Source organism: Lepisma saccharinum, chromosome 16 (assembly GCF_977018435.1).
Source record: "Lepisma saccharinum chromosome 16, izLepSacc3.1, whole genome shotgun sequence".
NCBI lineage: Eukaryota > Metazoa > Arthropoda > Insecta > Zygentoma > Lepismatidae > Lepisma > Lepisma saccharinum.
Genome location: NC_139244.1, coordinates 43,977,410 through 44,121,588, shown reverse-complemented (window position 1 = coordinate 44,121,588; position 144,179 = coordinate 43,977,410). Strand labels below are relative to the sequence as shown.

General features: G+C 38.5%; 2 protein-coding genes across 2 annotated transcripts; one reads left to right on the top strand and one right to left on the bottom strand.

Moving 5' to 3' along the window:
* The first annotated feature begins 64,423 nt into the window (after nucleotides 1-64,423).
* Nucleotides 64,424-136,039, top strand: LOC146000571 (uncharacterized). Its single transcript, XM_083138322.1, has 21 exons — nucleotides 64,424-64,582; nucleotides 67,283-67,419; nucleotides 75,803-76,414; nucleotides 80,045-80,206; nucleotides 81,276-81,446; nucleotides 84,799-84,927; nucleotides 88,900-89,227; nucleotides 90,316-90,452; nucleotides 94,873-95,172; nucleotides 99,600-99,929; nucleotides 101,682-101,862; nucleotides 106,773-107,251; nucleotides 128,987-129,092; nucleotides 130,107-130,243; nucleotides 131,438-132,049; nucleotides 132,221-132,469; nucleotides 132,737-132,931; nucleotides 133,624-133,752; nucleotides 134,039-134,360; nucleotides 134,641-134,777; nucleotides 135,577-136,039. Exons 1-21 carry the CDS (start codon nucleotides 64,501-64,503, stop codon nucleotides 135,880-135,882), a joined length of 5,241 nt encoding a protein of 1,746 aa, XP_082994448.1. The 5' UTR covers nucleotides 64,424-64,500; the 3' UTR covers nucleotides 135,883-136,039.
* On the bottom strand, nucleotides 99,493-110,692 carry LOC146000449 (hexamerin-like). Its single transcript, XM_083138096.1, has 9 exons — nucleotides 110,559-110,692; nucleotides 109,104-109,240; nucleotides 106,754-107,365; nucleotides 104,967-105,245; nucleotides 103,550-103,711; nucleotides 102,860-102,988; nucleotides 101,630-101,945; nucleotides 100,965-101,101; nucleotides 99,493-99,935 (listed from the first exon to the last, which is right to left on the bottom strand). Exons 1-9 carry the CDS (start codon nucleotides 110,632-110,634, stop codon nucleotides 99,627-99,629), a joined length of 2,157 nt encoding a protein of 718 aa, XP_082994222.1. The 5' UTR covers nucleotides 110,635-110,692; the 3' UTR covers nucleotides 99,493-99,626.
* Nucleotides 136,040-144,179: the final 8,140 nt, after the last annotated feature.

Genomic DNA, 144,179 nt, shown 5'->3' with positions numbered 1-144,179 from the left:
CCTCAAATCCACCTATTTTTTAGTAAGAAGCCTCGGTTTTGGATAATTTTAGTGTGGCCAAAGCTGTGGAGGTAATGCCGGGATAATCCACTCTGTTTATAACAACACCATGTTTTCTGATCTCAATTTCAGAGAATAGATGCGGCACAAAATTGTCCACCAATCTTATATTTGAATTTGCCGGATAATCGGTACCATCGAGCTTTACAACATCAAATTTGATGTATAGATCTGCTCTGTGGGGGTGTATAAAGCCATCCCCTACATCAAGATCAACCTCAATCTCTGTGTTGGGTTGATTTAAATTTGCAAATGTCCTCCTGTTTGGAGGGAATGATTGTAGCTCATAACTCTCAATATTTTCCATTTTTTTCTTGTATGTATTTTTATTTAAATATTAATCTCTATGATAGCAGTTGTTGTGGCTCCAGCAAAATCAACTAATTCTTCTTTTTCATTAGTGACCATCAACTCAATGTAATCTATTCTGTTATGACACACAGGAAAATATAATGTTGGTGATGGATTGTAGATGATTGGCTCCATAAATTCAGAATTAGGTTTAAATGTTGCAATGATGCCAGTTTGTTTGTGAGTGCCTATGCCATTTGATTTGGTGATCATACCCTCGGCCACATTACAGTGAATATTCAGAGTCTCTATGGCTAAGAATTTAGGTATATTCATAGCAGTGTGTTTGATGGCTGGTTCAAGTTTTGTGTTGTTCTCAAATCCTAACAGCTCTCCTATAGTACCCAGATCCACTGTTTCTGTAGCAGATACAATCTCTACTCTGTGAGTGACAGAATTTTGAGTTAAAACTATACCTCTGGGTAATTGAGCATTTAGAGTGGACAGATTATACTGCCCTGGAGTGACGACAATTTTTTGATCCCCTACTGCAATTGTGTTGTTGTGGTGTGTAATATTAGGGATCAAGTACATGCCATAAAATGCTCTGAGAGCTATTGTTTTGGGATACACTATGTCATCATGTAATTTGAGTTTCAATATTGAATTTTGACTGGTGAGATGGAATACCCCCATGATGTTTTAAATACCACAAGGCTTTTTGAAAATCTTCAATTGATGGTTTATTTATTTGAGACATATATCTAAGAACAGATAAACACAGATGTCCACAATTAACATCTTTGAAATTTTGAACACGGGTATTATTGTAATAAAGATTAGCTGAATTTAGATATTTTATTAAATTTTCAGGTGGAATACCTCCAAATGAATCAAACACAAATACCTCATTTTTTAAATATTTAAGATAACAGATCCAGTGAGTGCCCTGATTTTTGTACTTATCCAAATTAACAATGCCACACTCTTTGTTGAGTGGTTGTTCTGGTAAAGAATCAGACATGTACACACCTCTAAAATGTTTGATGCCCAGTGGCTTGATTAGAGCTTCAATATCTTGGTTTGTAAGCGGCTCTTGTTTTTTTAAACTTATTCATGGCTCTCTTAACACCTTTGCCTTCTTTCTCCATGGCCAGGTTATGGCGCCTCTGCTCATCTAATTCTGCCTTATTTTTCTTCGCATCTATTACTGTTTTTGCTATGGCAGCTGATCCCCCAGCCAAGCTCCCAACAGCCCCAAGTGCTGCTAAGATGGCCGGGATAGTAAATATAAATCCACCCACATGTGATTTTTTCCTGGATTGCTGTAATTTTTTTAATTGGGGGGTACTAAGTAACAATTTCATACCATGGCCCTTGGCAATACAAGAATTTTTTTTCTTGCGCTCCTTTTTGGTTAAAAGACTATCAATAGTTTTAAGAGATTTAAGACCTACATAAGGTATTTGATACATAACACCCTTGGCCTTCATTGTAGGTTTATTATATACATATTCACAACCCCCACCCCAGTTTTTGTTTGGTGTTCATAGCTATGGTGGTCCCCAATGCTGCTATTTTTTCACTTAAAGAAGCATCTTTGCTTACAAATCTACCAAATGCAGCCTCTTCTAATTTCTTGTCTGCAACATGTCTCTTGTCAAGATCAGAATGTGTGTTGTATGCGATATCATGGTCTCTACAAGCAGCATCTAGGGGATTAACACCAGGATCACCTCTGTTTAACCTATGGTCCAATTTTGTACCTGGACCACAATACTGATAGCCTGGAATGTGTAGTTCAAATGGCAGCTTGTTTATAATGTCATTAACCAAGCCCCGACCCTCAGAAATATTCCAAAATTTAGGTGGTAGAGTATTAATAATTTTTATAAGATATCCAATCCCCTTAGTGTCATTCACTATAAAATTAGACAATTTGGTGCTTATCATGTCCATAATTCCAACCTTTTCATTGTAAAAATTGTGGTTCCCAGCATTTTCCTCCCCAGCTATCACCAATAACCTATCTACAAGTTTCCTGACATCATCAACCCACACAAATTCTTTGGGCAGGGTGTTGTATTGTTTGATTCCACTGCCAGTCTTGATCTGTGACCATGTGGGCTTGATTAAATTGTTATATTTTGCTTCACTGCTAGACTTGACTCTTTTTTGTGTGGGATCATTGTTCTGGTATAGAGCATCTGATTTTATTAATATTTCTTTGTAATGCTCATAATCTTGATCTGTATAGCTGCCAGGTCTCTTCCTAGTCATCAGTTCCCACAATCCAGGTGTTCCGGGATACTTAACAAAAGCACCTTTTTCTCCAAGACGAGATTCTGAATATACAATAAGATCATCTCCCATAAATGTTACTCTGAAATTGCCAATTCTATGTATGATGCTACCATCACGCTCTGTGTCAGCATATAAGCCAAAAACCTCATCTTTGTTGTCTTTAGGTGTGCTTAAATATTTTTGAGCAAGAAGACCCAATTCAATAGGATCCAGACTAGCTTCAATTCTTCTAGGACCAACAGGACTAGGTGTATGAATACTAGAAAGTGGGGTGAATGGATAATCTAATATGTTTCTTGCAGCTACAGGTACAAGCTCTGTGATCAAATTTTGATTTTGCTCTGTAACAGTTTTGATATTTTTACCTAATTCACTAATAGCATCAATAACAGGCTGTTCTGTTTGTTTGTGTTTTTCATAAATTCCTCGGTTCTCTGATTTCCATCCCTTAAATCTTTTTACAAGATAATCTCTTAATTTAAGATCATCAATGATTGGCCTTTTCATGGTTATTTATTTATGTTTCAATGTCTAGAAAATTGTTGATTTTATTTCTATATTTACCACTATTGGGTGTTCTTGTCATATCAATTGTGACAAACCCATAACTGTCCTGGTTCCAGCACTTACTGCAAATCTTGGAAAAATTATTGTAGCTCAAGTCCCCACCTACATATTCATCATGTATGTGTTTGAGGTTGGTATGGTCTTGATGAAACACACATATAAAATTGCTGTTGTCTCGGATCAGCTGCTTGGGTATTTTTGAAAAAGTCTGTGCCAGGTAGAAGCAATCAATGTTTTTGTGTCGGCCCTGTGTGAAGAAATTTCTAACTTTGTTTTGATTATCCAGTATAATGTCATCAAACACAACAACAGAATTATCGAGACATTCATGAAGTGGCTTAACATCTGGTTCAAAAATGGCTATATCCAATCCATCATATAGCTTCATCAGCTGCTGATATTTTAATTGTTCCAAGCTCTTAGAGAAGACATACAAGTGCCTGTTTTTCCAATCTAACCAGTTGGGTGCCAATAAAAAATTATCAACCATTAGTGTAGTTTTACCACAAGCAGATGGCCCAACAATAAGACACCTAATATTATCAGGCAGCAATTTTCCATTTCTCTTATTCTGCTGTTCAGGTTCTGGCAGCCTTTTTATAACATCCCAGGTGTTCGTATTATCACTTTGTTTGCATCGATCCAGCTGTGTTCTGGGAGTCCTAGCCATTTGACAAGTAACTTGTTGCCTTTTCTGCAGATGATTTTTTCTATGAGATATGTGTCAGGCTGTTTAGTTTTGGTGAGTTCTTCTTCATAGAACCTGCCTTTGAGAATTTCTCCTCGGTGATCCTTTATTATATATGTGTTAAGGGTCCCAGGTTTAACTTGAACCACTGTAAATAATTCAGTGCTCCAGTTTCTTGTAAAGCCTCTTCTGAATAAGTGCTTATATTTGCTGATTCTTACTTGATCACCCACCCTGTATTTGGCTTTTCTTGTTGTTGGCTGGTATCTAGGATAATAAACAGTACTGATAAATTTTTGCTCATCAGATGAAGTTACTTCAGAGGGTTTCATGTTGATTGTGGAATGGACAGAGTTGTTATATTTATGTAGAAGTTCTGGAAGAATATTAATCCATTTATAATTACCTTGAAGTGTAAATTGTTTATACATAAGATTTTTTAGAGTTTTGTTGAATCTCTCTACAATTGAGGCCTTGAGATCACTGTAACTCGAGTAATGTTGTATTGCCTGGCTTTTAATAAATTGTTGAAACACAGAATTATAAAATTCTTTGCCATTATCTGTTTGCAAATAGCGCGGTGATCTTCCACTCTGATTGATGATTGTCCTGAAGGCTTCTGTAACACATTTTCCAGTCTTGGATTTGAGTGGCACAGCCCAGGCAAATTTTGAAAATGTATCTATTACAGTGAGTAGATATTTGTAGCCCTTGTTGATTTTGTCTAAGTTTTTCAGCTGTCCACTTGCCATTTCAATCAAGTCGCTCTGCCATAAATCATCTATGCCCTTTGTGACTACTGGCAATCTCTTAAAATTATGTCTGGCTTGTCTGTGTACTTCATCAACAATAATTTGTCTAGACATAATATGTAAACAAGAATATTGCAACTATAGGGTGTTCAGCAGCTGATAGTACAGGATTTTCTAAATATAATTTGTCCCCTATTTGTATTTTAAATTCCAGAGAGCCATCATCTTCAGCATAGGCTTTTTCTAATGTATTGGGGTCTGTAAAATCCTCCAATTCTACACTGATGATTTTTGCTTTGTTATCAGCATTTGTTATTGATAAGGTAGGGTAGTGGTGTGCCTGTGGTTGAAGCCAATATTTGATTTTGATTGGTCTAAGTGTGCCCCCAACAAAAAACTGGTAATAAAATTGTGCAGGGGACAGCATATATATTTTGCCACCTGGTGTAAATGGTGAATCATATTCTTTGTTGGGGATGCTGTACAATTCAAGAATTACTGTATGTTTTGGATTCTCGATTATGCCGGTTATTTCTTTTTCTGCTGTAAGCAATCTGCTTGTTACAGATTCAAGGTGCTCATTGATAGTCCTAACAACATCATCATGGCCTGGCTTGATTTTTATGTCCACAACAAGTTTTTTGTATTGTTGCACAATCTCTTGTAGCTGGGTGGCAAAAACAGACAAAGCATTTGCTTGATTGGATTCCATGGTCCCTAACTGTTGCTTGATATTAGCTACAATTTGCTGTAAATTTTCAACAACTGCCAATTTTGAATTTTGAGCAGTAAGATCATGGACCTGTCTTCTGATATCCTCAAACAGGGCATGCAGTTCATTAATATGTTGATTGGTTGGTAGAGTGGCCACTGTCTGAGTGAGTTGTTTGATCTCTGTTTGGATATTCTTGATATCTTCTGATTTCAATATGCGATTCACAGCTCTCTTAATATTTTTAAGTTCCTGTGATGTAGGCAGATTTGCTACAGTATTTTGCAAAGATTCAAGTGCCAATTTTACATTGTTTAATTCAGAAGCATCAGCCACACTTTGCATAGCACCTTGGAGCAGGGCTATATCTGCCTGAGTGGGTGTTGATTGTTGTAAAATTTCAAGCTTTGTTTGGATATCATCAATCAAGTGATGAAAATGAGATAGCTCAGATTCAGTGTTGAGGTTTTCAAGCTTTGTGATCTGTTGCTGGACACTGACAAGGGCATCTACAATCCCAGGCAGGCGGGATTCTTGTACATTTGCCAAATCACTTTGCACTGCTGCTATTGTACCTTCAAGATGGGTTATGGTACTTGAATTTTTCCAAAATCTTCATATGTTTCAAGTTGCAGCTTAATATTGGCAACACTCCGAGTTATTGCACTCAAAGCATCAGAAGATGGCAAGTTGTTCATAAAATTTTCAAGTGTCTCAATTTTTTCTTTAACCTCAGCTATGGCATTGTTCAGAGGATCCAGATTTGGTATCTCCAGTGACTGAATCTGTACCTTTAGAGTGGAAATCACTAGATCAAAATCTTCTTGTGATTTTATGCTTTTGACAATTGTTTGGAGCTGTGCCTGGACATTATTTATTTGCTCTTCCAATTGTTGTTTCAATTGCTCAGAGTTGGTGGCCTGGGTCTTAAATTTGGCTTGAAGAGCTGCTACAGCCTCTTCTAAACTTTGAAAATTATCCAATGTGGCCAAATCAGTATATTTCTGAAGCAATAATTTGAGTTCAGAATCAATTTTAAGAAGAGGGTCCATGCATTGTGATTGCAAATTTGTAATTTCTAGTTGAAGACTGGCATTCAGTGTGGTTTGTAAAGCTTGTAAATCACTTCTTAATTTCTTGACTCTGACATCAAGCATCAAAATCTCATCACTGTGATCTTCATGTCTTGTATGGCCAAATATATCATTAGGCATTTTTGTTTTAGTGGTTATTTATTATTGAATATCTGATTCTTAATTCTATAAAAAAAGGTATAAGCTTGTCATAGGATCCAGGGACCTCAATATATAAGCAGTCACCAGCAGAAACAGTATAAACAGTGCCAGAAATCATGTTTGAGTGCTTAATTGTAAAAATATTTTTCCCTATTGAAATCTTGACATTGCCCTCAGGGGTTGTAATAAATTGCAATTGCCCACCTACAGGTAATTGGTAATGATTTAAATTATTTGTTAAATATGTACAATGTTTTACCTGTTTCATCATCAACATCTGTAAGTATGCTGTTCAGATGAATAATTAACAAAGCACTTAGTTTAGATATTATATCAGGAGAGGGTTGTGGTGTTGGCAGCTCCATAATAGCCTGTTTTTTGAACCCAAATAAGTTCATAGGCATGTTTATTTATTTCAAATCATGCTCTGTAATTGGGCATTGATTGCCATTTTTCAAATAACAATGACCCCATGGTAGAGTATGTATGCCACATGACAAAATGCATCTCTTATCATCATGTGGGTCCAGAGCCACTTTTCTTACAATATTGCTAGTCAATAAGTGACCCACACTCTGAATTCTATTTTCTGATGTTCTGATTGTGCTACATGATTTGAGGCAATTTTTGTAATCTTCAAATTCAAGCTCTTTGTCTACAGTTACTTTGCCAATGCCCTTGGCTTTTTTGGCAACAGCACCACTACATGTTTCAAAACTGTACATCTTGGCCCTTAACCCAGCAAATGCCACAATAACATCACCAAGTGTCTCATCTTTTAACTTGCCAGGCACCTTTTTGTTGTGGGGTTGAATCCTTGTATGTTCACTGGTATCAAAATATTTAAACAATTCAGGCTGTGCTATATCTTGATAAACATCTTCTGTTTGAATATCAAGAACAGAACTATCTGTGTCCATGTACATCAATTTTACACAATCACCATAAAAAGGTTTCAACACATTATAATACAATTTTAACATGTGTAATTTGGCCAATTCCAATATCACAGCCCCTACATAAATAGGTTTATCAAACTTAATCTTTGTTTTTTTCATGTTGAAAAGTGCCATATTTTCATCATAAATTCTTCTGTAGTTGAAATTAGGCTTTGCAATCAATTTTTTGCTCAGGCTGGGGTCAGTAATTATTTTAACATCGGTATGTTTTCTGACATTTTCAATAGTTTTGCCATACACAGAATTGACCATCAATTTAAACAAGGCCTTATCAAATTGGCTCATTGCAGATGTTCGAAGCTCTGTGTTTGTATCAATATATGGCTTCAACCATTTTAAGTGCCTGAACCTCAAAACTTTGCCAATTTTGGTCACTTGAACACCATGATGCATCAGGAACTGGAGGTTTTTGTAATATATGACATAACCCTGTTTTGGCTCTAGAGTCATCAATTTCTTTTGTTTAGAGCCAGGTGAGCACTTAACCTCAGGAATTGGGCGCAGATCAGAAAATATGTTGTGTAAATCATCAGGAATTGTCAGATCAACCTCTAAGAATAGGCCATAGTCACTGTCATCAAAATCCTTAAGATCTTCAATATTGAAATCTTCAACCCACTCAAGCCCTGCATATGGCAGTTTTTTCATCATAGCATAACCATACAAGCTATTTGCATCTACATACAGTATATAATTTGATGGCAGTGCTGGATCATAATCAGGAATATATTTGTTATTTGCTCTGGCATATCTCTGAGAACATTGCACCATGCCCCCTCTTATACATTGCTCAATAAACAGATACATATCTTGATCTTGGATCAGATCCAATTGCATTTTAGTGTTCAAAAACATTGCAGACCATGCTAGGCCCGGAGCACTGTAAAAATACATTGGGTCCAGTTTATAATTTTGCATGGAAGATTTTCTGAATGCCTGCAGTATATCAGCTAAGAGAGTGACATCAAGTTTCAAATATGCCATGTGATAATCACCAAATGTCTGGCATTTTAAATTGTTCCACATCAACTGGGCATGGTGATAATCTTCATCAGTGACTCCAGATCCTCTGATTTTGCTGTAAAACTCTTGTTGGGGTGGCAGAGAACACTCATCAAATTTAGAAAAATCTGTAACATAGTCATATGGATATACACCCTTCCGCCTAATTAATTTCAGGTCCTGATTTGGAAACAAAGCACATGTGATTTTGAATTGATCATCAGATAATTGAGTGGCCAGTGTAGCCAGGCTAGCCGATAAAATTCTGTATGAATCAAGAAATCTTAAGTGAATAGGAACACCATTAACTTTAATTATTTTGCTAATAGCAATATATTTCTCATCATTTTCAGCTAAAATATTTAAATTCTGTTTGTCAAACCCCTCGTACCTGATCAAATGATGAAAATCATAATTGGAAAAATATGGCAAAATATTGGGACAAATTTTGGTCTCTGGATCTTAATATTACAGCTATTACACAGGGCCATTTTGAATTTACCATCTGTATGAGAATGGTGTTTCACCTTGATTTTTGTATCTGAAAATTCAGAATCACATACCGGGCATTTTTCTGCATTGTTGAAATCTTCAATCTGTTTCTCTGTTAAAGGCAACATAGGTTTTGATTTTAATAAGATATTAGATGCTATGTCATAGCATCTAATATCTTATTAAAATCAAAACCTATGTTGCCTTTAACAGAGAAACAGATTGAAGATTGTACAGGATGGTGTAGTTAGACATAGCACTCATTTTCTATTCTATGTGCAAATTTTTTGATGGCATCTGCTCCCATGTATGAATCTTTTTTACTAACAACACCATCCTGTACAATCACATAATAAAAGCTGGAAGGTTCATGTAATTGATATGCTGTAATTGAAGATTCCTCAGGGTCTGGGCTACAGAATGCAAGAGGTTTGAGATTTGATTCAAAATCACAGACTATATATGCTGGGTGTTCCAACAAGGCTTCAAACTTTTTGAATTTTGCATTTTCTCTTGGATTGGGCATCACCATATGAACAGGTTTATGATTTTTACAGTATTTTAAATGTTCAATTAACTTGTTTTTAGCAATTTCTGCATTCACTTCCCGAACCCTATTCACCATTTTTTGACCATCAAATACAGTTAAACATCTTCTGCACAACTTGAATATTGTATTGGATTTGTCTAGTTGTGTTCTCACTAAAGCTTCAAGATTATGTATCAGAGTGTAATGATATGTGCCATCCCCTTCAATTAAGAGCAGATCAATCGGAACAGCAGAATCATCATCAAATGTACTGATTCTGAGAGGTGCTATCAAGCAATTGCCACGGCCAGTAGAACAAGTAAATACATTAATAGATAATTGTTTATCATTGATATTCCTGGCCTTTTTTTCAAATTTATCAATATTCTGAACAGACATTGGATATTCTAAACCCTCCATTGCCTCATCAAAATCGTGCTCATGTTGTTTGTAATAAGTTATTCTCTCAGGATGCCTTGAAACTGGATACAAAGCAGCTAAAATACACCACAAAAAGCATTTCTCATCATTATTTTTTATATTAACCACGGCTGTTTTGTTTTTAATATTGGCAGGTAATGGCAAATATGTAGAACCTTGTAATGGGCTGAATTCAGAAATATTAACATAGAGCTTGTGTGGAGAACCGCATAGGCTCCATCCAGACTCTTTTGCTGCAAATTCAGAGTGTTTAATATTCAATTGATCTATCAAACTGCTTATTATTTTGTCTGAATTTGCATTTGAATATACCGGTACAGTTTCTGTTATGTGGGGCTGTGTAAATTTTGTGCCATTTGGTTTCTTATATTGTGTAAACAATTTGAGGGACAGCTTATAGAGCCATTTTGTGCATTCAGAATTGCCTGCACATCAGGATTTACACTGTTCAAAAAATTCTTAATACCACATTTTTGCTCTGATACAAACCGGTAATCCCTAAGTTGGCCATTAAAACTGCTATGGATAGGTGGTTCATAGCGTGGCTGTTTTGCCGGTCCAGCATTAACAGGTGCTTCATGCTTTCTTTTCAGACCAGATGTAGATGGTTGTGGGGGCAATGTTGATGACTGTGCAGAGCAAGTACCTTTATGTTTATATGTGAAATATTCCATGCTATATTTTCTATGGCATTTAGGGCATATTTTAGTGGGAGTTCTGCATTTGTCTAGAAGACAATTTCTTTGGTGCCTGGCCCAATTGGGGCTGGATATATTTTTTTTGCATTGATTACAATGTTTTTGATTTGGCATTTTTATTATTGGTTTATTATATAAAATTTCTTGGGGTTCAATTCAAAATTTTGCACTTAATATATATATATATATATATTGTTCAGCTGTGTGCTTTGTATATTTCTTGTGTATATTTAATATGTTAATATTATTAATTTTTATCCTCGGTTTATTATATAAAATTTCTTGGGTTTTAAATCAAAACTCTATGCTTATCTTATGACAGGTTGTAAAGCTAATAGCCTACAAGTGGAAAAAGAGAATAAATATTGATCTACACTGACCTAGCACAAATACCTGCACGGACATGCATGTCTAGAATGGCAATGACCTAGCACTGAGTGTTATGTATTGATTTTTTGTATAACAGGCTGGGACAGATATAAGCCTGACTCTAAATATAAGTGGATTACAACAAACAAGCTGGATGTAACAAATATCAGATTTTTTTATACAAAATATAAGCCTTTTTGTTCATTATATCAGAAATTGAATAATAAGAAATGTTTTATATTAAAACAAACAGGCCTGTAGTATGAGAAGCACTGTAACAACACATCTGTACTCCTCAGCCACTCTCACAATACTGGCTGATATGTGATGCAAAATCTCTTTATATACCCTAAGCCAGTCCAAGAAGAAAAAAACAGGAATTTCCCGTGAATTTTGTTTTTACGGGAAATTCCCGAGGGCTTTTTTTACAGGAAATTCCCGAGGTGTCATATTTTTCACAAGAATTTCCTGAGAGCTTTTATTAAAATTATCTGGCTGATGCAACTTTTGTTTGCACGCAAAGCTTCAATACTCAGAAATTGTACACATTAATCACTTTGATCTAAACACTGACGCAGAGGAGAATCACTTGAAACATGCAAAGCAAAAGTTCAATGCTACCGTGTCGGGAATTGTGCACATTAATCACTTTGATCTCAATAGCATAAATACTGAGAATCAATCAATATGAAACATGCAAACATATGATGTAAGAAATGAGAGAGTCACAGAGCAATTCTAGAGGGTCTCTGCATATTACATTGTTTTAATATTAGATAAACAAATTGAACCTGGTATCCAATTGAACTTAAACCGGAAGTAAATATGTATGGGTGGGTATGGCTTTTTAGCTTAATTTTAAGTGTATCCAAAAAAAAAATATCAAGAGGGGCATATTTTTAACAAGCTTATGGACAAAAATCTGGCTGATGCAACTTTTGTAAGTGTGAGCAAATCAATCTGAGGGGGCTCATCATTTCACAGAAAATTCCCGAGGGCATTTTTACAAAAATCTTGGATTAGACAGAGTTCCACACTTGAGCAAAAAGCTCATATGGGCATGTTGAGCTTGTTTTAAGTGTAGGCAAATCTGCCTGAGGGGGGTTCATCATTTCTCGTCCTGGTTATATTGTAAATACAACTACTGGAGTAGTCGGAAACTTGGCACTAAATGCTTCTCTTACGCCAGAATATGACGATGTTCGGATATGTTCTTCCACAATAAACACTCTTTCCTTTGTAGTATATGGCATTTTGAAAACACACACACACGACGTCAGCATAAGTAGACACAATCTGGAATGCAGTTCGCGGCAAGCAGCAACCACCTAAGGCACAGAAAACATAACAGTTGATACACGTTCTTCTGTACCCACATATCAGGGTTGCAAGGTGTATGTAATTTATTGCATATGTTCGAGAATAACCAACTTTCTCCTTTGTAGTTAAAAGTGCCTTAGTGTGATATTGTGAAAACATCGATTTTTGGAACAGCCCATTTATTCTCTTGTGCAATGCTTTTGAAAATTCGTCAAAGTTATTTTTCTGTCAAATTCAATACATGGCAATCCAAATTGTTTCTTGGTATTGTGAGATGTTGCAATGATTTACCTCAGTGAGTTCTGTGCATCAATACACATGATTTGAAAAAAGAAAAAAACGCCTTTGGAAACACTTTGCTTATTTGTTATTAAAACATGCATGTTCTTACATATGTTTGTATCTCTAACTTTTCCCAATATACAGGGCATTTTCTTGGCAGAAAGCTTTTCTTCTCATTCCGTTTGGAATGACAGATCAGCATTTATCAATCGTTGTAACAATGCATGTACAATGTAACATATTTATCAAAATGCAACAATGTCTTTAAAATCGAATCGCTATGGTGTAAAATATAAATAATGGAGAGAAGAAAGTTGCGTGCAAGAAAACAGGTAGATAAATTTCTATTACGTGAAATGAAATATGCTCCCTTAATATTAAGCTACAATAAGGTAATATTATATGCTCGTTTTCCTGATGTGTGCACATGTCGATAGCAACAAATATTACCTTATGTTGACTATGTCAAAATGAAAAAGGTGAAAAATACTTCATTTGTTTTTGACGGGGGTGTTATCCATTGTTAATTCTCAACCAACTTCTTTAACGATTAGACAATTGAGAGGCTATTACTCAGAAAATTGAATATACGGAAAAAGCAATATAATTCTAAAAAACACGAACCTAACGTTACAGCAATGATCAGTATAACTAAAACTAACTCAACAAAATCTCTAGCCTCTTAAACTCGAAGGTTTATGGCTATAGCAACACAAGCCTTTCGTCTTTTGGGCAACATCAATCCATCATTTCCCCCCCCCCCTCACCGATTTCCCTTTGTAGAGAATAACAGCCATAGTTGCAAACTAGTATACGTTCATAGAAGCTGTAACAGTTATATATTTGCATCTTTTTTAAAAATAAATAGGCATTCCTATTTACAAGAATTACATGAAAAATAGAATAAAAACCATATGCATCTTTTCCCAGAAATATTTACATGTCCTCTTTCTTCCTACACCACTGGCTAAACTAAACTTTCATTTCGCGTGATTATTACATCACTTTGAAAAGGTAGGCTATGTAATTCATTTTTCTGGCTGGAAAAAGATTAATGCTTATTTGTAGAAATATTATTTGAAATAAATTGACATTTGAAGGATTCATGTAAACGAACTACCGGAAACAGACCATCTTTTTGTGTAAGGATTTAGTGCGGGAATAACCACAGGGTACTCAATCATGTAGGTTTTCAGTCTAATGCTCTTTTTGCATTTAATTCAATATATATGAACTATATAGGAGGGGGACTAGTTGTGCTGTAAGCATATGACAGCAACACATCGTAACACTGGAAGGACGTAATACGAAGGACAGTCAAGTGAAAACCTTAATATGTTTTTCATTTTATCTAGTAGATATCTGAATGTTGTAGAGTTGCACAAGTTCACTGCATTTTAGGATATATCCATTGCTGATCCACATGTGCAAGTCTTGAGTTAGTGCCTGTATGTCTCTGGAAGAAGAATCTTTGGGATGCACGCACTGTCAACTGTGACCCATTCCGAAGGTCTTTCCACCCATCTATTTGCGAACTGAAGCCATTGCCGTATTTCTCCGTATTTTCATTTGACAGAGAATGTATAAGTTTTAGGCTTCTAGAGGGCAAGAAAGTGCAGATCTTCACTGATGCAAATGTGTGAAGGAGGCGCCATCTTTAAAAATGAGGTCGTTTTGTAAATAACGGTTGATACCTGAGGAAAAATTTGGCCTGCATACAGTCTGTCATATAATTTTTTTCGGAAATTTAATATTTTCACTTGGCTCTCCCTCGTATAACGTCCAGGTTGTTATCCATGTTATCATAGCCCTACTATTGTGGGTGTGTCTGAGTGTGTGCCCGCGCGCGCGCACGTCATGTAATATTCACATTAGGACAATTGCAAGGGCTTGTTTTAAGGACAATTTGTAGTCAGATAGTCTAATCGGAACTGGACCTTCAAAGTGGGATCTGAACTTCCACCAGGGAATGAACCCAGGACCTTTTGATTAAGGAAAATCTGCCATAAACAGGGGAAATATTGAACGCTTTCTTTGTGTTCATCGTTAAACGTTATTATCTTCTAACCAACATATCCAGGATTTGATTTCCAGTGTCGACTTACTTAAGTAACTAGTAAATCTAGTCCCGATGAATGTATACGGGATTATTTTAGTGTCTGAGAAACGATTGCTCGAACATTGTTCGTTGTAACATAATGCTATAAATATCTTTTAAAGTACTTGGTCTTCCAATTTGGGATGGGCAAATTCCCCCGTGCCCCTCCCCCTAAATTCGACAATAACTGGAAATGATCGTGAATGTAACCTTGAAGATTGGATAAAGTAGTTTTCGTAATTTGGAGATTCGCAAAGAACTACATTTAGGAAAAAAATCACAAAAAAGGATGCGAGAAGCAGGATCCTCTCAATCGAACGACTACAATGTGATTCACGACTTCCCATGATGCAACAGAACAAAAGAAGGAAGTTCTACAGTCTCCACAGGGTACAACATCCCACATATACTTCACTAATAATATAATCACACTTAATAATATTAACCATACATTTTGGACAAATGGATAATTCCGTTAAGGTAATACCAGCAACCGTGGTGCACATAGCATTTTAAAAACTGATCTAACAATTATTATAAAATCTCCCTTCGAGAATTCAAACTCATATCCTTAAATCAACTTAGATACCAAACTTTGACTGTTATGTTCCACTATTTAGAAACACGCGAGAAACTATGTTATAATCTGATCTAAAATTGTCTAGAATTGATAACTTCTCTGAGATCATTATTTCAAAATCTTATAATTTTTTTTCACTTCCATCTAGCGTTTGTTCTGCAACTAACTAATTTTATCAAAAGAATTAAGGATAAAGGTTATAAATGTTAGTTTTGTGGGAGAATTTGGAAGTCACAATATACTGGCACATAGGCGGATCTAGAATTCTCTGGGAGGGACGTCGATTGTACTGAAAGTATATGATAACAGGGCCTTTGCATGTGAAATCATCCAATGAAGAGGTACTTTTCAACCTCACATATTTTGATTCGTTTGAAATTTGGCACACTGAAAGGGACACCTGAGATAGGAACATATGAAAAGTTGCAAATTCTTATCTTTTGTACTTTGGAAATTACAAGGGTACAAAATGTGCGAATTTGACCATTTTTTCCAACATCTTGTTAACTTTAAACTGCAACATTTTTACAATGATACAACCTGTATAAATGATTCAGACGGCGCCATTAGCTCATACATAAATGACCTGCTCTCTAACTACCTTATATGCAGATAATACAAGCATTGTTCTCACTGGCAAAAATGAACAAATACTAAATTCAAATATAAAAAACACTTCAAACAAATTCTGCGAATTGTCGTGGGAAAGGTCTTGAAGGGCCCTTTCACATGAGATATTACATGCCTATGTCAAGGTAAAAAAAACAACAATTGAAGGTGGTGTAAAGAAAATTTTGGTAGCCATTTTCTCAAAACCGGATCTTTTAATTCTTTTCAAAAAATATATGTCGTACATACTCTATTACTCTATAACTGTACAAAATTTTAAAATGGAATCCAATCGGATCCGGAGTTACGTTAGATTTATGTTAGGTTATAATGGGGTTGGGTAGGTTAGGTAATGTATAACAATATATTTTCATAGACAAATTCCTACAATTCAAAAGTAAAAGTCTAACAGAAATGAAATACAATATTGTTTGAATTAACGAACATGAATACATTCCCAGTTATTAGAAATACAGGGAGATTTAAAAGTCCCGTCCCATAGAAAACTCTGTTATTAGTGCAAATAGCGAAAATTGGAAAGAGGAAAAATAGGTTGGAAACAGGTAAGTTTCAATCTAAAACGCTTGAATTTTCAACGCAGGAAGCACCGTTCAGGCTGTACACTGGTACAAGCCTCATAGGTAGCTTGCGCTACAATATCAGCAATATCCGTTGAAGCGTGGAATCTGCGGATTGTCGCTGTGAATCAATGCATGCTGTATTGCCACGTTCCACTTGATTCTATACTGAATAAAAATCTGTATAAAATCGGTTTCGCAATGTGAATTGACAATGATAATGGATTTTAGAAACAGATGCAAATAGCTTCAAAACAAGACCAAGATCATATTTGTATGACTACTCAATACTGAGAAAAAAGTTGTTTCACAAAATTGATAAGTACAGTTTTTTTACCAATTTTTGAAGTCTGAAAATTAAGCCTTGTGTTTAAAATCTTTCTACCTGCACCGTATTAAAATTTCATTACGATCGGACAACATGTTTCTTATTTATAAAATTTCAGAGAGAGTAGTCGTTTGCAACACTCAAAAATGCACTTTCTCTTCTTCACAGGACGATAATAAAATCGAAGGCATACTCGAAAAAAAAATGGTTGGCATCGCATAATTGAATAAGCAAATTTTGATGTAACTGGTTATTGATGTAGGTTTACTGGTTAATTTCTAATTCGAGTCCAAACTAGAGTAACTATAATTTTCAATCTGACAGTAGGTACGGTGTTATCTCGGAGACTGATGGGGCACAAGTAGGATAGTTCTTTTGCAGTACTTTTGTGTCCCGTGCAAGTAAGTGGGTTAAGTCAAATATAATGTATCCGCCAGGAATTCTTGTAAGGCTGATTGTAGACTTGCTCATACAGATCCGCTAAACGATAAATGTTCAGGCACTTCAACGGGTCAAAGGTAATCATTCAAGAATCGGATTGAGATGACGGTATCCCTGAGCGTGTGTTTTATGAATATGTATGTATGTATGAGTGACAAACGTGTAAACAGAATACAGAAATGCATTTATTATGTTTGACTGTTAATGTACAGAATGTATCCCAAGTCATTTTTGCCTCTCCTTTAGATAATCTAATTTTGAGAAAGGATTCGAATTCTTACGTGTGTATAAGTATTTTATCAATGGCTGTATTATCTTCAATTTTATAGACTTTTATAGTAGTTGGGTACCCCGTGAAAGTATAGGGTCACGTGGTGCGTGCTAACTAATCGAATGAACATTTAAAGCAGCAGACAGGCATTTGTTGAATCTTGCAAACTTGAACACCACTACTTGGTTTACCGTCATTTTCTTGCACCAGCCTGACACCGGGATCCACATGCACTGCACCTTGTGTCCAAAGTGAGCGAACTAGGCTAGCTATAGTGTTTCATGAGCAAGATAACCAGTTTTGAACGGCATGGTACTTGGTGCAGGGCTGTCTAATTTCGATAAGGTTGTAATCGTGGAATGCTATCTCATTGGGTTGTCAAACAGGGCAAGCGTCGCTAAGACAAACTTGGCATAAGTAGGAACATTGTAGGAATGGCGAATATTTCTGGCGACCAAAAGTTCTGATCAACGGAGATCGCCGAACTGCGAAACGTGAAATTGTAAAAAATAAAAAAAAAATCAGATAGGAGTTTCGGGCAGCAACAGGGGTATCTGTTGCGAATGAAAGGCGTGACACCTCGGATATTCAGACAGAGCAGCTGCACATAAGTCTCGTATCACGAATACCAATAAAGCTCGAAGGCTCAAGTGATGTTTTGACCGTCGGAATTGGACACTGGAGTAGTGGAAATCGGTTCTGTGGAACGACGAGTCAACGTATACACTCTCTCTGTCGGACGGGTAGGTGTGTGTGTGACGGGTACCCGGGAAACGCCTTGTAGGAAATTTGTTGATGGTGACAATATTGCTTGGGTGTGTTGCACGTACTACGGTGTGCGACCACTGGCGTATGTAGGTGCCATCGTAGGCTCACAATCGTACTGTACAATTCTAGACAAAGACGTTCTCCCAACCTTGTGGCGTTTTTACGAAATTTAACCCTGTTACTAACAGGATGCCAATGCCAGGTGCGATGTTGCTGCTACTACCATGCAGTGGTATCAAGACAATAGTGAACAATGCTTCGATTGGCCTGCCCAGAGCCCCGACCTCAATCCCATCGAACACCTTTCGGACGAGTTGGACCGGCGGGTGAAGTCTCGGGAGATGCAGCCAACGTTCTTTCCTTGCCCACCTGTCTCGGATTTTGCAAGAGGAATGGCTGAACATTCCAGACAATGTTCTTCAAAATCTACTCGAGAGCATGCCACAGAATGTGCCTGCTGTTATAGCAGCAAGAGGTGGCACCACTAGATTTTGACAGGGCACGAATCCTGTACAAACATTTCAGGCAGGTACAATTACTTTTTGGTAGATAGTGTATAAAGGGAAGAGGTTGTAAATACAATACGTATATGTCATTTATGGTCGTGAGGAACGTTTTTGGATACTACTTGAATCATAATCAGAATTTGTACTTGTAATCTCACTACTTGCAATGCCCGGTGGAGGCATATAGTTCTTTGGATCCCAATTTAAACTGTAGGTCCAGTCCCGATTAGCCGTCTCTGTATAAAGTGGCCTTAAGACTCAAATCACACCAAACCAAACGAATCTACTTTCAATGCACCGACACTATATGCCACAATTATTGATATTTCATCTAAAGTATGTAATAAAAAGAAGCCTTGTTTACTATTTGCAATAAAAGGGTATGTTAATTGTTAACTCAATTGTGTCGCCTAAATTATTAGAAAGCTAAAATACAGTATATCCTTACGACGAGGAAGAGTGGGTGTTTCAAAGCTACCCCATTCGAGAGTGCTGGAGGTATCACGGTGAGTGGCGGGAACAAGGGATTCCCAACCTTTTTACGTTCGGGACACTTTTGGGAATGAGATTCAAAACCTGGATCTTCTTTGTTATATTTCATCAATTTTTAATCTTAAATCGAAGTGGAATATGTTTTCAGGAGCAAGTTAAACGTATTGTCAAATAAATATATCTACTCCAGTATTAACGTTATTAATTTCTTGAAAGATAATATAAGGAAGACATCAGAGTAGAATACACTTTATTACAATGGAAATCACTCAAAGGAGTTGTGTTTTATTAATGCGAGACTTGCGATTGGTGTTTAGAGCACAAGTATTTGATAGCAGGCCTTTCAGTTGACAACGAAACACGCATATCATTATCAAGGTTATGCTGTCTATTTCTTGCTTTGGATTTTATTGTCGCTGTAGCAGAGAAGACCTGCTCGCACATATATGAAGTTAAAAAGGACAAAAGTACGTCTATTGTTTTCTTTGCTAGGTAAGGATACTCCTCTGCCAGTGAAAGACAAAAAACAGCCAACCATATCTTACCCTTGGGAACTAAATCTGATTAGAAGTAGAGCACATCAATGAATCCATCTTGTTCCCAAGCTGTGAAATCTAAAGATGACACAATCCAGTCGAGATTCACGGTGGAAAGAGTTATGAAGTACATATCTATTGAATCTTGCAATATTGATAAGTGAGCAACAATGTAAGAGTAAGTTCTCCCGGATGTAAGACTAACTAATTCATCCTCAGGAACGAGTGCGTCGATCAGTGTCACCATCTGGTGGACATGAGAGTAATTAATTCGACTAAATATTTATTTTGCCTATTTCCTAATACATGGTGATTTTTATAGAACCGCCCCGACAAAATAAGCTGTAATATAAAATATACCACATAGATATTAACGTAAGTTATACATGACGTACAGTCAACGGCAAAGATAATAGTAGCAAACTGTCCATAGCTATTTTCATTACTTTTTTATTCTACACCATGTGCTGCTCTAAGGAATGAAATTATGTTGGTTCGAAGCAGGTATTGTCCTCTGCTTATTGACGTCTTCATTTCAATTCATTATCATGACATTGTGTAATACAGACTGATTGAAAATGGTGATGGACGATTCGCCTACTATTTGGGTACCTTGGATAGTCGGCCGTTTTCTAGAAGGCACACCTCCAACCGCGAATGTCGCCACGACTCGCCGCAGTGTATCTTCTGTGATGTTCCTGATTTCAGCCTAAATGTTGAACTTCAAAGCTTGTAACGTACGCGGTTTGTTTGCACACCCCCTGTCCTTCAGTAAACCCCACAGGAAAAAGTCCGGGCTGGTAAGGTAGGGGGATCTTGCAGACATGTCGCCAGGACAACGCAAAACACGTTCGTACGTGCACCACTATGTGTTCTTTAACATTACCCCTAAAATATTTCCCTGCATAACCACTTTGGGAATCACTTGGTTAGATGATCACTCCTGCTCCTCGAGTACATATAATCGAACACGCACGGTGTCACAAGAAAAACAGATCAGAAAACGTTATTCTGGAACCAAGTATAATTCTGGGTATAACAAAGATAACATAGCGCAGTGGCGGAGATGGGTTCCAAAACTGGGAGGAGGACAAGGCGCCAAGACCGGGGTGTCAAGAACAGTTTACTTTCCCTTGATACATAAGGTTTAGCATATTGGGGAAACAGAAGTGGCGAAAAGTGGTGGGGCAACCGCCCCCTATCGCCCGCCCCTAATCGCCGCCGCTGCATAGCGGTTAAGTCTCTCCATGTGTTGCGTAAAAAAAAGATGAATGTTTTGCTGACATTTTTGATAAAAAGGGTGTTCCAAAAAGAACGCCAGATTTAATAATGTGAAAAAGTTTTATAAGCCTCAAATTATCCACTGATAGGTGGACAGTGCTGCCAACCCGACAACAAGACAATGGTGCGATTCAAATCCGGCGTTCTTGTTGGGACACCCTATATTATCCTATTTATGTATACCCGAGAACACTTGGTCTTTGCTATAAAAAAGAGGAGATGAAAAGACATTCCCTCTTTTGTTGCAGTTTCCGAAATACCCTCATTTTTATTCCTTTTGAATCTTTAGTATATTTATAGAATTGTAGTTTGAATTGCTTAAACTAAACTCGAAATTGAGAGTAGCCCGTGCAATTTGGCTACCACCATATGAAAAACATACAAATCGCTACCATATTAAGTAGTAGCAGTATTGCTACACATTATATAACTTGGAGAGATATTAATAAACATAAAAAAACAAAAACTAACCTACATAGCCTACCTAATTTTGTGTAAATATTAACTATTTTATTTCGTCTTGGCATTGAGTGAATAACATACCCACATATCGGGCGCAATTGGTACTGTCCTCTGAACAGGCCCAAAGTACACAGTACACCTTGTAATAATAATAAAAAAACACTTTACATATGAATGTGTCATACTTAACCGCATAAATCGTCTGTAATGCATCAAATACGTACAAACTTATCGTTATTTTTTCAGTTCGATAAATACCCATAGAGACCATTGTACACATCGAAAATTACTGAAAAAGACTCCACAGATGTATTTTATCCGCATTTGTTTTTACTTGATACAATAACTTTTTCTTTACTCCTTAGTAACTTCTCCCACATACTGAAGGTTTTTTTTAGAGCAAGTCAATCTTTTTCCATGTTTAAAAATACCCACATAGACAGATTTAATACCCAATGTAAGAATGATGTCTCTATCACTTTTTGTACAAACGTTACGTACGTTCAAACTCTACGTGACTTTATCGACACCCTATATTTTACAGCTACACAATTAAAACCTCTTTTCTATAAGTATTCTGAAATCTCAGCCATCCATAATATACATATACCAGTCATTATGTTCAATTATACTCACTGATATGCTAAGAAATTGATTTGGATACCCGAACAAAATGTTGAAAGTGTGACTTCAGACAACATATAGCAACTTAAAAAATTAAAACTAATTATCAAGAACTACTGATATAACCAAATATAATCAAAAAATTATACAATGAATGAAAATGACAAAAATGTAATTGCAATGTAATAAATTAGGATTGCCAATTCTGAAAAAAAAAAAGGTTTACTGAAAGCCACCAGAACGTAAACTGCATATCCCTGTATGTACGCGTGTGGAGGTAGCATTCCTCGGAGAGTTTTCCTGATTTTTTTTAAAGTTTTCCATATTTTCGTATGTACACTAATAAAAAGAAATTCAAAACTGAACAGTTTCTTTATTAGTTTCGAAAACTAAGCTGGTAAATAAAATCTCGTGTTACAGAGACAACTGCTTTCTTACTTGTAATCTAGGGAATAACAGGCATTGCAATAGCATATGTCCCAGACGCCAGCTGGAGGCTAAACACATCTTGTAATCTGTTCTGTCTTCTGCTTTGTTCGAAGAGGAAACCGCAATAAACCCCCCGAAGAGACTCGTGAGTTCGATCGAAGAGGAAACCGCAATAAACACCCCGAAGAGACTCGTGAGTTAGATCGAAGAGGAAACCGCAATAAACCCCCCGAAGAGACTCGAGAGTTTGATCGAAGAACAAACCGAAATAAACTCCCCGAAGAGACTCGTGAGTTTGATCGAAGAGGAAACCGCAATAAACCCCCCGAAGAAACTTGTGAGTTCGATCGAAGAGGAAACCGCAATAAACCCCCCGAAGAGACTCGTGAGTTCGATCGAAGAGGAAACCGCATAAAACCCCCCGAAGAGACTCGTGAGTTTGATCGAAGAGGAAACCGCAATAAACCCCCCGAAGAGACTCGTGAGTTTGATCGAAGAGGAAACCGCAATAAACCCCCGAAGAGACTCGTGAGTTTGATCGAAGAGGAAACCGCAATAAACCCCCCGAAGAGACTCGTGAGTTCGATCGTAAAGGAAACCGCAATAAACCCCCCGAAGAGACTCGTGAGTTCGATCCAAGAGGAAACCGCAATAAACCTCCCGAAGAGACTCATGAGTTCGATCGAAGAGGAAACCGGAATAAACCCCCCGAAAAGAGTCGTGAGTTTGATCGAAGAGGAAACCGCAATAAACCCCCCGAAGAGACTCGTGAGTTTGATCGAAGAGCAAACCGCAATAATCCCCCCGAAGAGACTCGTGAGTTTGATCGAAGAGGATGCCGCAATAAACACCCCGAAGAGACTCGTGAGTTTGATCGAAGAGGAAACCGCAATAAACCCCCCGAAGAGACTCGTGAGTTCGATCGAAGAGGAAACCGCAATAAACCCTCCGAAGAGACTCGTGAGTTCGATCGAAGAGGAAACCGCAATAAACCCCCCGAAGAGACTCGTGAGTTCGATCGAAGAGCAAACCGCAATAAACCCCCCGAAGAGACTCGTGAGTTTGATCGAAGAGGAAACCGCAATAAACCCCCCGAAGAGACTCGTGAGTTTGATCGAAGAGGAAACCGCAATAAACCCCCCGAAGAGACTCGTGAGTTCGATCCAAGAGGAAACCGCAATAAACCCCCCGAAGAGACTCGTGAGTTCGATCGAAGAGGAAACCGCAATAAACCCTCCGAAGAGACTCGTGAGTTCGATCGAAGAGGAAACCGCAATAAACCCCCCGAAGAGACTCGTGAGTTCGATCGAAGAGCAAACCGCAATAAACCCCCCGAAGAGACTCGTGAGTTTGATCGAAGAGGAAACCGCAATAAACCCCCCGAAGAGACTCGTGAGTTTGATCGAAGAGGAAACCGCAATAAACCCCCCGAAGAGACTCGTGAGTTCGATCCAAGAGGAAACCGCAATAAACCCCCCGAAGAGACTCGTGAGTTCGATCGAAGAGGAAACCGCAATAAACCCCCCGAAGAGTCTCGTGAGTTCGATCGAAGAGGAAACCGCAATAAACCCCCCGAAGAGACTCGTGAATTTGATCGAAGAGGAAACTGCAATAAACCCTCCGAAGAGACGCGTGAGTTTGATCGAAGAGGAAACCGCAATAAACCCCCCGAAGAGACTCGTGAGTTTGATCGAAGAGGAAACCGCAATAAACCCCCCGAAGAGACTCGTGAGTTTGATCGAAGAGCAAACCGCAATAAACCCCCCGAAGAGACTTGTGTGTTCGATCGAAGAGGGAACCGCAATATACCCACCGAAGAGACTCGTGAGTTTGATCGAAGAGGAAACCGCAATAAACCCCCCGAGAAGACTCGTGAGTTTGATCGAAGAGGAAACCGCAATAAACCCCCCGAAGAGACTCGACAGTTTGATCGAAGAGCAAACCGCAATAAACCCCCGGAAGAGACTCGTGAGTTTGATCGAAGAGGAAACCGCAATAAACCCCCCGAAGAGACTCGAGAGTTTGATCGAAGAGCAAACCGCAATAAACCCCCCGAAGACACTCGTGAGTTTGATCGAAGAGGAAACCGCAATAAACCCCCCGAAGAGACTTGTGAGTTTGATCGAAGAGGAAACCGCAATAAACCCCCCGAAGAGACTCGTGAGTTCGATCGAAGAGGAAACCGCAATAAACCCCCCGAAATGACTCGTGAGTTTGATCGAAGAGGAAACCGCAATAAACACCCCGAAGAGACTCGTGAGTTCGATCGAAGAGGAAACCGCAATAAACCCCCAGAAGAGACTCGTGAGTTTGATCGAAGAGGAAACCGCAATAAACCCCCCGAAGAGACTCGTGAGTTCGATCTAAGAGGAAACCGCAATAAACCCCCCGAAGAGACTCGTGAGTTCGATCGAAGAGGAAACCGCAATAAACCCCCGAAGAGACTCGTGAGTTTGATCGAAGAGGAAACCGCAATAAACCCCCCGAAGAGACTCGTGAGTTCGATCGAAGAGGAAATATCAATAAACCCCCCGAAGAGACTCGTGAGTTCGATCGAAGAGGAAACCGCAATAAACCCTCCGAAGAGACTCGTGAGTTCGATCGAAGAGGAAACCGCAATAAACCCCCCGAAGAGACTCGTGAGTTCGATCGAAGAGCAAACCGCAATAAACCCCCCGAAGAGACTCGTGAGTTTGATCGAAGAGGAAACCGCAATAAACCCCCCGAAGAGACTCGTGAGTTTGATCGAAGAGGAAACCGCAATAAACCCCCCGAAGAGACTCGTGAGTTCGATCCAAGAGGAAACCGCAATAAACCCCCCGAAGAGACTCGTGAGTTCGATCGAAGAGGAAACCGCAATAAACCCCCCGAAGAGTCTCGTGAGTTCGATCGAAGAGGAAACCGCAATAAACCCCCCGAAGAGACTCGTGAATTTGATCGAAGAGGAAACTGCAATAAACCCGCCGAAGAGACGCGTGAGTTTGATCGAAGAGGAAACCGCAATAAACCCCCCGAAGAGACTCGTGAGTTTGATCGAAGAGGAAACCGCAATAAACCCCCCGAAGAGACTCGTGAGTTTGATCGAAGAGCAAACCGCAATAAACCCCCCGAAGAGACTTGTGTGTTCGATCGAAGAGGGAACCGCAATATACCCACCGAAGAGACTCGTGAGTTTGATCGAAGAGGAAACCGCAATAAACCCCCCGAGAAGACTCGTGAGTTTGATCGAAGAGGAAACCGCAATAAACCCCCCGAAGAGACTCGACAGTTTGATCGAAGAGCAAACCGCAATAAACCCCCGGAAGAGACTCGTGAGTTTGATCGAAGAGGAAACCGCAATAAACCCCCCGAAGAGACTCGAGAGTTTGATCGAAGAGCAAACCGCAATAAACCCCCCGAAGACACTCGTGAGTTTGATCGAAGAGGAAACCGCAATAAACCCCCCGAAGAGACTTGTGAGTTTGATCGAAGAGGAAACCGCAATAAACCCCCCGAAGAGACTCGTGAGTTCGATCGAAGAGGAAACCGCAATAAACCCCCCGAAATGACTCGTGAGTTTGATCGAAGAGGAAACCGCAATAAACACCCCGAAGAGACTCGTGAGTTCGATCGAAGAGGAAACCGCAATAAACCCCCAGAAGAGACTCGTGAGTTTGATCGAAGAGGAAACCGCAATAAACCCCCCGAAGAGACTCGTGAGTTCGATCTAAGAGGAAACCGCAATAAACCCCCCGAAGAGACTCGTGAGTTCGATCGAAGAGGAAACCGCAATAAACCCCCGAAGAGACTCGTGAGTTTGATCGAAGAGGAAACCGCAATAAACCCCCCGAAGAGACTCGTGAGTTCGATCGAAGAGGAAATATCAATAAACCCCCCGAAGAGACTCGTGAGTTCGATCGAAGAGGAAACATCAGTTCGATCGAGGAGGAAACTGCAAAATCAATGTGCTGATTGATGTGCTTGTAAGTTTGTGGTTAATGTACCCTACGAGAATCTACGGGACTGTCCCTGAAGCGAAGTTAGTCCAAATTTATCCCTAAGTGAATGTCATTATTAAATTGTTTTAACTCGTTATATGTGTGAACTTTTGAAGATCTTACATAAAAAATAAATGAGATTTTAAAGTTAATCTTGCTTGTGACTATTTTGTTTACATAAAACTTGTATTAATGTATTTAACTATTTTCTTTACATACAGGGTGATTATAAAGTCTCGATCCATTTTTGAGAAAAAGAGGCTAGAGATTAAAACAAATGTATTGAATGAACTCCCTAGTATTTGGTAACACATACTCAAGATTAAAAGAAAAAAATATCAAGTGGTGAACCGAAGAAAATCCATGAGAGTGTCACGTCAACGTACTTCCACATGAGCACTCTGCATGTCTACACATGAATCCCAATGTATCATCGTTACACCAAACACCTTTAAGAACCATTGCCTGTGTCGTGTTGAACACAACGTGCTGGATACATTGACGTAGGTGTTGAAAAGGGGTGATGAAAGAAGCTTCCTGCTTCACTGCCTGTAACAGCTCTGCACACCTTGTTTCATGACTAGCACAGTTATCCCTGTCTTACTTGTGCACCACCTGAAGGTGGTTTGACCGTTTTTCTATACTGCAATGGAGTATCTTCCGCACAGTCGCTTGTGGAAACAACAGCTCCCTGCTAAAACTTCTTGTTGATGCTTCTTGTGATGGCATCTTCTACACGTTGCACGGTTTTGGCTGCTACGCTGGGCCTTCAAAAATGTTTAGTATCTTGCACAGTACCTATTCGCTTGACTTTTTGGAACCAATAGCCTGATATTAGCCCTGGTTGGAGCAGGTTTTTGGAATGTCCTTTCGAACATTGTGTGGACCTTTTTGAAGCTTAAACCCTGCACACGTCCACACATCTAAACTATTCTCTCTTTTTAGTCAGCATCTTTCATATCATGTACAATGGAAAGAAGAAATCAGTCGTTTTCACAAAAATGGATCGAAACTTTATAATCACCCTGTATAATGTGCGAGACTTTCGATGAAGATGTTAAATCTTATGAGTAAGATGTTTTGTCATTTGGACTTTTATTGAAAATCGTGAGTGTGAACGAAGAGGATTTCAATTAATTTACCTAGAATATGTATTCTCTTAATTCAATAACCTTTTCTTCACTCCTTATTACAAGAACGTCAAAATATAATATGTTCTTGAAAACATTATATTATGCTCACAAAATTTTATGTTGACCTCTTGAACTTTATGTTTTTAGGCATTTATGTTTTTCATTGGCGTAATTAAGTATATTTATCTTCCATGAAGAGTAACATAGCGAGTTAGAATTCTTTGCCTGACATCTATTGGTAATATTTTGGTGTTCACGTTTTTGTAAGTTTAGACTATTAATGATGTATTCGGATTTCAAACTTGGGTTCGACGATTGCGTTAAAAGTACTGAAAGTAATGGAGTGACTATGTTAACAGTGATTTCGTACAGAGGACACTTCTGGCTACAATATGTGTAAGTTTTGTTTAGATCTCTTCATGATTTTTTCAAAGCTTTCCATAATCAACTAATCTACTAATATTAGTCGACTAATGCTCATCACTAGTTTACTCCTCAGTAACCTTATAGGTCACAGTCGTTGTTCTTCGTCAAGAACGGAAGATCGCAGGTTCAAATCCCACCCTTTCGTGGTTTCTGCCAATATTGCAGTCAAAATGCTAAAACAAGCTGAAATTTGGGATGTAGCGTCTTTATAGCATTTAAAACAACATACCAAAAGTCCCCGGCGATCAGCCGTACGCTAAGTACGCCATATTGAAAAATGGCGGACAATGAAAGTTTTCACGAAATAAGGGAACTATAATTCATAACACGCTGAAATTTGATGCATGACTCCTTATAACATTTAAAAATAACATACCAAAAGTCTACGGTGGTCACCCGGCCGCTAAGTACGCCATATTGAAAAATGACGGATAAATTCAAGTTTTCACTAAATAAGTAAAAGACCCACAAGTCAGGTCTGTTTTGACAATGTATTTTTTTGTTTCCTCGTTTGAATATAGAAGAAACAGTATCGTATCTACTGGCTGAATGAAGGAATGAAATGTGGTTATTAAGCTGAGAGAGACGGATTTTCAAATCTGCTGAATGTAAATACTTAATGGTATCGTACCTTACCCAAATTTCATAAAAAAAATAACAACAACAAAGAAAAACACATTATGTTCTGAGCAAGTTAAGGCAGTGAGAATAAGAAACGAATCGGTGCCTATGAATCTCTAATACTGTGTCAAGTGACGACAGGTGGAACGATTAGGGTGTCAGTGTCGCCAGGGGAAAGTTTTACATGGACGCTTGAGTCTACTAACTTTGAAGAAAGGTGAGTAATAAATCTGGATTTGTTTATATTATTTCTTAGAAATGGCATTTCACTGGCGAGAAAATCTCCTGCCACCTGAAACTAGAAGATCAAGGTATTGTAGCCACTGTCACTACTTTGATACCACCTGCTCCAAACGAAATATTGAATTAAATTTGATGAGGATGTACCAAAAACTGACAGAGAATGGAGTTGCATGGAAGCAGGCTTAAGATGTTCCTTGCCTAGGTGTTTCTATTCCGAATTCCATTCTTGTTTTCAGTGTTTCCAGAGAAGACAATGGTGAAGACGTCGATGACCAATATAACAACAATGAAAACGACAAACTCTTTGATTCGGATATGTCTCTTGTGGTGTGTTACCTACAGGGCGTGCATTATCATAGTGACAATCTGATTTCGTTTGTGAACAGAACAAGACGAGAAACAATAGCCCACCTGATGAGACGGCAAACCTTACATACCAAACACATTTGATAAATTCCATTCCATTCTCATGTGAAATATTGAAATTATCCGTCGTGTATCCAATATGGCGCCGTTATCTAACGCGTTAATGATCTGCAGAAAACTTAACATGTTGTTTGTTTGTTTGTTTGAGTTGATGTTTTAAGTCCACTTTATGCACAGTAAGGCTAATCGGGACTGGACCTACAGTTTAAAGTGGGATCCGAACCACTTGTGCCTCCACCGGGTATCGAACCCGGGACCCCTCGATTACAAGGCAATGACGCTACCACTGCGCCATGAGGGAGGCCCCTTAACATGTTGTGATTCAAGTTACTGGTATTACTATAAAGATATATATCAAACATCAAGCTATTGTCAATTTGTTCTTTATTTAGTGAAAACTTGAATTTATCCGCCATTTTTCAATATGGCGTACTTAGCGGCAGGGTGATCGCCGGGGACTTTTCATGTGTTTATTTTTAAATATTATAAGGAGTTATGCACCAAATTTCAGCTTGTTATGAATTATAGTTCCCTTATTTCGTGAAAACTTTCGTTGTCCGCCACTTTTCAATATGGCGGACTTAGCGTACGGCTGATTGCCGGTGACATTTGGTACGTTGTAACTTTTTCTATAAATACGCTACATACCAAATTTAAGCTTGTTATGAATTAGTTTCTTTATTCCGAAAAAAATCGTCTAAAGTGATTGCACTACAACTGAATACAGAAGTATGGGAAGGGGGTGGTGTGATATATCAAATCAGGCTAGAATATCACGAGAAATGCAATGGTGAAGGTTTATTTAACCTGTCTTCAATCATGAATAAGTTATAACTGCATGATTGTAACAACTAAGTCTCATTTTTCAGCTGAGACATTTTAAAGGGATGGGAATCACCCTGTATACACCAAGGACGTATTTGCGAGAATACTAAAATTAATTAATAATAAAAAATAAATGTGCTTGTTTAGCAATTGTTGTAAATCGATGGTTATAATTTCCTTTGAACTTATTGGAAGGCAAGGATTATATTGGGATCATACGGCTTTGAAGGACAATATCAAAGATTTATGTTTGCAAGTACTATTTAATATGCACAAAATATTAGTCAGGAACTTTTCTTTTCACGAACTTGATCTAACATCCTCTATTTATCCAATACATAGTCAATTCTTCATCTATTTGACATAATTTTTCTTGCCAGGGAACTTGTTTTTATACAAATTTTGGCGATCTCAACTACAAGTAAGCTAAGTAATGAATACGTGCTGTTATAGCTTCATTCTTATTCGTTCTTGAAACCTCATCATGTACTAATAATATAATATTAATTAATTTACATATTTTAGAAAGTATTAACTTAATTTAATATAACTGTAATACGAGGGCTATTTTTTTCAACCTCCGCTAGAAAGCGGGGCGTCACGCAGCGTGATTGGCGTGCCTCCTGCAACTACCACCACCACTGCCAGGGCCAACGCTCCAGTTGAAGCTGAGCGACGGGCCCGTAGAGATGTCTGCTACAATCGACTCTCCCGCCAAGTGCGAGGTGCGTAGTGTGATACGATTTCTACAGGCAAAGGGGCACAATCAATGCGGCTGCATACTGTGAGACATTGCGCAGAATACGCAGAGCCATCCAGAACAAACGGAGAGGCATGCTGTCTTCAGGCAATGTCTTGCATCATGATAATGCCCGACCGCATGTTGCTGCGTCAATCCAAGACCTTCTTCAACGATTCCACTGGGAAGTGTTTGATCACCCTCCATACAGCCCAGATCTGACGCCGAGTGACTTCCACTTTCTCCCGGCGATGAGGAAGTGGTTGGGAGGACTGCGCTTCCATACCAATGAGGAGCTTCGGGACACCGTGCAGACCTAGCTCAACAGACAGGCGGCAACTTATTTTTGCAGAGGGTATTGGAAAGCTGGTGCATCGGTACGATAAATGTCTGAATCTTCTTTGTGATTACGTTGAAAAGTAGATTATGCGTGTACGTAACTTTCGCCAATAAACGCATTTTGCTATTCACTAAGACTTCATGCCCTATCGGAGGTTGAAAAAAAAATTGCCCTTGTAAAATTATTGTAATTTAAACATTATTATTTTGTTTAGGATATTGTTCAGTTTTAGCTTTCTTTAAATGAATTAATTTAATTTGTCTTGCATTGCTATTTTACTGTTATTGTGCATATATTGTTGTACGGTCTCTTGAAGAGAGATAGTATCCAACACTAACAAACACACATCGAGACAGACATTTTCCTAAGTTCTTTGTGTGTGCGCTTAACATTATTACTATTATTATAAGTAAAGCGCATTTAAAGTCAAAAGCAATTATTTATATTTGTTGAAGTTGCCTTGTAATCAAGGGTTCGATACCCGGTGGAGGCAAATAGTGGTTCGGGTTCCACTTTAAACTGTAGGTCCAGTCCCGATTAACCTTTCAGTGCATAAAGTGGACTCAAAACAATTCAATTATTTAAATTAAGTTTGTTTCAGAAAGAACCTGCCCCCTCGGATCTTTTTGTTGGGGGAAGTTTTCGGGACAATATTGTTGGTGGGGGTGCAAATCCTCCTTGTCCCCATAGGATTTCGCACCCTATATGCTTTGCGATGTGAAGGTGGACGCACGCCACCACTGACGTGCAGCTCTACAGTCAAAGCCATCAACACTTTGGCCTTGAGCCCCCTCTTTTTTGTGATAGAGGACAAGGACACACATCCCCCATAAAGGAACACGGCTAATACCAAAAGAACGCCCGTGACACGTACATCCAATTAAAGCCTGCATGCATAATCAACAAGCATTTCGCAAGATCCCCGCCGAACACCTTTTGCTGCGGAACTAGCAAGATGGTTATTAGTCGCGCGCGCCATCTGCCTTGCGGCTGGAAACAACAGAGGTAGCGGAATATCCAGCAGTTTCCCATCCGAGAGAACATCGTCTGTGTAATTGCACGGCCCATAAAAGTCATGCGGTCAGGGGAAGTGGTGCATTTCGTGCAGAGGCAGTACAATGAAGAAGGAAAAGCTTCGGGAGAGGATATAAGAAAAGAAAATTTTGCTGAATACAATCCGAGATAGAGAGAATATGGGAATTTTTACAAAAAACGCCCAATTTCATTGTCACGGGTTTGACAATAAGACAAATTTACATTCATTTCTTAATTACTTACTTACCACCTTCAAATATGTAACTCTATCAATTCATGTAATTTCATTTTGATTGATAAACGTATTTAATTGCAGAATATTCCTCCATAATCTCAATTTTCAGCCACAGAAAATACTTTTTTTCTAATTGTGACGGGTCTGACACTTCTGAGACATGACTTTAGGATCTTCCTCAGTGTTTCAGAAAGCTCTTTAAAATATATGGGTTTACTGAAACAATTTCAGATGCTTTTAGTTTCTATAAACATTACTATATACTTTTCTTGTAAACATTTCTTGCTTGTGACGGGTGTGACACCATGCACATTATTTACTTTGTGGGATTATCATGTACATATTCCTCAAATTAATATTTGTTTCAGAAATGAGAATTGATACTTCAGAGCTTAAGATATAGAAACAATCAATGAGACAATTAGGATGAAATTTGAATTAATTTAGTTTTCTTGTGGTGATGAAACTAAATTAAGTGGAAACACCACACATAAAAATCCCACTTTCACTATAAAAAGTAATAGTTTGAAACAATATCTTATTTAAAAGCCATGAAACTAATGTTTTTACTAAAAATTCCAAATTCTGCATAGTTTTCCCTCTAATTTCATACATAATAATTGATACTTTCAATAAAAATAAAATAACCTTGTTTGTCCACCTTCACATGGAATGGCTCATATACACATATATACGTTTAAACAGTGTTTGTGGGCGGAGACAAAGATTTAAAAACCCACAATGTATAATTAACACTAATTGCTACTTAACTGAAGATAGCAAATTCAAACTGAGCACACTAAACATTCGTGCTGCAGTTGTTGTAAACCTAAACTTGCTTGTTACTTTCATTTAATTATTGTTGAATGAAACAATGTAAAGTTGTAAATTAAGGATCATCCTTATCAGACAATTATACAGAACGCCAGCTAGAAATTCCTAAGGCTGGAGCGAGAATACAATAATGTGCCTCCTTCAAAGAACTCGCCCCTTCTGTTTTGGGCAAATACAGGGATTTTAGAAGCTTGATAGACACCCCCTCACTCCATTTACATATTAGCAGACATCGAGAGGATGAACTGGTTGAGTTACGAACTATCCGATGACGTTCAGCAATTTAACTGAAAAAACATTTAAACAGAGTGTCTTCCGAGGAAAGGATTTCATTTATTGACTAATTGAGAAAGTTTTACTTCGCTTTCTTGTCGCTTTGGCTAATCGCGAGGATGAGAATGTTTGATGTTTTGATGAAGAGACAGCTACAAAAAACTCATGCCCAGGCCGAGATTCGTATCTGGGATCCCTGGCGTCGTAGCGCGGTGCTAACCACTACGTCACGAAGGCCGGCGGCAGGCGATTGCGTCATGATTTCGGATTTAATATCTTCGAGTATGATAATGCTCATGGGCGCATCGAAAATGGGGAGGGGTTATGGTGGCCAGAACCCCCTTCCTTTTGTCCATCGTGTTATACAGAAATTTACTTTTTACCATAATTAACTAATGGAGAATTTCTCATCCTTGTGCCATTTTCAGATAACAAGAATCACTGTGTGGAATGACAGATCAGCATGTATCAATCGTTGTAACAATGCATGTATATTTATCAAAATCCAACAATGCCTTTAAATTCGAATCGCTATGGTGTAAAATATAAATAATGGAGAGAAGAAAGATGCGTGGAAGAAAACAGGTAGGTAAGTTTCTATTTCGTGAAATGAAATATGCTCCCATAGAATTAAGCTACGATAAGGTCATGTTATAAGCTTGTTTTCTTGATGTGTGCACATGTCGATAGCAACAAATATTACCATATGTTGACTATGTCAAAATGTAAGGGTGGGGCGAAAAATTACTGACAGTGGTGAAAAATACTTCATTTGTTTCTAACGGGGGTGTTGTTATCCATTGTTAATTCTCAACCTGCTTCTTTAACGATTACAAAATTGAGAGGCTATTACTCTGAAAATTGAACTAAATTCTTAAAAAAACATGAACCTAACGTTACAGCAATGATCAGTATAACTATACGACGCACGCTTTTAGAAGCGATATCGGGCGTGGCCACGCAGAGGGTGTTCGTGGCAATCAGCCAATGGCAGGAGTGCATCGTTGTACAGTTAGGAGACTGAGCCGCGGAAGTTAAAAGCCTTGTTCTGTATTTTCTTGCGCGCAAGAAGTTTTCATAAAATTCGCCACATTTAAGGTTCATCATAAGATGGGGAAAGACATTTTGAACCTGACTGTCCAAGTCCCATGAATTTCCGTCGCCTACAGCCGGAGTTATCGTTCCTTGAAGAAACAAGGGAAACATCACCTTTCATTTCCTTTCTTTCGTTGTATATAGAACTCGCTTAGGCTTGTATACGGCACAAATACCGAGACGTTCCTTTTTTATTTCAACCGTAGCTGCAAGGTACTCAACGTCACTCTCTCCTTCGATTTCGAAAGATAACGAATGCAGTTGTCGATCAGAACGTATTAAGTCATAACCTGGAATTTTCAATGCATTATCCGTTATATTGCAAGTTAACCACGTTTCTGTTATCACAAGAATGTCAATCTGTTTCTCTGTAATTTCGATGCATATTTCCTGAAGTTTGGGGAATAATGACCTGACGTTTACATTTGCTTTTTCGAGACCCAGGAAGCAGACGGTTCTTTTCTCATCTGCGAGAGGGTGACGGACATGCCCTAGAGCAGTGGAGTTCATTTCAAGTGGGGTGGTAGGTTCTGTTAGAGGCAGCTCGACCTCAAGGGGGAAAAAAAATATGTATTCTAATAATACATAGGGGCCTCCCCCATGGCGCAGTGGAAGCGTCATTGCCTTGTAATCAAGGGGTCCCGGGTTCGATACCCGGTGGAGGCTCAAGTGGTTCGGATCCCACTTTAAACTGTAGGTCCAGTCCCGATTAGCCTTACTGTGCATAAAGTGGACTTAAAACACCAAACCCCCCCCCCCCAAAAAAAAACTCCATATACACAGTTGTCAATTTTAGAAGATATATTGGCCGAAATGTATCCCTTAGTTAATTAATGGCCTTGTTATAGCGGGAGATTTCAACATTAATTTCTTACATCCAGACTGTGCTGACGTGGTTTACATTCAAAATTTCTTTAATCAATTTCAATCAACGCAAATAATCAATAAACCGACCAGAATAACCTCCAAGACTAATTCATTAATTGATGTGACGTTTGTCAGCAACATGCAAAATGTAATCCGAAATGGTGTCGGTGAGTCAGTCAGCAACAGCGATCATAGAATGACGCACGTTGTACTTGCGTATACCAAACCAGAAAGCGTGAACAGAATTATATACCACAGAAATTACGCTGATATTGATTATGATAAATTCGTGAAAGATGCAGAAAAAAATAACTGGGGAAAAATATATAATACCGATAACTTGGATATGAAAGTAGAGTATTTCAATGCCAACTTACTTGAACTCTTTGACAAGCACGCGCCAGTTCGTAAAACACGAGTTCGTAACAAACGTATGCCGTGGATTACATCGAATGTGAAGCTGTTGATGAAACTAAGGAACAATGCGTTTCTTAAATTCAAGCGAACCGGAAGTGAACCTGCAATGGAAGGAATACGAAGAATTAAGAAATTTCACGACATCCGTTATTCGGCAAGAATTGAGCATAACATCAAATAAAACACCAAGACAACCAAAGCATTTATGGAAGCAGCTGAAATCTGTAGGCATTGGCTCAAATAAAAATGATCTCCCCTCCACGTTTGACAATGCGAACGAGATAAATGAACACTTAATTAGTTCAATTGATAGTCTAAATATCGACCAACGTCTGGTATCTCAAGAATGTTTAAGATTTAGTAACCAAAAGTTTAATAATATGCTTCCCGAATTTGCTTTTAAAAAAGTGGATGACTATACTGTAGAAGTACAGTTCTTTAACCAATTTTTGAAATCTGAAAATTAAGCCTTGTGTTTAAAACATTTCAACCTGCACCGTATTAAAATTTCATTAATATCGGACATGTTTCTTATTTATAAAATTTCAGAGAGAGTAGTCGTTTGCACTTTTTTTTGTTCACAGGACGATAAAAAAATCGAAGGCATACTCGAAAAAAAAAATGGTTGGCGTAGATTATCGCATAACTGAATAAGTCAAATTTTGATGTAACTGGTTTTTGATGTAGGTCTACTGGTTAATTTATAACTCGAGTAACTATAATTTTCAATCTGACAGTAGGTACGGTGTTATCTCGGAGACTGATAGGGCAAAAGTATAATATTTCTCTTGCAGTATTTTTGTGTCCCATGCAAGTAATGGGGTTAAGTCAAATACAGTATAATTTATCCGCCACGAATTCTTGTAAGGCTGATTGTAGACTTGCATATATCCGCTAAGCGATAAATGTTCAGGCACTTCAACGGGTAAAAGGTAATCATTCAAGAATCGGATTGAGATGACGGTATCCCTGAGCGTGTGCTTCATGAAGATGTATCTATCAGTGACAAACGTGTAACCAGAATACAAAAATTATTATTATATTATGTTTGACTGTTAATGTACAGAGTGAGTGCGTGAATGTATCCCAAGTCATTTTTTCCCCTTCCTTAGATAATCTAATTTGGAGAAAGGATTCGAATCTTTACGTGTGTATAAATATTTTATCAATTGCTGTATTATCTTCAATTTTATAGACCTTTATAGTAGTTGGGTACTCCATGAAAGTATAGGGTCACGTGGTGCGTGCTAACTAATCCAATGAACGTTTAAAGCAGCAATGTTATTCGTCTACTTGGTTGACCGTAATTTCCGTGAACCAGCCTGACACCGGGATACACATGCACTGCACCTAGTGTCAAAAGTGAGCGAACTAGACGGGGCTATAGTGTTTCATGAGCAAGATAACCAGTTTTGAACGGCATGGTACTTGGTGCAGGGCTGTCTAATTTCGATAAGGTTGTAATCGTGGAATGCTATCTCATTGGGTTGTCAAACCGGGCATGCGTCGCTAAGACAAACTTGGCATAAGTAGGAACATTGTAGGAATGGCGAATATTTCTGGCGACCAAAAGTTCTGATCAACGGAGATCGCCGAACTGCGAAACGTGAAATTGTAAAAAATAAAAAAAAAATCAGATAGGAGTTTCGGGCAGCAACAGGGGTATCTGTTGCGAATGGAAGACGTGACACCTCGGATATTCAGGCAGAGGAGCTGCACATAGGCCCCAATAAAGCTCGAAGGCTCAAGTGATGTTTTGACCGTCGGAATTGGACACTGGAGTAGTGGAAATCTGCTCTGTGGAACGACGAGTCAACGTGTACACTCTCTCTGTCGGACGGGTAGGTGTGTGTGTGACGGGTACCCGGGAAACGCCTTGTAGGAAATTTGTTGATGGTGACAATATTGCTTGGGTGTGTTGCACGTACTACGGTGTGCGACCACTGGCGTATGTAGGTGCCATCATAGGCTCACAATCGTACTGTACAATTCTAGACAAAGAGGTTCTCCCAACCTTGTGGCGTTTTTACGAAATTTAACCCTGTTACTAACAGGATACCAATGCCAGGTGCGATGTTGCTGCTACTGCCATGCAGTGGTATCAAGACAATAGTGAACAATGCTTGGATTGGCCTGCCCAGAGCCCCAACCTCAATCCCATCGAACACCTTTCGGAGGAGTTGAACCGGCGGGTGAAGCCTCGTGAGATGCGGCCAACGTTAGTTCCTTGCCCACCTGTATCGGATTTTGCAAGAGGAATGGCGCAACATTCCAAAGAATGTTCTTCACAATCTACTCGAGAGCATGCCACAGAATGTGCCTGCTGTTGTAGCAGCAAGACGTGGCATCACTAGATTTTGACAGGGCACGAATCCTGTACAAACATTTCAGGCAGGTACAATTACTTTTTGGTAGATAGTGTATAAAGGGAAGAGGTTGTTAATGCAATACGTATATGTCGTTTATGGTCGTGAGGAACGTTTTTGGGTACTACTTGAATCGTAATCATAATTTGTACATGTAATCTCACTACTTCCAATGCCCGGTGGAGGCATATAGTGGTTCGGATCCCATTTTAAACTGTAGGTTCAGTCAGCTTTCTCTGTATAAAGTCGCCTTAAAACTCAAATAACACCACACCAAACGATTCTACTTTCAATGCACCGACACTATATGCCACAATTATTGATATTTCATCTAAAGTATGTAATAAAAAGAAGCCTTGTTTACTATTTGCAATAAAAGGGTATATTAATGGTTAAATCAATTGTGTCGCCTAAATTATTAGAAAGCTAAAATACTACTTGATCATCAGTATACCCTTACGACGAGGAAGAGTGGGTGTTTCAAAGCTACCCTATTCGAGAGTGCTGGAGGTATCACGGTGAGTGGCGGGAGCAAGGGATTCCCAACCGTTTTACGTTCGGGACACTTTTGGGAATGAGATTAAAAACCTGGGACTTCCTTATTAGATTTTTTTCAATTTTTAATCTTAAATCGAAGTGGAATATGTTGTCACGAGCAACTTCAACTTATAGTCAAATAAATATCTACTCCAGTACTAAGGTTATTCATTTCTTGAAAGATAACATAAGAAACAGACAGAATAAAATACAGTTTAGTACAATGGAATTCACTCAAAGGAGCTTCGTCTTATTATTATGAGACTTAAGATTGATGCTTAGAGCACAAACATTTGATATCAGGCCTTACAGTTGACATATCATCCTCAAGGGTATGCAGTCTATTTCTTGCTTTGGATTTTATTGCCGCTGTAGCAGAGAACGCTTGCTCGCACAAATATGAAATTAAAAAGGGCAAAAGTACGTCCATTGTTTTCTTAGCTAGGTAAGGATAGTCCTTTGCCAGTGAAAGCCAAAAAACAGCCACCCATACCTCATCCTTGGAAACTAACTTTGATTGGAATTAGAGAAGATCAATGAATTCATCTCGTTCGCAAGCTGTGAAATCTATTTCCTCCGCACTGTCTGCGAAATCTAAAGATGACACAATCAAGTCGAAATTCTCGTTGGAAACAGTTAGAAAGTACATATCTGTTGAATCTTGCAATATTGATATGTGAGCAACAATGTAAGAGTAAGATCTAGTGGATGTAAGACTAACTAATTCATCCTCAGGAACGAGTGCGTCGATCAGTGTCACCATCTGGTGGACATGAGAGTAATTAATTCGACTAATTATTTATTTTGACTAATTCCTAATACATGGTGATTTTTATAGAACCGCCCCGACAAAATAAGCTGTAATATAAAATATACCACATAGATATTAACGTAAGTTATACATGACGTACAGTCAACGGCAAAGATAATAGTAGCAAACTGTCCATAGCTATTTTCATTACTTTTTTATTCTACATCATGTGCTGTTCTAAGGAGTGAAATTATGTTGGTTCGAAGCAGGTATTGTCCTGTGCTTATTGACCTCTTTATTTCAATTCATTATCATCACATTGTGTAATACAGACTGATTGAAAATGGTGATGGACGATTCGCCTACTATTTGGGTACCTTGGATAGTCGGCCGTTTTCTAGAAGGCACACCTCCAACCGCGAATGTCGCCACGACTCGCCGCAGTGTATCTTCTGTGATGTTCCTGATTTCAGCCTAAATGTTGACCTTCAAAGCTTGTAACGTACGCGGTTTGTTTGCATACACCATGTCCTTCAGTAAACCCCACAGGAAAAAGTCCGGGCTGGTAAGGTAGGGGGATCTTGCAGACATGTCGCCAGGACAACGCAAAACACGTTCGTACGTGCACCACTATGTGTCCTTTAACATTACCCCTAAAATATCTCCCTGCATAACCACTTTGGGAATCACTTGTTTAGATGATCACTCCTGCTCCTCGAGTACATATAATCGAACACGCACGGTGTCACAAGAAAGACAGATCAGAAAACGTTATTCTGGAACCACGTATAATTCTGGGTATAACAAATATAACATAGCGCAGTGGCGGCGATGGGTTCCAAAACTGGGGGGAGGACAAGGCGCCAAGACCGGTGGGTCAAGAACAGTTTACTTTCCCTTGATACATAAGGTTTAGCATATTTGGGAAACAGAAGTGGCGAAAAGTGGTGGGGCAACCGCCCCCTATCGCCCGCCCCTAATCGCCGCCACTGCATAGCGGTTAAGTCTCTCCATGTGTTGCGTAAAAAGAGATGAATGTTTTGCTGACATTGTTGATAAAAAGGGTGTTCCAAAAAGAACGCCAGATTTCATAATGTGAAAAAGTTCTAAAAACCTCAAATTATCCACTGATAGGTGGACAACAAGACAATGGTGCAATTCAAATCCGGCATTCTTGTTTGGACACCCTATATTATCCTTTTTATATATACCCGAGAACACTTGGTCTGTGCTATAAAAAAGAGGGGAGGAAAAGACTTTCCCTCTTTTGTTGCAGTTTCCGAACTACCCTCATTTTTATTCCTTTTGAATCTTTAGTATATTTATCAAATTATAGTTTGAAATGTTTAAACTAAATTCGAAATTAAGAGTAGCCCGTGCAATTTTGCTAGCACCATATGAAAAACATACAAATCGCTACCATATTAAGTAGTAGCAGTATTGCTACACATTATATAACTTGGGGAGATATTAATAAACATAAAAAAAACTAACCTACGTAGCCTACATAATTTTGTGTAAATGTTAACTATTTTATTTCGTCTTGGCATTGAGTGAATAACATACCCACATATCGGGCGCACTTTGTACTGTCATTTGAACAGGCCCAAAATACCCAGTACACGTGTACGCGTGTGGAGGTAGCATTCCTCAGAGAGTTTTCCTGATTTTTTTTTAAGTTTTCCATATTTTAATATGTACACTAATAAAAAGAAATTCAAAACTGAACAGTTTCTATATTAGTTTCGTAAAACTAAGCTGGTAAATAAAATATCGTGTTACAGAGACAACTGCTTTCTTACATGTAATCTAGGGAAAGACAGGCATTGCAATAGCATATGTCCCAGACACCCTGTGAGGCTAAACACATCCTGTAATCTGTACTGTCTTCTGTTTTGTTCGAAGAGGGAACCGCAATAAACCCCCCGAAGAGACTCGTGAGTTTGATTGAAGAGGAAACCGCAATAAACCACCGAAGACACTTGTGAGTTTGATCGAAGAGGAAACCGCAATAAGCCCCCCGAAGAGACTTGTGAGTTTGATCGAAGAGGAAACCGCAATAAACCCCCCGAAGAGACTCGTGAGTTCGATCGAAGAGGAAACCGCAATAAACCCCCCGAAAAGTCTCGTGAGTTCGATCTAAGAGGAAACCGCAATAAACCCCCCGAAGAGACTCGTGAGTTCGATCGAAGAGGAAACCGGAATAAACCCCCGAAGAGACTCGTGAGTTCGATCGAAGAGGAAACCGCAATAAACCCCCCGAAGAGACTCGTGAGTTCGATGGAAGAGGAAACCGCAATAAACCCCCCGAAGAGACTCGTGAGTTCGATCGAAGAGGAAACCGCAATAAACCCCCCGAAGAGACGCGTGAGTTCGATGGAAGAGGAAACCGCAATAAACCCCCCGAAGAGACTCGTGAGTTCGATCGAAGAGGAAACATCAATAAACCTCCCAAAAAACTCGTGAGTTCGATCGAAGAGGAAACCGCAATAAACCCCCGAAGAGACTCGTGAGTTCGATGGAAGAGGAAACCGCAATAAACCCCCCGAAGAGACTCATGAGTTCGATCTAAGAGGAAACCGCAATAAACCCCCCGAAGAGACTCGTGAGTTCGATCGAAGAGGAAACCGCAATAAACCCCCGAAGAGACTCGTGAGTTTGATCGAAGAGGAAACCGCAATAAACCCCCCGAAGAGACTCGTGAGTTTGATCGAAGAGGAAACCGCAATAAACCCCCCGAAGAGACTCGTGAGTTCGATCGAAGAGGAAACATCAATAAACCTCCCAAAAAACTCGTGAGTTCGATCGAAGAGGAAACCGCAATAAACCCCCGAAGAGACTCGTGAGTTTCATCGAAGAGGAAACCGCAATAAACCCCCCGAAGAGGCTCGTGAGTTTCATCGAAGAGGAAACCGCAATAAACCCCCCGAAGAGACTCGTGAGTTTGATCGAAGGGGAAACCGCAATAAACCCCCCGAAGAGACTCGTGAGTTTCATCGAAGAGGAAACCGCAATAAACCCCCGAAGAGACTCGTGAGTTTGATCGAAGAGGAAACCGCAATAAACCCTCCGAAGAGACTCGTGAGTTCGATCGAAGAGGAAACCGCAATAAACCCCCGAAGAGACTCGTGAGTTTGATCGAAGAGGAAACCGCAATAAACCCCCCCGAAGAGACTCGTGAGTTTGATCGAAGAGGAAACATCAATAAACCCCCCGAAGAAACTCGTGAGTTCGATCGAAGAGGAAACCGCAATTAACCCCCCGAAGAGACTCGTGAGTTTGATCGAAGAGGAAACCGCAATAAACCCCCCGAAGAGACTCGTGAGTTCGATCGAAGAGGAAACCGCAATAAACCCCCGAAGAGACTCGTGAGTTTGATCGAAGAGGAAACCGCAATAAACCCTCCGAAGAGACTCGTGAGTTCGATCGAAGAGGAAACCGCAATAAACCCCCCGAAGAGACTCGTGAGTTCGATCGAAGAGGAAACCGCAATAAACCCCCGAAGAGACTCGTGAGTTTGATCGAAGAGGAAACCGCAATAAACCCCCGAAGAAACTCGTGAGTTTGATCGAAGAGGAAACCGCAATAAACCCTCCGAAGAGACTCGTGAGTTCGATTGAAGAGGAAACCGCAATAAACCCCCGAAGAGACTCGTGAGTTTGATCGAAGAGGAAACCGCAATAAACCCTCCGAAGAAACTCGTGAGTTCGATCGAAGAGGAAACCGCAATAAACCCCCCGAAGAGACTCGTGAGTTCGATCGAAGAGGAAACCGCAATAAACCCCCCGAAGAGACTCGTGAGTTTGATCGAGGAGGAAACCGCAATAAACCCCCCGAAGAGACTCGTGAGTTTGATCGAAGAGGAAACCGCAATAAACCCCCGAAGAAACTCGTGAGTTTGATCGAAGAGGAAACCGCAATAAACCCTCCGAAGAGACTCGTGAGTTCGATTGAAGAGGAAACCGCAATAAACCCCCGAAGAGACTCGTGAGTTCGATCGAAGAGGAAACCGCAATAAACCCCCCGAAGAGACTCGTGAGTTCGATCGAAGAGGAAACCGCAATAAACCCCCGAAGAGACTCGTGAGTTTGATCGAAGAGGAAACCGCAATAAACCCCCCGAGGAGACTCGTGAGTTCGATCGAAGAGGAAACCGCAAAAAGTCCCCCGAAGAGACTCGTGAGTTCGATCGAAGAGGAAACCGCAATAAACCCCCCCGAAGAGACTCGTGAGTTTGATCGAAGAGGAACCGCAATAAACCCCCGAAGGGACTTGTCAGTTCGATCGAGGAGGAAACTGCAAAATCTCTAAGGAGAAAACGCTCTGTTCGATTGATGTGCTTGTAAGATTTTGGTTAATGTACACTACGAGATTCTACGGGAATGTCCCTGAAGCTAAGTTAGTCCAAATTTATCCCTAAGTGAATGTCATTATTAAATTGTTATATCTCGTTATAAATTGACGTTCGATGTATTAAATATGTGTGAACTCTTGAAGAACTTACAAAAAAATAAATGAGATTTTAAAGTTAATCTTGCTTGTGACTATTTTGTTTACATAAAACTTTTATTAATGTATTTAACTATTTTCTTTACATATAATGTGCGAGACTTTCGATGAAGATGTTAAATTTTATGAGTAAGATGTTTTGTCATTTGGACTTTTTATTGAAAATCGTGAGTCTGATCGAAGAGGATTTCAATTAATTTACCTAGAATATATATTCTCTTAATTTAATAACCTTTTCTTCAATCCTTATTACAAGAACGTCATAACATAATATGTTCGTGAAAACATTATATTATGCTCACAAAATTTTATGTTGACCTCTTGAAATTTATGTTTTTGGTCATTTATATTTTTCATTGGCGTAATTAAGTATATTTATCTTCCATGAAGAGTAACATAGCGAGTTAGAATTTTTACCTGACATCTATTGGTACATATTTTGGTGTTCACGTTTTTGTAAGTTTAGACTATTAATGATGTATTCGGATTTCAAACTTGGGTTCGACGATTGCGTTAAAAGTACTGAAAGTAATGGAGTGACTATGTTAACAGTGATTTCGTACAGAGGACACTTCTGGCTACAATATGTGTAAGTTTTGTTTTGATCTCTTCATGATTTTTTCAAAGCTTTCCATAATCAACTAATCTACTAATATTAGTCGACTAATGCTCATCACTAGTTTACTCCTCAGTAACCTTATAGGTCACAGTCGTTGTTCTTCGTCAAGAACGGAAGATCGCAGGTTCAAATCCCACCCTTTCCTGGTTTCTGCCAATAGTGCAGTCAAAATACGAAAACAAGCTGAAATTTGGGATGTAGCGTCTTTATAGCATTGAAAAATGACGGATAAATTAAAGTTTTCACTAAATAAGTCAAAGACCCACAAGTCAGGTCTGTTTTGACAATGTATTTTTTTGTTTCCTCGTTTGAATATAGAGGAAACAGTATCGTATCCACTGGCTGAATGAAGGAATAAAATGTGGTTATTAAGCTGAGAGAGACGGATTCTCAAATCTGCTGAACTGTAAATACTGAATGGTTACGTACCTTACCCAAATTTCATGAAACAATAACAACAAAGAAAAACACATTACGTTCTGAGCAAGTTAAGGCAGAGAATAAGAAACGAATCGGTACCTATGAATCTCTAATACTGTGTCAAGTGACGACAGGTGGAACGATTAGGGTATCAGTGTCGCCAGGGGAAAGTTTTACAGGGACGCTTGCGTCTACTAACTTTGAAGAAAGGTGAGTAATAAATCTGGATTTGTTTATATTATTTCTTAGAAATGGCATTTTACTGGCGAGAAAATCTCCTGCCACCTGAAACTAGAAGATCAAGGTATTGTAGCCACTGTCACTACTTTGATACCACCTGCTCCAAACGAAATATTGAATTAAATTTGATGAGGATGTACCAAAAACTGACAGAGAATGGAGTTGCATGCAAGCAGGCTTAAAATGTTTCTTGCCTAGGTGTTTCTTGTCCGAATTCCATTCTTGCTTTCAGTGTTTCCAGAGAAGAAAGACAATGGTGAAGACGTCGATGACCAACATGACAACAACAATGAAAGCGACGAACTCTTTGATTCAGATATGTCTTTTGTGGTGTGTTACCTACAGGTGTGCCATAGTCGTGCCCTAATCATGGACGTCCGCAGATTTTTTCCACGGAGGGACAAGCAAGGTATTTTTCCATGGGACATATTACCCCGATAATAGTGTTGCCCCCTCAAAAACACCAGCTGAATATGAAATTATTGAATTATTGTAAATTACTGTGACTGAAATCAAATTATACATATGAAATATATATTTTTAGTTGACATTCGATTTCCAAGGGGGAGGTGAGGTGCGGCCACCCTTGCCCCCCTTCCAGACATCCATGCAGGGGGTACCCATCCCCCCCCAAGGCCAATGGCGGAATCCTCCCCCAAAAGCCAATGAAGCAAGTTCATGTCATAATCCCCATAAAATATTTAGTTAGGACAGTGTTTTCGGATATATTTTTGTTATTTAGTTTTAATGAACACTTCACTTGATTCTCCTCGTCCTGAGTTATTCGTTTTCTTCATCTAACATGTCACTATTACATCAAATACTGTGTACTGCAAAGTGGAGACTCAATGATCTGTTTTGTGTCTACCGTGAGCAAGGTTTATCATTAATCCGGGGATAGATAATTGCCACATCAAACTACATGGTATGGATATAAAGATAACTCTTAACATATTTAACGTCATAAAATGCATTTTGATTTTTAATCTGCTTAAATTTATATGAAATAACAATGTGCGAGTTCTGTTAAGAGAAAATATGCGGCATATTTGGAAATACAATAGGTAATTATAATTATATGAATTTTAGTAAAGACATGTATTGACTTTTTACTATTTACTTCTTGTGTTCATTCATTAAAAGCAGTGGCGTCTCCTGACTCTGAACTTAAGGCGTTGGCAAAGAAGGAATGTTAACCCCTCCCACCTCTCATTTCTGTGACCCAATATTACTAATTTTCTCCGAACATTTTTGTTGTAAATTTAGAAATATTTAGAAAAACATTACATTACATAAATTATTTTAAATGAAGTAAATACTTCATTTAAAATATTAATATTTTTGAAGGGTAAGGACAAGCAAGGTCTGTTTAAACGAAAATTAATGTTCAATACTTCGCCAAACAATTAATTTTTAAAGCACGAGTTTGCAACCAGAGGGGTTGGTGGAACTCCCATCACCCCTAAAATAACACCGTGGACATAAGAATGACCCGTTCATTGAAAAATCGCTAAAATGCATTCCCGGTTTTTTCCCCTTCCCCCTCATTTATCCTTCCAAAAAGTAAATTTTGAAAAATCAACTGCTCATTACTTACAGTTACTTGAATTCCAGCTCTATTATTCTTTCTTTAGAGAGAAATGCGCTGATCGCCGCCTCATAAAATTTGGATTTTTCCCCTTCTCGCAGCTTAGAAAGTAATTCTTTCTGGATGGAGATAAGACTTAAATTCGTCATCCGGTTCTGAGTTTGAGTAGATCGGCAGAATGTGTGGATCCTCTTCAGTGATGAGAACGATCTCTCGACAGATGACGTCGTGGAAGGAATTGTTGCGATCAACACTGCTAATTTATATATTTCCGTAAACCCACCCACTCAGATTCGTGTCCAGTAGATAATTTACAATCTCAACTGGTGTTTTCTCAGATCCTTCAGTGGAAGCATACCAAACATAAAGTTCATTCTGCAGTTTGGATAAATTAAACAGACTGCCCCGCAATTTATGTACGAGATGGTGAGGAAAGTTCTCTCTTTTATTCAAGTAGCCCCGTTTTGTGGGATTTAGTAAATCAAAATATTGCAATTTTTCAAATGATGCGAATCTAATTGTTATCTGGTTGCTGATATTATCATTGATTTCAAAGTAAAGCCTCCGGCAGTGGTCTTTCTGTGATTCGTTGTTCCGTCGCCTCCTTTTCATTTCAACGAACTCTTCCTCTTCTACTGCACCAGTTATAGAATTCCATAGTGTTTCGAAATTCTCAATTTCCTTTTGCAGCTGTTGTTGAAATTCAGTTATTGCATTACTGCAATACAAAATGCAATACAAAATATCAACATTTTTAGACTGCAATATACTGAATAATACGTCTTAAAAGGCAAGCAAGTTGGATAAAGCCTTTATAAAAAATATATTTTCAAAATCCGTCAGGAAGCTAGAAAATCCTCTTGAAGTCATTGCAGTCAAATGATCTAAGTCTCCACTTACGTTTTTTGAACATGTTAGTGAAAGTGACATGAGCATAACAATGCGTAAAGAAAGCTTTCGGATACTTTTCCAAAACTTTACTTTGAAGGCCATTCAACTGACCACTCATTACAGAAGATCCATTGTATGTCTGGGCAATTAATTTATCCCCACACTTATATTTGTCCATTATTTCAGTCACGTGACTAAAAAGAGCTCCTGCAGTTTTATCGGCGCTCGTGTCATGAAACCCAAGAAATCTTTCAATTACCTTTTTCTGTGAGGCCGAAAAGAAACGTAACACGGTTGACACCTGAGATTTATTGCTAATGTCTGATGTTTCATCGACAATGATAGCCACAAAGTCTGTGTTTTGAATTTCATTATAGATTTCATCTCTCAGAACATCGAAACTGAATTTATTAAATCATTTTGAATGCCTGCCGAAGTGCCGCGAAAAACTGTAGAATATAATAAATGTTCTTTTAATGAGGAATCAAACTCGGCACTTGCAGTAAGGAATTCCATGTAATTGCCCTTATTTAGAGATGCTGCATTTTCCTCATGGCCTTGGAATGGCAGTTCTTGCTTTGTTAAATACCACACGGCGTTAATCGACCTCTTTAATATTTCCCTGTTCTTTTTTACTTTTTCATTGTGTAGCTCTGTTTCAGATTTTCGTTGAGTATCCAAAAGAACGTCAATTCTAGTAGGGGTGGCAACAAAACTACTAAATTTAAAGAAACTAGAAAGATGAAATTCAGACTCACTGTGTTTTTTCACTGCAGTGTTGAGATGATTCAAATCGCGCATACCCTTGATAATTCCAAACACCTTTTTTAGTCGAGAGTCGGGACATGTTATTTTTTAAATCCCGACATTCGGGACGGGAAAAATTCTCAATTTCCCGACAAAGTCGGGAAATTTTCGGGACGGAAAATGTTCGAAATTTTCCGAAGCTCTTGAAAAATCGAATTATGCACGTCATTTTCACCGTAAGCATTTCTGATACAAAAACTAAGAATTTCCGATAAGTTCCCGACATTTGCACTGCCGAAAACATCGAGAATTAACAACTTTTTAAAATGACCATTCCGTATTTCTCGATTGCTCGGGATCCCGCTCCCGGTCTCGACTTTTCGGGATCCCGCACTCCCCTAAGAATAATAAACATGTTCAACAGTAAAATTTATTCACCACATCACACTCGCAAAGCCAGTCTGATATTTCATAGAGTTCTTTTCGAAAATGTCTCTCAAAACCTTTTCCAGCACCACTTTTTCCTTTAACATATGTTGACATCGTGAGATTCGGACATGGTCGACCATTGTCAATCACTTGTTTCTTCTCTGAATACGAAAGCGAAGAAAAGGAATCATTTAAATATTTTTGGACAACACTTTCACTATTCTCCATCTTAAAATAATCACATCACTTCACACCACACGTTTAAAAAATAATGCACAACAATCACGAGCAAAACAACACGGAACGCGGGGTGAATGAAAGTCAAACTGTTGGGAACAAATACAACGCCTTGAGAAGCTAACCATGGTGGTGGGTGGCAGGGTGCGCATGCGCGGTCATCCTATGTTTCGGCCGTGGTAAGACGTTGTATTTCCTCTCCAACGTCCTGGCAGTCCGGGACCGATATGCCTGCCTGACAACCACTGCGCGCTGCGCCGCGTTCGAAAACTACCGGGGGCTCGAGACTGACAATTAAAGAAAAACGCTCAAAATCGTAATTTATAAAAGTACAGATACTTTCTTCTTTATTTCATTTTCCTTTGGCCGTTGACACACGACTTACACACCCAGAGAAATCGCCACTGATTAAAAGATGTATATGAACAAAATGTACAATTGTTTTCCTAGTAAGAACTAAAAATTTAATACTTTGTAGAAAGAAACCAATTAATCGTATATATTGAACCACAGCTTAGACAGTACATTTTTATGAAGACAAGAAATCTTAAGTTAGAGTATCACGTAAATCGTAAGCCATATTACTCTTTCTGCTTTGTTTTGTTAATACTACTTGAAAAAGAATATCAGAAGTAGAACATATGTGCTGGTTTCAAATCAATGTTTATTTACAAGACAGCATTGATACTAAAACAAACTTTAGTATGGAGATCTTAAAAGAAGCTTTTGTCTCTGAATACTAGACCTTGCAAATTTATCTATTATTTCATCATTTGGAATTTGTACAAGAATGTCACTCTCACTACACAAAACAAACAAACTTCACAATCATGAATCTCCCAAACTGGAACGAAACCTACTTTTAATAACCTTTAATCGAATCCCTCGCAAATCGTTTGGATGAATGAGTAATAATTGATGTTTATTTGAATACAATAACGTGCTAAACTGTCCATATATTTTAATAGTTCAGTTTTCGAAATAACGGAAAGCTAGCACATTGATTCATTAAATGTAATAAGTTAAATTATATAAATATTCATTTAGACAGTGTTTTTGAGTGGAAAATAAGATTTATGAGATTTATAAAAAACACAATTCGAGTATTTAACAGAAATTGTTACACAACTTAAGATAGAAAATTCAACCTGGGCAAACCAAATAACATGCTGCAGCCGTGTTACACATTCAACTATTGTTTCACGAGACATTACAGAACCCTAACTAGAAATTCCTAAGATCATGGCGATAATTTAATACTGTTCCTCCTTCAAAGAACTCGCCCCCTCTGCTTGGGGTAAATATAATTATTTTAGTAATCCATAGAAATAATTACGTGGATTCTATCTTCAGTGCAAATGTCACTTGTTAAAGTAAAATTGTCCTGCGACAAGATGTTAGAAATACGAAGGAATTTGATATTATTTATTTTTATTTTTCTGTTTTATCGGGGTAACGTGCAAGATGTTACTGTATGAAACACACTTAGTACAGCATACAATGAACCAATACTACAATAATACGGCTAATAGAAGTACATCATCCAAATGAAGGATCTGCTTTAAATTAAGCAGAATACTAACACTATAAGCATTATATGTTAAGAAGTGATGTTATGTAATGCAGCTATAGTATAAAACTTTAGTAAAATGCGCAACAAGCATTTCCGTAACATAAGAATGCGAGCGAAGCGATCAAGAAAATTTTTACATCCATTTCTTTGCAGTCTTTCAACAATATTAATTTAATGGGATGTCAATACTTTCTTATGACCCCGCGATATTTACTTTTTCCAGCTTCTCTTTCCGCACGTTCGGCGCCAACAGTCTAAACAATAGTAATATACAAGAATTGGGTAACCCCTCAGTTTAAAGCTCAATCCCCCCTAACTAAAATGTCCTCTATAATCTAAGACATAACACTGATATTCAACAGTCGCATATTGCCCCCCCCCCAACGTTAAATTCATAATACCCCAGAATCCACGTGTCAATATGTAAGAGTTGGATATTTCCTTCCACCCCCCCCCCCCCCCGGATAATACATATTACCCATTACATTTTTCTTGGAAGTCTACAAATTGCTATTTATATAGCAGCAATGGTAACTTGTGTGCAATGCTATATTGTTCACGTTAAATTTCAATCATAAAAATTCCCCCTCCCAAATTGGGTGGATGCAATGGGCGTCCACAAACCCACCTGTGAGTACACCTGGCCCTAAGTACTTTCTGTTCTTCATCTAATGGATTAAATGTGGAATATGGTGCATTTAAAGCGTACAATTTTTAGATATATTTTATAAAAATATATAAATGTTGAATTTTATGTTATTTGAATGGGAAAAAATCCCCCCAAAAAATATCGATTGCGCAGTCTGCGCCATAGTCTGTCCCTGTGGGCATCCATGCCCCTACATTATTATACTTTCACCTAGAAATTTAGTGTAGAGGAATCTTATCGCCGGTATTAAACGACATTATACTCTTAAAGAAAATGAAGTAGTTTGAAGCCGATTAAAGTTCAAAGCAACTACGGGGGAAGGGAGTGTAGTGGCGCAACCACAGGGGGCAATGGTGATTGCCCCACCCCAACTTTGGACGGAAATAAATTCTCGCGGGCAAACATTGAGGTAATAAAAAGCAAGACTAGTAAATCTAAGCGTAGCAGCACAAAAGGATACTTAAGATGGAATTAGTTTTCGCGTCTTTCTTGCATTATTTCTTCCACATGGCCAAGAGCACATGCAGGGGGGCACAAAGGGGCAATTGCCCGCCGCGATATCATTTTTTTTTCAAAATAAAAATTAATTTCGTAAAATTTTCTTGCTCGCTTTGTTCGCAATATCTGCTTTTCTTAGTCGTGTCAAGTTCAGAGGCATAGCTAGGAGCTCTCAGGAGTTGGCGCTGGGCGTCGAACGATCTAAATTTTAAATGTAAAAGAGAATGCCATGGCGCCCTACGAATTTTTTTGTGGCATGTTAAATCAATATTGTTTTCTGTTTGCAAAATTTGGATCTAAAATTTTTTCGTTAGCAATTTTATTGTTTTCTGTAATGCATTGTAAATTACCAGAGAGAGAAGTTATAACTACTAAGTACTTCAGACTCTTGCTGCTAAACAGTTTAATCTTAAATGTTTGGAGGAAAAGGAGCGCGGTACATATCAGAGAAAATTTATTTATTCGTTATGTTGCCTCTATGTTGCTGCATTATATATATATATATAATTATATATGTGTGTGTGTACGTATGTATGTATATGCATATACCCATCAATGCAATGAAACTAAAACAGTGAGATAAAATGAGGTTTTTCTTTCCCGACTAAACTTTCATCAAGGCTCCCCCCCTTAATCAGAGGGTCTGCTCACGCCTATGAGGTGTGCATTATCATAGTGACAATCTGATTTAGTTTGTGAACAGAACGAGACACGTGAAACAATAGCCCGCCTGATGGGACGGCAAATATTACAGAAATGTTGTCATACCTTACAATACGAAACACATTTGTCAAATTCCATTATGTTACAAGTCAATTCCATTCTCATGCGAAATATTGAAATTATCCGTCGTTTTTCAAATATGGTGCAGTTATCTAACGTGTTAATGATCTGCAGAAAACTTAACATGTTGTAATTGAAGTTACTGGTGTTATAAGAAAGATATATATCAAACCCAAGCTATTGTCAATTTGTCCTTTGTTTAGTGAAAACTTGAATTTATCCGCCATTTTTCAATATGGCGTACTTAGCGTACGAGTGATCGCCGGGAACTTTTGGTATGTTGTTATTAATGATATAAAGACGCTGCATCCCAAATTTCAGCTTGTTATGATTTAGTTCCTTTATTTCGAAGAAAGTAGTCTAAAGTGACTGCACTACAACTGAATACAGAAGTATGGGAAGGGGGTGATGTGATATATCAAATCAGGCTAGAATTTCACGAGAAATGCAATGGTGAAGGATTTTTCAACCTGTCTTCAATGAAGAAAAGTTATAACTGCATGATTGTAACAACTAAGTCTCATTTTTCAGATGAGACATTTTAAAGGGATGTGAATCACCCTGTATACACCAAGGACGTATTTGCGAGAGTACTAAAATTAAATAATAAAATAAGTATAATTTCCTCTGAACTTATTGGAAGGCAAGGATTATATTGGGATCATACGGCTTTGAAGGACAATATCAAAGATTTATGTTTGCAAGTACTATTTAATATGCACTAAATATTAGTCAGGAACTTTTCTTTTCGCGAACTTGGTCTAACATCCTCTTCTTATCCAATACATAGTCAATTCTTCATCTATTTGAAATAATTTTCCTAGCCAGGGCACTTCTTTTAATACAAATTTTGGCGACATCAGCTACAAGTAAGTTAAGTAATGAATACATGCTGTTATATCTCCATTCTTATTCGTTCTTGAGACCTTATCATGTAATAATAATATAATATTAATTAATTTACATATTTTAGTAAGTATTAACTTAATTTAATATAAATGAAATTCAGTTATTGTAATTTAAACAATATCATTTTGTTTAAGATTTTGTTCAGTTCTCGCTTTCATAAATGTAAATGAATTAATTTCATATTTATATTTGTCTTGCATTGTTATTTTACTGTTATGGTGAATATATCGTTGTTGATGTAGATCAGTTAACTGTCTCTTGAAGAGAGACACTCACAAACACACACCGAGACAAACATTTTCCTTCGTTCTTTGTGTGTGTTTTTGATATTATTACTATTATTATTAGTAAAGTGCATATAATGCTAAAACGAACTATTTTTATTTGATGCAAAAAACCTCCCCATCTCCGGAAAATTTTGATGGTGGGGAGTTTTCAGGACAATGTTGTTGGTGGTGGGGGAGCAAATCCTCCATGTCCCCACAGGATTTCGCACCCTGTATGCTATGCGATGTGAAGTTTGACGCACGCCATCACTGCCGCTCTGCAGACACTTTGGCCTTGAGCCTCCTCCCCCCCCCCTTTTCTGTGACAGAGGACAAGGACACACATCCCCCATAAAGGAACACGGCTAATACCAAAAGAACGCCCGTGACACTTACATCCAATTAAAGGCTGCATGCATAATCAACAAGCATTTCGCAAGATCCCCGCGGAACACCTTTTGCTGCGGAAGTAGCAAGATGGTTATTAGTCGCGCCCGCCATCTACCTTGCGGCTCGAAACAATAGGTAAAATAAAAGGTAAAGTGCTCCCCTGTGTTTAGCACCACGCCATAGAGGCGTATAGGGGGTGTGGGGGTAACACCCCACACTTTCTTGATCCGGTCGTGAGTGGGGGTGATGTGATCAGCATCACGCCCCTGGCCGCCTTTACCCCCCCAGGGTTTCCCCCCAGGTACCCATGTTATTCGACGCTGGGTGGAAACCGGGGCCGCTTCCGTTAGAAAAGTTCCCGGATTTGAACCGTCTGGGGATCGAACCCGGGACCTTTAGCATGGTAGTCAGACACGTTACCGACTGAGCCAACGCGGCAATAGAGGTAGCTGAATATCCAGCACTTTCCCATCCGAGAGAACATCGTCTGTGAAATGGGCCTGGTCGAAGCAAACTATTGTAGGTGGCAGCACCCCTGTTGCGTCCCCACGCTTTTGATCGGCAATTGTTCTCCCATTTAAATGCATGGGAAATTTGATGCCGAACGTGCTGCTATTACATTAAATTGCAAGTTTAATATCATCTTAACCTCAGAAGTGATGTCTGAACATGATAGTTGAATAATCAAAGCTGCAAGAGTAAGACTTTTGAAAAGACGATCGTCAACAACAGAAAAGATATCGGAACTCAAAGAAGCCTTAAAATTTGCACAGCACCTTTTTACGTCACTTGCACTTTTCAAATTTTAAGTGATCTATTGTTGAGAATCTGGTCAAGAATAATGCATAATAATTCCGCGCGACTGTACTTTTATTTTTATAGTTGTTTTTAATAACTGACTTTTTTTTCACCTCATATAATACTTTTCACGTAGCTAGTAAATATGGTCCTTTGGTTTATATACACACATTTATCGTCAAGAATAGTTGTTACATCAAATATTTTTTTTCTTCTGTTTCATGTCTCGCAGCCTCTAGGGCTATCTTATTTACAGGAATTATAATTTTAAAATTGTTGTTACCAAGAAAAATAAGGGCGAAAATACGAGGGGAGAATATCTGCTTAATACAATGAAAACATACGTTAATATTAAATTATCGGATAGGGCATAATGTCAGTCATAGTGTATAATAATATATATCATGCATTTACGCACTTAATACATTTTTTCTTTATAATATTTGGAGTTTTTTCGATTCCTACCCGTCGTTGAATTACACATGCTCGCAACCACGAAAAGAGCAAAGCATAGTGTAAAAATCTAAATTTTGTACTATCGACCCATGACAGCTAGAGACGACCCAAATGACGTCAGGTTTAGTGTTCTTTGTGCATAAACGTACTATATTTAGCTCGTTTTCGCAACCATTCCGTTGCGCTTTAATATATTAATTCTTAGGTTCAGGAGAATGTAATATTCGGAAACTTATGACTGGCTACATTATCTTAATGTTTTGCTTAACCAATTTTTATTATCGATTTACACGAGAAATTCTTACCTTCATTGAAAAAAACGTTTGAATAGCCATCCCATCGAGCTCCAATGTAAAGCTTAGGGCAATCAAATGACGAACGAAATTATTTGGGGACGCAACGGGGTTGGCGCCTCCACCGGAAAAGTTTGGCAATGAACAGCCTCATTGTAATGGCCCATAAAAGTCACGCAGCCAGGTGGAGTGGTGCATTTTGTGTCGAGGCTGAACAATGAAGAAAGAAACGCTTCGGGAGAGGATCTAAGAAAAGAAAATTTTGATGAATACATTTCGAGATAGAGAGAACATGGGAATTTTCACATAAGCACCTTAGTTAACCATCTACAGAAACAATAGACGGGCAATTCCATTGTGACTGGTGTGACATTCAGACAAATTTACATCCATTTCTTAAATATTTTCTTAACACCTTCAAATATGTAACTCTAACAATTTATGTAATTTCATTTTTCTTGATGAAAGTTATTTAGTTTCAGAATACTCGTCCCTCATATCAATTTTCAGCTACAGAAAATACATTTTTCTAATTGTGACGGGTATGACACTTCTGAGACATGACTTTAGAACCTTCCTCAGTCTTTCAGAAAGCTCTTTAAAATATATGGGTTTACTGAAACAATTTCATTATATTTTCACAAAGCAAAACTTTATGTGTCATTTAGATGCTTTTAGTTTATAAAAATATTACTACATACTTTTTTTAAAACATGTTTTGCCTGTGACAAATTTTGTGACGGGTGCGACATCATGTACATATAGGATTATGGAACAATGCAATGTCTATGAAAATTATCATAAATAGATTCTTCAAACTAAGGTTTATTTCAGAAATGAAGTTCAGGGTTTAAGATACAGAAACAATAAATGAGACAATTACATAGGCGCCGACTCCATGGGGCTTGGGGGGGCTCGAGCCCCCCAATGTTAACAATGTGGGGGTAGAGCCCTCCAAATAATAATTTTGCTTAAGAGGATCTAATGTATAATTATGCTTCTCTTGTAAAGTTTGCTCTGAATTGTGCCACATGAACTTAACTTTCAATACACATTTGAAATGTTCTAGACCAGTGGTTTCCAACTTCAAAAGGTCCGAGGGCCAAAATTATATCCAGCAGGTTATTGGCGGGCCGCATTTTTTTTTTTGGCCGGGGGGGGGGGGGGGGTTGGTGAGTTAAAAATTACAAAAATTGTAAGTACTGGACTGAAAATGTAGTACTTTCGCATGACCTAAATTTCTAAAATGAGGCAATAAAAACAATGAAATTGCAAATCAAAGTTGTATAATTACAATTTAGTTCACAAAAACCCAATACTTATGGATGAATTGAAAGAATTGAAAAACACACCATACAAGTAAGAATCCTTCATATTAAGTGTTCAATGTGAAAATTGAGGCCGATCTGCTTTTATTCTTAAAGTTGGAATGTCCACTTGAATTTCTGTAGAAAGTGAAGCAGTGAAGAATCTGCCAGTCGGCTTCTGTAGCGGTTCTTGATTAACTTCATTGAAGAAAAAACACTTTCACACGAGCATGTGCTGTCGAACATCGATGTCATTATTTGATCGAATCAATTCTACCTGTGATATTGTCTTTCTTCACAGAGCTTCCTTTCCTTCAGTAAAAATAGAACGTGTTCATTGATTTCTGTCCTCCTTTCCAAAATATTACCATCCGCCTTACACTCTACTGTAACCAGACGAAATCTACCTCTCTCTTGTGGCGCCGGTGCCGTAAGGTATATTTAAATTTTCCTCTATTTGTACCGAAATGTTTGTGGATGTTAAAAATACCAAGGTTTAAAGTTGCGTTTACAAAAGAAGCCTATGAGGGCTGTACGATCTGCATCTGTCAATGCAATGCGAGATATTAACATTTCTGCACAAGTTTTGTCCAACAAACATCTTCAATAATTCCTCAAGTCGATGTTGTGTCATGGTGGTTCTTATTTTTGATTTCACCAAAGTCAACTTGGAGAAACTTCTCTCTTCGCTGGCTGTCGAAATTGGTATGCACAAAAATGATCTAATGATTGACTTTACTGTTGGGTAAAGAACAGCTGTCGCTGCAGATCTGAAACACTCCACCAATAAGGGAATGGTCCTAGCTTCAGAAAACTGGGCATCGTTTCTCAACAAGGCAATTTCACCTTCCAGAAGAGAATAGTCTAAAGTTCAAATCACAAACCCTGAGACCTTCTGTAAACAAAACCACCTGCATGCAGAAAGCATTGCAAACTCATAGAAGTAAAATAATCCACACGAAAATCCAGCGTTGTTACAGGATTCATTACGTAAAAGTAAAACAATGGCCTATTTGTAGTATGGGATACGCTGCCGCAAATGACGTCTCACATTAAACCCAATGCTCTTTCTTTTTTTTTACTTATTGCTTCACCTTTATGGTTAACTCTTTGCACCAGTAATCATTTCCCATAAATTTGGATTCTTTCTTGCATGTGAATTGAATATATTTTACTTGCATTTTTTTAGACAAAATGATATAACATGGTAATGTATATTTCTAAGGATGATATAGATAGGAGTGTATTTGAAATTTGTTTGTAGATCTTATGTAAATTGTATCTTATGTAAATAAAATATATAATGGGCATAAACAGCCATATGCAATGCTGTAAGTCCAATAAATATATTGATGATGATGATCAAAACAAGACAAAGAAAGTTGGTAAATTTATTGCGGTTGGAAACAAGCATCCTAATAACGATTTTTGTTCCGCCAAAGAAATACAGTGCACTTCGTAAAATAACTTCATGACATGGCAAGGCAAGATAAGTATGAACATTTTGTAGTAATGTGCATTGTAACTTTCAATGAGCTTAGAGATTTGTGTACATAATGATATTTTATAGCATTGGTTATTTTCTAAAAATAATCATGTGAACAGCAAGGAAGTAGTGCAACTTAGTAATATATGCCTGACTTATCCTTAGAAAAATAACATGCCGAGTTCTATGTGTGCGGGAAGGTCTCCGTGTTCTCCGAGCTTGTTTTCAAAACACCAGCAAGGACAGCCTTTGAAAAGTGGTGAGAAACAGATTATACTCAATATTTATGTAACGTTCTGTCAGTGGTATCCTGAGAAACCAGTAAATGAAGTGGATAAGTTGGTATCCCAGTGCAAGGTGTGTAAGTGTCTTCAGTTTTAAGGATTATGAAAGAGAGAATTATCGGGAGAGTAACAATGTGTGCGGCTGCATATTCGTCTGATGTTTTGAGAGCGGGTTCTCACATTCAGAGGCGAACTATGAGTGTAACAGCAGATGATTGCGGTCATGAATCAGCTGACGCGGAGTGATACATCGAATCGGTGAGACCGTTTGTTTACAGAAGATCTCAGGGTTGGTGATTTACACTTTACGTCGCAAACATCTTCCCCATTAGCTACCATGTTTACACTGGAAATTAAGATTTTTGGTCCTAAGTATACATACCAACATAAAAAAAACACACAAAACAAGAAACCACAAAGAAGAAATCTGGAACTTCAGAATTCCGAACAGTATAATTACATGTCCAATCCTAATATTTGATTTTCTTTGGGGGACGATAAAAGGGAATTGTTTCTTGCTTTTAGAATCATTAAGACGACCGGAAGTATGAGGAATGGGTGAAACTATAGAATTAAGTACGACTACTTCACTCAAATACTCACCCAAAACGTATGATTTGGCGAACTTTTTTTTTTCAGGGGCGAAATGTTACGTGTTCTCATTGTCTCTCGATAACTTAACTTCACGGGCGAAAGGTTGGTTGGCTAAATAACTCACGTTTCGTTTTGTTATTGTTAGCCGTACCTAATACAATACGTAGTTTTACCAAGAAATGTCCAATTCTTGCAGCAATGTTTTATTGTGATTTCAAGAGAAAAAGCCAGGAGAGAAGCAAATACAAAAACAACACTAAACCTGACATAACTAATGTTATTCAAAATTCAAATGTCAATATCTCTAGTTTCGAAACTCGAATCGCAAAAACAATTTCACTATGATAATGTTCGGGAAAAGTGTACAAAAATGATTCGCTAGAAGTAGGCCGTTTTTCAATTATTTCAATAACTCACCTGATTTCGAGCGATTCAGAAAATTATTCATGAAAGTAGCCTTTTCCCGTTCTCTCTGCCATTTCCTATTTTCTGCCCCTGACAGTTTTTTCTTTGCTGTGCTCATTTTCATTGGATGTGAAAAAGGAAAACCTGCCTCACTACCAGACCACAACTGAGTATCCGAAGGGAAGCAATACTACGAACTATTTTTTAAAAAAAATGTTTATCGTGCCGCTTATTGTTGCGGATTATTAAAATGTTCAAAAACGTCCTGTAGTCCTTCCGAACAGCCGCCTGCTGTTTTCTGAAGCAGTGAACGGAAAAGAAACAGTCAATTTAATTCGTAAAAGTGAGAATGCATCTTATAAGGCATTGTTGACGTTAGAGGACAGGTTTCGCGCGATTGTTGACAGTTGATTGAAGCAGCAAACAAAAGGAAGGATGTTTTGGCATTTTTCCTCTTACATATCTGCAAATTGTTTCAGTTGGAACTTGGAAGTTGCATAGCAACAAATATGCGCAAGAACAAAAACAAGTTTACCCCATACCAAAGGATCATTCAGTAAATAAAATTCGGCTACGTTCTGAATTCATGTCGCCCCAGCGTCCGTGAAACAATAGGAGGTACCCCCCCCCCTGGAGCCGCCGGTGATTACGTCGTATTTTATCATTTGTTGAAAACTTAAATTGTCATTGAGATATGTAATTTTGTCTCTTGGCAGCAAACACTGTCATTAACCAATGCATTTAGCCCGCTCTCAACTGGAAAATAAACTGACAATAAAGTATGTTTGTAGGTGCCCCTATTTTAGAAACTCATATCAAGTTTATCATCAGTATTGCGTTGTATATTTGAGTGTCATTTCCCTTTGGCTAGCTATGATCTAGCCAGTACCAATTCTGTTCGAAAATTGCCATGAACTGTGATCTCTTGGAAAGGAAATGCAATAGTTTCAGAGCATATACAAACGCAATTATTGAACACACGCTTTTAATATTGGAGTGAACAACCTCAATGTTTCAAAACATTTAAATATTTTGTTACCTCTTGTTTGAAATATAAGATACGACATATCACTTACATTCAGAGTTGTCATTTGCCTATCATTATTTCGAAATACTTGAAAATTGATATCTCTCTGCTGATGTAAATACCAAAGGGTTATGCTCAAGAACTTTAACCATTAATTTAATTCTCATAGGTCAGAGAGTCATTCTCAATGATCCGCAAAGTCTTGGCACAATTTCCAGATACTGACCTTCATTCTGTAAACAAAGTGAAGAAGCTGATACGAAGAAATGACAGCGACCAGTAGAACAGAATGTAGTCTTGGTTTCAGTGTTGGAAACTCCTGGTACGCTAACCCACTAAACCTCTTTGTAATAATCACTAAGACAAATGAGGATGTCAAATCGAAAAAAAGAAAACCGCTAACAACACGATACTCATTTAAAAATATAATTTTGATTTGAAACATTTTATTTTCGTTTATTTCTTTAGGCACGCTAATGATCCTTCGAACGGTACATTTAATTTTAAGGACTCTAGTCCTAATGAGTTAAAATACTAGATAGAGGAACACAATGTTTGAAATCTCTTGACAGAAGCTATAGCGCCTTCATTTATCATGAACATGGAAGTTCGTAAGGAGGGGGAAAGGTGGGGGCCACGGCCCCCCTGGAAAGTAAAGGTCCACCTAAATATTAATATATTTTACACATAACTTCATTTCAGTCCCAGTAATTTATGTTAATTATTATAATGGTGTTGAAAGAACAAGATAATTTCAGACTGAAACACTGTTTTTTGAGGGGGCATCACTATTATGGTGAAAGATATACCTTCTTTGCCCCCCTGGAAAAAATTACCTTGCTTGCCTCTCCCTGGAAAAAATCCTGCGGACGTCCTTGATCATGAAGATAGAAAGGAACCAACAACCTCTGCTCACGTTTAGAAAGAATTAATCATGGATTCAAATTGAACTTTCCTGTCTACTACCATGAAATAATTAAGTAAACTTCATACTCAATTACTAACCCAAAACACAGCTCGCGTGCTCTGCTCCGCCCCTCATTCATAGTTTAATCTTCTTGTTGCTAGATGTCACTAAAGGATCTATTATTAACATTGAGCAACATTGCTATTAATCTAAAGTAGTATTTAAAGAATCTTGTTAATTGTTTTTACATAATATTCTTATAACACGGAATTTCTGCAAGCCAACGGCGAAATGAAAAGACTTGAAAATGCATCTGCAAAGAGATAAACAATGATTCCAAATTCATTTTTATTTTAGTCAAAGACCTGAATGTAACTGTAGTGAAAAGAATACTACATCCGCTGAGTTACTGGTAGATGACAATACTACAGAACATGCTATTTTTATCTTTTTTGACGAGAAAATATAATTATTATCCAGAAAAGTGTTCTAGTTGGCCTTCAACATCCGTGGCGCAGTAGTCATCGCAGCGCACTACAACGCTAGGGGTCCGGGTTCGAATCAGGATAGGGTATGTAGGTTTGTGTTTGTACTGAATGTTAAAGTAGATAATTAAATTAAAAGGATATAAGAAAAGAATGACCAAGAAAACTGACGTTTGGGGATTTTCCTTTAAATTTAAAAAAAAGATTGTCGGTAGGGCGTCCGACTGCCACGCGGGAGAACCGGGTTCGATATCCAGGGTGGTCTGTCTCAGGTGAGAATTTTACTGGCGACATCCCTGCATAGAGTGGCTCCGGGGGACACTCAACCTTTCGGGGTGAGAGGAGGATAAACGGGCGCGATGCTGATCATAATATCAACAGGATCACCGAGATCAAGAATGTGTACGGCCATATGTCCACACCCCCTATGTGTTTCAATTTTTCAACTGTTAAAAGTTTAAAGTTTTATAAAAAATTGAAAATAAATTACATTGTTCCCTAGAGTATTATGAATATTTTGTATTATTTTTGTTCATAAGAGACATAAATGTAATGTAAATAGGAGGCAAAATGCACTTGGAGAGCGTATGAGACGCCATCTTTAAAAGCGTGATATTCGAGACACTCATGCTAGTGAGTGTGTACAATTGGTTGGTAAGAATGGTATTTTTGTAATTATTATAATTAATGAACAACTGCCTCTCTATAAACAAAGAAGCATTAATAAAAAAATATTATGGTTTTTGTGAGTTTTAGCTAATGGTAAAATGTGGGTGTGACACTCATGCAAAACTTTGTTATTACTTTTTATTAATGATCGTAATTTTTGTAATCATTATATTTAATAAATAACTATACTGCTATAAACAAGATAGCAAGAAGCAATTCAATAACAAAAAGGTTTCTTGAATTATAGTGATTAAAAAAGTGTGGGCCTGTGAGGACCCCTTCATCCCCTTCAGGTAAGTAAGTTTTTCGTACGGCATGCTAAGCTAGGGTTAATGAGTTAATGACATGGTGTGAAATATAAATATTATAATTATATCCCTGTACTACAGAGTGCCCCACAAAAACCAGTAAATTTAAAGTTATTTTTATTTTATACGTGTTATTTTGTTGTTTTAATGTTTCACTGTGAAGATTATTTGTAATGTGATGTGTAATTATTTGTAATGTAATGTGTACCAGGTTGTGTATAGAGATGAAATGTGCAACCAAATGTTCCACGACGTAAACAGAGTAATGGACTGGGATGAATGGACTTGGCTACAGGACGGAGGCAACTATCCAGAATGGCACTGCATGTTTGTTACACCGTCTACGGTGTTGTGTAACAGCCCATTGGAAGCAATTTGAACATTTGAATTGAATATGACAAAGTGTGACAAAGGTTCAGTCATATTAAATGAGCTGAAACAAATTTCCTGGTCTTTTGTGGGGTACCCTGTAGTTGAGAGTATTCCCAATTCTTCTGCATTTCTTTACTTTGCACCATATCTCTGTCGAGTAATGATGGACTTTCGACAATATCACATCATTATTTAATGTTAGCAACACGAGTCGATAAAATGAAATAAGAAGTTTCAAGCATTGTGCAAAATAAATAAAGAGAATCTAACCGTTGACCTCATTTCAGATGAGCGACATCTATCGTTTTTTTCCTCTAAGTCTGATTCTGTTGCCAAGCATATCTACTATATGGAACTAGTCTGGCCATTTCAGACTCTTTTCTCCTTTTATCGCTTTGTTTTTAAAGAAAGGTGCGGAAAGTAGGGGAAGACCAAAAGAATGGGTCGTTACCATATTATAAAAGGGCCTGTCGTCAGTCAGTCCGTGGTTGTTGGAGGTTGGTGAGCACAACAGCAAAATGACAAAGACTTTGATACTACTCGGGGCAGTCGCTGTGACGCTCGTAGCGACACTCACGGTACCGCAAGACAACAGAGTCGGTAAGTAGCAAAATGTCCATCTTTACAGTGTAGTCAAGGACATAGTGTTGAGTTTCGAACCGAGGACATAAACAGAGATAAACTTCCACAGCTTGTGGAGGATGTCAAAGGTCGTTAACTTATTTTTATAATGTTATTTGTATTGTTATTACAGTGCAGATTCAGGGTAGCCTTGATTATTTATTATTTTCGTGTGGAAGCTTCATAGATGCAGTGGCGTAGCAACGGGTGGGCGAAGTGAGCGATCGCCCTGGGCCTCGCGCTTGAAGGGCCCTCGTGACCTATGGGCTTGACACGACGGAAGAGAGAAAAATAGATGGAAAATGCTATTTTTGTGGACAATTAAAACATTCTGTTTCTATCTGGCTTAAAATACTAGTTTAACGTTGTAATTTGAATGAATACGTCAAATCAGAGGCGTAACATACAGGAGGGTGGACCAGAAAAATAGTAAAAATTATTTTCGTATTTCTCATGTGAAACATTTACACAAAAATTCACGATAACTTGCTTGGACGTTTTTATCCATTTCAAATTCAAATTTTGATTTGCAATTCAAATTAACTGGTACAATTAATGTGCAAAAGTCCAAATGGCTATATTAAAAGAAAAAGTGAAATTAGCTGTAGAAATGATTGTACCAAATATTCCACACTTATGAAGCAAATAACTATCGTTTTAAGATTTGTTGATATTGAAACCGATATTTTGGCGTGCTAGACAGGCTTGTGATTTAGCGCCCTTCCCCTTTTCCCCCCACTACGAAGAATAATACTTTTGAAATAATAAATATAATTATTCCTCATCGTGGTCCTCTCTACCAAGCACCGACATTTTATTTGCGTCATTCGATATTTTCTTCCTATGCCATGGTTTGTGATATTCACATCCGTCAAATTTTGAAATGAGAAAACAAGGAAAAATTCATCGAAAACAATATAGATTATATTTAAAGATTCGTAGATTGCATTTCTGATTTTAGAAAAAAAGTGTAGTTAAGGATATTTCAGTGCCTGAAGAACATCTTTAAAAAAGTACTTTTACTACCACTTTGGTTAATGAAATTTCCAGCAGTGTGCTATAAGAATATACCTCTACCAAGTGTAAATTTCTTTCTCGCATATTATTAAATATCATTCTCGTCAGTAATGTACCGGGTGTCCCAGAAGTCTTTTCCTGATTACAAACTTTATTCATATCCGCTATATGCAAGGTAGAGATGTAAAAGTGGTGCCAAAATGTTGGAAAACTAACCAAGTTCATTTGTTGCAGGTTTGACTAACGTGGCTGTAGTGTAGCAGTGTCAGTGCTCAGAAAACCGGAAATGTTCACAAATCAGGAAAAAGCTCAGCATGTCCTCTGGTATCACGAGACCCGGTCACCAATAACAGTGCAGAGGAACTTTCAAATGTACAGAATTCTTTCGTCTAGAATATCTGCCATCAATAAGTTGGTATTTAAAAAATGGAATTTATCTTCATTCCCAAATCCTGTCAAGTCCAAGAAACATTGTATGGAAAGATGCCACCCGATGTCAAGAGCATTAATTCCGGATTCCTTGGCACCGACACTACTACACTACAGCCACGTTACTGAAACCTGGAACAAAAAAACTTGGTTAGTTTTCCAACATTTTGGCACCACTTTCACATCTCTACATTGCATATAGCGGATATGAATAAAGTTTGTAATCAGGGAAAGACTTCTGGGACACCCGGTATTATTATTATTTAAATATGATAAATTGCTGACGTATCCCTGAAGATTTTGATCGATTCACATTGAGATTTCAAATTTAAAGAACGAATTGGGGAGCCTCGCATTCTAATCTCGCCCAGGACCTCGCGATATGTTGCTACGCCACTACATAGATGTCCTTAGGTACTAGCAGATATTAATAGGATAAACTGACGGAGACGAAACGTGTTTTGCAAACTGTGAAAAGGTATTCAGTAAATATACTAAAGGATCATTTAAAAAGTATATCTCTAGAGATGAATTGGAACTAAAAGCATGTTCATAATTAAGTGTAAGGTGAAATAGCTCAAGCACAATAAATTGAGAAGTAATTATTTTTCTAGCTGTTTTTTTTACATGACACATCCGACAAATAGTAAACTTTAAACTTTACCCGAATTCAGGAATACTTTATCCCTCCGGGGTCCGTAATGTATTCCCAGGGCGAAAATATTTTTAATGTTTCACAGCTACGTTACAAACGTTGTTCGTCAGCGCAAATTTAATAAATATTACTTACAGCAAATAAGCTTTATTCAATCCATGCTTGTTATATATGATTCCAACTGAAATCCAGATATTAAATGATTTTTTGAAAAAATGAAAATCAATGACGTTCAAAATGTATGCTATCAGTATTGCAAATGTGTTTTCTCGCTTTTATTGCCCTGAAGCTTTCGTACACTTCAAATCTTATCTACTGTATCAAGATTAAATTGGGTAGGTGGGGGCTCTCCGGTGGCGTAGTGGCAACATCGTCGCCTTGTAATCAAGGGGTCCCTGGTTCGACAGCCTGTAGAGCCCCATACTGATTCGGATCCCAGTTTAAACCGTAGGTCCAGTCTCGATTAGACTATCTGTGCATAAAGTGGACTTACAATGGGTTAGTAATTTACATGCGACACCTTCCTACCACAGTGTTGCCTGTGTTGTGGATATTAACTTTCCCTAATTTCCTTCCAGTCGCCGATAAGGATCATTTACAGAAACAAAAGACGATCATCAAACTGCTGCATCGTGTTCATCAGCCAAATCATTATGATGATCTTGCCCAGATTGGCAACAGTTACGACATCGAGCAGAACATAGACAAGTACAAGGTAAGACATTTTACCTTCCTTTTTGTTAAGTAGCAGCTGTATTGTCATTGAGATCAGTCCCAACACGCATGTGCACAAAACGTCTCTTGGATTTTCCACATTGCGGCAAAATCCTTTTTGCTGCTAAATTCATGCATTGTTGAAGGTATTTTACACATAGTGATTTTTTTCTTAGTTTCTTCTCCTCCCCTTTTTAAAATCTTCTGAGATCCTGATTCAAATTTACGAAATTTATCCGGGCCCCTAGATATTTCATTGTTTACATAGCCACACGTTCGACTGTTTCAAGAACAGTGGTTTGAAACTTGTTGGCACATTTGCCTAGAGGTAAAATCTGGCAAAATGTGGAAAGGGTTTTGAGGAAGTAAAGTGAAATTATCTGCCTATCTTTATTTCGATTTTACAATATGTTTTGTTTCACCAAGTTTCCCTAAACGGCGGTGGCTGGTAGTTCTGAATTAGGTAAAGGGCTAAGGTATCTCTGAATCAAGGCCGCGCATAGCGGCAGAGAAGGGGAGGAAATCGAGTGGGCACAGCGAAGCAGTACACGCTGCTCGAAGGCTGGTAACTGCAGTCGCTTCACCCCTCCACGCAATCCAGTTCCCTCTCACGTGTTCATTTGTGGAGCCGTCTCGCGTCACTATAGCCTAAGTGGAACCACAAGCAAAAAAAAAAAAACGTGCGCAGGCCCGCGACTCCTGTGCACCGTACTCCCGCATGGAGTGGAGGAGCAGTGGCGCATGCTTTCTTATGGCCCAAGCTGAACGGAAGAAGAAAAAGGCAAGAAGACTTAAGTGGGCAGGCCATGTGGCACAAATGGGAGAAGAAAGAAGAGTTTACAGGATTCTTGTTGGGAAACCTGATGGTAAGAGACCTGTAGGAAGGCCAAGTCGAAGATGGAGGGATAACGTTGAGATGGACCTAAAGGAAATCGGTAGGGATGTAAAAGAGTATATAGATCTTGCTCAAGATAGGGACAGATGGAAGGCCTGTATTGCTGCAGCCATGAACCTTCGGGTTTAAGAAGGCTAGAGAGTTAGTTAGTTATATACTTTAATGTCGAAAATAGGGCTGTTATGAAATCTGTTACGATAAGAGAATTAGAACAACATTCTAGTGTGTCTTGTGTGTGTCAAATCATAATGTTCATTTTAGGTGATTCCAAAATGTGGAATAGTTATATTTCAAGAATCCCGTATTCTTACATTATATATGAAAAATATTGCATAAAACATCGAACATTCCACAAGGATTTAAATATTGGTTGATGCTTTCGGTATTTATTGGAGCGTGAACTTTTCGTTTTATTTCCCATCTTAAAGCAATGGTTCCCTAGGCCCACAAGTCATGTGAAGTTTTGAAGCTTCTTGGTTTTCATTGATTGATTGATTTGGTTTATTTTACTTCAGTTTTCTACCACTTCTGATTAAGTAAAATACCAGAATAGCTGACGACGGAACATAAAGAAGCAGTAGTGAGTATGATATCAACTGATTAGCCTGAGTAAAGAAATTGAGAAGAAAAGACCACTTATCTGCAGTGGAACTAGGCAGGTGATACTGTTGCAAGATAACGCCAGGCTTTACACGGCAAAAGGAACTAATGTAACGATCTGTTTATTGGGTTGGGAAGTTCTGCATCATGCGGCTTATTCCCCTGACGTGGCGCCTTCAGACTACAACTTGTTCCGTGCAGCACCACCTAGTGAATCCCCAAGTCAGAAACCTTCAAGACGTGGAAAATAGCATTGTCGAGTTTATAGACTAACCCCCCCCCCCCCCTTCTCCGTCGTAATATCGCCAGGATATTCGCCAGCTGCCTGATGGCAAAAATGTATAAATTCCAATGAAGATTACTGCGTCGATGAAAATGTAACACTATTTCTTCATGAATAAATATTTTCCTTATTTAAAAAAAGGCAGAGAATTATAATTTGTACATCTAAATATATGAAGTGCAAAAATGGAAAGGGGGAATTTTGTATCTGATAAAGGAAGATTGTACTCTCATGCTGTGGCAACACTGCGTTAACTACAAAGACTGCTGTACCCTCTCCCAACCCTTGATTTGAAGTTACCAGCTGTTTCTGTTGCTTGGGACAGTCTCCGTGTAACCACTAAAGGGAGTATCGTGAATAACAAGTCGTCGCTGGTCGGATGCGATGAATTATTCATGTTCAACAGACCGTGGCGCCCTGTAGTCCATTAGTAATGGCGCTGTGAGGTTTCCATTAATTCATCAAAAGCTGATGACGCCCGTTGAGACCAGCGGTAAAGCTGAGATGTACATTTGTAGCCACTTCGGTCATAACTGGAGGTGTACTTAGATATATATTTACAAGAAAGAATCGATTATTAATAAACATTATTGTTATTAACGACCCTCGGTGGTCTAACCAGGTAGGGTAGGTGTCTGGCTACTCACACTCAAGACCCAGGTTCGATTCCCGCATAGCGGGTGAACCCGAACAGGCGATCCTCCTGCATATGTGCTCTGAGGTTCACTCAGCCTCTCATTGGAATGAAGGCGGCCGGACCGTGGTGCTGATCACGTCACATTCACTATGACCGTTTCAAAAATATACACGTCTATGTCTCAAAGTCATTCAAATCTTGTTTTAAGTCTACTTTATGCACAGATAGACTAATCGGGACTGGGACGACCCACTATGTGCCTTCACCGGATATCAAATCTGGGACCCCTTGATTATAAGCCGACGTCGTAGTTCCATAGTAATTCTACAGTACCAAGGTTTCCCCCTCTAATTCTGGCTAATTTAACAGTGATAAGAAGATATGTCTCTCTTGTCTTGGATATAAAAGAATATAGAAACATAATGTAAGTGTTACGCGCTTCGGAATCTACAGGCCCGGATTCGAATCTTGGGTAAAATACAGATGATCCTAAGTGACTTTCTACCATTTCCTTCTTCTTTCTTGAGCAATCACCTTTGAAGGGCAGAAAAAGCGCGAAATAAAATTACAAAAGTACACACAATTTGTTACTTAAGTTCGGGGAACCCCCAAAATTTTCGTTTCACGGCGCCCCTTAGATTTTTTCCGCGGCCCCCAAGTCAGAATGTAGGCTTATCTAACACTTGCAACGCTCAGTTAATGTGGTTAGGTTGCTTGTATTAAGTTAAGAAATAAATGTATATTTCAAATTCAGAAATATAATATTTTATATATGTAACAATCAAATTATTTCAGTGAAAATATTAGAACATTTCGCGGCGCACACTTTGGAAACCAGTGCTTAGATTCTGGGGTGCGTTTCCTATTTTCTATCCATCAAAAGAATGAAGCCACTGTAAAAAAAACCGTGACCTATTTAAAGTTCTTGCATGTCAATTGGTTAATTCTTAATTCATCTAGTTCCCATATATATATACTGACCGTTTGATTGATTGATTTTGTGTTTTAAGTCCACTTTATGCACATGAAGGCTAATCGGGACTGAACCTACAGTTTAAAGTGGGATCCGAACCACTATGTGCCTCCACCGGGTATTGAACCCGGGACCATATAATGACTGTGTGTTTAAAATTCATCAAATTAGATCACACAACGTTATTGTAATGGCTTAACAATGATTGGTATGGTATCATACGCACTGTATTCCTACGCGCAACAGCTGTTATTGTATTAACGAATAGGATTTATTGCAAGTCACGTTCACTTTGTTCTTACAGTGAACAGAGAATAGGTAAAATTTGGGATAGTTTGTTTAAAGCTCACTTTATGCTCAGAGAGGTTAATCGGAACTGAGTCTGCAGATTGTTTAAGTGGGATTTGAACCATCGTGCAATGTGCTGACATCTGAATTCCTTGAGTACAGGGCGACAGCAACGCTATCTAGGAGGCTTTCATGTTGCCTAGGAATTAGGATGCGAGTCCAAAGAAAGTCTAGTTATGGTACATTTAACTCTATAAAAAATGTAATAAACATAAGGTTGAAATAATGAACAAATCAAGCCTGTGACCTTGGAGAAGGTCATACTCGGCTAACATTGATATCAAGGTCAAATGACAATACTTTGAGATCAAAGGATGAAGTATGCAGATATCATGCGATTTGTTTTCGGTCTTGAGGCTAAATTCCAAATTTACATTAGGGCAACTAGAAGAGGTTATCTATCGTAGATATTTATAAACTCAATAGTTCATTATCCAAGAATATGTGCAACAAAGAATCTAATGACCAGACAGTTCAATATGTAGTGTGATTTTTAGTTTTGTTGTTGCTAGAAGATTAATGCTTATTTGACATGATAGATAGCGCCACATAATTCCTATAATAAATTGATGTGTGGTAGATAAATAAATAGTTGGGTTTTGAGTGACACCTAGTTTACAAGGTTTGTTGGAATTATGACGCTCAAATAAAGTGAATAAGAAAATTTAAGAATCATTTAGAGGAGCACATACAGAGGATTGAAGATATGGAAAGATAGATAAATTTAACAAATAAAGAAAGAGAAAATGATAGAAAAATAAAGAAACGATAACATAGAGAAAAAGATGAAAAGATAAAGAAGAGAATGAGAGAGAGAGAGACATAGAGAGTGAAACAAAGAAATAGATTGAAAAAGAGAGATAAAAAGGATATTATAGAAACAGAGGAAGAAAGAGATTAAAAAGAGAGAAATGTAGAAAGACATGAAGGTGATGTCCAAATTCAGGGACCGATGTTTTCAAGTAGAATGTTTGAAGTGGAATGTTCCCAAATCAGGAACCGCTGCCTCGAGAAGGAGGAGGGAGAGATAAGGACCGGTTTTCGAGAGGTTCTTATCATTCCTGCACTTTACTCTGAATGCAGATCTTTTGCTTGTAGGTTAGGTTAGGTTAGCAGTTTCACAGGTGTGGGCAATGCTAACTATTTCAAACGCCAATTCACCTTCCCCGAGACAATTAAGTAGTAGGACGTTCCGAGTTGGGAAGACATTTCACTGAAATATCCAACTGGTATAGACCAGTTCCTGAAATGGCAATGTTTTCATTGGAATTTTCTATAGTTCGTGAGTTGGGAAGTTCTGAATCGGGAATACATCGAGATGAAAGGATGGCAGTCATGACCACCGAAGAAGAACTCACCGAAAATATTTCCTCCACCGTCGTCCCTCACTGGCGACACTAGTCAAAGCATTTAAGTTTCCACAGAACACCCATTACTAATGCATTCTTAGGGACCAATAGGTTCTGACAACTAGATGCGCGATTGTATTTGTATTTCTTGAATAATCCAATTTTAGCTAATCGCGAAGATGAGGATGGATAATTAGATGAACTTATGAATGGACACTGATAAAAACACCCATATCTCAAACCGGGACTCGAACCAAGGTTGCGAGATCGAAAGTTGACCAAGCAACGCACTGTTCTGAAACCTTCGGCGTAGTTCCAGTGCAAGCATCTGAGAGCGGTGTGCAGAAAGCTTCTTGTTGACAATATAATAACTAGTGCTATAAGTGTGAAATTATGAGAATAAAAAACAGGTTGATAGATTGTAGTGAGAAGAAGAATTCACAATTAATATGAAAGGTAAAGTTGAACATGTGAGAACATATGGAGAGAGGTATGGGGGGGGGGGGGAAGAGGAAGAAAAAACTTCATTAATGTGTGTACAGCCGCAAAGATTCATACTGAAAAAAACTATATTTTATTCTATCTACCTACATTTCGTGTTTGGATTCGTCCACGAACTATGCTAGTCTTCCGTATCTGTTGTCCAACTGTTGCCAGGTAAATTTCCCAACATTATCTTGACGTTTATCCTTAACTGTGTTTTAAGAAGTGGAATTCTACTAATGTTATCAACTGTTACATTCTATTTCTGTAACCTCGCACTGATTAGGACAAATTGAAGGGAAATGATGGACAATTTTCCTGGTATTGTGTTTGCACTTCACGAGAAAATGTAGAGACTCGTGGTTAAAAAAAATATGAACTTGAATGGGCCTATTAGTGGTATAGAATTCTGGAATGGACACGTAGACTAGTGCAGGTTTCGTACTGAATGGAAAGGTCGCTATTCGATTCTATCTTAAGGTCGAGAAGAAATCTATGCTCTCTCAAAATTGAAGTTCACATGGAAAGGTAACGGAAAGTTATTTTTTCCTGTAACAGATGGCTCGGCCAAGCTTAAATATAGAATCATGTTGCCGCTTAAATTCAAAACTGGACAACGTTATCTTTCTGTTCAACAAAAATTGGATTTTATGTGTGATTTGATATTATGAAGATAGCAACACAATATCAGTGATACAGGATGTATAAAAATATATAACACTGAATCTTTACTCATGTAGTAGTGTATTATTTGACTTGATTCGTAGCTTGTGAAATGGACAAAGTGGAGTTGAAGTTATAGAATAGGTTAGTTAAAAAACTCTTGAGCCTAGTTATACTTAATTAGGGGGGGAGGGCAGGAAAGGATTAAGTTATGTCCCTTTCATTCTCACCCAACGATTGCTAGTTGCCTGGGCTTGCACAGTGTCGATTGATCGATCACTTGGAGAGAGGAGAGCAAACTAGAAGTGACAATGAAAAAAATAGACTATGGTATTTGAGTTAGAAGGAACTGAATGCTACAAGGTAGAAAATTATTAAATGAATGATTCGTAACCCACAAAACAATGCATAATGCATATCCCTCAAAATTAACACGTTTTGTTTCACCCCCCATTCCGCCATTCTTCAGCACGACCCTTGGAATATGGAATATCCGAACGATTCCAGTTTCAATGTCTCCAACAGGGATTGAATTTCCTTCAGATCCTCTATGAATACAGGGTGAGTTACTAACTCGTAGCATGCTAATAGTTTGAAAATTAATAATAAATCGTTCAACTAAAGATGCAGCTTAAAATATTCGCTTTCCAGTTCGCAGTTGAGATTTGAAGGTCGGGAAGCTAAGAGCAAATCTAGATATAGGCCAATTAGTGATAGTTTGTTCACAGGAAACTGTATAAAATGGAACTAATTTCCTTATGTAAATATCTTACTTTCCATGGTGCAATGAGATGAAACTTGCCGTTGAAAAACACGCTGAAACTCGCACCTTTCCTCAAAAACAACCTTGTATTGTGTTTTAGATCTTGACATTTACTATTGCCTGACTTGTCTGCGAAAAAAAGAATATAAATTATAGGAATTTTAAAGTGTGTCTTAATCATCCATAGCAACTGTATTTTTTTTTCATTGTACACAAGGCTGCCCGTAGAAGGGGACCATAGAGGCACTTGACCCCTCTGAGATATGTTACATGATAAAGCTTCATATAATACGAATGGCGAAATTTGTATATCGTGAAAACATGAGTGAGGTGTGCCGTGAAAGCCAGCAGATTAAGTCGAGACAAAGACCTGTTCATCAACAAAGTGATAGATATTTATGGAAAGGAAGCCAGGCGAATGTAGTTTCTATTTAAATAGTGGACTCAAATCTTTACTTGACAACAACGCTAAGGTATTTTCAATTCAATTTCAATTTTATGATTTGTAAAAATAATGATAATAATACATATAAAGTATGACTTTTTTATGACTGACTGAAGGGCAAGATTGAAATCTTGCACTCTTCCCAGTGCTCTAAGTGAATTTTTCTGCTGGAGTGCTTTGCCCAGTTTGGGGAAAGGTGGAGGACACTTGTATGGATCAACATGGAGAAAATGCAATGAATAGGGGGATGCCTATGCAAATTATCCTAGTGTGGGGGGGGGGGTGTTTTGTGAGAATTTTCTTAACTGGGGGATAGGATCACCCCACGCTCCCCCCACTTTGAGCATCGCTGAGCCTCTGAGAACAAATAATGCGGGCGGTTTTGATTGTACATATAAATTATGACATTTCTCAAAGTCTTATTTTTGCATTCGTTCCTTCGGGGCTATAATCCTATCAGCTCCCTTTCGATATGCCCTTACCACACCCCTGCCTATATATAGATCATATGGAATTAATCATCACTAGAAGACGTAAACATTTGTAATAATCATTAATTAGGCAAAACAGTAACTTAGAGTTGATTTATTGTAACTTATAACTCCATGTTAGAAAAACTCAATAAAAGACATAAACAGTAACAAAACACAAACTATCACCACGTAGCCTTATCCACAGTTTATCTTTACATTTTCTTTATCTTCTTCTCAACATTTGTCAACTAGTTGACAGCCAGCAATTACATTTTCTATATTGCTCTGTGGAGATAGTTTGTGTCTTATTACTCTTTATGTATTTTATTGAGTTTTTGTAACATGGAGATACAATAAATAATGTTTAAGTTATTGTTTTGCCTAATTAATAATTATTACAACATTATTCGTCCCCTATGTTAGAAGACAATCCTTTTTGTCTATTGTAATCCTGCTTCATTTCCCTTTTCAGGATGCGGATGTCGTGAAAGACTTTCTGAGGCACTACAAAATAGGATTCCTCCAAAGAGGCAAAATCTTCTCAATTCTTTACGAGAAGCATCGCCATGAGATGATCCACCTCTTCGAGATCCTCCTCTTTGCCAACGACTACGACACCTTCATCAAGACCGCCTGCTGGGCCAGGGACAGGATCAACGAGGGACAGTTCGTCTACGCCCTCACCACCGCAGTCTACCACCACCCGGACACCAAGGACGTCGTGGTGCCACCACTGTACGAGGTCCTCCCTCACCACTTCTTCAACACCCACATCATCAAGCAGGCTTACGAGGCCAAGATGAGGGAGGAGAACGCCCTCATCCACTCCAACCACACTCGGTGCTCCACGAACGTCAACCAGAAGGTGTCCTACTTCACGGAGGATATTGACCTCAATCACTTCTACTCGATGTGGCACAAGGAGCACCCCTTCTGGTACAAGTCAGTGTATGGTAAGGACCACGACAGGGATGGGGAGCTGTTCTACTATGTTCACCAGCAGCTCCTCGCCAGGTACGACCTCGAGAGATTGGCCAACGACCTCCCGAGGATAGAGCCCTTCAAGTTCAAGAAACCCATCAAGGTAACGTTAAAATGTAAAGTTTTATGTTGTTTGCGAGTTTTTTTTAATAAATGCATTTATTACAGTTGAATATTACCGTGCAAATTGTCCATGACTATTTTAATTAATTTTTCTCTTACATCCTATGTGTTTTTAAGCGATGGATTTTTAAGTATGCTGGTGCAGAAGTTGTCAACAGCTTGTTGTGAGTTTTCTATTAATGCTTGAAGCTCTTACTGGGTCAAATAAAATGTACGAACATGGTGATGGACAATTTGCACGGTAATACTCATGGATCCCACTGTACAACAGGCTGTTTAGTAATCATAAGAGTGTCGGTTTGACAAAATTTGGCATAACACGGTAAGGATAAACAATCTAAGTCTTATAAAATAGTGTGGCGTAAACATATCTATCAAGATTTCTTTTAATCTGAAAGCAAGTCTTTGTCATGAAACATACAAGGGCTTTGTTACATGCATGAATACATTTTGATCCGATACAGATCAAGCATAATTAAAAGTGGAAAACCCACTTTCTGTACATAATTAGGCTGCAAGGTTTGTTCTCTAGTCATAAATATGTTTACAAACATGACATTTGCTGCTTTCGATGAAGATTCGGAAGATATTGAAGAGCATTTGTTACGTTTCGAACAAACGATGAAGGAAAAAGAGCGTGAGATAAAGAGTCCAACCACATTCTAGATGGAAGAAATTATGTTTAGCCTTTTAGGTGAAAGTACAGTTGACAAGGGAAAGCCACCTGCTAGAATGTTCCAGAACAACTTTCTAATAGTCTGGAGGGGAGTAATGTTTGTGTGTGTATATATATCGTCCTGTTTTTGTACCTTGTTACATTTGTACTTGGTGCAGAGTCTGAAGAAGACCTTGCTAGAAGGTTGAGACGTTACGTTTAGTTTATGTTTTATAATAAAATAAATTCCTGCCTTGGTCAGCATATTGAGTTTTTCATATCATGGAAACAAGGCTTAATGGTGTTATAAGTGAAACGATGTAGGAAGGGAGAGAAGTTTAAACGGAAACCCAGTAGTAATAATAACGTAGGACAAACTACTGAACACAAAAATTTGCAGATGTCAACATCTCAAAGTTCACTTGACGATGCAAACAAGATGGAATGTAGAATGTAGTTTCGTTAAAATGTCAAGTTTTCGTACGTTGTTTGTTAGTTTCCCGAATAAATTGTTTATCTTGATAATGTGTTTGCATCGCACAACAGTAAGTTCCAGAATATGGTTTCCGAGAATGATTTTCTGGGAGCTTAAAACTAGAAACACGCCATAATTTGCTTGAAGTCCATTTTATGTTCAGATAGGCTAATCGGGACCGGATGTATGTGCCTCCACCGGGTATAGAACCCGTTACCAATACGCCACTTGAGAGATTTAGCGTATGGCTTTAGAGTAAGGATTTCTTTGCAAATGCATTTTGTTTTATACCGAGTGGTTCAAAAGTCCCGGAACGGTCACATATCGTGAGAAATACACATCGAATCGGAAAACGAAAAAATACGTGTTTAATAAGTGAAAGAAAGCTCAATTAGGAACGGAGATATGGCGATTTTAAAATGGAAGGGGTCTACCATATCCTCTATTGAAAGGTCTTGACGTGCAGATTCCGAATCTGCAATCGCTTTCACTCTAGCTCAATTAAGGGCAGAGCGTCCCTTTCAATTTTTTGGGGGTTTTATGAAATTTGCACTTTTTTCCCTTTTTTTTTAAATCGCCATATCTCCGTCCCTAATTGAGCTAGGAGGATGGTTGATAGCTCGTTGGACTCGAATGAAGTCCTCTTTCCGATTCTACAATACAAAATTGGGGTTTCCATTTAAAATTCCACAGTTACCCCCGCCCCGCCCCCAGAGGGCGGGGATGGGGAATCAAGTGTGATATGATTGAATAGCTTTCTTTCACTTATTAAACACGTATTTTTTTCGTTTTCCCATTCGATGTGTATTTCTCACGATATGTGACCGTTCCGGAACTTTTGAACCACCCGGTATATATTGCCAATGCTTATTTAGAAAAATAATTGTTTATTATGAGTTTTCGTAAAAATGGAAGTTAATGAAAGCACAATTAGCTACGTTGTATGTTTTAGTCCTTAGGGTATATTTTGTTGTACTTCGAATATAAACTTCATATTTTGCCGGATTTACACTTTTTTTGGCTAAATATGAGTTTTTTTTCCTCGAGATTGGAAACTAGTGTGTTTCACAATTGAATATACATAATAAATAAAAAAGCGGTGGCGCAACAGCCCATGAGGGTCTGGGCATACCTACCGGCCTCACTCCCACACGCCTCAGCAGAGATAGGTGATCATCCAACCAGTTACGGAGTGACGTGTGGTCAGCACGACGAACCCCCAGTCGTTGCTGTAGGTTTCCATGACCAAGTTACGCTACTCATTCGTGGCTTCATAACGGCGGGTGGCCACCTGTCCCATACACAGGCCGAAATCTCAGAAGAGAAGTTGTTATGCTTTCCCCAGGAGACTCAAACCTGCGCGCATAATTATTTTTTATCAAGCACTATCCTCATGTTGGCACTGAATTACTCTCACTTCTCAGTAGGTGTGGAGGGGGATTTGTCATTCTGGATGACACGGTTGGCGCCTTGCCATGTTAGGATAATCCTTTTCAAAGACAGTACATTTCCCTTTATAGATAAGGTTTAGCATAGTGCGGGGGCAAAAGTGGCGGGGAAAGTGCCCCCCTCGTCCCTTAATCGCCGCCACTGGTGCTGATGTGTAGTTGTGTGAATGTTACTTGAGGCTAAAGATGACCCAAAAAATGTTCCCCGAGTTCATATATAAAAGTGAATGGAGAGAAAGTTACTCCGAAAAAAATTAACATACAGATGTGTGAGAATATTTTCTGTAGGGATGTGAATTTGACATGTGACAGTTTTGCGGGAAAACTTTGTTTACAAAATAATCTTGTTTTTTTCTTTCTATTCTCCCTTCAATTACAGTTTTAGTTATTCCACCATGTCTCTGGATACACTATAAAAAATTAAGTGAAGACATTACGGTCTGATTTTCGCTGCATCCAACTACCGTACAAAATATTACCATGCTCCTCTCACATTAATGAGATAGATTGAAGCTTCTATTCACATAATTTGTATGACTCAGTTTTGAAAAATATATTTACAGTGCTTACAACTGGAATTTATAATCTTTATCTATATTTATGTAAGATGAAATATGTAAATTTAGACTTGAACTTTTATTTCTTTTGTATCTCAATGCTGTAACATTCTGCATCTTCTTTCAATTATCGATTTCCTGTGTGTATGCTTTAGAGCACCTTTGTGTCACTTTATTCATCTTGTCTCACAAATATTTGTGTACAATAGTTCCTTAGATATATTAGTGTTCCTGCTACTAAGTAATGGAATGTCTATGTAACGTTATAAGACTTTTGAGCACGAAACACAAAAAATATAAACTATATCCTGGGTACAGTGCATGGTTTACTTACTATTAACATTTATGACATTCGTACCTCCCTTGCACGGGGCAGACAGTACGCGATGTGGAGTTAAATGGTATCAAAGCAAGCACACTTGGTGTGACTGCTCAGCTCAGAAAACTTAGTATTTTTGTATTTTTCAATTCTCAGTACGGCTATTCTCCCCGACTGACCTACTGGCAAGGGATGGACTTCCCGGTGAGGCCAGAGGACATGTATGTGAAGGACCTGGATTCCCTCAAGGTGCTGGATGTCAAGGAGTTCGAGAGAAGAGTTAAACAGATCATCGACTTCGGGTACTTCTACTCGCAGGTAAGCAGGTGTGTCTGGAAGTGCTAAACATTTCAGGGCGAGAGTACCAAGGAGGGTGGGTGGTTTATAGGAATTGGGGGAGGCAAGTGGGGTCGATTACAAGCCATGCGTCGAAGTCACGCCCATCGTTGTTTGAAGCAAACGAGATATTCAGTGCACGTGATGTTGATTTAAAACATTTGGTGCCCTCTCTTCTTACACTTCAAATCAACATTTAAACATTTTCAAAGTATAATTTATTTATCTTTAACACAAACAATGTCGTCAGACTATGCAAAGTTTAGCAGTAGTCATCCTCACAATAACTTTATATCACAAACCACATACATCTTGTGCAGACGAAACAAGACAAGTTTATCTCGACCAGTCCTGGCAGAAAAGATGACTGCAAGCCGTCTGAATCCCCGGACGCTCTGATTATTCAAGACGTGACGTCAACTAAACGTGCAAGATCTGCAATATGAAGGCATATAGGGGGTGTGGAGTTAGGGCCCCACACTTTCATGATCACGGCCGAAGGTGGGGGTGATGTGATTAGCACCAACCACCCTGGCCACCTTTACCCCCCGGAATTTCCTCCAGAAACCCACTTTATACGACGCTGGGAATCGAACCCGGGTCTCTTGCATGGTAGTCAGGCGCCATGACGACTGAGCTACCGCGGCTTTTCTGGAAGGCTAATTTTAATTTGATAATATAATCAATATAGGATTTCTGTACAGAGGCATACACAGTGGCGAACATTGCGTTTCGAGGTGGGAAAATTATAGGGAAGTACTATATACGACATATTTTCCAAATATATAATAATTTTAATTAATATTTGTTACTATTTGCAGGGACAGACGCCTCGGTGGAGAGTGCGTTGGGTGCAACCTAACCTAAAGTACTAGTGCTTATTTTTCACACTCACAGTTAGGACCATTATTTATGTCTCAATACAGAAGCATGTGTATGAGAGTGAGTGAGTTCTATTTAGAATTTTCAGGTTCAAAATTTATACTGAATGCCCCCTACCCATAAGATTGAAGAATAAAAGACTAAATAACTAATCGATATTTTCTTTCAGGTGGACAAGCAGCAAGTTTCGATCGACAATGACAAAGGAATCGATGCCCTAGGAAGGATTATCGAGGGGAAGGAGGGATCGGAAACATACTCAACAAGAACTTATGGCTCAATCAAGAACATGGGACACTCTCTTCTAGGACACGTCGTCGACCCTCTTCATAAGTATGGGGTAAGTTTCTGCAACACTGCTCTCTCTTCGGTGTGTGAGAACAACCTTGTTGTTACGTGAGCAACTTGATCTGTGTGATTGGTTTAGAACGCACCAATGAGCTGCCATAGCGTTCATTGCGGTCCGCGTCCAATTATCCTTGTTAGACTGGAGCAGAACGAGAGGAGGAAGTGTCTTATAATATGATTGCACAGTGGTGTATTTAATGGCGGGTTTCGGGTTTTAGTCCATAGGCATGCGCATCCCTGGGCACCCCCTAATGTGTCCTCAAAAAAATATAAACTGTAGAAATTACCATTAAGACTATGAAAATATTATCCGTGTTAAAAAGAACGTTTCATGCCCTTCTCTCTCCTCCAAACAATATGATATTGTATACTATGATGATAATGATTAGTAATCACATAGCGAGGAAGATGTTTTTCGCTTTATAAAAGCACAGAGTATTGACTATCATATTTACCGTATTTTATGAAGTAATGCACGTTAGAAAACGTGAAAACACTAAACCTATATATTTATTTAATGAGAGGGACTCAGCTATTACCTGTAGAGATATTTTGTTATTTTGTACCAATATTAATTTTTAATTGTTTACTTTCTTTATTTAATAATATAAATATCGTCACATCAATAGCAAAACCTGTGCTAAATTGATAAGGAATACTCATAGACCATAATGTTAAAATGTCATCTTCATATTAGACTATACCTAATAGATTGTGAAAAATGAAGATGAAGTTCCGACTATTAGTAATGTGGACAGGTGAGATTAAAGGAAAGGTAAAGTAGTTAAGGTCGCTTGCATGGATCAGAATGGTTGGAAAACAATCGTCAGGTTTATAATTTACGCTATTTATTAATGGAATGAAATCTCTAATTCAATTTGTGAAGATGTAGACTTAAACTAAGGTTACATAACCTATCTAGAATTGCAATTAGGCTTCGCTAGTATTAGTTATGATTAGGGAACGGACTTATACGTAAATACATATCTTCATATGACGCTAAAATAATGTTATTTTATATTATCATTATCTTTACAAATTCTAACATGTAATCACGAGAAAGGCTATTTTTACTTTCAATTTTTACGTATTTTAGTTTATAGAAATATAGTTATATAGAAATTATATACTCGTATTTAAAATGGCAATTTTTAATAACGTATCTAACACATCTTTTTGTACATATAAATCCATTCAATAGTTACGAGCTTGACTCAAATAATGTAGCGGTGGTTTACTTCTTTTCAGAGGAACCTGCAAAAGAACTAATAATATTGATAATGGTTTTATTACTATTATATATTGTTTTTGAATTCAGAATCTCTTAAGCAGTTCGTTAATGACTTAAGTGCAATTCATCGGCGTTGGTACCCATCTCTGTTGGCATAAATAGTAAACAGCGAGAGATAATAAACAACCGAACGCATTGAAAGTGAAATGAACGACCAAGGTTATTATATTTATCTACACTCTATCCCGGAAATCTCTGGAGCAAGCGAACGCAAGTAGGACTGGACCAATGAACGGGTGAGAGGGGAAAATCCGGCTACAGCTAACAGCCGTTTACAGCAGCGCGCGCTCCTGTGCTGCGCTCACTCGTTTTCGCCTCTGTCATGTGCGGCCTTGCTCCACACATTCCCGAGACAGAGTGTAATTTTCCTGTTTGATGGGAGGGAGGGCGGTTTGGTCGGCCTGGACAGCCACCCCCAACCATTTTTCTGGGAACGTCATTGGAGAAGACCTTTCACCTGTTCTATGTAGTGTGCATGAGGAACTTACCTTCTGGCCGTTGACGAAGGTCTCCTGGTCTACAGCTACTGTACGTTCTGGACTCAAGTTCTTCAGGTGGAAGTAGGAGTGGTCAGGCAACTATGAAGGTGAGTTCCTTGGATCACGTTCTGGCCAGATGTCACTGTGAACAGAGAGAATTTCCCATTAGCACTACTTAGAAGTAAATTGTCATCTACTGTTGATGTAGCAAATCCCTTTATGCACGTCAAACAAGTCTGAACATGACACGTGATAAGATGAGTGTAGGGAGTCCAAATTCCTTAACAGCAGGCAGAAAGAACGGCAAGTTTGCAACTTTTCAGCGCATGAACTTAAAAGGAAGGTCCGTGTGAGAGTCACGTCCATACATGCCGAACAAAAGAAGATCACCTTTAGCCCTTTTGGGAGAGACACAGCTGAGCTGTTTATAGTCTACAAGGAAGCAACCCAGTCTTGCATTCTGAATTCCCCCCTCCCATTTTAGGGATTTTTAAAATAGTGTCAAGTACATCATTTATTTTTAGCACCCACTTAGTTTTGTGTAATGTGAGGTTCTAGAATTCAAGCCAAACCATTGTGGATTTGTATGGTGGTATTTACACATAGGATGTAAATTTACACGTAAGATATTTACACATAGAGCGTGCAACTAAAGAGAAATACCGTTAGAAAATGTATGTTCTTATTTGTGTCTCATAACTTTGTGTACGTACTACTGGTTCAGTTTTGAAACATTTATGAGTAAAAATGTGTAGTATAGGCATTGATTGCCCTGTCTCTCCTCACAACAGAGAATCCCTCCAACATACCGCAAGGCTCAAGCAAATATCGCTCACCTAACAATTTTCATTTTGAGCACTTCTAACACTAAGCTTATTTTCATTAATAGCTCTTAATTTAAGGATTAGATTCAGTAGCATACCCATTCCTTATTTTTAGCAAGTAGTTCTGTACAGGGCCGGACGGGAACTACCAAGAGGGCAGTGGCAATTCTCCTCAACAGGGCGCCCCTGAAAATTGTTGATTGTAATGGCCTACAGTGTAGGCTGAATTGATCGTTTGTTTAAGTTGATATGGTTTATTTTACTTCGCTTTTCTGGTATTCTTGGATAATAGCAAAGATGAGGATGAGTGATGATATGATGAAATTGGTGAAGGGATACTCACAAAGGACCCATGTCAAGGTCAGGATTCGAACCCGCAACCGCTGGTGTCGTACCCTTCTAACCACTTCGTTACGGAGGTCGGCTTTTCTGCTTTTCATTAAAGCAAGGAGCTATAATTGTTGGACAAATATTAAAACTTTGATTTCTCCAAAAAATCTGGTAATTTTTATTTGACTGTGGCAAGCCTGTCACCATACGTTCGCTTCATGTAATTTAAGCCGCGAAATTCATGTTCAAGATGATTTTGCTCTCCGCTGCTGTTGATTGCATTCTTCTGCATTTGGAGTTATTTTTATTTAGGAAATTTCAGCAAACGAGGGATTATGCCCCCCAACTTCCCTTGAGCACGCCACTGAAGATAATCAATGACGGGAGAACAAACATAATTGATGTGTATGCTCATTGCAGGTTCCGCCTAGCGTATTGGAACATTACGAAACTGCAGTTCGTGATCCAGTCTTCTACAGCTTACACAAACATATTGACAACATATTCCAGAGACATAAGGATCTACTTCATCACTACAGTCAAGAGGAGGTACGTAAACAGCACCACCATAAACTATCAAATATCCTACTACACTACATTAGTTTTAAAATAATAAGCATTTATTTATTAAGATACCCTTCATATGTTCTTTGACATATATCAAATTTCCAAGCACTTGAAATACCATAGAAATGTTTTAGGAGTTCAAACTTACTAAATTTAATGAGTTGCATAATGATTTCCTTTCGTAAGTGTATAATTAAAGCGAAACGTAAAATATGTTTATCGCAAAATATGCTGCATTTATATGATTTTTATGCTTACATCCGTTGGCAACAGGAAGCAGTTGTTTTTCTACAAAATTTTAGCGTTCCTAATTACACATAAGCTAGATAATGAATATATATCTTTATTCTTGTAGTCTTTTTACTATCCATGTAATAATAACAATAACAATATTAATTTACATATTTATGAATGTGTATATAAATTATATTAAAGTGTTAATTATTATTATTATTTATTATTATTTCCATAGGGTTACAATTAAGCCATACAACATTTCATTTTGAACAAAATTAATACAAATAATGACTTGATGCCCTATATAGTAAAAAAAAATATTCTAAAGCTACATCTAAGGAAAATGTGATGAATTTACATTAGTATATATAGTGTTCTATAGTAACAATGAAGTAAAGAAAGTTTGAGAGTTATACACATTTAGAAGAAAAGAAAGTGTAAAGGTGTGTGGGTTTGGATATGAGTGTGTACGGAATTGCTGTTCGAAGTACAAGGATGAAAATTTTAAAATATATGTGTGTGGGTGGGTGATGTTGAGGGGGGGGGGGGTAAGCACTGAAAATAATATTACTGAAGTTAGAATTTATAGACATGTGAACGTAGAAGACGACAGAACTGCGCTTTGCTGGTACTGAGTTTGATCTTCGTCGGGAGTGAATTCCAGGTTACCGCTGCTAAGTACGAGAAAGACTTCTCACCAAATCTGCTTTTGTTGGGTTTGGGAATTACTAGGTCTCTATGTAAGGACGATCTGGTGTTTCGGGTGCTGAACTCAGAACGGAGCTTAATCCTATGATGCAATGGAGATGATTTGTTATGTATGCTATGGAATACCTTATTCAAGTAGATGTAATGTATTCTCGAAGTGACTGTAGGTATATTGTAAATCTTGCGCAATTGTTGGGAATTATATTCTTGGGGGTGCATGTGTATGATTCTTAAGCAATTGTTTTGGATAGTTTCAAGTTTCTTCAGATGAGTTATGTTACCGCCAAAAATAGGACTAACACCATACTCGAATACGGTACGAATAAAGGAAAGGTAGAAATGTCTACTCAGATTTCTATTGAGATATTTACGAATTTTGCGGAATATGTAAATATGGTGATAGATTCTACGAATATAGTTATTTATTTGATAATTAAAATTTAGCTGAGGGTCGATAATGATTCCGAGATATTTTAAATGATTGCTCAAAGGTACTCTGGCGTCATTAAGGGTAATATCTATCGTGTTAGCCGGGATTCCCTTACCGGTGTGAAGCACCATGGCCTTCGTCTTTGCAACGTTAAGTTTCAGGTTGTTCATGTTGTACCACGTTAATACTTTGGGGAATGAGTTTTCCATTTTCTCCTTTACATCCTGGTACGTATCTCCAACATGGACGAGAAGGCAGTCATCTGCGTACAGAGTAATCGATAAATCTGAATTTATTAGTGTGATATCGTCAATAAATAAGTTGAATAATTTTGGGCCAAGTATAAAGCCTTGTGGAATGCCTGCAGACACTGACTGCTCGGTGGAAAGTGAACATCCTACTTTCGTTGAGATTTTTCTATTTGCGAGAAAACTTTCCATCCTGAGAATTGTTTTGCTATTGAAACCAAATCTGTTCTTTAATTTTTCTATTAGCAAATTGTGATCAACGGTATCGAAGGCTTTGCAAACGTCCAGGGAAATTAATCCGACTAGGGAATTGCTTTTTTTGTCCAGTGTCTCGCGCCATTCATTAATTAAACTAAGTAATAATAATTCCGAGGATACATCCTTCCTGAATCCATACTGTCGATCAGACATCAGATCGTTGGCTTCCAGGAAAGTTGTCAGTTGCTTCTCTATTACTTTTTCCATAACTCGGCTTAATGTTGGGGTTAAGGAAATCGGCCTGTAGTTACACGCTAGGGTAGGAGATCCAGATTTGTGAATTGGGGTTATTATGGAGTGCTTCCAGCTCGTTGGAAATTGGCCACGTTTGAAGGGCGTGTTTATTATGTCGGCGAGTGGCTCCGCTATAAGTGGGGCCAACCCCACCAGAACGCTGTTGGGAATGCCGTCCGAACATCCTGCCTTTTTTACGTTTAATTTATTAAGAATTTCCAAAACTTTATCGACCGTAACAGATCTTAATGTGAACTCTTCAATTTGTTGGACAACAGCTGAATTGGGGTCTTTTCGTAGAATATTTATGTTCGAATTGCGAGGATTAACGTGCGCCGATGCTTGGCAGATATTAGAAAAATGAATATTTAAATAATGAGCTATGTCGGACGGGCTCGTTAGGAGGACATTGTCGACTAGTAAATGATTAATTGCAGTTTTTGATTCTCTACCCGTGATCTCATTGATAACCTTCCATTTGCAGTTGTTATTGCTAGTGGTCTGGTTCACCATATCTCTGTAGTAATTTACTTTTGCTTGCCTAGTAATTGTTGTGCAATGATTTCTAAAAGATTTGTATTGCTCCCACGTATAGTCACAGGAAGGATCCACCGCTTTCTTGAACAAGCGGTTCTTCTGTGAAATTAATTTAATAATTTGAGGAGTAATCCAGGGCTTCCTGCTTTCTCTCACCCTGAGAGTTTTCAAGGGAGCAAATTCGCCGAGTGCAGTCGAAATGAGAGACTGCAGATGACTGACCTTGTCGTCCACGGTTAAGTCGGGAGATGTACTTGCGTAGAACGGAAGAGAGGACGCGAAGGTGAAAAAATTAGGTTCGTACATTTTATGAATTTTACGGGTAGTAATTAGCTTCCTTGGCGTGCGCGTTATATTAATTTTGAGCGTGGTGTAAACGAGAAAATGGTCACTCATGTCCTCATAGACAGTTCGTGTGACTGTGTGCAAGTGAGGGTTCGAGGAATAAATGTGGTCGATTAACGATTCGGATGTCCACGTAATTCTTGTAGGCAGAGTAACGACTTGTTTGTGTCCTAGGACTGATAACGTTTTCATTAATGTATCTGAGTCTTTGTTATCTTTCAGCAAATTTACGTTCACATCTCCAAGGAATATTGATAGATGGCTCGGTGGTAAGCTACTGATCATCCTTTGCAAGATTGCGCACGCTTTTCCAACCGATCCGCTGGGAGGTCTATATCCGCAACCTACGATAACACTTTTATTTGTTTTTGGGCACGAGACTCGCACCCATAGTCCTTCAAGGTCACTTTCATTGACCGAAATTACGTTAGAGGCAAGAAGGTTGTTCTTAACGAAAATAGCGGTACCACCTCCCCGGGTGTCTCGGTCGTTTCTAAAGAGATGGAAATTAGGAATGCTGTATAGAGGGTCAGGTTTCGCTCAATGCGATTACATCGATTTTTTTTTATTTCGGATTATAAACATTTATGTTATTTAGTAAGTAAAATAAAAAAGTAAAGTTCCCCGTGCATATAGCACCGTGTCATAAAGGCACATTTATGGGTATGTGGGGGGCCATTCTCGATCTCGGCCATTTTGGAGGTGATGTGATCAGCACCATGCTCTGGTTACCTTAGCCCCCTATGGTTGCCCCCATGTACGCATTGATTGGAGGCTGGTTGAGCCCCATGTTTAGTAACATTAATATTATTATTATTTCCGAGACCCCGAAATGTATTTATAGATACATGCCTGACCTCTATTACAATATACATTTCTAGTGCGACACAATTTTGAATAACCCTTACTCGATACACATTCTTAGTTTTGGAACTAACGATTCCATTTCGCCCACAGCTCCTGATTCCTGGTGTAAAGATCGTGAACGTCGAGACAGACAGACTGATCACCTATTTCGAGGATTTCGACGTCGACTTGACGAACGTCGTCGAAGACAAGGTCACTGTCACCAACGACGAGCACCCCCATGACGTCAGCATCAAGGCTCGCGTGAAGAGGATCAACCACCGACCGTTCACCTTGAAGGTTGAAGTAGACAGCGAGAAGACAGTGTCTGCACTTCTGAGGGTGTTCATAGGGCCAAAGTACGACTACTATGGCCAGGAGATACCCTTAGATGAGAGGAGGCACATGATGATTGAGCTGGACAAGTTCCCAGTACAAGGTAGGATTTGAAAAAATAAAATAAAAGATCCATATACGAGGGTACGTCAGAAACTGCTGCATACATCTGAAAAACACTACTAACTTCTGGAATGGATTTAAGGTCCGAAATGTGCAGAACTGCTCTAACGAGTTGCAATGAGATCGAACCTGAGCATCTGTGTTGACAACCAGTTTGGAAAAGTATCCCTACAATTTCCTTTCCCACGCCAATTTTCATGCATACGATGGCATAAAATAGATTGCCTAGACACAAAATGCTACAGAAAAAGCACGCAATTATATTTACGATCGCTTATATGTCTACAGTGCTTCCATATCGCCTACTCTAGTTCTAAAATTGGTTTGCCTCCTACAACTTTAGCAAGAGTATTTTTTTTTAATTTCAGATTCTTGGTGAGGACATTATTATGTAACGTGATCAAAATTATTTTTAAAAAATTCCCTTCGTCATCAAAGTACACCACGAAATTTTGTAACTTTTCTTCTAATAATGTAGTTGGGAATCAGAAAATTACTTCAATCTCCTAATTTAAAGGAAGATCTAAAAGATTTGAGCCATAACAAACTATTTTTTTCAAATATTAACAGAAATTGTACGTTTTTGCTTCTTTAAAAAAAACCTTTCCTAATAAAATAAATAGTTGAGGATGAAGAATCTAAAACGGAACGGACACATATCGAAAATGAAGCAAGATATTGATATTATGATTTGACAGGAATATAACAACCCGAGGGACCGCACTATCAACATTGATGTGGCCCAAGCACAAAATGATATGTAGAACCTACAAAATTATCTTTGATTTACACATTCAAACATGTCACAGATGTAAATTTAGTACCTGAAACTTGAAACAGTGTTCCAAACTTCTGAAGTTACGGAAGTCTAAACCCTAACAATTAAACGTGTTTGATTCGATTTAGTTTTATAAAGACGAGAAATTTGTTTCAAGTCATGTCTACCCATCTTATTGTTTAACATTGAAAACATTGAACATTGAAATATAAGATTATAACAAATATGCATTCAGCACTGAAGAATCAATGTAAATATTAAACTGTGCCTCTTTGTTTTGCTTTTTGCAGTGAATTCTGGAAAGAATGTGATTGAGAGACACTCCAGGGACTTCAACCTCATCATTCCTGATCACTATCCTGGCAAAACAGTCCTGCAGATGGTAGACAGTGCGATAGAAGAGAAGGACACATACTACGTTCAGAAGGTAAGTGCAAATTTGGAACAGACAAGGCGAAGAATTGGATACTTGAAGTGGCATATCCGTTCCAAAAGCTTTCCAATATATTTCACATAGAACATACATAAATAGCTATGTACTTATCTGCACGACTGAAGTTCTACAACTACTATTTCCAATAAGAATTTCCAACAATGTTGCAACTGTTCCGAATACCTTTTAATCAGCAATTATTATTAATTAACTTCACAAAAGTTAATTTGCTTGTACCATCTACTCTTCCCACTCCTGAGCTGTTTGTTATCCACCTAATGGTATCAAGAGTGCCGTACACAGAAATGTTGGTCGTGGACTATCTTGTATCTTGTCATGGAGCTGTTATTTCTTCTCATAAACGGTGGCGGCGCTACTGTATAGACCCTTTGATTTTATTCCAAACTTTGTATTTTATATTATAGGTGTACTTTTCTTTTACCAAGCTCCTTACGAACTGATGGCTTAAGGGGGGAAGGGGGTTGGTCTACTTCGACCTTCTTGAGCGCTCTACTGGCTGAAAATAAGCGAAGTTAATTAAACGAGCAAACTTGTCGACTGTCACGTTGTCAAGTGTCAATATCAAAATGACGCGTGCTTTTCAATTATATCCTTCGGACTCATGTCTCTCCCATAAAATGAATGTTACATTATGCAAGAACTTGTTTTTCTTGACAAATGTCCAAGCAGACATTTGCTGAATATGCAGAAAAATCGAGAAGTCGTGAATTCCATCACATGTTAGTCACTTAACAGGTCATTGCCACTTGTTTCTTGAATTGGAGTCTAGAGTACACTAATCTCCGTCTGCTGTAAGATCGAAGGTATCATATTTGTCGTTCGAATCGTAGCTGTGCAGGAATTTTACGCGTATTAGTACACGTGATGAAGCCATGCCAATCAACGTAGAAGTTGTGGGACTAACCAGGATAAAGTGCGGAACCAACCTTATCCAAGGCAAACGGGTTGACACACACCAATTCAATGTTCCGAAACATAATGTGGGTGAAGGGATAAACCGTCCAGGCCATGTTACTAAGATGGCCGCCATCTTGGAGGCAACTTAATTTTCTTAAATGTAAAAGTGGTCATGCGACATATCAGAATAGGCTTCACTTTCACGATAATCACGATGGGGTACTCAGTTTTATCATAAAGTTAATCATTTACGTAATTGGTCACCGAGTGTGGTTGCCGGTGCAGATAATATTATGCCCTGAACATCAGGCACACCATATGTCGGAACACTATTTTGGTGTGCATGTTTTTTATAGGGGGGGGGGGTTTCCGAACTTTTGATCCATCCTGTATTGGATGGGCAAAATAACACCAGAACTAACACATAGGAAAGGACCTATTTCTCAGAAACCACGTGGTTTTTGTTTACATCATCTTCATTCTTTCATTGGATAGAGAATAGCTAAGATGATATGTTATGGTAATCTCCAATCTATTGGTAAGGATTGGGGGTTGATGCATCTTTAGTGTTTATTTATGATCAGTCATGCAGAGACTGAAAGTAAAATTATTAATGGAGATTTGGGAAATTGTGCCTTTTGGGACAGTATGAACTTTAGGTCTAGAACTTCTACGATTACCGCCTCGACGGCCAATTAAGTTGAGTAGTCCACTCACGATCTCTCCAACGACTGTATCAGGTTCGAGTCCTGTACTTGGCATTTCCTTGTGAGTTCTTCTCTTCAGTTTCATTATCCCTCATAGGCAAATACCCAAAAGTAACAGAAAAACCGACGCAAAACACGTAACTCGAAAATAGTATTTTTGTCGGGACTTGAAGTCGAACTGGATCCCAAGAACTTGTTTTCTAGGAAGTTAAAACTAGTAACTTCTAGAAAGGTACGATCTGAATATCTAGATTTACTGTAGCTGAGGAAACGAAGAATTGAAACTTAGAACTACAAAATTTTAAGTTAGTTTGAATTACAAAAATAGAATATTTCACAAGTAATTTTAGTTACTGAAACTCTAGATCTAGTAATTTTTAGGTAGATAGGAACTTGAACTCCAGAACTAGTTATTTTTAGCGAGAACTTAGCTGAAACTAGTTCCGCTTGCTTGATGGAGGTTTCAAAATATTCTCAACAATGTTTTTAGACGGGTATTCCCAGATTTCTAAACTGGAAAAAAAACCAGTGTGAAAGCAACAACTATTTTTTCCGCACTATCAAGCACACCATGGGTGCATGGCGTTCCTCGCAATGTTCCTCACGTCGAGAAGTCATTTTTAACTCGGTTTCTTATTGGGTAAAGCCGTTTCAGCCATTGTCACTTGCTGCAAGGGCTGGACCCTCCAATGTGTCGTGTCTGTAATATTGTTTTAAGTGTTCCGCACATTCTTATTGAATATGGAATTTTACTTTCCTAAGGCAAAAATTTTAATCTTTCCACCTGTTTATCATCCATTCTGAGAGATAGTGACAGTGTTTTAACAAATGCTTATGAACTTTTTGCGAAGAGCGGACCTGTTATGCTAAAATATCTTTCAAAGCAGCTAAACAGATAGGTTTGGAAGTTAACAAAGAGAAAACTAAATATATGCTTACAGGCCAAAACCAAGTGTTAGGTAATAATCAAAATCTAATTATTGATAACAACTCGTTTGAACCAGTTTCCAAATTCAAATACTTAGGAGTAATATTAACAAATGAAAATTATATTAAAGAGGAAATAAAAAGTAGGCTTAATTCAGGAAATGCATGTTACTTTTCTCTTCATAAACTTTGGTCGTCTCGTTTAATATCTAAGAAACTAAAAGTTAAAATATAAAAAACAGTAATTTTGCCTGTAATATTATATGGATGCGAAACTTGGTCCCTTACATTGAAAAATGAACATAAATTGAGCGTATTGGAAAATAAGATCCTTAGGAAAATATTTGGGCTTAAAAGGGATGAGGAGACAGGTGAGTGGAGAAGGTTACATAATTTAGAAGTATATAATTTGTATTCATGTCCAGATATTATTAGAATGATTAAATCAGGAAGACTTAGGTGGGCAGGTCATGTGGCACGAATGGGAGAGGAAAGAAGAGTTTACAGGATTCTTGTTGGGAAACCTGATGGTAAGAGGCCAGTAGGAAGACCAAGACGAAGATGGAGGGATAATGTTGAGATGGACCTAAAGGAAATTGGTAGGGATGGAAAAGAGTATAGATCTTGCTCAGGATAGGGACAGATGGAAGGCCTGTGTTGCTGCAGCCACGAACCTTCGGGTTTAAGAAGACTAGAGAGTTAGTCAGTTGGGCCTGTTACACTGTTTTTGAGGATGGATGACCAACTCTCCCGTTCCGGGATCTTCCATGTCAGATTTTCATTTTTTTTTAAAATTTATCCTCCAGGCTCCTGTATTGACATTCTATTTCTCCCGTACCTATATTTCATTAACAACCAAGATCGCGAAATTTCAATTCAGTACGAGTTCGGCGAACCATACAAAACTTCAAGTCGACTGCAAGATCTTGCACTTCTACCCTTTGGCGGGAAGAAGTGGCGTCATGTCTTGCAAATAATTGATTGATGCTAAGTTCTGCAGCAGCAGTGTACAAATACATATGAGTTAAGACAAAGAAACATTCACATTTGTAAATTTTATTCTCTACTTTCATTTGTATATTATATAAAATGTAATTAATATTTTTATAAAAATATTATCCATTCCATAAACATTTTCTGGAGTGATGCCGAGCAGCTAACAATGCACAAAATTTGTTGCGGCTGAATCTCCCGTAAATTAAATGACAGAAGTTGGAAAGCTCTCTTGAATTCATGGTCGAAAGTTGGTCACCATAATCGTTACCTTTTTAATCACTTTACCTTTTTTAATTACCTTTTTTGCGCTAGAATCAATTATTACGTTGCATGCCAAGTGAGTTATAGTATTGTATTTGGCTCACAGCATACTTATTGTTTTTTTTCTGAGCATTGAGTCTTTTGTTTTCGTGTAAAACATGGTAAGTGGCATTTTGATAATTTTTGAGTTACAAAGTAAAATGTGTCATCCTTCAATTTTCGAATGAAATTGCAAAGTCATACAATTTGGATTGGACTCAGTGAAGACTTGTGAAATTGGTAAACACAACAGGAAAACAATTTATCTACATAACAGCTTCTAATAACCTTTTTTCTCAATGAACTCAGAAATAACCAAAATGTCACTTACCATTATTTTACACCAGAGCCCTTCATTTATAACATGACTCTTCCGTATACTATTGTATCAATATCGTTTGATATGTCCCTGATCACGAGGAAACGGGCGTAAAACAAGCGTGAGTTAAATACAACTCACGTGGTAGGTAACGTGTTAAGGTTAAGGTAAAACTTTTGAACTTTGAAGGGTGCATAATGGCCATACACACCCAAAAATTTCAACTAATCCATTCCTTCTCTTGCAGAGGCACCACTGTGGTTTCCCAGAGCACCTGCTCCTCCCCAAGGGCAAGGTGGGAGGGATGCCAGTCAGCGTCTTCGTCATGCTGTCGGAGTACGAGGGCAGCGAGGGACGAGACGTCGCCTTCCAAGAGTCCCTCATCCTCTGCGGCGCCGAGGACCACCCGTACCCCGACGAAAAGCCCATGGGGTTCCCCTTCGACAGGCACATCCACGAGCACGACTTCTACGTCCCCAACATGTACTTCAAGGATGTCCAGATCTTCCACAAGAAGGACATCAGCGATATGAACAAGCCGTTGCCTTGAATGAGTCTTCCCTGATGAACCGTTGATCCTTATTCTATTACAGATATAAATTTTTTACTTCCATTGCTGCCTTTTTTTGTATTTTCTTCTGCTCTTTAAAAACCAATAAAACATTTTCCATATAAATACTGCTCTGTATTGTCTCTTCAGTCACGCTAGGTTAAACTTTCCTTCACACCACAACTGTACGCAGGATTTTCTTCCGAGGAATTGTAAAGCTGAATAGTACAGTGTGACCCATGATACCGTGCAAATTGTCCATCACCATGTTCCTGCACTTTACTTGACCCAATAAGAGCTTCAAGAATTAAAAGAAAACTCAAAACAAGTTGTTGACAACTTCTGCACCAACATACATAAAAATCAATAGCTTAAAAACAAACAGGATGCAAGATAAAAATAATGAAAATAGTCATTGACAATTTGCACGGTAATACTCACGGATCCCACTGTACGTACATGACGTTCTAGGGGATATATGCAATAAAATATTTCGCAATGACAATTTTTAACCTTAATTTATTTTGATAGATGTTCAAAGACAACACCGGCACAAAGAGGTTTTCATTCACCACTTTGGTTTTCATCGAGTTCTTTGCTGCTTACATTTGAAAATGTTGATTTCTCAAAATTTCGGGAGGCGTGTAGTTCCATCAATGCCCCCTGGGGATGTCAGTGCTTCACAATACAGTTCAGCATTCTTTCTCTCACAATTTTTTCCCTGATGCAAGATTTCTCTTTTTCATCAACTTTTCGCCTTTGTTCTAAGGACTTGTAACCCTCAACCACAAAAAAAATATTATAACATTATATTATTATTATTATTCCCGTTGGTCCATGTTCATGGCAATGGAAAAACATACAAGAAACGTAGTTTTGAAATATAGGGTAGCGTATAAGTGCGGAAAGGCCCGCTTAAAACAAAAAAACGGGTGCTAAAACACGAAGTTTGATTTTTGTTATTACCGTCACTATTCTTCCATTTTCGGATAATCGCGGCGATGAGGTCGAGTGATGATATGATGAAATTGAACACACACACAAACAACACCCATTCCTATGCCGGGATTTGAACCCACGACCCCTTGCGTCGTAGCTAACTTTGCTAACCACTATTCGACGGAGATCGGCGGATGTAGGAAAGGGGAAACTTTTTAGGATGTGTTTCCTACATTACGGCCTTTTCTTAAATGGAAAGATGTTCATGTGACATACCAAAATGAGGGTCAACTGGGGGCCATTTTAAGACGAGTTTCCAATTACCACTCTGATCTCTCCCAAGTTCTTCACTTGTTTTATTTGAAAATGTTGATTTCCCCAAAATTTCGGAGGGCACTGCAGTCCTTTCAGCCCCCCCCCCCTCTGCGTACGCCATAAACTGGAGGGAAAATGTTTTTCGTTGTCCAGAAGTGTGGAAACCCACGTTTAAAACGTGGGTAACGAATGTCTTGATTCACGATATAGGAAAGCGGAAGAATTTGTTGCGCTATGTTACCAATATGGCGGCCATCGTGGAACCAACTTCAACTTCTTACCAATATGGCGGCCATCGTGGAACCAACTTCATCTTCTTAAATAGGAAAAAAGTGGTCTTGTAATATATCAAACTGATCTGGAATTTCACAAGAAACACTATGGGGTCATTCCACGTCAAATCATCCAGGCCATGTCATCTACCATCTCCGATTTTGATGAAATTCGGTATACTTATAGAACTTTTGATGCTAATTACAAAAATGACAACTTTTTTGAGATTGGTCAAGGGGTTCAGAAATTACGAGTTTTTAAAAATCTCCGTGTACGCCACATGCGGCTCCACTTTGAATGACACGCATTAGGTTATAAATTATAGTATCTTCTCTCAGGTTTGCCGTAGAAACTTCAAGTTTCTTTTCATTTGCTCAGGATAGTGTAAGCTTTCATTTAAATAAGGTTTCAGATCAGTGTATCAATAATCATGTATTTTATGTATAGTTTCATGTATTTTTTGGAAAAATAAATGACTAACTTCAAGAACGAATTTCGTGCAATGCCCCCCCCCCCCCTTCAATTTCTCCCAAATTTTATATACAGGTAGCTCAGAGTGGGTACTAATGTTTGATGGAAAAATTGGGATGGGCGGTTCAGAGACAGGGTGATAAAAAATCATTTGCATTAAAAGTTAATCTTATTTAAAATGCTTATGTATTTAGCACAAAGTCTGAAGTACAATATGTTTTGAGGTATAATATTCAAAATTTCCGAGATGGTGGATGACATTTTTACAAAATTCTGGATGATTTGACATGGAATGACCCTATGGTGTTCTTAAATTCAACGTAACTTTACTCATTATCATGATTGAACTCCAATTTTTTTTTTCCGTTGAACGTGCCTTGAAAGATGGTTTTTCTTCGCATAGTTCTCGAAACTTCTTAATCAACTTGGCAAACTGTCTGAGTCGAATACTAGTGTAGTTAGGTAAACAAAGCAGAGATGGCAGCACCACAATCAAAATCGATGCACGGTCGATAAGTTTGATCCTTCAAACGAGGCCTTGCAGAGTTTCAGCCCAATGCGTTGTCAGGTTATTGTTTGATCACGCGAAGTGGGTAAACGTACAAGCGTTTTCAAAAATGACGGACAGAACCACCAAGACAATGCACCTGTTCACACGTCAATGGTATCTATGGCTAAAATCCATGAAATTAAGTTAGAATTGTTGGATCATCCGCCCTATTAGCCCGATCTAGCTCTGACTTCCATTTGTTTCCTAACCACAAAGATGGCTCGGAGGACGACGATATTCCGATAACGATGATGTGATTCACTCTGTGAACGGCTATTTTGGAGACCAGAAGAAATCATTTTATAAACAATAACGTCACAACGTAATGGGCTGAAACTCTGCAAGCGCTCGTTTGAAGGATAAACGTATCGACCGTGCATCGATTTCGATTGTGGTGCTGCCATCTCTGCTTCGTTTACCATACTTTTCAAACTACACTCGTAAGACGGCACGATCATAAGGATCTCTATAATTTATCCATAGGTTATCTAACTATATGTTGCCGATTGAAAAGACATTAATATGAAAAGTTTCGACGAAGCTTTTGCTGAAAAATCAAGTAATAAGCCCAAATGAATTTTAAATCAACAGTTGTATTACACTAGGCGTCGCCCCGTCTTAAGTGTGGAAAAATATGGGAAGTAAGGTTCTGTATGCAATAATCCCTAGTCGTTTCAATGTCATCCACATTGTGTGCGGTCGATGTACGTGATCCCGATCCACGCAATCAGAGTTAACTTTCAAATTGAGTCACATCATCTGCTTTACGTCCTCCATCATGAAATTTGCTCATACTTTTCAGCTATGTAAAAGGAGCCACATTTTTTCAAATAAGTAACTCAATTTATTTTTAATGTCACTTATTTGTTCAACCATCTGTTTTAAAATCAAGCAAATATTCAATCGCTGTGCCAATAATAGAACTCACTCACTTCGTGGAAAAATTTACTCACTTCTTTATCTCGATAGCAATTCATTTATTGTCAACTTAGGAATTCAGTTAATTCTCAACTAATGATATCAGTAAATTTGTCAACTAAGGGACTCAGTTAATTTTTAACAAAGGAACTTTGTTATCTTGCCATCTAAGGAAATCTGTAAATTTGTCAACTAAACCACTGAATTAAGGCCTCCCAGATGTCGCAGTGGTAGTATCGTCGTCGCCTTTTAATCAAGGAGTCCAGGGTTCGATACCCGGTGGAGGCACATAATGGTTCGGATCCCACTTCAGACTGTAGGTCCAGTCCCGATTAGCCTTGCTGTGCATAAAGTGGACTTAAAACACCAACTCAACCACTGAAGTAACTTCTCAACCAAAGAAACTCAGTTGATTTGTCAACCAAAGGACTCTGGAAACTTGTCAACCAAGAGATCCTGGTAACAACTCGTCAACAAAGGAACCCTGGTAACAACTCGTCAACAAAGGAACCCTGGTAACAACTCGTCAACAAAGGAACCCTGGTAACAACTCGTCAACAAAGACCCTGGTAACAACTCGTCAACAAAGGAACCCTGGTAACAACTCGTCAACAAAGGAACCCTGGTAACAACTCGTCAACAAAGGAACTCTGGTAACAACTCGTCAACAAAGGAACTTATCAGCTAAGAAACTCAGTCAATTTGTGTACCAAGGAACTAATTTAACTTCTTAATTGCTAAATTCCTTAGTTGTTTGATGACTGATTACGAGTAATAAGATATCCTGCAAATCCAGTCTCTGAGGCTGTCAGGAGACAGCTAGAATCAATGCAAACAAAAGAAGAGGATTTTTTAGAAATATTTTATTGCTCTTTTTTTTTCTCAGTACAAAAACTTTCAACTGAAAGATGTTATCACAGTATTTGCTTCGAGCTTATTTTGTACTTGTATGGACTAGCTGTCCAGCGGACCTGCCGTAGCCACTTCACATGTTGGTGGACCTGTTGACGTCACTGCTTTCCCTCTTGTGGTAGATGGTGGTGTCCTTGAAGTAGATGTTGGGGACGAAGAACTCCTCCTGGTGGATCTGCCTGTCGAAGGGGTATCCCATAGGCTTGTTGTCGGGGTACTTGAGGTCCTTGGTGCCGCAGAAGATGAAGGATTCCTGGTACTCGGTGATGTCTGCGTTGTTGGTTTCGTAGTCGGTCATGACGACTGCGACGGTGACTGGAAGGCCACCGACCTTACCCTTGGGGAGCAGCAAGTGCTCGGGCATTCCGCACTGAGTGTACAACTGCAAAGAATAGGAAGTGGTCCTTGAAGTGTATTACAAAGTTGGAGCCACGTTCACTGCTACATGACTGAGACATGCAGAGTTGGCACTAGCCATATAGCCTGGGGTGAATGAGCATACTTCAAGACAGTCCTTCATGTAGAAGAACATTGTTGACTCTCACAGATGGACGTGTGTGGATATTTCAAGTTCGTTTGTGCATTCCTAGAGGTATTCCACATGCACCATAGTGAATGTCCCTAGCTTTTGTATCTCCGGAGATATCAACAGGTTATTTGATATTAACTTCTGGCTGGCGTGGACAAATGAGATCGAACAAGATTGATCTATTGATTTGGTTAATTTTACTTCGCTTTTCTGCCACATTTGGCTAATCGTGAAGATGAGGATGAGAAATGATATGATGAAATTTATGAAGGGACACTCACAAACACCACCCATGCTCAGGCCAGGATTCGAACCCGCGACACCTGGTGCGGTAGCACGATGTGCTAACCACTAGATCGAATAAGAGAGGCTATCTTAAACTATAATCTCCGCTATACTAGGTACAGAGAGATCACATTATAACAAGTGCCAATTTTTCCAATTAGAATATTTAGCCCCTTCTTAGAACTAACTCCTATCTTCCTAGCTGTATTTCTTCAGGATATATAATGACCAACAAGATATCTGTAGAGAACCGCCACTCTACATACAATAATTTAGAAAGGCTTGCTTTTGCTTGACGATCCATTTGATTGAGTTACAAGAACCTATTTGTCCCTGTTTCTTGTAAAATTTGACGGTGATCAAGTGTTGCTTACTCAAAACTGTTATATTTAAATGCCATCGCAATGAACAGGACAGTCATTTTCTCTCAGAAATCAATGAAAAATAGCGTCCGCTTATGTAAAGTATTTGCCAAAGAAATGTTATCATTTTGGAAGTTGTGTTGGAAACACTTGGTCGTTGCTTCGAATCCTGAAAGTCTACACTAAACCCTTCACCTGTCCTATATGGTGAATCTAGTGTGCATGAGGAACTTACCTTCTGGCCGTTGACGAAGTTCTCCTGGTCTACAGCGACGTTCTGGACCAAGTTCTTCAAGTGGAAGTAGGAGTGGTCAGGTACGATGGAGGTGAATTCCTTGGACTGTCTTTCAATCACGTTCTGACCAGATGTCACTGTCAACAGATGAGACTTCCAATTAGTATTTAGATTTATAGATTATCAGTCACTCCTTTTAAAAATGGCTTTTTCTCTTTCAACCAAGAAGAAAGGTTGTAGTCACACCGTGCCGTTAGAGAAGGTGGAAAAACTGATTCTTTCGAAAGACTCAACCCAAACGAACCTTTCAAATGAATTTACTATTTCGTGAAGAGCTCAATAATGCTTGTACTTAGATTGAGCGAGTTTATTAGTCACAAAAAATATTTTTAAAATAATCTGTTCAACAGAACGAGTCCTACGATTCAAATGAATTGTTAAAAAACAATATTGTTTGAGGAACAGCTCTACAGAGTTGATATACTAAACGGAATAAAGGGTTACATTGAGTCATTCTAAAGTAAGAGCCATAAAGTTGAACAATCCTAACTTACGAGACAAAGTGAAACATTTCAATGGAAGAATGGCTCAAGTTAATGATTCATATGAACAGTTCAAAAGAATCGATTCTTTCGTGAAGAGTACAACAAAAGCCAATTACTTACATTGGACGGGGAACTTGTCAAGCTCAACCATGTAGTGCCTCATCTTTTCCAGTGGCATCTGCTGGCCGTAGAAGTTGTACTTGGGTGCAAGGAAGATCCTCATAAGAACAGTCTTGGTCTTGTCGCTTTGGACTTCGACCTTGAGGTTGAAGGGCTTGTGGTTGATCCTCTTGGTGCGAGCCTTGATGTCTACCTCCTGGACGTTCTCGTTGGTGTTGATGTCGACGGCGTTGGTGAGGTCCACAACGTAGTCTTCGAAGTAAGTGATCAGCCTGTCAAGGTCGATATTGGTGACCTTAACTCCTGGAACCTCGAGCTGTGGAGAAACACAAAAACCACTTTTAGTCTCGAATAAAATTTAACATCAAGTAGTTTTTAGGCAGCTCTAAAGATATCAAGGTTGTACTTTCGTTCACTAGATGGCATAATATTTTCTTAATAAAAATTGATTAACCATAAAAATTATGAAAAACCAGAAAGCTGATACGTATTTTACATTTTTCCTCAATTATCTGAGCCTTAAATATACAAAAAAATTACAATTTGTGATTAATTTGAAGTAATAATTCACAGTTTAATTAAACTCTTGAAATTGAACAATTTCTCCGCCAATTTATTAAGAAAGGTTTTGTGGCAACTAAACTGAATTGTGAGAAATTTGAATTGGAGAAAAGTATGTTATACTTTTGAATGAGTAAAGTATGTTACTCATAACCTCAAGCTCTCGGTTTGGAACTGCAGATTGTCTCAAAACATTCCTTATAAGTTTGTGAAGAAATTGTTCACTTAAAAGAATACGAGATGTTACATTCTTAATACCGTAAAATTTCACAGACCTCGACAAGTATAACGAATTTGCTCCTATATCCATATTTCTTGCTTGGCTCAGGTTATTACTGAAATGCAACCTACATCATGGAAGTAAAACTAGAGGCGTGAGTGGCTCTTTTGCTTCAACCCTTGCCTCAAGACGATGCTTTTAGGGAGAGGAGCTGCTAATGTTAGCAACGACTTTGGTCTTCAAGTAGCACGCTAATAATACTAAGTTCAAGTTAATACAATACTCCAAGACCTCTTTGGATATCGAAACCACGCCTAAGGCGAGTAATTGAGGTAAACTTAAGTAAATTTCGAACCATGTTGGTGTCTCAGTGAAAACAATCCTTAGCACCTAGTATATCCCTTTTGCTTTCATATTACAGAGATGGATCGTGTCGAGAAATATCCTACCTGTTGCTGGGTGTAGTAAGGGAGGTGATTCTTGTGCTTCCTGAATAAGTTGTTGATCCTCTTGTGGAAGCTGTAGAAGAGTGGGTCACGAACGGAAGTCTCGAAGTGTTCCAACACGCTTGGAGGAACCTAATAAATACAATGAAGACATTTAACACAAATACATATTCTGCAACAGTACAATTTGGTATTGTACGATACCCCACAGAACCTTGGCAGGCCATGTAGACCACAAAATGATTTACAAACTTCTACTGTGAAACAGAAGCTAATATATTTTAAAATACACTTAACTTTTAAGTTAAATTAAAGGATAGATCAATCTTGAAATTAAATTAGTCTGATTAAAATCACTTGGTCTACATTCATGTCTATGAAATCAGACTATATATAAATCTCTCACTGTTTGGTATATCAGAGGAAGAGAATATATAATAATAATTTCAAACCCTAACTGCGAGGCCCTACAATGGAAAATACTTTATTTCTTACTTGAGTCTCAGCTCAATTTTACTTGTATGATAAACGTTAGTCTAAAATGAAGCTATATTTCATATTAGTAACAACTATGTAATTTGCAACAGTCTTCCAAAGAAATTTTTGTTTATCTTCAATTCACAATTTTTAATTGTACAGGTACTTAACTATAACTTTTGAGATCCTTTCTCCTGACAAGAATTAATTACTTACGCCATATTTCTTCTGAGCATCGGTGACCTGTCCCAAGAGTTTCTGAGCCATGTTCTTGTAGGATCCGTAGTATTGCTTGTTGACCTTCTTGTTACCCTGGACGATTCTGCCCAAGACATCAATACCTTGTTCATTGTTGATTTGGATCTTGTTCTCTCCTTCCTGTTAACATAAGATATTTTTAGCCAGTGCTTTCACAGTGCATAGATGGGTTTCTTGCACAATGACTTCAAGATCAGTATTTGCCTATTTGTTCACTTGTAGTTTTCCTTGATAATAATAAGTTCAAGAAATGTAACATTTTATATTTCTCTTTAGGAGAATTTCTATCTACTCCTTGTATTATGTATAATTATTTCGTACCTCATACTGACCTTGCAAGTTTTCATGAAAGAACTATATTACAAAGATATGCTTTCGCAATAGATGTCCCTATATAGGCCTACATTGTCCATCATCATGTTCGTGCATTTTATTTGACCCAATAAGAACTTCAAGAATTAAAAGAAAACTCAAATCAAGATGTTAAAAACTTCTGCACCAGCATGCATAAAAATCCATCGCTTAAAAATACATAGGATGTAAGAGAAAAATTAATGAAAATAGTCGTGGACAATTTGCCGAGCAATACTAGTGGATCCCACTGTACACATTTCTATTCAGTTAATATTTTCATAGTGAGATTTATATCAAAACACATTTAACGTTGGCGGATACATGGGTCGACAAAGTCATAACACCAACACATAATTGTAATTTGCGGCCGCAGACAAATAGTATTTCGTGGCATCTAGTTGGCCAATGCCAAAAAGATCGACTTTGCAGTCTCTGTTTCTCTGAATTTCATGCGTCGTGTTTTAGTTAGGCATTTACACTAGAAACTTTGCAAATGGCCGTCATAGCCACGGTTACATTACAAATAATAGGGAATAGGAACTTTTATTTAATTATAGGCATTTGGAAGTGTATTCTCCAGTAATTTAGCCATATGAGAGTTAAACGTTTTGCCTCTTTGGTCATCGTGACTTCAAAATAGAATTTCTAAGCTACAATCGAGTCCAGATTCAAAATAATGTACCATGTGGATTTCTAAAATTAATAGGGATTGATGGACTTAGAGACAGGATATGTTATAATAGATTCCAAGTTCCTGATATACAGTAGGATGCAAGTATTGCTCGGTAAATTGTCCATGGATTGTTCTCTTGCATCCTACATGTTTTTAAGGAATGAATGTTTACGTTTGCTGCTACGGAGATTGTCCGTGGTTTGTCTGGCGCTTTGTTTCAATTCTTGGAACTCTCATTGCGTTAAACAAAAAGGGAATGAATCTGGTGATGGACAATTTTCTTGGTAATATGTATGCACCCCACTACACTATGGGTGAATCAAAATGTGACAGGTACTCAGCACTTACAACGACAACGTATCCGGAGTCGATGGCTTCCCTCACTCTCCTTTCGTAGTCTTCAACGTCTTGCAGGTTGACCAGGTGGTGAACTCGTCGTTCGTGCATGTTGCGTTGAACATCGTGCTGGCCGTTGACGTCCATTCTGTCGTTGACGTTGTATTGGCATCCCTCGCAGTTCTCGTTGCTGACGACCTCGTACGTGTACTTGTCTGCCACCATCATGTAGTCGGGTCTCATGGGGAAGTCCATACCTTGTCTGTAGGACAACCTTGGTGAATAGCCGTGCTGGAAGAGAACCGAGACAAACCATGAAACATAGTCGATTCCTAAACGGCTACATTTCTAGTCTGTTTGGAAAAAAAGCACTTAAGTCAAAAAATGTAATTTTACAGCAGACAGTTATTTATGTTTATTATTTTAATTGCAACCTCTACAGACATGATATACATATATGTTGGATCATCACTGTTTAGAAACATTACACATTCTCGATGTAAAATTATGCGTAAGATGTTTTCTTTAACTGATTCAGTGTGACTTAGGTGAAAGTAACAGACAATTGCAGTTTATGACTTATGTGCCTTTTCCCCGAACACCCTAGATATCACAGGATTGCTCTCTCCAGTATGCTACAGAGTTAGAGAAGCTTTGAAACCCAACGTCTGCTGAGAAAAAAATCCTGTTCTGATTCCAATTTCGAAAAAAACATTTACCAATTTTTGGGATCCCTAACGGTCGGGAAATCTTGAATGGTAGTGTCTTAAAAGTGATTAATTTTTAAAAATGTATGCACTACTAGCTGATTGCCTGGCGTTTCCCAGGTATTTATTTATCTCAATCTTGTATTAGACACAAAAATAATGAATTCTAACTATAGTGTAAAATGAAACTAATTTTAAATGTGATCGTAAATGTCACCAATTAGCTTAGCGACTCCGGAAACTATGGATTCGACACTAATCTAGGTCATTTGTGGCATTTTATTTTTCACCCCCTCTCATCCCCCATGCCGATAGGTGATGAACTTGAAGTTGAACCGCATTGGGAGTGTCACGAAAACCATGGATTCCACACTAATATCGGTCGTTTTCGCAACACAGCCTGAATGTTAGACAACGCGAGAAACACTTACGTTGTGCGGAATTCATAAGAGTCACTGATGTCTGTTTGTGCGGAATTTAATATCGGTGGTTTTCGATTATTTTTACATGTCACCCCTTCACACCAAACCCCTAGGGGTGCCAGGGGTGTCTTACCCCCAAAGTATTCTTTCCAGATTGTAAGTGATACGTGTATCAAGTTTGGTTGAAATTGCGCCAGGCGTTCGAGAGTTATGCCGGAACAAACAAACATACACACCCACACCCACACATACATCCATTTTTATATATATAGAAGATAAGAGAAAAACTTCTTGGAAATGTGAAATTTTCATTCCAGAAATTCAAAAACAATTACTTCATAGAATTCGAGATTTTCATATACATACAAACATTTATATACAGTTTATGAAAACAAATACCCTGTCAAACCCGTCCCTTAATTTCTTTCCTAGGGACGTCCCTGTGCACGTATATATGTATGTGTATATATTTCTAGGTTTAGTAAATGAGAACGAGACAAGGGACATAAAACTTGATATCACGTGACTCGTACACGGTTGCTACGAATATAGTTTCCAACTCTAAAGTTGCAAATTAAGTTATAAGAATGTTCATGTTGTAAACGAGAAGATGTATGTTTAACGGCAGCAGTTGTTAGGTGTAACCTACATATAATTGACAAACTATTACCTTGATTTGCTGGTTGAAGTGAAGTGCCTCAATGGTTGGGAGATCGTTGGAGATCCTCTCGAAGTCGTAACGAGCGAGCAGCTGCTGGTGGAGGTAGTAGAAGAGCTCTCCCTTGCGTTCCTGCTGGGGTCCGAACTGCTGGCTGTACCAGAAGGGAAGTCGCTTGTTCCAGTTGGAGTAGAACTGGTTCAGAGCAAGATCCTCGCTGTAGTAAGCGATTTTCTGGTCGGCGTTCTTCATGTACCTCGTGTTGTTCATCTGGATGACCACGTTCTCTTGCCTCATCTTGGCTTCGTAAGCCTGCTTGATGACTTGGCTGTTGAAGAAGAAGTGTGGGAGAACCTCGTAGATTGGTGGGAGGACGACGCCCTTGGTGTCCTGTCGGTGGAAGACGACAGTAGTGAGGGCATAGACAAATTGCTCGGCGTTGATCCTGTCCCTGGCCCAGCAGGCGGTCTTGAAGAAGGTCTCGTAGTCCTTGGCGTAGTAGAAGACTTGGTAGAGGAGTACCATCTCTTCTAGGTCCTTTTGGTTGAGGACTGAGAAGATCATTCCTCTGGGGAGGCAACCCTTGTGGTACTGCTTCATGAATTGCTTCACAATCTCCACATTCTGTAAAAATCAAGCACAATGATTTAGATATAAGTTAATGTTTTTTTTTCCGTTTTTTTAAAGGCAGTATTGAGATTTCATTGAGTTTTAAATAGTCCTATAGTTTCTAATCTGATCTCAGACTAGAACACACCATGTGCACATAAGGCTACAAAGATATATTACCAGGTAAATTGTTCATTATTATTTTCAATCAATTTTTCTTACAATGTTCAGGAATCGAATTGAACTGACGCTTCCGCTGAACTTTTGTTTCAATTCTTGGACATTCCATTACGTAAAACAATGTGAATGAACATAGTGGTGGACAATTTACCTTGTATCGCTGTTACAGAAGTAAAGTAAGACGAAGTTTTGGCGCACCTGTTTTTGTGGATTACTCTACATTCCGCAGGGGGTTAGGCACTAAAATGTCAACGTTTCTTCCATGCAGTACAACTGGGACCACATTTTTTTGCAGACTAACGCTAGGCTCTGTAGCCTGAATTGTTGTTTTAAGTGCGGTTTATGCACAGTTAGGCTAATCGGGACTGGACCTACAGCGTAAAGTGGGATCGGATCGGAACCACTGTGTAATGTGTCTCCACCGACCACTGAACGCTGTCCTGTCATCCATTTCATCTTATCACCACAAATCCTCATGAGCGCGATTCGCCAAAAGTAGCAGAAACACGATGTAAAATAAAACAAATCAATCAACTCAACTTTGCTTTCCTGCTAACATTGGAAACAAACTTTTTGCTAAAATACTCCAAAAGAAGATAATAAATGCTGGTACACTCGCCTCACTTTGTACTACTGCAGTTCTTTTCGTTATACAGCACATGTACAAATGATACCATTCAACCTATATTACTGAATTGCGTTTAGAAGTCAGTAGTTGAAGAACGACTTAGTGGATGTTGCTGTTTAATATCCATAAATTGTATGCATGCATTTAGAATAAATTTGCATATCATTAGAAAAATTTACATTTATGTATTTGCATATTTATAACTTTTATGAATATATAATTATTTATTTTATGAAAAATATGTATAACATCCTATGCATAGCGTTTAGTACCACTAATTACCTTCTATATACATATTTTTCATAAAATAAATAATTATATATTCATAAAAGTTAAAAATATGCAAATACATAAATGTAAATTATTCTAATGATATGCTTTGGTTTGAGTTGCTGTTTTAAGTCCACTTTATGCACAGTAAGGCTAATTGGGACTGGACCTACAGTTTAAAGTGGGATCCGAACCACTTGTGCCTCCACCTCTAATGATATGCAAATTAGTTCTTAATTATATGCAAATAAATTCTAAGTACATGCAAATTAATTATGAATATTAAACAGCAACGTCCACTAAGTCGTTTTTCAACTACTGAAGTCATATTTTGTGCAATTTTTATTCCATTCTTCTTCTTCTTAAGGAGTGTAAAGATAAATTAGTATCAATATTTCGACGTGTAAAACTGGCTGTACAGTTAACTAAGTCGGCAAGTTTAGACTTGTCCATTATCTCATTCATGTACTTTTCTTTTACGCAATAAGGTTGAAAAATAAGTTAAACCGTCAAGGAACAAGACAAAATCATTTCTTACTGATAGCAATAGAGGAGTGTGCATAATATATATCACGCGAGAAAGACTCGTATCTGTTACAAGTGTTTAACTGTTAAAATGTTCATCATGCCAAGTACATCAATAGTAATCACAAGACTCTGTAGGAGTTTGTTTACCTGGTATTTGTCGTAGTTCTGTTCGAAGTCGTAGTTGTTGCCAATTTCTGCCAAGTCCTGGTACATATTGGGCTGGTGGACTCTATGGAGTAGTTTTGCGATAGTCTGCTGTTTGTTGAGATAGTCCCTGTCGCCAACTAAAAAATAAACGAAATGTTGTGAATTAAAAACAGAGTAAAGAAAGCAAGCAACATTTCAACTGAGTAGAACTGATCTTCGAACTTTTTCGGTGAACGGGAAGATCATGTAGAAAGAAATACCTCCAATGATACCATGTCCAATACCTGACCTGGCAACTCTGTAAGCTGCCCAGTCATGAAAGTAGTTTTTGCACAAAATAAATAATAGAGTAGATGTATTAAGAGATGCTAGTGTGTGAAATTATATTAACTGCATACCTTACCGTGTTTATGGTTTGCAATTATATTTATTTCATCATTTGTGGCACAAAATTGGCCCGTAAATTTCTCTATTTTAGGGTAACAGATAACGCATGCTGCATGCAAGACATCACATCAGAAATATGTTATAGTGTAACTTGGTATAAATGATTGGCAATGAAATATCTGAAAATAGAATATTGGAGTGAAAATTACGAAAAGTTACTATTAGCCTTGTATGGTCTCACTGATACTGTACTTGGAAATATGATACTAAGGCGTTTTCTTTAGCAAAAACTGACATATACCGTGGTATGCGTAAATATTATTATAGAAATATTGTCCTTTGCTCTTTTCGTTACTGCTGTCTCACACATCCTACGTACGTTTAAGGATGGAATTTCACTGATGGTGCAGTGTTTGTCAACTGTCTCATTGGGATTTTGTTTCAATTCCTCAACCTCGAATTGTATAGAACATTATTATTATTATTATTATTATTATTATTATTATTTGGCGTCGCTTTTCTGCCACTTTGGCTAATCGCGACGAGTGTGATGGAGTGATGATATGACGAAATTGATGAACGGACAGTCACAAAGAACATCCATGCCAAGGTCGGGATTCGAACCCGGAACCCCTCGAGTCATAGCGCGCTGCGGTAACCACTCCGGCACGGAGGTCGGCGCGTTGTATAAGACAAAATGAATGAACATTGTGATGGTCAGTTTGCCTGTATTTAAGAATCCACTCTAGTCGCAAAGATATTTGCTTACAAATTGTAAAATACCATTTCCATTCATAATCATTGCCCCAGTGTGAGATTTAGGAATTGAAATAAACGTAACAAATGAACTGAAAATTAATATCATAAACATGAGCAGATGTAAACAAAGGAAATTAAAATTTGTTGAGGGGCAATTTGCGTGTTCCTGTGTTTATGTGAAACCGGACACCATAAGAATCCCGATATTTGAGCTTCTAAACATGGTAAACTTGGAACATTCATAATCAAATTCTCTGCTAGATTTTATGCTAGAACGTTTAACGAAAGCAACATTCAACTTTGACTTACCAACGCCATCTTGATGGAACGTTGCAGCTACAAGGGAAACGAAAAGTCCCAAAAGCAAAATTGCAGAGCTTGCCATTGTGTGGAGTTGTGTGTGTATTTCTGCCACCACAGCCGAAGATGAGTTGGTGCGAGGGTCTTTTATACATCGCAGAATGTTTTTTGTTTCTTCTTTCCATATCGGACAAATCGAATGCAGCTAAAGTGGCGGGTGGCAACCAGAGTTCAGATGTCACCACTGCGGGAAGGATATGAGAAGTTATGCAACGAGAATCGAAGTGGAATGACTCCTCACGAGATGTGTGCGCAAATCGTTCTTCTTTTTTTGTAAATAATACTAATAATAATCCGTTAAAGCATTCGTTATCTTTACACTTTGTTTCGTTGTGGGTTGAGAGCTGTTGGCAACAGAAATTATAAGCTGTTGGTCATAGCAGTCTTACATAAGGACTAGATATCTTTAGTTTGTGTAGAGAGACTAGTCCGGACCAAAATAATTGCAATGTGTACCCATTGGGAACCGAAGCCGAGGCTCTAGAAAACTAAAATAGGCAAGCAAATAGGCAAAGAAAATAATGAGTGATTGATTAGGGCTATTTTACTTCGCTTTTCTGCCACTTTTGTCTAATCGCGAAGATAAGAATGAATGATGGGACACTCGCAAAGAACACCCATGCCCAGGTCGGAATTCGAACCCGGGACTCCTGGCGTCGTAGTGCTAACCACTCCGCCACAGAGGTCTGCGAAAATAATGAAAATCGCTAATTAAAGGCAGTATGAAATTAAAAATGCACTTCAATAGGCAATAAAACATGGCCTTGTTATTTAATTTTTCTTCCAATGCAGTTACAGATATGTATTAGTACTGCAACTCACTACAAATTTTTCATAGAATTTCCATAGGGTATCATAGAAAAAAATGTTCTATCGCCTGTTGAAATATTATTGTTTTACAAAAATGTTATTTTCGCTTCAGCAGTCTTCGTGGGTTGCCACTCACTTCGATTCTGAATCCGTAAAATGCTGTTCTATGTAAGAACTAACGTAGTTTAATGGATTTGGATAGCATATAAAAGTCTAGCAATATTACTTGATGTAAAATTTGTTGCCTATACAAAGAAACTAGACAGGTGAGTTATAAATTCAACAATAAGTCGTACTAAAAACACAGCATTAAGAATGATACAGGTTTAATGACACTTGCATTCATAAACGAAGATTTGGCAAGAATAGTGTCATTCCTTTGTGATTCGTAAGCCCAGCACGACAGTATGAAGGAAAAGCTTTCCACCGTCCATTAGTGCCCAGAATGGTTCAACAGCAGGAGGACATTCGATGACCGTTGGCATTTACTGCACGTTGGCAGTTGTAGCATGGGCACAGGAAGCAAGGACGTACAGGCCATACAAAACAGCTTATTATATGCAGCGCAAGTGTGTAAGAGGCGAATATTATTGAAATTGATAATTTACGAGGTTTTTCCAAACGTGGTTGTTTGGACCTCCTAAGGGATTATACAAGGGGTATTCGAAAAATCGAACTTCGTTTGATATGTATATATATTCCAAACAACTCTTGTAGGAAACCTTTTCGGTCAACCATTTTCGAACTATTTCTAGCAGGTTAATATAGTAATTTGCAAAGAAAATGCATAAACTCTCAACGTCGCTGCTTGAATATATGTGACAGGATTTCTCAGGTGCTATTTTGAACTTTCTTGGTTGCCCTTAAGGGGTGTGTTACTAACTCTCCCCTATTAGAGCTGTTTTTTACTGTCCCGGCTCCCCTATTGACATCCTATTTCTCCCGTATTTTCCATTATCAAGAAAGATCGCAATATTTCAACTCATTCTGAGTTTGGCGAGCCATACAAAACTTCAAGTCGACTGGAAGAATTTGCGGAAGAGACGTAATATCTTCCATAGTTCTGCAGGACCAGCAGATTTTTTTCTCTATTTTGATCTGTAAAATGTAAATTAATTATTTTGTTTAATTATACATTAATTAAACATTTGGTGAAGTGATGCCGCGACGCTAAAAATGTGCATAATTTGTCGCGACTAAATCTCCTGTAAATGAAATGCCGACAGTTGGTCACACTAGAGGGGGGTGTCTACTTAGAGATATATTCGTGACACCTTGGAAAGTTTAAACAAGAGAGAATATCGAGTAGCATCTGGTTTGATATGTCCATTAATTCCAACATCTCTTATTAGCAACATTTTCGTACAAAAATCTATTTTCAGTTTCATTGCGCACGAATTTGAATATTTTTTATTTATTTATTGTGTCGCTTCTCTATCACTTCCGGGTAATCACGACGTTGAAGGTGAATGATAATTAAATCAAATTCATGAAGAGGCACACAAAGGAACGTGCCTATGCCCAGCGTGGGACTCTTAACTCGTAAATATTTGTGGAGGGATCGTGAGGCAACTTATTGGACACGTAATATTAATTATTGTTTATCATATTATTTGCCTGCCTATGCTTTATATTCCATGGACTGCGAACAATGAATACACGCTCCCGGAGCCGGCCTTAGGGAGGGGCAACTCGGGCACCGGCCCGAGTCCCCGCGCCAGATGAAGATAATTGATTGCGTGTGATTTATAACTATTAAATTAAAAAAAAAAATTAAAAATTGCCCCAGTTTTATAACTAATATCATGAACATGAACTCCTATAATTCTCAGTTTTAACCTTCAAGATGTTCTGTTTATTGCTCTTAGATAATAATACGATTGTGATTGATTTATTTCCTTTATTTTACTTGGCTTTTTGTTGCACTCTTGACTAATTTGCGAAGATGGGGATGAGTGACGATATGATGAAATTGATGGACACTCACAAACATCCATGCCGGGGCCAGGATTCGAACCCGGGACCACTGTATATATAAATTAAATTTAAAAATGTTTATACTATGATTATATAGAACACATGCACTTCAGAATAAGGAACAAAAATATGATTTCTTCAGAATTCTGAAAAATTTTGGATGGAGGTCCCAAGGTCCCACTTACGATCGGAGTCGTATGCTTCGCTACTGTAACTCATTTCTCTGCATCAACCTCTCGCACAGCATGGTACACAAGCCCTGCAACCGAAAGGTAAAGCGTAAATGGCAAAAATGTGGCAGGTGATTATTTTCAGCACCCTCATGGCTGTTACTGGTGCCTCCCCGATAGCGCAGTGGTAGCGTCGTCGTCTTGTAATCAAGGTGTCCCGGGTTCGATACCCGGTGGAGGCACATAGTGGTTCGGATCCCACTTTAAACTGTAGGTCCAGTCCCGATTAGCCTTACTGTGGATAAAGTGGACTTAAAACACCAACTCAAACCAACTCATGGCTGTTACTCACTGTCATCTGACTTTGTGTTCTTCCTTTCCCAGAGTACAAGGCTCTTTTTACTGCTGTGTTTTAGATTTGTACGTTTTCTACATGCTGAGATATTGGAATTGTCCAGGGTCTTGCAGCTGAAAACTCACCCTGTACAACTGCAATGCAAAAACAAATCTGTAAGTACACCCGAAAGGAAACTGTAAAGTTTTACTACGAGATGAACAAAATTATTTTTTGTTATAAGCGCGAAGGCTGTCGGAAAATATTTAAATTGTAAGCACGTGTGAATTTTCAGAAGCAGTGTTATTTTCTAGTGTCATTATTACATGCACTCAAAAATGTTTGAAGGAGGCAATTGCCCCCACCAAATCCACATCTATAGATATAATTACTTCCCTAAGTTGCAATATTCGTAATCAAGGGGTACCGGGGTGCGATTCCAGGTAGAGTCACAGTGTAGTGTGGTGGACTGTACTTTAAAGTACATGATCGCTTCCGCTTAATTTACATGAGCATAAAAGTGAACATCAACAAATTTTGCGAAAAGTGCGTTCGTGCATTTGTAGTCGAGGAAAGATAATGTCGTTTGGTGAACTCATTGCGACAGAAATGAAACCAATTGCCTCTGTAGTCAAGGGCGCGCGCGCAGGGATGAACCAATAGGTGCACTTACCACCCCCTGAGATTTCTGAAAAGAGTTAACATAATTGGAATGCTGAAATTGTGGCTATATTTTATAACAAAAAATGTTGTTTTCTGTTACTTACAGGCCGTAAGTTACAGCAACTATTATTATTATTTTAAATAGGGTTACATTCAAACTTAGTCAATTTAACACTAACTATAAAAAACAGCTTTTTGTCTGTATACAGTTATGCAAATTGTATATGAATGTACAGAATATGGAAATTACAAATATGTGTAATTTTAAAAGAAATACATGTATAAGTAGTAGTAGTCATAGTAATAATAATAACAAAATCACTAGTAATAGTAGCGTCATAATAATAATAAAAGTTTCTGTGACTCTGCCCCCCCCACCCTGAGAAAAAATTCTGCGGACGCCCTCGTCTGTAGTAACAAAAAAATATGAGGAATACGATTTTGAAGAGTCTACATCAGGATGAGTGATGTTTAGTTTAAATTCATGAAGGGACACTCGCAACAGGCACATATCCAAGGGGGAGCTTAGGGGGCTCGAGCCCCCCCAAACGTTTTCTGTTTACAATAGATAAAATGAGGTATTTGGTTTCTAGTGGTGGGAAATAAAATAATGTGACGAAAATTTAAGGAGATAAATAATTATCGAGTCAAGCACGTATCCAAGGTGGGAATCAGGGGCCACCAGCACCCCCTTCAGGAAATTACGGTACATAAAATTAGGTTCATGGCTTCTTGAATAATGTGATGATAATTTGAGAGAAATAATGATCGAGGTAAGACACAGAATGTTCTATAACCCTGTTATTGTTAATAGCGCGTATCCAAGGTGGGATCAGGGTGCTGGAGTCTCCCTTAATTTTTTTTCAGTTTACACTACATAAAATTAGAGTTTTGTTTTCTTGAATAGTGTGCCGATAATATAAGGAGAGAATACTTACCAAGGCAATACGGAGAATGTTCTATAACCCTGTTGTTGATAATATTGCATTAAAACTTTTTTTGAGCTTTCGGTGTTGTCGCAGCACTATGTAAAGACTTGTCAGCATTTGGAAGCTGCAAACGTAGTGCCACACGTAGGGCGATTCATTGTAATGTTTTTAATCTCTGGAAAGCGCGAGGGGGAACGTTCTTGAATAGGAGAAGAAGTCGAACTACTAGCAACATTAACGAATCGTTTTATCTGCGGAACGTTCTAGAATATAATGAGGTTAAAATCGCGGCTTCAATTTCCAAGTTGATCTGTACAACAGAATCGGTTAATGAGAATTCAAAGGTAAGTGTGACAGTTCATACGTCGATTAGTGATCAGTCAGTGTCCATTGGTGGCTTTATAAGATCTAGTGATTCGAAGATGAAAAGGACTAAATACCGTAAAGTAACGAAGTCTACTACGTAGTTTCAGTTGGAGTCCAAAGCTGAAGACATTAACGACAGCGGAATTTCCGGAGCCTCAGTGTAGTGCTAGTTTGGGTCGAGGGCCGAAGGGATCAACAACAATCCAACAATCAACAACCAACAATCTGTGTATTACTCTGTACTGTTTCTGATCCACATGGATTTGTGATCATCCCTTCATCCATTTCATCTACTCACCATTCATTGTCATCTTTGCGATTAGCCAAGGTGTAAATTATACTTGAAATAAAACAAAAGCAATACAAATACAAAACAAAAATAATAGAACGATTATGCTGTTACGTTTTCCTGTATTTTAGACACGTCACATTTATCAGCCAACAGTCAGAGATTGCTTTTCGGTCGAATGATACTTCTAATAATCGGAGGTAAATGCAAGCTGAGAATTATAATTTGGTCTCTTATCCACCTGAGTTGAGGATCTAAATTTTTAGATTTTATTTGTAACAATATTTACTACTGCGAGGAATTTAAAAGAAACTTACGGCTAATTTCGGCACTGGCTTCCTATTCTATAATAGTTACATTTGTTGTAAGAACATAATACATTAATTTACTTTGTATAAATATTACATTATCCATCGCTTTTCCTAATTAAATCTCATACCATATCCAACACACACATAAAATATATGTTTTAATAATAATACAGTGCGCAATTAGAAAATAAGTCTTGTGAAGCAACACAAATATGGCTTCCCCGATGGCCTAGTGGTAGCGCCGTCGCCTTGTAGTCAAGAGGTCCCGGGTTCGATACCCGGTGTAGGCACATAGTGGATAGGATCCAACTTTAAACTGTAGGTCCAGTCCCAATTAGCCTTTCTGTCCAAAAACCGGACTTAAAACGCCAATTCAATCAAGCAACACAAATATTAAATCTAGTTTTTCTATTTGGTTTATTTTACTTCACTTTTCTGCCACTTTTGGCTAATTGCGAAGATGAGGATGAGTCATGATGATGAAATTGATGAATGGACACTCACAAACATCCATACCCAGGCCGGGATTCGAACCTGCGATCCTTGGCGTCGTAGCGCGATGTGCTAACCACTCTGCCACGGATGCCGGCTATTAAATCTACATGGAAATAGTTTCTGCAGTATGTTTGAGTTGAGTCAAACAAATTTCATAATGTGTATTCTCGCGACATGTATTCAAATGTGTACTAATACAGGGCTAAGGCCTACCCACCGACTGCCGGCCTCACTTCTACCTGCCGAGGCGGGAGATCATCCAACCTGTTACGAGGTAGCGTGTGGTCAGCACGACGACCCCCAGTCCTTTTTGTAAGTTTCCATGACCGCATTACGCTACTCACGTTGCTGAGAAAATCCCCCTGGAGACCAACCACCCTGGGAACAGAATCCTCGTCTTCAGCGTGACAGTCAGATTATTTACCGACTGAACCAACGAGGCTTTTAAAGCACATATAAAATAAATTAAAGCCAGCAAAATAGTATTATATTTGTACGATATCTTTAAATTATAATATAATAGACGTGTATACAACACATTATATTGATAATACAAAAATCATTGATAAATTTTTCCTTGCTTTGATAAGTATGCTTTATATTGAATAGCTTCTTTGGGCATTATTTACATGACAGCTCTTCTCCTTGATTGACGAGAAGATTGAAAGGATGTGCAGGGGAGAAACAGCTGTCCTGTAAGTCGTACATTATATTTTCAGCACAATTTCTCAACAAACGCACATAAAGTAAAGTAACACAGTGCAATTGTTAATTAGTGTTGGCTACCTACGAGATGTTCAAAGTATTATTCTCGCGGGCGATGTTTCAATTTCAAAGCTAATCTTATCTTGCACTCAATATTCAATGAAGCAATACTTAGAAACAGAGTTCGGATTGTGTAAAGGTTTTTGAAAGTTGCATACGTGATGATATGGAAGGCGAATGTGGAAGTAAGGCCAGAGGCGCAACCACGAATTTTTGTCTGGAGGGGGCAAGTGCCAGGATAAACGTACCAATAATAATAATAGTAATAATAATAACATTAATAATGGCATTATTATTACTAGTGGTAGTAGTAGTAGTATCAAAGACGTTATTATCCTCATATATTACGCAAAGGGAGGTAGATGTCTGTGCTAAAGCATTTATTTGGAACAAACTATTTGAAATATTTTTTTTCAACACCAGAAATTTTACATTAGCTAATAATTGAAAACAAGCACACAAACTGTATTTTTGAATGGCAGAAAATGAATGTTAAATGCATGCCGAAGATATTTTTTTTGTACATATAACATGTATAACTTTCATATGTTTTACACATATGCAACATGGAGCGACATAAAATAATAAAATACATATGCAAGATGCTAACACTAAATTATGTACGTATTCAAAGTTTATTCATTACATATATAGAAAGCATATTATTTAAATACATCACATTAGAGAAAACAATTATATTGCGAGCGAAGCGAGAAAGAAAATTTTTAGATCCAATTTTTGCAATTTAAAACAATATTGATTTAATAGGGAACAAATAATATCACATGGCGCCAAGGTATTCTTTCTTTCACAACTTTTTTTTTAAAAAAATAGATTATTTGGTGCCCATGGCCGACTCCCGCCGCCCCCTAGCTACGGCTCTGAACTTGACGAGACTGAGAAAAGCAGGCACTGCAAGCGAAGCGAGGAAGAAAATTTTACGAAATGTATTTTTATTTGTATAAAATTTGAAATAGAAGGGGGCAATTGCTCCTTTGTGCCCACTGCAGGTACCTTTGGCCATCAATGTTTGCCCCTCCTAGAATTGACTTCCTTCGAAGGTTGGGGGGGTAAGTCCGAAATTTATAGGAACAAATTGAATCAATCCTGCTGCAGCAACTTCTTTTTTTGGGAAGCGATGATCACTTTATTCCAGGCGATTTTCTTCTATTATTATTGCACGTGCCAAGAGCACAAACAGGGTGATTTGTTCTCATTCTACCGGCATTCAAGAAAAGGTGTGTATAAGTAAATAATCGACCCATTTATCTCAAGCTTCCGTATACACTAACGAAGTAAGTTCCATTCTGTCCTCTTAATGACGTCATAGCGCGCACAGAATCATGGAAAAAAATCTCGAAACCTCGGGAATGGCATACCTAATAAAGGTACCTTGGGTTAAAGCAGTCACGTGTTGTTCCATTTCATGCGATATTGGTGAGAACGTAATATATTTTTTTCTGCAGTGTTTCGTTCACTTCCGTTTGTTACATGTTGCTTTTGTTGTTCCTCAAAAACGGCGCATTAATTACATGTCTGTGGCCTCAAATTGAACTGGTCTATGAACGGGTATTTAAAAAAGAACGGTTCATGGTGAACGAACAACCATCGCCACTTGGAAAATTCTGGAAAGTTTCAGCAACATATTATATGTTACTAATATGTTTCGTGCAGTTGTCATAGGTCACTAGTCTGGCTATGATAATAGCTATGATCCCGAACCCGCCAAGAAATAGGCTAAACATAACATGTGCAGGCGACTTATCTACATCTACTTGTAACCCCAAAGTCCTTCAGATAACTTACGCTGCCCACGATTAAAAATGCAATCCACAGACGCTGAGTCTCAATTTAGACGTTACTATGCTGTCTAAGTGATATTTCTTATCATATTTCTTTATGTATTTGTTTAATTACTAACAAGACCGAGCTACGTTTACGGGACGAGAGAGGAAACTATCGTATCCTGGATACAGTGTCGTGTTCTTTGCTCTTGCTACCCCTTTTTGTCTTTACTTGACACGGTCTTTAGTTAAAAAAAACATGATTTAACTCAAAGAGCAAATAATAAGTTCACATGAAAGACTCGAAAGCATTCGCGTGATGCATCTCAGGGTATGGGGTAATATCTCTCTGTTAGTTCTTCAAATAAAAATCAAGAAAAAGGAAGTCTATTTTACTTCTTTGCAAACTAAATACTTATATGCCTAACATATAATCCATGTCACTCAAAGAAATTAAACTTCTTATAATTCAACTTGATCACACTATTAAAAAACCGAGCCCGAACTTTTAAAGTCAAGACAAAACACACTCGTAATTGCCATGGCAACATCTCTTAACAAGATAAGTATATACAGGTTAGTCACTATCCTGACATTATCAGTGATAGGTAAATTACAGAAATTAAGATTAAATAACAATAAACATTTGTACAAGAGAAAAAGTAATTAATAACAATAAGTATTAGTGCAATGGGAAAGGACGTGTCATATTTTCTACTCATTTATTCTCATATCGACTGAATAGAAACTGCCCCCAAAATCTGCGGCCATCAATAAAAAATAGATGGAATTTTGAGTGTATTAATTTATCTTATACATCATTACTGTTCAACTCAGATAATGTAGCTTGTCATATCTCCTTTATAATTTTATTTTCGTCTCCCCATTTCACTTTCATATGTTATTACTGCTTTTGTTAATGATTGTTAAATATTAAATTAATGGCAATGTCATATCATTCCAGGCCCAGCAACGTGTTACGCTAACACATAGTCACAAAGGATGGTAGAGTCTTGTTGTATTTCTATTTTTGTCATTTAGCGTCGCTTTTCTTCCATTTTGGGATAATCGCGACGATGAGGATGTGTGATGTGGTAAAATTGATGAAGGGGCACTTAAAACGAACACCAATGACCAGGCGGGGATTTGAACCCGGGAACTTTGCTGGCGAGATCGGAAGAAGAACGCTTATGCAACTAACTACATCTTGATAAGATATTGAAAGAACTGACAGTAGGAAAACAATTAAGTTATTCATTAGTCAGCATTGGAACTTTTTTATTTCAGTTTTTAAGTCCACTTTATACAGAAAGGCTAATCGGGTCTGGATCTACAGTTCAAAGTGGGATCCGAACCACTATGTACCTCCGCGTGTTTCGAACTCGAGACCCCTCAATTACAAGGCCATAACGCTACACTGCTCCATCGGGAAGGCGGCATTGGAACTGTTTATAAATATTCTGAATAGTGATGGATCTTTCCACTTACTGTTAGACATTTGCATGCTAAGCTGCAGACGGAGTTACATTTTCAGTGTGTGGATTCAATACTTGTTTCGGAACCCTCAATAAGTAATAGGATATCTTTGCGACAAACCGGAAGGTGGAGTAGTGGGAAAAAGATCACAAAAGGGTGATAAAATATTCGCTATTGAACTTCCTTGTAATTATCTATTCCTTCTTTAGCCGACTCGGTGGCAAGCGCGTTGAGAGGTCGCCAGACGGTCTTGCGACCGAACGTTCTTCCTTTGATTGGCATAGATCTTCCAATGTGTCTCCATCGTAAATGTCATCTAACAATCACTGAAACTCACCGAGTGTCCGAGAAGTAATAAATCACTTTGGAATAAGGGCGTTCTCGTATTCGAGTTTTAGTGTTGTGCAATATGTTTTATTGGTATTGTATGTCGTAAGTTATAGCATCAACTACAGCATCCTCGCACGCAATTGACAATGAACATTTCCCTAGGAGACGGGGGGGGGGGACTGAATACCCCCTCGCTCTCCCGATCTTACGCCTCCAGACTTTCTTTTCTGTGGGGCGTTCTGAAGAATGAGTTAATGAGTTGTTATTCTATTCTAAGCAGCCACGTACGATTGATGAACTGAAACATAACATCGTATAGTCCACGCGTTTACTTCGTTAACGTCGAAGAACTGAAGGAAGACGCCGCCACGATCGTGGGTGGGGATAAATAGAGGGCGAGTTGTTTTCGTCCAATCACATTCAACCTTCAGCCAATGGGCGCAGCTGTCATTCTGCTCGTCTACTCCACGTGGAGTCTCAGTCACATGACTGCGGATACGCTGTTGCCGTACTTTGCAACTTCAATGTGGAGACCGTGGGAAGGTGTTTGTGCACGGAGGGACAAGGTGGCGTAGAGTAGATGTGTGGCAACACTGTGCCTTGAATGTGATTGTTGCAGCTGGTGGACACTCCGTGGACTTCAAAGCCAGCCGGTCGTTAAAGTAGCTAGCACGTCGACTATAAAAGCATGTGTTAACATTCCCCGTGGACCTAAGTGTGCTTATCAATTCGTCACAGAGCTACAAAATGTCTGGAAAGCAATGGTGCGCTATTTGAGCACTTGCTATGAACTATGTACTACACTCTCGATGTGGTAATACTAATCATACTGCTCCTTCAAACTATTTGCATTTCTATTTCTGTGTACAGAGTTCAATAATTGTAGATCAACAGATCATACACAGTTGCCCCATTACTTCTGGGACACCCTGTATTTGTCCTTCACTGAAACTGTCACTGTAAACCATCAACAAACTGTGAAAACATTAAGCTTTGACTTAAGGCTATTCTCCCCACTGAGATAAATTTTCAAATACCCGAAAAAAAATTATGTAACAAGTAATGAAACAAAAACAATTTCAATTTGTTTTAAATAACTGCAGATTTATTTCAACATTTTCCCCCATAACATTGAATATGGTTGTTCAACGAAACATGCCTGAATATGATCCAAGGAAAAATCAAGACATATTCACGTCCACACAGGGGTTAGAAAGACCTCGATATAGAGATTAGAAAGACCGAACTAAATCGGGACGTACGGTAGGCTTTGTAGTAAGATAATGGTTATTTTAGCGTTTCGCTGAATGTGTTTTAACCCAAACATTTCCGGATATATATTACGCAGCTCTTGCTGGTTCTGCGACTATGGACTCGAGAACATGCGATGTTCTGAAGGACATTACACCTGACAATCACAAGACCTTCCTATACTATTTCCCGCATGTAGGCCTTTGCCTTGAATACTATATGTTTTCAGTTCGAATGTGCGGTTCAAGGACATCCACCCAGCTCCGCTCTTCCCTCTTCCTCACTCCTATTCATTCCCCGTGCAGCACCGAATGAACAGGCAGAAGGCGTGTGTTGGTTGTGTTTGGAGCGAAAAGGCGACTGCGTGGGGTGACGATGCCGTGACCTTGATGCGCAGTTTGGAAATGAAAGCAGTATAGCTGCTGTTGAAACAGCTATGACGATAGGTGCAATGTGTGTTGCCTACCCTTCAGCATTACTTACTGTCTGTTGAAACCTCTTTGAGGAATAGAGCCTTCTTTTCACGTCTGCACAGCCATCGGATTTTGTAATGTTTCAAAGCCTGTTTTCCATGCCAGTAAATTAACTAAATAATCTGTTAGGTATACCTGGTGGATCTAGGTTCGCAGGAACAACGCCCGTGCACTACGAGGTCTCGAAAGCTTCAAGAATTGGTTTCCTTAACAAGCTCTCGACAGGAAACATTTTCTGTTTTGATATTAGAGACCATGTCCAGAAGGGTCACTGAAATGATGGTTTGCAAATACATCGAAGTCTCATCACAGGCCACATGCTATCAAACCACAAACTCATTTAAAAAGAGGCGAATTAAAAATGGTACGTGGGCATAACTTTAACACGAATCGATATTCAGTGATCCCAGGAAATCCTGGGCAAAGCGTGAACCAATAATCCTTGTCTCCTCTGTTAACACAAGTGGTAGAAAATCGAAGTAAAATGGGTGAAATAAAAAGAAAGAAAAGAAACAATATTATCCGTGATTTTAAACTCCAGTTGCATGCAAGTATGATTTATATCATCGGGCCTCTTTGTTGTATTTCATTGTACTCTTCCCTCCAGTGTTCTCACTTTTCTCTCGCGATTAACCTAATGTTAATTAATATGACGTTGATTAAAAGGACACACCAATGAAGCAATCCTCAAAAAGTGCAACAAAACATTACGAATATGGAAACAACGTGAGGCAACTATGCCCATTTGTAATTTAGCACATAGGTGTCGAGTTAAATGAATGCAGATTCGTTAGCGTCATCGATTATATAATCGCGATATGCAACCTCGTTATCAATGAATCAAATGACCAGGCAGGTACAGTATGTAACATTGTTATTCGTACACATAGAATTTCAGAGGAAAACATATCATATCTACTAGTAAATATAATAATTTTCATATGTACCTGGAAATTAATGTTAATGAAGGTTTCACCAACAGATGTCAATAAAAATGTATGTTCAAAGTTTATAAACAGAGCATATAATTTGTGTGAAAAGAGAAAAACACGTTGTTTCATGCAACATTGTTATTCGTACAGGCAAGAATTTCAATCTTCCTCGCATACAGCGCCACCGCTTTTAGGGCGATTTCGTGCAGTTTGCAACTTCGTAACAAGTTTGAACATGCAGGCGCGCTCCCCTCAAGCGGAATGCTGGGGTAGGTATTGTTGCTGTAGGCCTATCGTCTATCTATCAGCGTGTTCGAAATAGGCAAAGTGAAGGAACTTAGTTCCGATCTGAAGGATGTTATTATAAATTTGACCCTTAGAGGTTATTCGTTAAGAAAAATTGGACAAACGACGAATCACACTCCACAGTTCAATACATAGTAAACAAATTTAGAGAGGAAGGTTCGACACAGAATGTGCCGAGAAAATCAAGAGAGACGGTTGAATAAACGTGATGAATGCTTTATTTTAAAAAGAGTACGAGAAAACCCCCGACTAAGTGTTCCTCAGTTACGACCGTTAGTAGAAAATGTTGCTGATAAGATGATGTCCGATCAAACTGTCCGACGTGCCTTGTGGAAGCATGGATATCATGGCAGAATACCACGAAAGAGGCCGTATGTAAATAAGGTGAATCGCAGGAATAGACTTTCATTCGCGAAAGAGCACATCCACAAGGACCAGGAATTTTGGGATAGTGTCATATGGTCAGACGAGTCCAAGATTAATATATACGGGTCACATGGGATAAATAGGGTCTGCAGAAAATCAAATAAAGACAATGATCACAGTAACACAGTTCCAACAATTAAACACGGTGGTGAGTCATTAATGATTTGGGGCTGTATGTCGTCCAAAGGTGTTGGTACCATCCAGTTTATTGATGGTATCATGGATGCATATGTCTTTTTGGACATATTGAAGAACAATGTAAAGCAGAGTGTCCAAAAAAATGGACATGCCTCCTATCTACAGATTCCAACAAGACAATGACAGTAAGCATAAGGCGCGAATTAACATGAATTGGCTAATATGGAATGTGCCCAAACTACTACAAACACCAGATCAAAGTCCAGACTTAAATCCCATTGAGCATTTATGGGCAATTTTGAAGAGGCGAGTCCATAAAGCAGGCGTCAAGTCCAAAGAAAAGTTGAAAACTGTTGTGCAAGCCGAGTGGAATAAAATAAGCTCTGAAACATGTCGGAAACTGGTTAATTCTATGAAGAACAGGTGTCAAGCAGTAATTAAAGCCAAAGGATACGCATCAAAGTATTAGAACTGTCAGTCAATTTGCTCTGAATATACTTTTTTCTTTTATATTATTAAGTGTACGAATAGAAAAGTTGTACAAAAAATGGCATGTTTCTCTTTCAGTTTTATTTCATTTATTATTTTCATTTGTTATACAGAATTTGGGTAAGATTTTATGTTCCTAATGATATTAGTTATTGAATTGTAAAGAAACAATTTCAAAAGAGTGTATTTCCTTTCAGATATTAAAACATTTTCTTTGAAAATCCGTGTGTACGAATAAGAATGTTACATACTGTATATCGTAACATACCCCATCGGTACGGGTAGAATCTTGTCGAAACGTGTCAGAACCTGCTCCTAGATTTTGTTGAGGAAAGTGGTTTTAACACAGGAAGCAGCCGAAGCTCACCTTGAGCCAGGTGAACGAAGGTCAGGGGAAGATGTACAAAACCAAGGCATCTAGGAAGCAGGGGGTCTTTTGATTGCCATCGTTGAGAGGAGTGACACTGCTAGGAGAGAAGCTACTCGTACCGAGCGGGGTGAGTTATCCCTTTTCCTGTAACCTGCCATTCTCAGTCAGAAGTGTTGGGACTTGAACATCAATCATGTCATTTAATTACGTATTAGTTTAGTACCTCACATCTGGCCCTTTTAGGGCAATCACAGCCAGCGAGTGTTGTAGTTTAATGGGTGAGTTACAACCCTAATGGTTCGATCCCCAGTTCTACAGGGTAGAACGTTACCATATCAGCACTCTACCTGAAGTAGCATCAGAAGCATACAAGGTATATTTTTGTTTTTGAATTAATTTCACCCGCACGTTATTTACACTTTATGGTACTCTCGACGAAGGGGAGGACTGACGAATTTATAGTGTGGGGCATTGGTAGTTGTTACAAATTCATAAGCACAAATATCACGTGAAGCGTCCTATAATATCAAATTTTACGAAACATATACCTACGCCAACATAAAGTGTTATGGAGACATGGCGCCAAGATCAAATTTAGTTTGTTTACGTTTCTTTATTAGTAATTGCCGTAATATTTTTTTCCCTCTGTAGATAAATCTTCGTCAACTTATAGTTATATCAAAAACATGAAAGAACAAACATAATTAACTGAGCTTGGTCAGGATTCGAACTGGGAACCTTGTAGGACGAAAATTCAAATTCCCGCCGTTTCGTTGGATTCGCTCCTCTAATTTCGTCGCTTTTTTCACACAGCGATGTCCGTTGAAGAGTGGAAACTGCGGGCTGTCACTGCGTGCCAGTGCGTAGGGTGCTGCTACGTTGCATGTCCGTCTTTACTCCCTTGAATAAAAATCTGTATAAAATTGGTTTCACAATGTGAAGTGACAATGATAATAGATTTTAAAAACAGATGCAAGGAGCTTCAAAACAAGACCAATATCTTATTTGCAGGACTATCCAATACTAAGAAAAAGGTTTTCTACAAAATTGTAAGAACGTTTGTATTTTTTTGACGAATTTTTAAAATATGAAAATTAAGCATTGTTTTTAAAAGCTTTCTGCCCGCACCGTACTAAACCTTTATCACGATCGGACCATCCGTTTCTGATTTATAGAGCCGGACCCTGTGGCCGAGTGGTTAGCACATCGTCCCGGGTTCGAATCCCGCTCGGGCTTGGTTGTTTGTGAATGTCCAATCTACAATTTCATCATTTCATCACTCATCCCCATCTTCGCAAATTAGCCAAGAGGCATAAAACGCGAAGTAAAATAAACTAAATCAATCAATCATCAATCAATCAATCTTATTTATAGAATTTCAAAGAGAGCGATCGTTTGCAAAAATTAAAAAACGGCTCTTTCTTGTTCTCACAACAAAGAATAGAAAGCATACTCGAAAAAAAAATTATTAGCATAGATTAACGCAGAATTGAAGAAGCTAAATTTTGATGTTACTCATTTTTATGTAGGTCTAATGGTTAATTTTTAATTATAGTCCAAGCTCGAGTATCTATAATTTATAATCCGACAGTACTCGTCAGAAATACCAGTTGGTTTCCAAGCGACACGCGACACATATCGCTTGTGAGCGAGCCAATCCAGAGAAACGTTTTACACCCTATTGTCATGACAGGCCGCACAAGAATGCGTTAGATTGGTGTAATCTACACACGTCGCTTCGGTACGAAATCTCCCTAAATCCTACGAAATGGAAAAGTACCATAGGAGGGGGATAAAATGATTGGATCGCTACACCACTTCCCTCTTATTATATGCGTAATTAATTCCATCTTCAGCCACCTCGGTGGTCAAGTTCGATAAGTGGTCGATGCACACGAAATTGACACCGACAGTTCTCTCCGAGTTTCGACTTTGACATATACGTATGTGTATGTGTCCCGTGATTATCCTAGTGATGTGACGTAAAATAATATAAATACAATACATCTGTGCTTCGCTGAAACTGCAACTGTTAAACATCAACGACTTATGAAACCATGGAGCTTTTAATTTTGACTATTCTCCTGTACTGAAATAAATTTTCAAACCTCGCCCAATTTCTGAAGCATGGTTAGTAACAAGGGTTCAAATTATTTTGAAAAACTACAAGACTATTTCAGCATTTTCCCCCCTTATAATTTTGAATTATTTTAATGATATAAATGATATATATCAGCAGTGGTTCTTATAAGGAAAAATAACATTCCTGAATATGTTCCAGGAAAAGATCGAGACATTTTCACGTACCTGCCGCGGATGAAAACAAAAAGTCCGTATGAAGATTAGTGAGAAAGTACTGTTCCAACTACTGTAGTAGATCTGGACGTATAGTAAGTACCCTTTGTAATAAGGTAATAATTATTTTAGCGTTTCGTCCAACGTTCTTTTAAGCCAGTAATTGTCGGCTATATACCGTACAGCTTTTGCTGATTCTGCGATTTGGCTCGAGAACAGGTAATGTCCTGAAACAAAAAAAACTCCACCTGAGAACTAGTTTTGTAACCTTCCTACATTTCCTGCTCTTCTGACCGTTGAATGAACGACTAGTTGCTGTTGAAAGATAAAACCCAAATACCCGATCATCAAAATGTGCAATGTGTGTTGCCTACCCATCTGCATTACTTACTATTATTGAAACCTTATGGAGAAATACTTTTCCCCACCACTGTACATTCGGTCACATTCATTACATTCAGATGTATTCCCATGCTTGAAAAATCAAGGAAAGTTACTTCCAAGACTTGCATTTGGAACCATTAGAAATCTAACAACAGTTTTGTGTAACAAATATGAAAATTGATATGGAAGGCTGCAAATGCATCACTGGCAGAGATCACGGATAAAACTTTCGTTTGTCACGGTGCACTATTTTTAGTGCTGAATATATTATTAAATCGAAAACCATCTATTGTTGACTCGTACAAATGGATAGGCACGCAGTTGAACATGATAACAGCATAAGAATACTTTTGTAAATTAGCGCATTTGAGCATTAAAAATAATGGAACATTTTAGTATCTGTGGTGAAGAAGTCAAGGGATTCATTCAAATGAACCCTATGACATTGCATAAGATCGAAAGACTAAACATTACGTCACTGATAACTAAATCGCGGTTGCCACCCGCGAATCTTCTCGATTCGCTCCAGGGGCCAGAGGGCACTAGTTGTCGTTTGGCTTCGCTATAAAAGCCCACCTAGCCATCCTCTCTTCGGCTGTGTTGGCAATTGAACACGACTCCTCACAATGGCAAAGCTTCTGGTTCTGTTGTCGGCTTTCGTAGTTGCTGTCGTGGCAGCTTCTACGATTCCCCATGCCACCAGGCAGTACAATCGAGATGGTAAGTTTCGAATTTAGATTCTCTACGGTTGTTGTTCAGGTAGTTGTATCGTTGCAGAGTCAGCATAAGATGGCTCGCTCGCAATGTCTTCCATTATCCTGATTAATCGTATGTTCAACAATTTGTATAGCTCGTGAGCATCTAAATGTATCTTTTGTGAATAAGTATCACTTCTGAGGAAAATGTAAAGCAGTAAATTTAGATTTCCTTAACTGCAACCTCACACATAAAGAAAGGAAAACAGATTTAACCATTAAAACAGCAGACAGAGATCTTCTACATTCTACTCAGGGAAAGTCGATATATAAGTCGCAAATCCACACACTGGGAAAATTATTTAAAATTAGGGCTCATGTTCTTGTTCGGAGATAGCGCCACCAGTTTGTAGGAGACAGCACGAACGCAAGTTTAGCCGAGTGTACCAATTCAAAACACGATGGATCCATCTACTAGCTACAGCGTCGTAGATATTGATCTCAACAAATCCTGTTTCAATCGAAACTATCAAACAATAACCTAGTTCGGCTTAAAGTAATGCTTTCTAAACTATAGATATGTTTTTAGCAGCTGGCATGGGCATAATTTGGGGTCTAACTTTAGTTTGGGTGAGGGGAATCAAACTTGTGGTAGAATTAATAACTTTTCCATCTCAAAATATGGACCATTTTGTTAAATAACTGTTACATTTACGACATCATAAAAAATACTCTTTTTTAATTTGCTCCTCAGATCCAAGGCGGTTAACAAAAATAATACCCTTAAGTTATAAATAAAATAAATAGTGAGAGTAGTATTTCTCTCAAATGTTTCAAATGACTATATAGTGTGGCACATTTCTCATTGCAACAAAATATAGATTGCAATAAAAACATAGTAAAATTGTCCAAATGACGATCATTCTTCGAGCAAAAAGGAGTAACGTATAAATTTATATCAGGAGGGTTACATTTGTACATTTTTAATATTCACTGACATAATTCTGTGTATATTACGATGGTTTCTGTTTTCTTTCAGCTGCCGATCAGGATGTCCTGAACAAACAAAAGACAATCATCAAACTCTTGCACAGAGTCCACCAGCCCAATCAGTTTCAGGACCTCGCTGAAATCGGCAACAACTACAACATCGAGCAGAACTTCGATAAGTATGAGGTAAACCACTACAGCTACATCATTAAGATAATTAGTCACGGATGACTCAAGGCAAAATAAAATATCTTCCGTAGAAAAAACAACAGACAAACGATTCGTACAAAAACAGTTATGATTGTACTTTAAATATTTAATTAATTCACAACGTGCTGTTACCATGAGAGGCAAAGCACAAAATTCATAAAATATGTTTATTAAATTGCCTTTGCAGCTTCAAAAAACATAATTTGATCGAAGTTAATAATTATTTGCAATAGAAATGTATTGAGTTGACACATTACTAAAAACAGAAAAAAAAATGTTCAATGTAGCGGCGGCAAACACTTTTCTCATGTTACCATATATCCAGTATCAAAAATTAATTAATGATTAATTTGGTTTGGAATTATAACAAAATATAAAAATAAATTTCGGGGCTACAACGACATAAATTCAAAACTGTAGTCGTTAATATTTTCAAACACTGTTTGCTATTGTGAGCATGAATCAGTTATTGCACTTATAACTTAAATTTGCGTTTGGCCAAAATTTTGCAGAGTCCGAAATTTCACTCAACAGTTAATGCGCGAATTATATCCTTAGATATTACAGACTATATTATTTTCAAAAATCTGCATCTATTGCATAAGTTTGCGATCATACTTGAATATTGTAAAATATAGTTCCAATGTGCCATTTTGACGATATAATTTCATAAATTTTGTATTCGGTAAGATTTAAGCACATACGGAAATCGAAACTACAGAACATGACTCCCACTTGGTTGCCACGTTTGTAACAAAAATACAAAACAATATGTAGTACCTAAAGAAATATCCACAACTCAAACATGCACATTTCGAACATTCAAATTCTACTTCCAAATGACTAACACAAATAGTAGTAATCTCCATGGGATCTGTTAGTCACGTTTGTGTATTGGATCATTTATAATACCCTCCTAACTGGTCGAAATGTGTTTCTCTAGGTTGACCGTTTATCTATACTGACGTGCTTCATTCCTGATACCCTTCTAATTGATTGAAATGTATTTCTCTATACTGAGGTGTAAATGCTTATAGTCCCTTGAATTATTGCCAACAACATTGAAAGTATGACCATATATAACAAATATAGATCTTTGCAAAGCATTTGTATTTGTAACACAGAAATTCCTATAGAACTTCATCATTCATAGATTCTGCTACCTTTCAGAATGTTGAAGTTGTGAAGCACTTCATGAAGCAGTACAAGCACGAGATGCTGCCCAGAAACAAGATCTTCTCCATCCTGAACCACAAGGATCTGGAGGAGATGGTGCAGCTCTTCCAAGTCTTCTACTACGCAAAGGACTACGACACCTTCATCAAGACCGCCTGCTGGGCCAGGGACAGGATCAACGAGGGACAGTTCATCTACGCCCTCACCACCGCCGTCCTCCACCGACAGGACACCAAGGACGTCGTCCTCCCACCCACCTACGAGATACAGCCACACTTCTTCCTCAGCAACTACGTCATCAAGCAGGCTTACGAGGCCAAGATGAGAAGGGAGAACGCCCTCATCGAGGTCAACAACACCAACTTCATCAGGAACGCCGACCAGGAAGTCGCTTACTTCAGCGAGGACATCGGCCTCAACCAGTTCTACTCCAACTGGAACAAGCACCTGCCTTTCTGGTACAAGCAGCAATACGGACAGACACAGGAGCGCAAGGGAGAGCTCTTCTACTACCTCCACCAGCAGCTGCTCGCTCGTTACGACCTCGAGAGGTTGTGCAACGACCTGCCAACCACCCAGCCACTCAGATTCAGCAAGCCAATCAAGGTGAGTAATTAGTCATTGCTAATCTTTCTGTCTTCCTACTATATTGTGTTTGTCCTTCTTCATCTTCTGTAAATTTACAGCCATAAACTTAACTTTCGGCTCAATTCTGAATAACTTTTGATCTTGTGCCTTTAAGATAACACTCAGATAATGTTGCTCTGTCTCTTGCAGCACGGCTACGCTCCCCACCTGACCTACAGGCAAGGCATGGACTTCCCCAGCCGCCCTGAGTACATCCAGCTGAAGGATGTCAACCAGATCCACATTCAGGACCTCGAGGAAGAGGAATACAACCACGAACAAAACGTTGAGGGCTACGAGAGGAGAGTCAGGGATGTCGTCGAGTACATCAAGGTCCAGGATGTTGAAGACTACGAGAGGAGACTCCGCGATGCCATTGATCTAGGATACGTTATGACCGTACGTAGATGCTCCTTTAAATCATAAGATTAAAAGTGTCTCCGAGAGACAACTTCATCTAAAATTTATGTGATTGAAGTTGTCTTAGCAATACATAATATTGCATTCTGAACTCAAACTTTGTTCTGTAATCATCACAAATATTCTTGGAGTGACATCATGTCAGCCTCGTATCCTTCTCTCTAGAATTCAAGCCTGAAATGCATGAATTTAAACACTAAAAGTTAGACATTTGTTGTGTAACTAAATATTCATTGTCTTACACAGGAGGAAGGCAACAAAGTGCCAATCAACAATGAACAAGGCATCGATATCTTGGGCAAGACCGTCCAGGGATACCAACAATACGTCAAGAATGAGGAAACTGACGACTACTACCACTACAATTATTACTATGGATACCTGAAGAACGCCATCTACAAGCTCGTGGGACAAGTGACAGACCCTCAAAACAAATATGGAGTAAGTAAATGAAAGATTAATCGATTGATTGATTGATTTAGATTATTTTACTTCGCGTTTTGTGCCTCTTGGCTAATTTGCGAAGATGGGGATGAGTGATGAAATGATGAAATTGATGAATGGACATTCACAAATAACCAAGCATGTGCGGGATTCGAACCCGGGACCCTTGAAGTAACTGAAAGAGAAATTGCATTACATATTACATCAATTGGATCTAAATAATAAGACAAGAAAAATAAATGCAAGTATTTCAGATGGACGCAACCGTTCCGATAAAGTTTTATAACGGGATAATTAATAATACAAGTCTATCGTGTCGGTAATTGTGGTTATCAATGGAATTCTCTCTTAGGAATATGAATATCAAGGATTCTAAATCTTCATGTAGTTGAAATGCGCATAGTTGGGAAGAGTTTTTCTTAATCAATATGAAGCATTTTATCTAAGGCATATAATTCATACTAATGGCATGAGTGCCAAATACAGAATAATAGCAAATAAAATTATCCGGGCAAACAAGACATCCCAATCGAACATTTTAATTTTTATTTTTAAATAGTTATCATATTATATTTTTAAACATATCTATTAGTTTATTTTTCTTTGATTAGAGCTATTTGTGCTTATTATAATTACCTGTGATTATGTCTTAGAAGATGAATAAATGAAATACTTTTGCCTTCTTGTAGGTTGCACCAAGTGTGTTGGAGCACTTCGAGACAGCAGTGCGTGACCCAGCTTTCTACACAATCCACAAGAGGATCAACAACCTCTTCCAGAAACACAAGAACCAGCTGCCACACTACAACCACCAAGAGGTAAAGGAGATGACATGATTGTTTTTCATTTGTTAATTCCCACCAAGTTGTTTGAAAAAAACTAATTTCATATCTTGAAAATATAGTTTTGACCCTTCTCAATTCTAGGGAATGAAACTCGCTTAATTAATTACCTTGGTAGTTGTACTTCATTTCGAAATTCGACCAATGACAAGTCGAAATTGCAGTCTTGTTTTACATAATCAATACAAATTCTTAAATAATTAAAATAATCACACCGCTTTGAAATATTTTGAAACGTTACACTACTTCTCCCCATCCGCAGCTCGAGGTGACCGGCGTGAAGGTTTCCAACGTGGACTCTGACAGGCTTGTGACCTACTTCGAGGAATACGATGTAGACCTCACCAACGTCGTCGACTCCAACACCAACGGCAACGAAAACACCCAGGACGTCATCATCAAGGCCCGTACCAAGAGGATCAACCACAAACCCTTCACCTTCAAGATGGAATTGGAGAGCGACTCAGCCAAGACAGTCCTTGTTCGAGTCTTCCTTGGACCCAAGTACGATTTCTACGGACAGGAAATGCCCTTGGAACAGAAGAGGCGCTACATGGTCGAGCTTGACAAGTTCCCTGTTCAAGGTAACTACCTTTCTTCATTTTATCAGGGCTGACGGTCCATTTCGAAATGTCCCAAGCAGAATTTAATTATTACGAAATTGCATACATCTAAGGAGACAAAAGTTAATTCCAACTATGTAAGAAATAAAGATATATATACATTTGTCTTCGTAATTTTCTAATATTCTGTGGCAAAATGTCCAGAAAGTGATTCAAAATAGTCATAGAAAAAAAGAGAATTGGAAAAAGTTACATTCCTCTAGTTAAATATGCTAATTGTAAATCTCTATAACCATTTCAGTCACTTCTGGAAAGAACGTCATCGAGAGGCAATCCAGGGACTTCAACTCCGTCGTTCCTGATCACCAATCCACCAAGAACCTAAAGGCAATGGTAGACAGCGCCCTCCAGGGACAGGACACCTACTACGTTCAGAAGGTGAGAAACATTTACCAAGTGAATTTTTAAGCATACACTTCTTGAGACTTGGAAATTTTGTTCCAAACCTAGTTCTTTTACACGACGTGGCGAATCGGAACTATTACTACAAATGAATATGAGTATCGATGTTCTTGAATGGGTCCCAATGGGTTAAAGACCAGCACCATTTGATGATTTGAGAAATTAGCTCGATAATATCCAAATAAAACACCAGACTGGTTTATGATATACTTTTAGTATTTTCACCGTAAAATATTTTACATGCCAGAAAACAAATTAATTATAGAGGTCCAGAATTAAAAGTAAGTAAAATATTAAATATTTCATGCCATCGTGCAACAAGGACACAACTTGAAAGAATCGCATTAAAAGACAAGACTTCCTCCATCCAAGGCTGAGGGTAAAGTTCTAGCCATTTTGGAACATGCAAGTACTTCTCACAGCACCTGATAGTCCTCGCACTTGCCCACATCCTCAGGAAACAACTACCAAATCTCCTCAGGTCATTTTAATATATCTAACGCTAGGAGATGGATTTCTTGGCAATATCTGATACAGAAATATGTTAATACAGAAATATGTGGCAAGTGGAAGGTTCTGATGAACTATTCACCTTTGGTTAGCATTCAGTGGCGGACTCTTGCCAAAATATTCAAATTAATTTTGGAATTAAAGCCTTGGAATCAACACGCATCATCTGCTTAAAAATTTGTAAACTGATCCAAAATCCTAAATACCTGTTAGATAAGTACCTGTTTCAGTAGTTTCGTAGTTACTCATTGGAATCTCTTTGCAGCAAAACCGCCAGTGCGGCCTTCCCCAGCGCCTGCTGCTGCCCAAGGGCAAGGTGGGAGGTTACCCAGTGACCTTCGCAGTCGTCGTCTCCGAGTACGAGAGCAACGCCTCCGACGCCGCCGACTACCAGGAACCACTCATTCTCTGCGGCACCATGGACCACAAGTACCCCGACACCAAGCCCATGGGATACCCCTTCGACAGGCAGGTGGTCGAGCAGGAGTTCCGCGTGCCCAGCATCTACTTCAAGGACGCCCTCATCTACCACAAGAGGGAGGGCACCGACGCCAACAGGTCCAACCTGTGAGGAGGTTCCCGCGCACAGCCTTCTGGGAGAGGAGCGTATCTCCAGAAGTATAAGCTCTGACAGAGCACTAATGTACAGGTTCTGTGATACCAACGTTTCGGAAAAATTTTTGTGATACAAAAATTAGAGAAATAAAAACTATTTTTGTAGCAAATCATGAATGCGCTTTATTGGTGTATCCCTATTGCTCCCATATTATCGTAATATGTAGCCGTAATACCAGAAACCTTGATGAGAAAACATTAACTTTCATTGTCTTTACCACCTCTTGGAACAACATGATAAGAACTATCTGTCCCAGCTTACCTGTCACGCTGTTGAAAACATAATAAACGTCATGTCTATGTTTCTGTTCGTTCTGGGTATTTGGTAGGCACTTACGTTGCTGTACATCACAGTATTTTGCTGTGTTATACCATTGGTAACAAGTGTGGGAAATTCACAAATGCTTTTATTAAATTGTAAATTAATAATCATTGCACACACACAGGATTCCATAACTCCATTCATAACACACGCTCAGAGGTTCCACAATGAGGTTTGTTGCAACAGTGTGTAACGTGAAGCAGTGTCCACGTTTCAAAGATATATAAACTCAATAATTTTTATATACATATATGTATCTATACTTCTATATGTTAATAGTTGATTGCCTAGTAACGTGGAACACGCCTCGTATATTAACTATATATCATGGTGTAGGTTATAAGTTTCAAGGGTTTGTTCTTTCTGCCAGCAGGCTGAGCTGGAAGTTGTTATCGGTAGCAACAATGCAGAAAATCTACTGTTATTGAGCAAACACCAGGCAGCTACGATCTTACGAAAACGCTAACACGGGGAAAAGACGAAAGATTAGACTGCCTTTCCCACTCAATATCTGTCGTGTCCCTTGGCGGGCAGTAATTAGTCTTATATCATAATAATCTATGATTCTTGAGTTGCAAGACAGTATTCTCAGAATTTAGCTATGTGGGCGCAAAAGAAAGTTATACCGCGCAAAACAAAACCTGTATATATTTTTTTCTTAACATTTTTCAATTTTTCACGTTGTATATATTTTTCATTTTTTCTTCCTTTGTTAACATATCGCGTGGCAGTTGCGGGAAGAAGAAGGGTAGTTGAAGGAAACTATACTCCCTGGTTAAAAATTGAGTGCAGTGTGTGGCGTTTAAAAGTTCAATGTATATTTGTTAATCGCCGGGGATGAAGGTGATAGTTTGTACATGTAAGTGGATATGTTTCTCATTGATACTTTATTGATTTGTATTTTATTGTGAGGTAGTATTTGTGTAGAGATGCAAGTTTGTAGATCCATCTCGGCACCGAGGAATCGGATATAAGCAGCGGAGTTCGGTGACTTGTGACCTTTGTACTCGAAACTCTGATAAATGTAGAACTCGTATAACCGTCTTTTCTTTAACACCCGAAACTTGAGACGAGGAGTTGAAGCCCCGAGGTGTTACTGAGTGTGAAGCCGAGGCCCTATAGACCCATCAACCAAGCAAGTCCAGGGGCGGATCTTGCAAATGTATTTTTGAATCTACTACTTCTATTTTGTTGCTATTCCCCCGTTAGAACTACAGTAAGAATGAAAGGACTGAAATTATCCATTTTTAAACATTATTTTGTTGATAATATTTTTTGTATTTCCTGTAGACAAGTTACATCCAATAGTAACACTCATCCCCATGTTCGCAATTAACAAAAAAAAAAAAAAGTGGCCGAAAAGCTAAGTAAAATAAACAAAATCAACCAACTAAAAGTGTTCAACAACCCAAATAGTTTCTACAGATATTTCATAACATGAATGGAACACTATGCAGTCTTATGGGAGAGGATAAGCAAAATTCGATCCGACAGAGAGGGGGATTGATTTTGATTTGATTTGATTTATTTATTTTATTGTACTTCGCGTTTTGTGCCTCTTGGCTAATTTGCGAAGATGGGGATCAGTGATGAAATGATTAAATTGATGAATGGACATTCACAAACAACCATGCCCGAGAGGGATTCGAACCCGGGACCTCTGGCGTCGCAGCACAGGCAGAGAGAGGGAGAAAGGGAGAGATAAAATGAGAGGGAGAGATGGAAAGAGAAGAGAAACTTTCTCTCTCTCTCTCTTAATTACAAACCCCAAATAGCAACAATATTTCGTAGGAAAACATCAGGTATGCTTTCAAAATCGTAGCCTGAAACCCCTTTCAAACCAGTAAAAACTACATATATATATCACATATCATGTGAATGCAGAAGAGCTTATATAGATGACTACTGGAGAAGGGGACAGAGGAACACAATAGAGTAGAGTGTAGAAATGCGCAAAAGAGCCAAATTGGAAGAAATTAAAAATCAAAGCAGCATCCTACATAGCCCTTACCCCACACTCAGTATACCATTCCAGTCTAGAGTTAAGTTATTACGAGTAATCCTTCAAAAGAAATAGAAAAAAAGATATCTTCAGAGTTTTCAGAATATTTTCAGGTATAATTTTGAACACACTGAAGAAATTTTGCATTTGTCAAAAATGTTTGTAAACCTGTAAAAAAATGTCCTGTACGTAAATACACTATTATCCATTTACTGGCTATATTTTTCCCGTGATGAGAGTGAAACTCCGGATAAGAAAAACCAAGCAGCACAGGTAATTTAAAGGTCGAAAAGGTAATTTTGGTGCAAACATAAGGGTATTTTCAGTCTGATGCAGGAACAACAGTGGAAGCAAGACAGTCTGAGTGAAGGTGGAGGAATGGCAGGTATCCAAGAACAAAATGTTTTTCGCAAACTTTTCAAGAATTTCAAACGTTTGAAAATTATGGCTAGGCTTACTCAGGGTTGTGTTCCAGTTGAATTTTTGAAGGTTTGAATAAGTATTTGAAAATGAGTTGCCGATTTTGATTTCTGAATTTGCATTAATCCAAGCGAACAAAAAACAAAAGATTTTAATTCATACCTTACGCACCTAAATGCGGCCATGCTTTCTTCTATGTGATATATTATAGAATAAACCCACGACGAATCATTAACACACATGCGTGAGGCACAGCATGTCCTGTAAGCTTGCATGTAGAACATTCAGGCTGAGCCAGAAGTATGGAACAAACCCTATAAAAAACAAACGGGAAAATACACACCAATCCAATGTTCTGAAGATTACGGCCCTTTTCGCCTTATTGCGTTTTCACTTCCCCCAATACAATTTCAAATGATTTATGTGACACGAACTTTCTAAGGCGAAACGTGACATCCCATTTCGCCTTACACACAAAAAATTTCCCACCAGGGAATATTATCGACTTACACTCAACCTAACCTAACCTAACCTAACCTGGTCGGTGATCCTAGGAGTCGTGGGGGGGAGCCAAGGTAGGCAACATCACAAGCTCTGCGCTCACATTATGAATTACCCTTCAAGTCGACAATATTACCTGGTGGAAATTTTTTTGTGTGTAAGGCGAAACAGGATAAGGCGAAATGGAATGTCCCGTCTCGCCTTAGAAAGTTCGTGTCACATAAATCATTTGAAATTGTATTAGGGAAGGTGAAAACGCAATAAGGCAAAACGGGAGGACACGGTCCTGAAACATGATATAGTTGAAAGGAAAACCATCTTAACAAGATGACCGCCATTTTGAAGTCAACCTTATTTCCTTAAATGGAAAAATTAGTCTCATGACAACTTAACATGGTCTAGAATTTCACAAGAAATACGATAGTTTGCTCAGTTTCATCGTAACTTCAATCATTCTCACGTAATTGGTTGTTTCGTTCGTGGGCCAAAAGTGCGGAACCACCCTTATAAAATACAAACGGATTGACACACGGTGCCAAGATGGATGCCATCTTGAAAGCCTCCATGTTGGAGTCAGCCTCATTTTCTTAAATGGAAAGGGGGTCATGTGACATATCAAAATGGGCTACAATTTGACGAGACTCACGATGGTGTGTTCAGTCTTATAGTAATACGTTGCTTTTCTACCCCTTTGTTAATGACGAGGAATGGTGAACCGATTAAATGGGTGCTGATCCTTTCAAATCCTAATTCGAATGTTCTGTTGTTTTGACCTTTCCAGAGGCCTCGCCGATGACGCAGTGGTACCGTCGTCGCCTTGTAATCAAGGGGTCCCGGGTTCGATACCCGGTGGAGGCACACAGTGGTTCGGATCCCACTTTAAGCTGTAGGTCCAGTCCCGATTAGCCTCAGTGTGCACAGAGTGGACTTAAAACACCAACTCAATCAATCGATAACCTTTCCAGATTCCAACGGCGAATGATGAGAAGACTGCGAACTTGCAGAACGCAACCAATTACATGAGAACGTGTAGGGACGGCATGTGTAATAATATCATATACCATACACTACCGATAACCTTTCAAAGGGCGTAGAGAACATGAAGATGATCAACATTTGTTCAGTGACGTTTTGCTTATTTCAAGCCTCCCTGTTGGTGTACTAATAACACTGTGGCCCTGTAACCAAGGGGTTGCCAGTTCGATTCCCGGATCCACGTTGCACGGTGGTACGAATTCCACTTTAAACTGTAGGTCCAGTCCAGAGCAGAAAGTGGCTTTTTTCTCATTTGGATGCTACTAATCCTCGAAAAACGGCATTTTCTATTCTCATGTATGCAATCACATGACAAAGGTTCACGGTTGCCACCGACATTTATTATTTCTGTTGGAAAGTAATAACATTTGTAGTACGATACGGGATAGACTTTGAAGTGTAAATATCTCTTACAAATGTTACGAATTCTTTACTTTATGCAAACGCATCAAGCACGATAGGATAATCAATGTGTGTGTTGCTCAAGGACAAGGCTAAGATCAGTGACTTCATCCTGACAGCGCCTTGTGCTGACGTGACACACTTTCCATAGCACACTTTTAAAATATTATGTAAACCACGAAGTTATGCATGACATTGAACGCATTCATGATAGAAAATGCCATTTGTTGATGGCTCGTAATACCGAAACGGGGATTCGAAGAGCAATTTGTTACTATGAAAGGTTTTTCGCTTTGATATTCTCTACACATTGTGAAGAAACGAATAACACTTTGTTGCTCTTCTACGGTGCAAGTTAACAGTGGAGCGGCGATGCTGCACGGACAACTGCGCAGGCGTTTGTTTGATCGTCACGACAACTTTATTTCGTGTTGCTAAGGAACCATTTTGAGTGGCGAAACACAAATTTTCGTTGTGCATAAATCTCCATGATGTTTAGAATAAGATTCCTGTTACTTAATGACTTCCGCTCGTATATTTTTCAATTTGCTTGTCAAATCTTAAAAGTGATACATTTGAGGTGTTTTCATATTGTGTTGTCCAAAAATTATAAAATAGACTAATATGAAGACATCAACATCAACCACTTATCATATAGTTGTGGTTATAACATGGAAGTCAACAAATTTAGCAAATTTTGCACACATTACAATACAAAAATTTCATTTCCATGGGAACCCATGTCCATCCCATTTTGAAATTTTACACACAAAAAAAGCCAATTGATGTCTACAAATCATTTTTTTTTTGAAAAAATTAAAAATGGGTGTTTCTGAGATTTTCAAAAAGACTCTTTCAAGTTTTTAAAAATTACAAATTTCAAATACCACACTGATGTTACATTTCAAATTAAAGCCTATTAAAAACAGAAGAGAATGACATCAATTTGAGCTCTCTAGATCAAATAGTTTTTGATCTACAGCTGTTTAAAAATTTCAAAATGTCATCCAATTTTGGGATTTTTGCTTTTTCGAAAGTCAATAACTCTAAAAGTAAAAGCGGAAAAAAATCTGAAATTTGGCAGTTTTCGTCCTTTTGATAGGTGCACTGTATAATCAAAATATCTAAAAAATCTGAACCCTTAAGGTTATAAAATAATTATTATCGGTTGATTTGGCATGGAATGAGCCTATATGAACCTTTTTAATGAAAGACTTATTCTCTGAGAAGACATAAACCTCTGAACTCAACAGTGGCTTGTCCTTGATAGCATTGTTGTACGATATACATTCGTACCCAGTGGCATTTCCTCCATATACCCAAGGGTAAACCTGTCTAGGGGCTGGTTGGTCAGCCGGTGTTGAATATTGTGGTCAACCTAGTGAGTGTGATGACTCACATGATGAGTCTATATGGCAAATCCTTCATTATACAGGTAAAGTAAAGTGCTCCCCTGTGCTTTGCACCACGCCATGAAGGCGTATAAGGTCTGTGGAATTAGGTACCCACACTTCCTTAATCACGGCCAAAGGTGGAGGTCATGTGATCAGCACCACGCCCCTGACTGCCTTTACCCTAAAGAATTTCCTCGAACCCGGGTCTCTTGCATGGTAGTGAGACGCCATAACGACTGAGCTACCGCGGCTCATCTAAATCTTTCGTTATATAACCCTTTCTGTATCTATCAAGGGTGTCGTTGAATTGTTATGATGAGTAAAAATTCTCGACATGAAGTTCCTTGGGTAGGACTCTTCACATGAATAGATACAGTTAAATACACGAAGAAGTTATGTGGGCACATGAGTGAACGAAATTTTATCGCTTTAACTCCTTTCCGGTGATCGTGGGTGGTAAGAATCTTACAATTTGCTGTCTAAGGTGCAAGGTTTGGGTTCCCGCTACAGGACGCGCACAGGTTTGTCTCTCCTGGGGGAATGGTAAAAAAAAAATCTCGTCCGATTTTGGTCAGTGTTCACCCACCCCCGTGAGGAAACTCGATTATGGAAGAACTACAACAACGAGTTGAGGTTCGTCGTGCTGACCACACGTCACCCCGTAACTGGTTGGATAACCTCCCACCTCTGGTGGAAGTGAGGCCGGGAGTCGGTAGGCAGGTACTGGCCCTCACGGCCTGTTACACCATGGGTTATCATTGGAATCAATCATTAACTACCTTAAAATACTTGTTTTCGTCACCCGAAAATTTCTCATGTAGGTCATTACGCCAGGTAGGAAAGAGGGCTCACTATTTCAAATTGGGCCAGCATCACCCTCACCCCGAGACGGTGGTCACGTCCCTGCATCAAATCTATGACAACTTAAAAGTAAGTAAGTAAGTAAGTAAGTATTTATTGCTTATCTCATGTGCGAGCCATCGGCTGTGCGCACTACATCTATTTGTATTACACAACTATGATTTTCCTTACAGACTACACTTTCCATTACATTCCGTATATGTGTTAAATAGCAGTTCTGGTCGTTTTAACTGTTCTCACTTAAACTAACACTTATTCCTCTTCCTTATCCCGTCTCTGTGCAACACTTCTTTTCCCCCTAACTGTTTGTAAATATACCCCCACGTTTTCCAATAGTTCCATGTTTCTTTGCAGTACGATTGATTTGAACACAGTTTCTAAGCTGATGTTGCGTAGCTTCTCCTCCTGCAGAACGCGCGTGTCCTGATATAAGAATAAATGTTCTGTTCCATCATCACCATTGCATAATACGCATTTATATATCCCTTCCTCATTTTTTACTGTGTTGTGTCTCCATCCCCCTAGCCTCATCCATGCCAACCCCTTTCTTGCCACCATGCTCACCTTCTTGATGTACGGTACTTGTCCCCATTCCCGCGGTCCCCTTCTTTGGAATTCGAGCGATCTCTTGGTTTCACATTCCGCTATTATTTCCTACCTATCTATATCCTCTAATCTTTGTTTCACTAATTGCAATGTCCCCTGGTCGACGTGTTCCCCCTCCCAGATCCATCCTAGTCCAATTTCGTATAGTTTACCTCTGATCTCTTTCGCCCATGTTCCCATTTCCTCCCCTTGTACATGTTGCATCAGCGCTTGCCCTTTTACCGAGTTCTCCCTTCTCGATATTAATGTCGCCCAGTATTTAACCCTTCTCAACATACCCCACGTTTTCTCCCTTACCAATCCAAGTTCCCGCAGTACGCCGCAGTTTGCAGTGCCCATGCTGATATGCAAAGCCCTCTTGTAAAATGTGCATTGGATTCTGTTTAGTGCATCGCCCCCCTTTGCTCCCCATATCTCCCTCCAGTACCCTATTGACCCTATTAATAATGTACGATACAGTTTTCCCACAACATGTATATCGTATTTCTCCAATTTCCATACTGTCCGCATTATTTCATTTGTTATTGCCCCAGCCTTTCCTTGTACCGTTTGCATGTCTTGTCCATGTCCTTGCCATAGTGAGAACTAATCCCAAGTATTTTATTCTTTTTACCCTTTCCAATTCTTGCCCTCTGAAAGTCCACCTTTCGTCTTTTCCATATACATATCCGTTCTTGAACACCATAATTTTTGTTTTTGTGAGATTTACT

Coding starts and splice junctions, on each gene's coding strand:
- LOC146000571 (XM_083138322.1), top strand. CDS start 64,501: ATGACAAAGACTTTGATACTACTCGGGGCAGTCGCTGTGACGCTCGTA. Junction 90,453..94,872: donor ACACATACTACGTTCAGAAG/GTAAGTGCAAAT, acceptor CTTCTCTTGCAG/AGGCACCACTGTGGTTTCCC. Junction 95,173..99,599: donor ATATGAACAAGCCGTTGCCT/TGAATGAGTCTT, acceptor TGTATGGACTAG/CTGTCCAGCGGACCTGCCGT.
- LOC146000449 (XM_083138096.1), bottom strand. CDS start 110,634: ATGGCAAGCTCTGCAATTTTGCTTTTGGGACTTTTCGTTTCCCTTGTA. Junction 105,246..106,753: donor ACTTCAACCAGCAAATCAAG/GTAATAGTTTGT, acceptor GTTCTCTTCCAG/CACGGCTATTCACCAAGGTT. Junction 103,712..104,966: donor ACTCCGGATACGTTGTCGTT/GTAAGTGCTGAG, acceptor TTATGTTAACAG/GAAGGAGAGAACAAGATCCA.